Consider the following 144179-nt stretch of genomic DNA (forward strand, 5'->3'; position numbering starts at 1 on the left):
TGCTCAGTGAGCTGCTGGATGGACACTGATCGCTCTCTTCTTTATCGGAAGACAGAAAGAGATCATTAACTGGCCCTTTATAAACACAGGTACAAAGTACAAAAGCTAAAGATTCCTCCTTAAACATTTTATAAATCACTGCTTCAGCGTGAGCTGGAAGGTTGTGTTCAAATGCCCATTGCCCACTTTTGGAAGGACGTCAAGGCCTTTGAGATACTGAAGAGCAGGAGAGAGACAAATTGGACAATTCTTTCAAAGACCTGGAACAGACATGAAAGTCAGAATGGCCTCTTGGTGTGCTGTCCGCTCATGTTCACTCCAGCTTTTCTTTGTGTTGATAATCGAGGAGATATTAGGGCGAGGTGACCAAAAGATTAGTTAAAGAACTCAGTTTATAAGGAATTTCTTAAAGGAGGAAAGAGCTGCAGAGGCAGTTAAGGAGGGAATTCCAGGGACGGCCATGTCACAGTGGTTAGCACTGCTACCTATGGCACTGAGAACTCAGGTTCAAATCCCGGCCCAGGGTCACTGTCCATGTGGAGTTTGCACATTCTCCCCGTGTCTGCATGGGTATCACCCCCATAACCCAAAGATGTCCAGGTTAGGAGGATTGGCCATGCTAAATTGCCCCCTAATTGGAAAAAAATAATTGGGCACCCAAAATTTATGAAAAAAATATTTTTTATAAAAGGAGGGAATTCCAGAATTCAGGACCCAGGCAACTTAAGTTGTGTTGGTAAATGTTGGACAAAATGCAGGACAGCGAGTAGAGGATTATGGGTGAACCATTCTCAATATCCACTGAGCGTGTCCTTGGGTGAAGTGGAGAGAGGTGGTGGACAATTCTGGCCTAATACAACACGTGACCAATCGGTTAACGGGGCTGCAGCATGTGACCAGATACAGGACACGTAGGACAATTCATCAGGTGAGCAACGAGACACAGGGCAACAGACAATGTGACCAATCACACACATATCCCTGGATCATGTCACCAATCAAACACAAGGCTACAGACAAAGAACAAAGAACAATACAGCACAGGAATAGGCCCTTCGGCCCTCCAAACCTGTACCGGCCATGATACCAAAACCCTTAGTACTTCCTTGTGCTCTATCCCTCTATACCCACCCTATCCATGTGTTTGCCAAGATGCCTTTTGAACGACGTTAATGCATCTGCTTCCACAACCTCCCCTGGCAACGCGTTCCAGGTATTCGCCACTTTCTGCGGAAAAAAACTGCCTCGCACATCTCCTCTAAACTTTGCCCCATGGACTTTAAACAGAGGCACCCTGGTGACTGACCCCTCCATCCTGGGAAAGAGTGCCTGCCCATCCACTCTATCCATGCCCCTCATAATCTTGTGGACCTCTATCAGGTCACCAGGGCCAAGGGGGAAGTGACCAATCAGACACATAGTCGCTGGTCATGTGACCAATCAGTCACAGGACACTGGAATTTGTGAGCAATTAGACACAAGGGGTGGAATCTCCGCACCCCCGCCGGGTCGGGGAATCGCTGGGGGACGGCATGAATCCTGCACCCGCCGGCTGCCGAATTCTCCGGTGCCGTGCATTTGGTGGGGGCGGGAATCGTGCCGCGCTGGTCGGCAGCCGCTATCAGCGGCCCGCCTGGCGATTCTCCGGCCCGCGATGGGCCGCATCGCTGCCCATCTTAAGCTGGTCCCGCCGGCGTAAATTACAAGAGGCACTTACCGGTGAAACCTGGCCGCGCGGACGGCCTCCGAGGTCCTCGGGGGATCTGGCCCCGAAAGGTGCCTCCATGGTGGCCTGGCCCACAATCGGGGCTCACCGATCCACGGACGGGCCTGTGCCGCGGGGACACTCTATTCCTCCGCGTCAGGCTGCTGTGGATCTCAGCGATGGCCGACGTGGAGATGAACCCAGCCTGCGCATGCGCTGGGATGACGCCAGCATATGCTGGCGTTCCCACGCATGCGCCAACTCGCGCCGGCCGGCGGAGGCCATTCATCGCCGGTTGGCGTGATGCCAAACCTGTTGCGTGCCGGCCGGCACGGCGCAAACCACTCCTGTGCTGGCCTCGCCCCTAAAGGTGCGGAGGATTCCGCACCTTCGAGGCGGCCTGACGCCGGAGTGGTTCACGCCCCTCCTTCGCGCCGGAGCTGCCCGCCCTGCCGATTCCTGCAGAATCCCGCCCAAGTTCCTTAACCAATCGCACACAGAGTCCTGGAGCTTAGTATTGTGTCGTACACAGGGGTCTATATCCTGGGGCCTGTTCCTTTGGACAGATCCTGCAGCTCTCTTCTGTTATTGTTTGTCAGTCAAAGTTAAATTGTGTTGTGCAGTGAGTTATTTGTGGATTGTCCTTACTGTGCCAGCGAGAGTAGACACACTTCTTCCCACAGCCGATATCACAGCACTGCTTCCAGGAACTGCAGTCCTCATCATCATTACAAGATTCACTCGAGTTGCTGGCACAGATCCTCCTCGCTCGGTATGAGTCGGGACATTCATCTCCTTCATCTGCATGAGAAAATGTTGTGAGTTAAAGGTGGAGGGAGTTACACACAGCAAAACAGGGGTTACAGTCGGAAAGAGAGTACGGAGGGAATGCTGCACTGTCTGACGATCAATACAGAGACTGTATCACACAGTCAGAGGACCATATCGAAGGAGTGCTGCACTGTTTCACACTCTCTTCATCAGTACGTAACATTTTGTTTTGATCAAAGCATTCTTCTGTCTCTCCCTCACATTGTCTGTTTCTCTTTCCTTTTTGTCAGTGTGTCTCGCTCTCCCTCTCTCTGTCGCTATAAGTCTCTCTTGTTTGCTGAGTGTCAATTTCTGCCATATTCTGCTTCATTTTTTCTCTTATTCTGCTTCAAACTATCTCATTGTCTCTCTCTTGCCCTCTCTTCTTTGTTTACTTTCTTCCTTATCCCCATGCTCTGCTATTTCCATGCTTACCGTCATCCATGAAGCTGGTAATACAGAGTTTTCCACATTTGGTGTCACAACAGGTCTGCCAAGCATCACAATCATCATCTCCGCTGCACTGGTCTCCAAGTTTCAGATCACACATTGGGGTGAGACGGTGGGGCGCTGGACAGGTATCATCCCCTGGAATACAGAAATCGGAGATCAGTCAGGAAAACCAATTATGGAGAGATCCCTCAGGAGAATCCAAGCAAAGTGGTTTCCTTCAGGAACACATTAATGACGAATGAAGTCGCACATCTTTAATTGGAGTCAGGGGTGAAACAGCTCGGCAACAGGTTCCATCGCCAGTCTGATTAATGTAGAAATGTTTATATACATTGTATTTGCAATCTTTTGCAGTAATATTATTAAGAACCCTGGTTCAAAATACAGGCCGTGTGTCTCCTAAAGCTGTAATTAAGGAGTCATAAGGTGAGGGAATCATTTATTCAAACCACTTTGTTGGTCACAGATAAAAGTTTAATAGAATGATGTTTATATATTGGCTGGTTCCCTGTGAGATAGATAATGTGAGGGTCAGTATTTAGTCCAACTAGTCTGGTACTGGGGCATCTTAATGGGTTACAGAGAACGTCATTAATTGGAGGAGCCAGATCTGACTGTAGTTTGAAATCTACTAGAATATTTTAAGTGGAACAGCGGTTTGCCATGGGATTCGAGTCTGACAAGACAGAAGGATTATTTGGTTGTTCCTGAAAAGGGTCTTTCTCTCTCTCTTTAAAAGTCTGCACAGATGAGCAAGTAACCTGTATCATTAACTTTATTTGTCAGTGGCATTTGATTTGGATTGGGTTGCTCAATTCAAGTTCGTGGCAGGTTCAGATAGTAAGTTAAAGATTTTCTTTTATTTAAGAATTATTTACATGTTAATTGTAAAGCTATTCCTTTGATGTTAATTCTGTGTTTAAATTAGTTTGTTTTCACATAAAAGGTACTTGCTGAGAGGGCATATCCTTTCCACACAGTTTTACAAAATTCAAATATTTTTGGTGGTTCACATCCAGTATCATAATTAAAGTTGAATTCTGGTCCAGTAATCTAACACCGCTCTATGCTGAGTTAGCCTCATCTCTCACATTCAGTCTCTCACATGCACACGCATGCACACAAACACAAACACACACGCTCCGACACACGCACGCCCCGACGCACGCACGCTCCGACGCACGCACGCCCCGAGACACGCACGCTCCGACACACGCACGCTCCGACCCACGCACAAACCGATACACGCACACTCCCACTCGCACACTCCCTTCCCAGCTGGTGATGAACTCAGAGCTCCATGAATAGACTCCAAGCACCACAAACCCTCTGAACCACTCACGGGACATGAAGAAGCGAGGAACACATCTCTTTCCACACTCGGCATCACAGCACGAGGACCAGGCCAAGCAGTCAGCGTCACTCTCACACACATCTCCGAGCTTCAGTTCACAGAAGTTGTCCAAACGGCTGGAAGCAGGACATTGGGTAGCTGGAAGACACAAAGATCAAACACTCCATCAAAGTGTGACAGGACAGCGACAGCGTGTGGTTAAATACAGAGGAAAGCTGAGCGATTTCTTACATCTGGTCAGGAACTTGGGGACACATCTGTTTCCACAGCTGGAATTGCAGCAAGTCTGCCAACCATCACAGTCGCTGTCATTGTGACACTGGGTGTTGAAGCTCATTGTGCAGATGTGAGTCAGTCGAGAAGATTCTGGGCATCTCCGGTCACCACCTGTAGAGTGAACAGTGATACACGGCTCAATTTGATGTGTTTAATCTGGACGTCGCTTCCCACTCACCCCACTGGTTCTTCCAGTCCCCTTGTAACCTCCATCGCTAATGAGTAGCATCTAGGAGGGGAGCGAGTGTCTCGATTGATTACTTACCCTTGCCATGGAACACATGGACACACCGTCTGCCACAGGTGGTGTTACAGCAGGTCTGCCAGGCATAACAATCGTCGTCATCTTCACACAGCTCCCCGTACCTCAGCTCACACATTGTGGACAGGCGGTGTGGGGCAGGACAGTGCCCTGCTGTCAGATCTGGAGAAAGGAGAGACAGAGGTGAGAATTGGATGGGAGCGAGGATCTCAACATCAGCATGCTACATTATCAGCTCCAGTCAGCTGGCACTGTCTTTTCATTCATCTTTGTTGAGACACAGTTGATACTTTGCTGGGTCAGGTTGACAATGTGCTCTTACCTGAGAATTTCGGACTGTGCTGCTGTCCCATGAAGGAGTGGACACATCTTCTGCCACAGGAAGTCTCACAACACTGCATCCACTTGCCACAATCCTCCTCATCCTGACAGGACTGACTGTGGTTCATCCTGCACACACGATCCAGACTGGATGTATCAGGACACTTCTTGGCAGTCCAATCTATGAAACCACGAGATTGGTTATCAGTCTCTGTCCTCTGCCGTCCAGTGTCCATCCGTCTCTGTCCTCTGCAGTCTAGTGTCCATCAGTCTCTGTCTAAAGCAGTCTAGTGTCCATCTGTTTCTGTCCTCTGCAGTCTCGCGTCCATCAGTCTCTGTCCTCTGCAGTCTCGTGTCCATCAGTCTCTGTCCTCTGCAGTCTAGTGTCCATCAGTCTTTGTCTTCTGCAGTCTAGTGTCCATCCGTCTCTGTCGCTCTGCCGTCCAGTGTCCCTCAGTCTCTGCGCCCTGCAGTCTAGTGTCCATCAGTCTCTGTCCTCTGCAGTCTGGTGTCCACCAGTCTATGAAAACACGAGATTGGTTAAGGCTGGAGACAGCTGAGATGGGGACAGACATAGAGAGAGCGACGGATAGAGGGACAAAGCAAGACAGATAAAGAGTTAGACAGAGACGGGAACAGAGAGACAGAGAGAGTGAGAGGGACAGAGAGAAAGAAAGAGAGGGACAGAGAGTGAGAGATGGACAGAAGAGAGACTGCTTGAGAGAGAAAGAGAGAGCTGGAGTGAAAGACGGAGAAGAAGCGGAGAGTGAACCAGAGAGAGGGATGGAGAGGGAGACGAAAAGAGAGAGTTGGAGAGAGACAAAGAGATAGACAGAGACACAGGGAAAGAGATGGATAGATAGACAAAGAGAGAGTGAGAGTTGGAGCTTGAGAGACAATGGGTGAGAGAGAGAGTGAGATAGACATGTATAGACAGTCAAAGGGAGAGGAAAACAGACGGATACCTGGACAAAGAGAGAGATAGAGAGCGGAAGACGAAACCTGAGAGACAAAGGGAGAGAGTGACAGATCGAGAGACAAAGAGATTAGAAAAAGAGAGAGACATCATAGAATTTACAGTGCAGAAGGAGGCCATTCAGCCCATCGAGTCTGCACCAGCTCTTGGAAAGAGCACCCCGCAGACACGGAGAGAACGTGCAGACTCCACACAGACAGTGACCCAAGCCGGGAATCGAACCTGGGACCCTGGAGCTGTGAAGCGATTGTGCTATCCACAATGCTACCGTGCTGCACATCGAGAGAGAGGAGAAGGGAAAGAGGAAGTGATAGAGATAGAGAAAGAGAGAGGTAGATAGAGAGATAGAGTGTGGGATAGAGAGAGAGAGAAGGACAGATAGAGAGAGAGCGATGTTGTGTGAGTGGCAAAGAGAGGTCCAGAGAGAAAGAAGGAGAGAGACAGCCAGAGAGCCAGAAAGAGAGATGGAAAGAGAGAGAGAGAAAAAGGGAGACAAGAAGAGAGAAAGACAAAGAGCGAGGCAGAGAGCGAGACGTAGAGGGAGAGAGACAGACAGAGAGAGGAAGACAGAGAAAGGAATAGAGACAGGGAGAGAAAGACAGACAGGCAGATAGAGTGAAACGGAGAGAGAGAGACAGGAACAGAGAGACAGAGAGAGAAAGAATGACACAGCGAGAAGGAGGGACAGGGAATGGGAAATGCAGAAAGAGAGAGGGACAGAGAGAGTGAGAGGGAGAGAGAGAGAGAGAGAGAGAGTGACGGTGTGAGAGAGACAGGACCAAAAATACAAAGTGATGGATGGAGATAGAGAGAGAGAGAGAGAGAGAGACTGAGACTGGACCAGAAAGAGAATCAAATGGATTAAAAGAGAGAACGATGGAGAGGGAGAGAAGATAGAGCAGGACAGGGAAGAGGCAGAGAGACATATAATGACTGACAAATACAGAAAAAGTGATAGAAAGAGAGACACAAAGAGAGATGGACCGAGACTGAGAGAATTATAAACAGGGGAGAGAGACAGAGGCAGACGGGTCAGAGAATCCTCGGGGGGCGGCGCCAGTCCCGTCCTGCCGCCCCAACACCGGCTCCCGTATTCTCCGCCGCCAGTATTTGGGCGGGGCGGAGTCACACCACGCCAGTCGCGGGCCATTGACAACGCCCCCCCCCCCCCCCGGCAATCCTCCAGGCCACGATGGGCCAAGCGGCTGTCTGTTTCTGGCAAGTCCCGCTGGCGTGATTTAGACATGGTCCCACACGGCGGGACCTGGCAGGTAAATCGGCTGGGGCGGTCCTCGGGAGGGATGGGGGGGGGGGTGTTCGCGGGGGGATCCGACCCTGAGGGGTGCGATCGGGGCCCACCGAGCTGTGGGCGGGCCTGTGCCGTGGGGGCACTCCTTCCATGTGTGCCGGCCCCTGTAGGGCTCCGCCGTGGCCGGCACGGAGAACAGAACCCCCTGTGCATGCGCCAGAATATGCCGGCTGTTCCGCGCATACGCTGGGTTACGCCGGCCCTTTGGCGCATGCACGGACTTGTGCAGTCCCTTTAGCGCTGGCTGGCGCGGCGCCAACCCATCCAGCGTCTCCTAGCCCCTGGAAATGCAGAGGATTCCGCTACTTCTGGTCGCCCGTCGCTGGAGAGGTTCGCCGGCGTCGGCCATCGCGCCCGTTTCGGAGAATCCCACTTATCGTGAGAGACAGAGAAAGATACAGATGTGACCCACTGCAGAAATGTACAGACCTGTTGAGGATCTGTTCTTTTCGGACCAGGAACCTCCCCAATTGGATTTCCCAAAGGATGATGGAACACATCGTTTCTGACAGCCAGCGTCACAGCAACTTTGGGAACCACTGCAATCTCCATCCGACTCACACACCTTCCCGAAGGTGCTGTTGCACACACGGGCCAGATACTCTGGACGAGGACATTGCCCATCATCTATGTGAGAGAAAGAGACATACACAATCCAGCATCACCGAGACACAGAGTAAAGTTCCTTCTGCACAGGCGCATCATACACTCCCAGGATAGGTACAGCATAGGGTTTGATAAAGAGGAAAACTCCCACGACACTGTCCCCATCAAACTGGTATCGCCACGGGGTCTAGATACAAAGTAAAGCTCTCTCGACACAGTCTCCATCAAACACTCGCAGGACAGGTACAGCACAGGGTTAGATACAGAGTAAAGCTCCCTCTACACTGTCCCCATCAAACACTCCCAGGTGAGGTACAGCACAGGCTGAGATACAGAGTAAAGCTTCCTCTACACTGTCCCCATCAAACACTTCCAGGACAGGTACAGCACGGGGTTAGATACAGAGTAAAGCTCCCTCTACACTGTCCCCATCAAACACTCCCAGGCAAGGTACAGCACGGGGTTAGATACAGAGTAAAGCTTCCCCTCCACTGTCCCCATCAAACACTCTCAGGTTAGATATACAACGATCTCAGATACAGAGGGCATGATTTAATGGCCATACCACGCCCGGCAGAAATCCAAGCGAGCCGTGTAGATTGCGGGAGGGTCCGCAATCGGGAACTGTGCCAGACGCCGACCAGGCTCTGAGAAACCAATAGCTATCAGTTAGGCCCAATCTCCACTCTATTAACAGGAAGAGCACCCTATCTAACAGCCTCCCATCATCTAATTGGCTCCGCAGTGAGCCGCCACACAGGTGCCGATTCGTGGACCAGGCGTCACAGAACCTGGGGGGTCCCCCGGCCCATTGGAGGCCCCTGGGTGGTCAGGGATTAGGCGGCGTGGACCTTTGCCCTGCCACTGGAATGTTATCACCTTGGCTTGGCTGCCAGGCTTGCACCTTGGAACTGCCACACAGGCATTGCCAAGGTGTCTGGGTGTCACCACAAAGACGGTAGGGGCACGCCCACGGTACCAGGGTGGCAGTGCCAGAGTGCCAGGATGGCACTGCCAAGCGTCAGGGACTGAGGGAGGCTGTGCGCATGGAGGGAGAGTTGAGGGGGTATATGAAGTGTGGGTGCGGGCTTGTGCAGGGTGGGTATGAAGTGGGCTCTGAAAGATGGGTTGGGTGAAGGGTGGGGGTCTAGAAGGGGAGCCGGAATGGGGTGTGGGAAGGCCTGAAAAAGTGGGCCCCTCAGTGACCCCATAGCGGGGTGCCATTACTTGGGGTGGGGAGGTGCAATGAAAATGTTTGAGGAGGTGACATTCCCCATAGGTGGGGAATCCCACCTGGAGATCGAGGCACATTTGAAAATAGTTGCCCGATTTTGGAGGAGCCAGTCTGGCAAGCAGTTTCAGCTCCCCAGTGATGAAAATAATTCTACCGTGGGCTAAACCCAGAGGAAACACCCCAGGCCCCAAAAAAGTGATTAACTGTGCTTAGATAGCGGGGAGTAATTCAAAGGCAGAACTGCGAGCAAACCCAACAACACATAAACACTTGGAAACATTTCCATTAGATTGTGCCCAGAGTAAAGTTCCCTCAACATTGTCACCATCAAACACTCCCAGAACAGGTACATCACGGGGTTAGATACAGAGTAAGGCTCCCTCTACAGCGGCCACATTCACCACACACATCAAACACTGGCAGGATAAGAAAAGTACCGGTTAGACATGGAGTGAAGCTCAGCCACGTGACTCACCTCCTCTGGAAAAGCTGTAGACACACCTGGTCCCACAAGGAGTAAAGCAGCACGTCTGCAATTTGCCACAGTCACTCTCACTGCTACAGGCCTTCCCCATGGTCGAATTACACACATAGCTCAGTTGACTGGGGCTGAAGCACTCTCCCGGTTTGTCACCTACAAGGACAACAATTGGATATAAGGGCCAGTCTGCACAGGAGGGAATAGTGGGGCAGGATTCACCATGGGAATTCTCTCAGTGTTTTCAGTTCTTCAGAGTTTGATAGGCATTGGATTAATGGTCCTGATTCACTATCAATGACCACAGAAACGAGCATGTAGTCCGAATTGAAGGCTTTAATCGACAAGATGTTTCCCCAGCAGCTCAAGTACAGAAAAGGCAGCTGCAGGGGAACCACGGGTTCTTATACCCTGCCTCAATGGGCGGAGATACCTTACATTCTGACCAATGGGTTACAAACCATTGGGCCAATGAGCAGCGAGCCTTCTCCACCAATGGTGGCTCAGCACTCCCAGGTACCGTAGTACCTCTAGTCATACTACTACAGGTCCTAGTTTCCCCAGCACCCTGGGTCATGAACCAAGCATCTTGTAGTTTTCAATTTTCACTTCCTGAACCTCGTGAAGCTGCATCTGGCAACTGAAAATCTGACCCCGGCCTTCAGAGCCCAGCGTCTTTCATACTGAACTGTGAAACCATTCATAGTCACGCCTGAGGCAGCACAGTGGCACAGAGGTTAGTACTGCTGCCTCTCATTACCTGGGAGCCGGGATTGATGCTGGCCTTGGGTGACTGTGTGGAGTTTGTACATTCTCCCCATGTCTGTGTGGGTTTCCGCCAGCTGCTCCTCTTTCCTCCCACAGTACAAAGATGTGTAGGTGATGTGGATTGGCCATGATAAATGCACAGGGTCACGGGGATAGGGCAGGGTGTGGGCATATGTACATTGCTCTTTCGGAGAGCCATTGCAAACATGATGGGTCGAATGGCCTCCTTCTGCACACTAGGAGTTCAATGGAAACAGCAGCCTCTGCCCTCAACTGGCTAGAGTTTATCAGTCTCTGTCCTCTGCCATCCAGTGTCCATCAGTCTCTGTCCTCTGCAGCCTAGTGTCCACCAGTCTCTGTCCTCTGCAGTCTAGTGTCCATCAGTCTCTGCCCTCTGCAGTCTAGTGTCCATCTGTCTCTGCCCTCTGCAGTCTAGTGTCCATCAGTCTCTGCCCTCTGCAGTCTAGTGTCCATCAGTCTCTGTCCTCTGCAGTCTAGTGTCCATCAGTCTCTGTCTACTGCAGTCGAGTGTCCATCAGTCTCTGTCCTCTGCAGTCTCGTGTCCATCAGTCTCTGCCCCCTGCAGTCTAGTGTCCATCAGTCTCTGTCCTCTGCAGTCCAGTGTCCATCCGTCTCTGTCCTCTGCAGTCTAGTGTCCATCAGTCTCTGTCCTCTGCAGTCTAGTGTCCATCAGTCTCTGTCCTCTGCAGTCTAGTGTCCATCCGTCTCTGTCCTCTGCCGTCCAGTGACCATCCGTCTCTGCCCTCTGCAGTCTAGTGTCCATCAGTCTCTGTCCACTGCAGTCTGGTGTCCACCAGTCTCTGTCCTCTGCAGTCTAGTGTCCATCAGTCTCTGTCCACTGCAGTCTGGTGGCCACCAGTCTCTGTCCTCTGCAGTCTAGTCTCCATCAGTCTCTGTCCTCTGCAGTCTAGTCTCCATCAGTCTCTGTCCTCTGCAGTCTAGTGTCCATCAGTCTCTGCCCTCTGCAGTCTGGTGTCCATCAGTCTCTGGCCTCTGCAGCCTCGGAACCAATGGACTCCTCCCTACCAGTCTTGGGTCTATTGGAATCTATCGCCATGTGGTTGTTGCCTCATTCACCCAGTTTAATGTCACAGTCACTCTCTCTGACCCGGGCTCACCTTGTGTGAATGAGTAGAGACATTTCTTGCCACATCCAATGTCACAGCACTGTTGATAAGCACGACAATCGTCATCATCCTCACAAGGCTGAGTCACATTTTTCTTGCAGAGAGACGACACTTTGGAAACTTCTGGACATTTCTTTGGCAAAACTAAATAACATAAAAATCTAAATCAGTCAAATGTCACAGGACATAAAAATTTTATAACCTCAATTACAGAGTAAATTAAGGTCAACAGTACCCAATTATACACTCCCAGGACAGGTACAGCATGGGGTTTGACAAAGTAAAGCTCCCTCCACTCTGTCCCCATCAAAGATCCAGAGTAAAGTTCTCTCTGCACTGTCCCCACCAAACACTCCCAGGACAGCACGGTGTTCGATCCAGAGTAAAGCTCCCTCAACACTGTGCCCCCCAAACATGCGCAGGACATTTACAGCATGGTGTTAGATACAGAGTAAAGCTCCATCTACACAGTTCCCATTAAACACTCCCCGGGGTGGAATACAGCGGGCTTTGATACACAGTGAAGCTCCATGTTCACTGTCACATTGAATCTCGGCCCTTCCTGCTCAGTCTGTGTGGGATTCCCCCATGAGAGCGCGTCTGCTGCTCTGTAACTGATGCTCACATTTGTTGATGAATGTTGGGACACATTTCGCCCCACAGCTGGTTTTGCAGCACATCTGCCAGATGTCACATTGGGTGTCGTTGCTGCAATCATTTCCTAGTGTCATGTCACACATCATTGTGAGTCTCCTGGAGACTGGGCATGTTCCATTCACTGAAATATAAGAGGAGACAAAATCACACCACAACCATCTCATCAGTGTGGGACCCTCCCAATCCCAAGAGCACTGGGAACTAGATCCTGCTCTGTGTCCGCTTTCTCCAGTGAACCTAACACACTTCCTGTCCCAGAGCTTTGGTCACTCTGATCTCCTGAGGCAGACTAACAGTCACACAAAATATCTGATTGTGGTATTACAAACTCCGGACCAGACCCCAACATTTTCTCGGATACCAGACAGAAATCCCAATTTGTTATTTTTAATTTGTAACACGTAAAGGAAAGATATTTCTCTCCAAGAGTGATTCCATGCAAAAAACAGGGATGCGGGGCTGGATTCTCTGTTTTGGGGACCATGCCCCCACGCCGTTGTAAAAACTGTGGCTTTTCACATCAGAACAACTGGTGTGAGTGATAGTGAGAGAGTGAGAGCAATGGAGAGAGCGAGGGAGATGGCAAGGGAGAGCACGAGGGGGAGCCTGTGGGAGAGCCTGAGGGAGAGTGCGAGGGAGAGCACGAGGGAGAGCCTGAGGGAGAGCCTGAGGGAGAGTGCGAGGGAGAGCACGAGGAAGAGCCTGAGGGAGAGCACGAGGGGGAGCACGAGGGAGAGCCTGAGGGAGAGCACGAGGGGGAGCACGAGGGAGAGCCTGAGGGAGAGCGCGAGGGAGAGCCTGAGGGAGAGCGCGAGGGAGAGCGCGAGGGAGAGCACAAAGGGGAGCACGAGCAAGAGCCTGAGGGAGAGCACGAGGGAGAGCACGAGGGGGATCACGAGTGAGAGCCTGAGGGAGAGCAGGAGGGAGAGCACGAGGGGGAGCACGTGAGAGAGCCTGAGGGAGAGTGCGAGGGAGAGCACGAGGGGGAGCACGAGGGAGAGCCTGAGGGAGAGCTCGAGGGAGAGCGCGAGGGAGAGCGCGAGGGAGAGCACGAGGGAGAGCACGAGGGAGAGCGCGAGGGAGAGCCTGAGGGAGAGCGCGAGGGAGAGCGCGAGGGAGAGCCTGAGGGAGAGTGCGAGGGAGAGCACGAGGGAGAGCCTGAGGGAGAGCGCGAGGGAGAGCCTGAGGGAGAGCACGAGGGAGAGCCTGAGGGAGAGTGCGAGGGAGAGCACGAGGGAGAGCCTGAGGGAGAGCACGAGGGGGAGCACGAGGGGAAGCACGAAGGAAGAGCGAGGGAGAGAACGAGAGAGAGCACGAAGTGAGAGCGAGAGAGAGAGAGAGAGAGAGAGAGAGACCCTGTCAAATTAATGCTGAATCTCCGACAACCATCTGCAGAAACTGTTGTTCAGCTCACAGCTTTCTTTAACACAATTCAAAAAACTGACTGTTAGACACCTGGTACAGACCTGGATCCTCCATCACCACATCATCTCAATCTCACTTAACTTGCATGACTTAATTGCTTACGTTTATGCACAATATATCAAATGATCTACGGCCCTGAAATCAAAAACCCATCAGTCATTACTTTGTTAAAAAAAGCAGAACCTATTATAACAATGATCTCACTTTTATGACATCTTAATTGCACCTTCTGCCGCCACAGTGTCTGTCTTTATTTTTTTCAGGACTTTTAAAACATGTTACTGCAGCACATATACATAGACCCTACCCCAGACTCTCAAAATCATTACTGCATCAGCGCATATCATATCATATATATATTAATTTCATACATTCATCACAGTGGGAAGCTGAAATCCGTCTTGTTCAATCTGATACCACACATTAGACTCAATGAACAAGGAGCAGGAGCAGGAATCCGGTATGATTCACCCCCTCCCAAACCCAGGGATCATTAGACTGGGATTAGAGCAGGAACATGGGCTGACTCACACCTCGCCCAAACACAGGGGACACTGGGCAGGATTCAGGAGCAGGAACCCTGGATGATTAACCACTCCACTCCCCCCCCCCCCCCCCCCCCCCCCCCCCCCACCCCACTCCCTGACCCATGGGATTGGACAGGAATCAGCAGCAGGACCCTGGGCACATTCACCCCTTTCCTAACCCAAGCGTCACTCGACAGGGATCAGGAGCAAGAACTGGGATGATTCTCTCCTCTCCATAACCCAGTGACCTCTGGACAGGAATCAGGAGCAGGGACCCAGGCTGATTCACTGCACCTCCCTAACTGGGGGGTCATCGGACTGGGAACAGGAGCAGGAACACGGAATGATTCACCCCCTCCCGAACCCAGGTGTTATTGGATAGGGATCAGGAGCAGGAACCCGGAATGATTCACCCCCTCCCGAACCCAGGCGTTATTGGATGGGGATCAGGAGCAGGAACTCTGGCTGATTTACTCCCCTCACTAATCCAGGGTAACTAGACAGGGATCAGGAGCAGGAACACTGAATGATTCACCCCCCTCCCTAACCCAGGTGTTATTGGAAAGAGAGCAGGAGCAGAAACCCGGGTTAATTCACTCAATACTCTAACCTATGTTGACGGGAATGGGGTCAGTGTACAGTGGGTGGGGACGATTCTCTCACCTCCTGTGAAACACTTGGGGATACATTTCTTGCCGCAGTCGGCATCACAACAAGTGTGGAAAGCATCGCAATCCTTGTTCTCTTCACATGAATCTCCGGTGCTCATCTGGCAGAAGATGGAAAGTCTGTCCTCAGTGGGGCACTGGTCCGTTGGTTCTGAAGAGCAAAGGAGGAATTCACATTGATCCTGTCTCTTTCCCCACATCAGGGACATTTCAAAACGCTCTTTGGTCAATGGTTCACTTTTCTTTAAAGTGTCACAATGTTACAATCTGGGAAATGTGATGAGTAATGCACGCACAGCAAGATCCCACAATCAGCCCTCGAGGTTAAGGCTCAGTTCTGTCTGAATCATGGAATGGTCCCAGCACAGAAGGAGACCACTTGGCCCATCGGACTCATTCTGACCCTCCACAAGAGCAGTCCAGTTGGTTCTACCCCACCCTGTCAACACCCTTCCCTGTACCCCAGCATTTCCTCCGTACTGCCCTCATTACTGACAACCAGGGATTGTGTGCCTGGATAATGTGCTCACGGTCTGACAGTCCCAGCCCGTTTCAACACAGCCAAGAATATGTGACTCACACTCTGATTTGCTTAGATGTTAGTCAGAGAACCATTGGAATATGTAAAGGACTCTCTAACACATCAGACTTCAATTGGACCCATGCTTTTGCTCCTCAGCCTCTTTTATCAAAGGCAAACCAATCGTGCCCTCCATTGACTGCGTGACACAACTCCCACACAGCCTCCTATCACGGAGGTACGAGGCTGACACTGCAGCCTCCAATGAGTGTATTGAGGCTGACGAATAACCCCTGATTTTGTTCTACGTGACGACCCAGTTTACCATTCTCCGTCTCTTGCATGCGCACTTACTTTTTGCCAGGCACTCTGGCACACATCTCGGCCCACACTCCGTCTTACAGCATGATGCCCAGTGACCACAGGAATCATCATTCTCACAGGGAGCAGTGAAGTTCATCTTGCACACGTAATGCAGTCTGGATGAATGTGGACATGTCCCTCCGTGACCTGTAGGGAAGACACAGATTGACATCACTCACTGATACTCCTGACCAACAGACACCATTCAATGCTCTATGACCCACAACCAGAGCACGGGGTTAGATACAGAGTAAAGCTCCATCTTGACTGTTCCCAACAAACACTCCCAGGACAAGGAAATTACAGGGTAAAATACAGAGTAAAGATGCCTCTCCTGTCCGCATCAAACACATACAGGACAGTCATAGCACGGGGTTAGATATAGAATAAAGAAACCTCTACACTGTCCCATCAATGACACCGAAGACAAGTGCAGCACGGGCTAGACACAGAGTAAAGCGACCACTGCAATGTCCTGATCAAACAGTCCCAGGACAGCGACAGTACTGTGTTAGATTGAGTGATTGGCTGGTGGCTAATGAATTGAATGAAATGGCTGGGTTCTGCCTGGTAACAGGTGGTGATTTGACCCTATCCCACTGGAATGTTTTTCAGAGTCCCAAGGTTTCACTTTTGATTTTGACAGCATGGAAGCAAGACTCGTCTATCTCTCTCCAGAAAAGCTAATGTGAACCGTTGAGGATTCGGAATCCAGGTTTTCTCCATTTTGGCTTGGTCAGAACAGAACTGACTCCATTTTGAACATCACACAAATACGTAGACACCATTTGTATTTGGAGATCTATAGATGTATCCTTCTCTTCGATCCCAACACTTATTTAGGAAGTCTTCAATGACATGGATCCACGACCGACAGAGGTAGGGGGTTTTGCCATGTGTGACGTGTCCGAACATTGAGTATTAGAAAGTAACTGAAATCCTGTTAACTGTTTGAGACAAAGAAATGTAACCTCCCCTCATGAGAGCTACTCGGACTCTTAACAGAGAAACTGATTTCCCTCTTTTGGTGGCTGAGCCTGATATAGGCTTGTAAGATAGTCCCTTCAGATCTGGAATACCTAAACCCCACTCACACTTGCAATAACTGAAATAATTGTGCATGCAGGTGCAATCGGGGGCGCGGAACAGAATCACAGATGCCCATTGCATGCTAGCCTATCTTACAATGGATACAAACAAACTGTTACTTTAATCAGACTTTGTAACAGCATGTGAGCACTTTGGAATGGTACACTTTTTTAGATCATTATTATCCAATACTATATATTAACTGAAAGATAATGAGACTGCTTTAGAATGTCACATTTTAAACTGGGACTGTTGTTACACACTTACCTTGTGTATTCACTCTATATTGTGGCCATGTATCTGTATTATACTCACTCTATATAAACGCAAGTATAATTTTTTTTATACCAGTAATATAAAATCATAGAATCCCTACAGTGCAGAAGGAGGCCATTCGGCCCATCGAGTCTGAACCGACCCACTGAAAGAGCACCCTACAGAGGCCTTCTCCGCTGGCTTATCTCCTTTCTCGTGACAGCCATGTAACACTCAGCTCAATAAAGACATTGCACTAGAAACACTATCGTCTTTGAAGTCATCTGTTGTCTTCAAAGTAAAAAGGCCTAGTGCAGCTTTCAAGGCTGCTGTGAAACTGGCTGGAGCCTCATAGTGAGCTAACTGATAAGCACAGGAATACAGGCTACTGGTGCCAGCCTGTTATAGGGAGGGTGGCAGCCATTAATCCATCCTCTGTTGGATGAAGGTGTCTTAGGTTGGCTAATTCCTGGAGACGTTGTAGCCACCTAAGATGGACACTGGGCTACCAAAATGGAGAACTGCTAAGGCTGCAGGGAGAAAACAGCCTTAGCAGGACAAGCAGTCTGCAGAAGGCTAATTAGCATTCTGCACGTACAAAACCAGTTTATGGCTAGGTGCAAGTTCTCAACCAAAGGTGTAAATGGCAACAACGCTTTGCATAGTAATGAGGTGATCCAGATCTGGGCCCACACAATTGCAACATTTGGGTTTGAATGGATACTTTGAGTGGACGCCCAGACGAAACGGCACCAGAAGTATCCATCACAAAGCACCATAGAGACCGCCCCACCCATCGAGAAGAGACCCTCAGATTGGGGGATTTGTAAGATATCGATTGGGAAATGGCCCAATCGATACATGGCAGGTAAAGGCCCGCCCCGAAGAGGCACGGACATTGGGGGACCTATAAAGGTAGACCCCGCACATGGTTCTGTCTGTTGTTGCTCCGGCTTGCTGTTGACTCCGGCCCAGATCTGTTTTGCTCCGGCCCCGCTGTTGACTCCGGCCCAGATCTGCTGTTTTTGCTCCGGCTCCGCTTCTGACTCCGACTCCAGCCTCCAGATCCTGTCTTTCATCACCGGCCGTTGAGCACCAGCCATCGTTCAGTAAGTGCCAAAACAACGCTCGCTACGTGTCCCCAGCATTGCCTATACTCTAGCCGATTATTAGAGAACAGAAGGTGCAGTCCAGAAAGGAACAAAGGCCTTGTCCCCTGACCTTGCTGGTTCCTACTTAGATAAGTATTTAGTCGTTTAATAGTAGAAATAAGTATTAGTCTTTAGCGTATGCATGCGTATTTATTATATTTGTATAATAAATATCAATTGTTTGAACTTACTAATCAGTGTATAGTTTTATTACTTTGAACCTGACCTTGATATACTTGTGAGGTGTCTAAATACGGCACCTGGCGACTCCGAGCAGAAATTACATACACAGAGCTGTAGTAGTGTTAAGCACACGGCCTTTAAACGGAGGCGTGTTAATACACTCCAATAAACGCGTAATACACTCAAGTAAAACGTGCAACATTTAGTGGCGACTCCTGACGGGACGCGGTTACAAGTGGCACCCCCACTCCGTCGAGGACCCTGAAATTTGAATCCGAAATCCAAGTAAAGAAAAAGAAAAGAAATCACAAGTAATCAAGGTGTTCAAACGAATAAACGTAATTCGGAAGTGTGTTTAGTGCATGCGTACTAACAGGGTTGTAAGGAAAACCTGAAAGCATTTTTGTAGCGACAAACTTTCGGGAGTTTTGTGAACGGAACATAGCGTAAGCCTTACCCGTTTCGTGAAACATAACCTCAACACCCCCTGTTCCAAATTAAAGTGAGTCAGAGAAAATGGCCATGCAGGCACTGGAACGCCTCATGAATCCAGAACGGTTTGTGGTCGCAGCGACCAGCAGTAGCCGAGTAAGTCAGTGTCCCGTGTGGGAACTCCGCAAGTATCTGCAAGGAAAGGGATGGCCCCTTTGGAAAGAGTTCTGTATGAATGAGGAGACAGGTCCTGGAAGTATAGGACATACTTGGTGGGAGAACCTCTCTCAAATTCATAAGAAAAACCTTAGTAAAGCACGCAAGCCGATGGCAATCGTGTCCTGTTTGGCACAATTGCGAGGCACAGAGGAGGTCGTTCAGACGCTCCGGGCAGAATTAGAAGAGAGAAATCAGATGAGTAAAGTGGATGTCAGGGACATCGAGAAAGAGAATATGGAACTTAGAGGGAAGTTGGCAGAGAAAGGTAGAGAGGTGGATGATGCCAAGAGGGCACATCAGTCTTGTCTAGCCCATCTCAGCAGTTCCCAGACCCAGTACGAAAAGGCCTATCAGGACGTGCAACGTGCCGTCCTGATAAGAGAAGAATCAGAGAAGCAGGTAGAGGCTTTGCAGAGGCAATGCTCTGACCTAAAGGCAGCTTTAAGAGCACTCCATGCTGCCACCACAGAACAAAGACAGAGTACAGTAGACCATGCAAAATGCAGGAAGCAGATTGCGGAGCTGCAATCGCTGCTTTCAGTGCAAAATGGGTTCCAAAGCACCTTTGGAACGCAGTTAGATGAGGAGAATGCCCCAGACTGGAAGGAATTAAGCGAGACAGCGCAGCGTTATGTTCAGGGAACATGTGCGCCAGCAGCGCAGCAGAAAAGACAAGCACCCCAACCCCCCACAGATCAGATAGTTACCGCACCAATGAATCCAGTCACCACCCAAAGGAAAGCGACCACAGAAAGCGCACCCGATATTACCTACACCACCCCCTTAACTGTAACCCAACTCAGGGACGCGTGTGAGAAGATCACTCCGTTTCTCCCCACCGCAGACCCCCACCAATTTTTCGCAAAAGTAAAGCAACAGGCAACCATGTACGGCCTGGACGAGAGAGAGCAGGTTAAGCTCACGGTTCTGAGCTTAGACCAATCGGTTGTAGCAGCCCTCCCCGACCCACAGAACGTTGGCGGAGGCACCCTAGAGGAAATGCACACCTCCATTTTAGATGCCATAAGGTATAACCGAGGTGACCCAGTCGAAGGACTTAACAAGTGCCGACAAAAGAAAACCGAGCACCCCACAGCATTTGCAAGAAGGCTGTGGATCCATTTTAACGCAGTTTTCGGCGATTTAAATAGAGCCCATTTGAACCGTGAAAACATGGTTAAATGGACGCGCACCATAATTTCCCATGCCACAGATGCAGGACAGAGTGCTTGCAACAGTTATGACCCCTCAGAAGAGGCCCATAATGAGAAGTGGGTCCTGAAAAGATTGTCCCGCGCTTGGGAGCAATCAGTTCAGGGCAGAGGCAAAGTGAAATCCCCAGAAGAAGCTCAGGCTGCAGCGGACATTCAGGCAGTGAGAGCGCACCAAAACCCCGCATGGGTAAATGAAGGAAAGAACAGCCCCCCACAGAAGTCGCTTGAATGCTACAACTGTGGCCAGTTAGGACATTGGGCTAAGGAATGTAATGCACCCCAAAGATCACAGAGAGGCCAGCAGACAGGCACTCTGAATAGGAATAAAGCCAAACCAATCCATAGTATAGGGATACAGTCAGGACAGACCAATGTGGACGGGACGAACTGGCGGTGTTCGGGCTCCCCCACTTGGGTCTGTGACACTCTTTGGGATCAATCCGGAAGACCGGTAGTCACAGCTAAGGTTAGAGGGAAGCCCATAGAGTTACTTTGGGACACAGGAGGGTCCCGCACCACGATTAATTCCACCACCACGGCACAGGCAGACACGTGGCCGACCACCTCCACCATCACACTTAGCAGTTTCACAGGACACTCGCAGCAGGGACACATTACAGCACCCGTAGCAATCCAGCTAGGGACCTTTTCCACCAAACACCCCGTCGTTCCAGTAAATCTTCCCCGGACAGCAGAACACATACTGGGGATAGATTTTATGAATGCCCATAGCCTGTCGTTCGACCCAGTTAACCAGTGTGTCTGGCGAATGGCGAGATCAGACAGAGCACCCGCTACTCTCACAGTAGGAAAGTACGCTAATCGAATTAGCGCAGTAGGCGACTATTCATTTGACCTGACTGCACTAAACACGGACAGACAAGTAAAGGCAGTATTACACAGACACAGGACAGCATTTGCCAGTCACCGGCACGACTGTGGCAGAATGACTGGACAAATTCACGTTACAGGACCTGACCCCCGACCACAGAAACAATACAGATTTCCCCTAGAAGCAGAGGGAGAAATAGAGAAGGTAATAGGTAGCTTATTGGAGCAAGGGGTACTTAGAACAGTAGCCTCCACCAATAATGCCCCTATTTGGCCAGTGAGAAAGCCCGACGGATCATGGCGTCTGACCATCGATTATCGGGAGCTCAATAAAGTAACCCCAGCAGTAGCCCCCACGGTAGCAACAAGTCCCGAGACCATGCTCAAACAGGGACTCAACTCCAAATTCTTCACGGTATTGGACATTAGCAACGGCTTCTGGTCAATCCCATTGGCAAAGGCGTGCCAGTACAAATTTGCCTTCACTTTCAAAGCACAACAGTATACGTGGACATGCCTTCCACAAGGATTCCACAATTTCCCCTCCATTTTCCACCGACAGCTGGCGAATGGTTTAGAAAAATTTTCCCGCCCCGAATGTCTGGTACAGTATGTGGACGACCTACTACTGCAGACAGACACAAAGGCAGAGCACATTACGCTTCTGGCCGAGCTCCTGGAACTTTTAACCAAGATTGGATGTAAAGTTAACCCAAGAAAGGCCCAGATTTTGGAAAATAAAGTGATGTATTTGGGTACAGTCATCACACACGGCAGACGCGAGATCGAATTCAAAAGAATTGATTCGATTGTCAAATTGCCCCTTCCCCCGAATGTTTCAGCCCTCCGGTCGTTCTTAGGACTGGTTGGTTATTGTCGGAACCACATCGAAGGATTCGCGACAAAGGCAGCCCCACTCTCAGACCTCCTTAAGAAAAGAGCCCCCTGGGAATGGCTTCCGCAGCATACAGAGGCTGTGGAGGAGTTAAAGAAAGCCCTTAGCGCAGCACCCACGCTGCAAGTCCCAGACCACCTTTCCCCCTATGCAATAGAGGAAGCGAGCACAGATCTGACCCTCTCGGCCGTGTTACTTCAGGAACGGCACGAGCAGCTAAGACCAGTGGCTTATGCCTCCCGACTTTTAGACCCAGTGGAACAAGGATTTTCAGCCTGCGAGAGGCACCTCCTTGTAGTTTTCTGGGCAGTGCAATACTTCTCCTACATCACCGTACTCAACCCCATCACCATTTTGACCGAGCACACCCCCACACAGTTACTCCTAGACGGTCGACTGAAGGACGGTTCAGTTAGCCAGATTAGGGCAGCTAGGTGGACACTACTCTTACAAGGACGCGACATTACGGTAAAACGGACCCGGACACACACATTTTAAGCCGACAACCTCCAATATCCAGGACAGCCCCATGAATGTGAAATTGTAGCACCTCGACACAACACAGGACCCTTCATAGCGAAGACACCCCCCAGGAAGATAGGGAACCCAAGACAAAGCCCCCAACACACAGACACGTGTGGCCCACTAAGGATATACGTGGACGGTTCATCCACGGTTTTAGATGGTGAGCGTATCACGGGATGCGGCATCTATGTCGAGGACGCGCAGGGTCGTGCACTCGAAGAAATAGCTTTAAAATTGCCAGGTCACTTAGGCGCGCAGGCAGCAGAGCTCGCGGCCATAGCTTATATAGTGGACCACCCCGATTCTTTCCCCAGCCCGGCGGACATATATTCGGACAGTCTATATGTCTGCAACAGTCTAACAGATTTTCTACCCCTGTGGAGGACACGAGGTTCTGTCTCCGCAGACGGGAAACCCCTTCCATCAGCCCCTTTACTCCGCCACATTTTAGATAAAGCGAAGGACAGAACCTTCGGCATTATAAAAGTTAGAAGCCACCAGAGGTCATCCCCCCCTGGGAATGTAAAAGCTGACACACTGGCTAAAGCAGGTTCCAGGCGAGGACACTTGTGGACACCCCCAGCTAGCGCACCAGCTAGCGCCCCTGTGAGCGCAGTTCAAGTCTCACAGACGGACATCAAGGATTTAGCTGAAGCACAGAAGCAGGATGAGGATCTCAGGGAGATTTTTAAAGGCAACTTTGTGCCTCAGTTTGATAAGTTTAGACACGCTCTGACCACACATGAGGGTGTGATCATCAAGGACCAGCTTTATGTGGTCCCGCAGCAGGACAGAAATCAAATGATTGCCTTGTTCCATGACGGGCATGGACATCAAGGGATCGACACGACCACGAGGCACCTCAGGCAGCTCTGTTGGTGGCCTAACCTAAGGACCGATGTAACCCATTACATCGAGAATTGCCTTATTTGCACCCAGAATAACCCGGAAAGGTATTCTAAAAAGGCACAGCTTCGGCATACTCGACCAGTTAATGGCCCCTGGACAAACCTCCAGATCGACTTTATAGGACCATTGCCCCCTTGTAGGAATGGCTATAAATACGTTCTGGTGGTAATCGATACCTTTACCAAATGGGTAGAGGCATTCCCCTCAAGAACGAATACAGCTAAGACAGCTGCAAAGATCCTGACCCACCACATCTTCACGAGATGGGGTTTACCTAGAAGTATAGATTCGGACCAGGGATCTCACTTCACAGGACGTGTCATGAAGAACGTCCTGACCATATTCGGCATCAAACAAAATTTTCATATTGCGTATCACCCACAGTCCAGCGGGATTGTAGCGCGCATGAATCGGACCCTAAAATCCACACTTAGAAAAATGGTTCAAGAGAACAACTCAACATGGGATTCAGTGCTCCATTTGCACTCATGTTTATCAGAAATACAGTTTCAACTTCCACAGGATTCACACCACACACACTCATGACCGGACGCCCTATGAAAGGTACAGAATTCCTTTTAGGACTGGACATGACTAGCCCCGAAGTGACGGCCCTCACCCATGAGAAAGCTGTTAAAGACCTAGTTGAGACTGTGAGGTCTGCACAGATCGCAGCCGCAGTTCAACTAGGAAAACGGCGTTGACAAAGCACAGCATGCTTTAATAAGACCGTACACCCCACAGAATTCCAGGTTGGGCAACAGGTAATGCTATCTGTATATAACCTCAGCAGTTTTTTGGCACCAAAATATTCCGGCCCGTATTCAATTTCGGACAAAATTAGCCCCTCAGTTTACAGGATAAAATACCCCAATGGAAAGACCGCGTGGTTCCATATTAACCAGCTAAAGGCATATGGAACACAGTCTAACCATGCACACCATGTCCTGCTAGACGCAGCAGAACACCTCGCTCCGCCCACTAGAGACACGTTTCCACCATCCCCCTCACAGACCAGTTCTTCATCGGACTCGCCCATGACTCCGCCCACTGACCACACCAGACCACGCCCCGAAACGCCCACAAGCTGCCGCAGCAGAGACAGCGATACTGACACTGACTCTGAGGACAGCCACAGCACACAACACTACAGCCCACACTGCAGCGACTATAACCCCGACTCCAGTGACCCCATGGAAGTCACCTATATCAAATATCCAGACCCACCACCCGACCCCGACTACCCCGACAATGTCCATTCAAGTTTAGACCCAACACTTTGGCACAGGGACAATTCATACAGACTTGTCCGCAATGACGAAAGTGACCCCCGGTCACACAATTACAAAATTGAATGCCTGATCCACACGAGGGTGTGGGATCCGGGAGAGCAGGACGACACGGTGTCTGAATCCCGATACGGCAACCCCTTTGTGACCCTGTTCACAGAGGCAGAGAAAAAGTGAGGTGTCCAGATGATGTAAAATAGGAACCGCTTGGGGGAAGCGATCTCCTTTCTGATGGAACCTGCACGTATGTTTTGTTTGTCAGTCTATGTTTGTTTGTATTGAATGTTCATGGTTCAGTTGGAGGTTGGACACCTTCTTTTCAGCCGAAAAGCTTGTGACCACCTCGCACGCACTTTAGCTTGTCCGCAGAAACTTCTAAGAACTTCAGTTCCCAATCCAAGGGTTTGCTTACAGATCTTTTCAGCTGAAAGGATTGTGACCAGCTCACCTTATCGCCTGAAATATCTGAAGCCCAGCTCAACTTTCAAAAGGAGCATCTTGGCTCCTCCCTTGTTTTTAGGTGCCCCTCTATTCGGTGAATAGAGGCTGCAAACCCACGGTAAACACATTCTTGCCCGTTTAATCCAGGTTACTCAGGCAGTGGACAAACGGCACTGAGGACCCGCCCTGTCTGAGAACCCACTTTGGTCAGCCAAGCTCGGGTACGGCACAGCACGCCTTACCCAGGGATCCCATTCAATTCTTACCCGTAGCGGCCCATACGCAACCCATTCGACCTTTTGTTTCAAATTTGTTTTCATTTTTCGTTAGGTAGCCCTTAGGCCGCCATCCCACATGCTATTTACATCCAGGAACATTCGGATGGTAAATTAGCAAAGCCTGCAAGACGGCTCGCAGGAGAAAAGTTGTTAGGTGTATTCTGTTCCTAAAATTCGCTTTTGAAAAAAAAAAATGAGGGGAGTCACAGGGTGTGACTTGGCCAGTCATTTTAATGGGTCAATTGGAATTAGAGGACAGGTACACTAACAAGTACGGATATTAAACTGTGTATTGACAGATACTGTGCTTGATCCCATAGCTTTCGAAGGACGAAAGAGGGTTCACAGCAAGGATCGGCCATACAGGAGGAAGAGAAAGAGAACGAAGAGAAGACCATGATGGAAACCTACCTATTACTGTTAAATGTTATATTTGTATGTGTGGAAGCGAGTCACGTTTCCCCCACAACCCCCACCGTCAATGTTTCCCTCACACCAACTTCCCCGTGCTCAGCTCTGATCAGTGAAGTTCAGACCTGGTGCACAAAATTTATGACATGGTACTCCATGTCATACGTGATTGAATCACTCCTAGTGATTGCAATCCTCTGCATAATCGTACAGACCCTCAGGTTGAGGAAGTGGAAAAGGAGAGCCTCCTGTTCCTGCCCCTCAACCGTTTATGGAGTTCAATCCCCTATTTTCGGTTTCCACCAATCCCCCCAGCCCCTCAATGAATAAAGCACTATGTTAATAAAGGATACCCATGTATTATATTGTCCTGAACTCGACTGCCGAGTCAGGAAGCGATATGTAATGTGGTGTGAATGGATAAGGTTTTTTAGACTGTAATAAAATGTTTAAAGTAAGGATAAGGATAATAGTTGTGATAGGTAGAGGTTCCCGGTTTTGGTAATGCATGTCCCCTTTGACATAGCGCCAAGTAGAAATGTCAGATAAAAAATTTTTCTTCCCATAGTCAAGGACAGAGTAGACGCCCAGGAACTTGCTGAGATCAGGGAACACAAAGAGGGCACCCAGAAGCACTCGAAGCAACGTGCATAGGTGATCCTTCACAATTTTATTGTGAGGATCACAAGGAGGGAATGTAGCCACCTACGATGGACACTGGGCTACCAAAATGGAGAACTGCTAAGGCTGCAGGGAGAAAACAGCCTTAGCAGGACAAGCAGTCTGCAGAAGGCTAATTAGCATTCTGCACGTACAAAACCAGTTTATGGCTAGGTGCAAGATCTCAACCAAAGGTGTATATGGCAACAACGCTTTGCATAGTAATGAGGTGATCCAGATCTGGGCCCACACAATAGCAACATTTGGGTTTGAATGGATACTTTGAGTGGACGCCCAGACGAACCGGCACCAGAAGTATCCATCACAAAGCAACAAGAGACCGCCCCACCCATCGAGAAGAGACCCTCAGATTGGGGGATTTGTAAGATATCGATTGGGAAATGGCCAAATCGATACATGGCAGGTAAAGGCCCGCCCCGAAGAGGCACGGACATTGGGGGACCTATAAAGGTAGACCCCGCACATGGTTCTGTCTGTTGTTGCTCCGGCTTGCTGTTGACTCCGGCCCAGATCTGTTTTGCTCCGGCCCCGCTGTTGACTCCGGCCCAGATCTGCTGTTGTTGCTCCGGCTTGCTGTTGACTCCGGCCCAGATCTGCTGTTTTTGCTCTGGCTCCGCCTCCAGCCTCCGGATCCTGTCTTTCATCACCGGCCGTTGAGCACCAGCCATCGTTCAGTAAGTGCCAAAACGACGCTCGCTACGTGACCCCGGCACTGCCTATACTCTAGCCGACTATTAGAGAACAGAAGGTGAAGTCCAGAAAGGAACAAAGGCCTTGTCCCCTGACCTTGCTGGTTCCTACTTAGATAAGTATTTAGTCGTTTAATAGTAGAAATAAGTATTAGTCTTTAGCGTATGCATGCATATTTATTATATTTGTATAATAAATATCAATCGTTTGAACTTACTAAACGGTGTGTAGTTTTATTACTTTGAACCTGACCTTGATATACTTGTGAGGTGTCTAAATACGGCACCTGGCGACTCCGAGCAGAAATTACATACACAGAGCTGTAGTAGTGTTAAGCACACGGCCTTTAAACGGAGGCGTGTTAATACACTCCAATAAACGCGTAATACACTCAAGTAAAACGTGCAACAACGTTACCTGTTATCAATTCTAAAGTCACAAGAGGCGACTTCCTAAACATTCAGGATGATAATGTCATCAAATATTTATTGGTGGAAAACAAGGATACCGAATGGTGGAGGTATGGGAGGTATGGTACACACGGGAGCGATATGCCATCAATGAACACACGACGAGTGGTTAATGTAACTGAGGCTTTAATACTCAAACTGAAAGCCTCCTGGTCTCTGATCCGAACTGGATCAGAGGCGGAGACCAGCCACCTTTATACATGAGCCCGATGGGAGGAGCCACAGGCGGAGCCAGCAGGGACAAGCTGAGACATGTAACAATACAGTACAATACAGTGGCGACCATCTGTCTCGAAGGCCGTGTATTGGCGGTCCTCCGGCCGGAGAGGGAGCTGGTGGTATGCGGACTTCAAGTCAACTGTGGAGAAGACTCGATACTGCGCAATCTGGTTGACCATGTCAGATATGCGGGGGAGGGGATACTCATCGAGCTGTGTGTACCGGTTGATGGTGTGATTGTAGTCGATGACCAACCGGTGCTTCTCCCCAGTCTTGACGACCAGCACTTGGGCTCTCCAGGGGCTGTTACTCGCCTCAATGACCCCGTCTCGTAGGAGCCGCCGGACATTCGACCTTATAAAGGTCCTATCCCTGGCACTGTATCGCCTGCTCCTAGTAGCGACAGGCTTACAGTACGGGTGAGGTTAGCAAAGAGCGAGGGTGGGGCGACCTTAAGGCTCGCGAGGCTACAGATGGCGAGGGGAGGGCGGGCCCCATGGGTCGCGAGTGGCGGTGTGAAGTACAAAATGGCGTTAAAGATGGCAGCCCCCGTGGGTTGCATGTGGCGGCTGAAATCGAAGATGGCGTCACCCATGGGTCACACATGGCGGGTGACGTGGCAGATGGGGGCAGCCCCGACAGGCAGCAGGCAGCGTTGCTGGGCCTAGAAGCTCTAAGGAGAGATATCGGGCCTCGCAGGCTTTCGCAAAGTGTCCCTTCCTCCCACACCTGTTGCAAGTTGCGTTCCGTGCAGGGCAGCGTTGTCCGGGATGATTACCCTGGCCGTAAAAGTAGCACTTCGGGCTTCTGGCATTGGCGGGCTGCAGCGCGGCACAGGTTTGCTCCACACTCGAGTCGGATGATGGTGGTCGGAGGTGTAGGCCTCCATGTTCTGGTAGCCCCCCTCCAGTGGGTTTGAGAGTTGCACTGTCTCTGGGACGCCGAGCGTACTCCCTTCTAGCAATCGCTGGCGGATGTAGTTTGATTTCATGCCTGCGACATAGGCATCCTTGACCAACAGCTCCGCGTGTTGGGTAGCCGATACCGCCTGGCATCACAGTTCCGCCAGAGTACCCACAAGGCACGCAGGAATTCTGCTAGTGACTCCCCAGGGCGTTGTCGTCTCGTGGCAAGAAGGTGCCCAGCACACACCTCGTTCACAGACTTACCATCGTGTGCCTTCAGCAGCATTATCGCCTCCGTATACGAGGGGGCGTCCCTGATGAGAAGAAGACTTGCGGGCTCACCCTTGCGTGGAGGATCTGCTTCTTTTGGAGGTCAGTGAAGTCTTCGGTGAAGGATCCGAGGTACGCTTCGAAGCAGCTTAGCCAGTTCTCGAATGTTGCAGCAGTGTTGACTGCCTGTGGGTCTAGCTCCATGCGATCAGGCTTGAGTGATGAATTCATCTTAGATGTTAGTGTATTAAATTGATATGCCATCAATGAACACATGACGAGTGGTGAACGTAACTGAGGCTTTAATGCACGAAACAGAAAGCCTCCTGGCCTCTGATCCGAACTGGATCAGAGGCGGAGACCAGCCACCTTTATACATGAGCCCGATGGGAGGAGCCACAGGCGGAGCAGCAGGGACAAGCCGAGACATGTAACAATACAGTGCAATACAATACAGTGGTTTACCACAGGGAGGTACAGGCGAAGAGTGTAAAAAGCCGATGAACAGTATTCAATGCTTGATCCTGGTTTACTTTTTCGAGTCTAACAGCCGTCTGCCTCTCTCTCTCTAGAAATGCTGTTGTGAGTTCTATCCCTCTCTCTCTCTCTCTCTATATGTCGATCTCTCCAGAATGCCTGTGGATTGCTCTCTCTCTCTCCAGAAGGTGCAGTATTAGGCATAGTGCTCTAATTCACCATGCACTATCCCAGGGTGTCTTAACATCATCAAAGACTCCCAACACAGGACAGCATAGGGTTACATACAGTGTAAATCTCGAGTCTGGAGGTAAGAGAACCAGGCAGGTGAGACTTGGACAGTCCATATTCCTTACCTTCAAACTTGAGCTTCATCACACATCTGTTCCCACATCCAGCCTCACAACAGCTCTGCCAAATATCACAATCATCATCGCTGGAACATCGATTTCCCAGTTTCATCTGACAAATGGGAGTGAGTCGCGATTCTGCTGGGCATTCAAAGACCTCCTCTGTAGACACAAGAACATTTTGGGTGTCAAATTTAACTGATTCTGGAGAGAGACAATGGTCGCAACATAAGGAATAGGAGGAGGAAGAGGCCATTCGGCCCCTCCTATCTGCTCCGCCATTCAATAAGATTCATAACTGAATGAAAAGCTTAACTCCAATAATCCTGCCTCCTCTATATTTCACTTGATTCCATTCAGAGTCCAAACATCAATCCATCTCAGTCATGAATGTACTCAACGACTGAGTCTATATCAACCATTTTTCCAACTCTCTCATGCAACTATCCTCTCTCATGCGTCCTCTCTCACGAGTTCTCTGCTTGTTCCGGCACACTCCCCACTGTCTCACCTGCCCTCTTCCCTCTATCATGTGCCCTCTCTCACACGTCATCTACCCTCTCCCAAATTCCATCTCCCCTTTTCCATGTGCCCTGTCCACTCTCCGCATTCACACTATCACTGTCCTGCTCAACTCCATCTTCTCTCACTTACCCTGTCCCCTTCTAAGTCACCCTCTCCCTCTCACAAACTCTACTCTTTTACAGATCCTCCCAGTATTGTTCTCACCCTTCTTGTGGAAGGTGTAGACACATCGTTTCCCACAATCTCCGACTTGACAGCACTTCTTCCAGCCTGTGCAATCCTCGTCTCTCTCACACTTCTCCGCCTCCCCCTTGTCACAGCTGTGTTGCGTCGTGGAAAGTTCTGGACATTCCCTGTTCTCTTCTCCTGCTTTAAAAATGAGAATGCAATGAGAGGCAAGTTTTGCAAATCAACAACTAAAATACAAGAATGTTAGAGATTCCAGGGACAGGGAGAGAGGGCGACAGTCCAAGGAGGATTTGAAAACAAGGATGATGATTCTAAATTTGAGGGAAATGCCAGACAAATGGAACATTGTCTTTTATTTCCAGAGGAATCAATTTAAAATGAGTGAAGTTTGCTCCAGTTGTACAGGTTGCCAATGAGACACATCTGGAGTACTGTGCATGATTTTGGTCTCCGTACTTAAGGAATTACTTAAATTATATTCAGAGCCATTCAGAGAGGGCTGGCTTGACTGATTCCTGGGATGGAGGGAGGATTAGCTTATGAAGAAAGGTTGAGCAGTTTGGGTCTGTCTCCATTGGATTCAGAAGAAATGAGAGATGATCTTATTGAAAAATCCTGATTGGGGCCTGTCAGGGTGGTGCTGGGGATTGTTTCCTCCTCATTGGGGAAAGACTATGACTTGACGACGGCGATCAGGATAATTTCATTCTCTGTGTGGGGTGGGGCTGTAGAATTACTTCTCCAGAAAGCAACACAGGCCTGGGTCATTGAATGTAGTCAAGGTCGAGTCAAGGGTATGGGCGGGTAGACAGCAAAGTGAAGCTGAGGCCACAATGAGATCAGCCATGATCTGATCGAATGAGAAAGCTCCAGGATCCAAACTGAACTGAGCAGCTCCAGCTGGGAATTGAAGAAATCTTTATTCTTGAATTGGTTGTTGGCATTACTTGCCGATCCCTAATTGCCCCTGAGAAGGTGGTGGTTGTGTTGTTCCTTGTGTCTTAAGAAAACTTGTTGTCTTAAGTTGAAGTATATGTTTTATTGTGAGTTCGTTCTCTCTTTAGTGCTTAACTTAATGTTACAACCGTGCTGCTAATCTGTCTTGCTACCAGCTCCCGTTCCTGTGAAGTGTGTCCTGACTTCCTGTTCGTGTGTATTTATCTCTCTCCTGTGCTCCCTCTAGTGCTTGCTCAGTTGTATTGCATCTACACAGATATACAATCACGCCAGTGGTGTGCAATTCTCCTCAATACTCAACCACATTACTATGGATTGCATGGAGGCCAGACCAGGTAAGGATGGCAGATTTCCCTCTCTGAGGGGCGTTAGTGAATTGGATGTGTTTTTATGTAATCAATGATAGTTTATATCATAGTTTTAGATTCCAGATTTATGAATTCAATTCAAATTCCACCAGTTGCCATGGAGGATTAAAACCCATTTTCCCTGAGCATTCTTCTGGGTCTCTGGATTACGAGTACAGCGACGTTACCGTTATGTCACCATCTCGCCCCTATGTATGAACTGGAATTATTCAATATGAGGTTGCTGGGACAGTTTGTCCCTCTTACCGTCTCCGAAAGCGCGATGCACACATCTTTTCCCACAGCCAGCATCGCAGCACGTTAACCACAAATCACAGTCATCATTATCCTCACAGTCTTTTCCATAATTTACATCACACATGGGTCGCAGGACGGCTGGGAGCCGGGCAGCTGCCATTCTCTGATTAGGAAACAACAAGCAGATTGGTTTAAATATGTATCAAATCTCAGGTACCTTTTCTGCAGGTATATAGAGTGAATCTCAATTGTAACATTCAAATATTCCCAGGAAAGCTCCAGCAAAGGGAAAGATACAGAGTAAAGCTCCTTCTACAGTGTAATGACAACAGATTTCCCCCCACACTGTAATGAATTCTCAGTTCCACCGCACTGCAATGACTCCTCACTCCCCCCATACCCCTCACTACCCCCACACTGTAATGACTCCTGACTTACCCACACACTAATCAATTTCACTCCCCCCACGCTATAATGAATTATCACACCCACCACACTGCAATGACTCATCACTCCCCCACACTGTATTGACTCCTGACTTCCACACACACTAATGAATTCTCACTCCCTCCACACTGTAATGAATTCTCAGTCACCCCACACTGTAATGAATTCTCAGTCCCTCCATACTATAATGACTCCTAACATCCCCCACACACTGATGAATTCTCATTCTCCCCACACTGTAATAAATTCTCAATCTCCCCCACACTGTAATGACGCCTCACTCACCCACACTGGAGCGGACTCCTCACTCCCACCACACAGATAACGATTCCTCAATCTCCCCCACACTGAATTATTCCTTACTCCCCCAATCATGAATCCTCCCACCCTATCCCCCCCACACTGAACTCACTGTGTCTGACCGGTCACATGGTCACACCCAGATAGCTTGGTCACTTGGGCAGAGATGTGGCAAATGGAGTTTAATCCGTACAAATGTGGGGAAATGCATTTTTGTGGGAGTATAGAAAGATCTGGCTGTACAATAGGACAGATCTTTGAAAGTGGCAACACAAGTGGACAAGGTATTCAATACATCTTACGGAATGCTTGCCTTCATTGAATGGGCCATCGAGTATAACAACTGGCAAGTGATGAATCCTCACTCCCCCACACACTCTAATCAATCCTCAGTTCTCCCACACTGTAATGACGCCTCACACCCCCCAGACTGTAATGAACCCTCACTCACCCACACTGTAAATGAATTCTCACCTCCCCCCACTGTAATGACACCTTATTCCCCCGTACTGTAATGAGTCCTCACTTTCCCCAAACTGCAATGACTCCTCACTCCCCCCACACTGTAATGGCTCCTCACTTTCCCCACACTGTCATGAATTCTCTGTTCCCCCCACACTGTACTGACTCCTCATTATCCACTCTGTGGAATTCCTCACCTCCTTTGAAGAACTTGAAGACACATCTCTTTCCACAGCCAGCATCGCAGCACATCTGCCAATGGTCACAGTCCGCATCTTCCTCACATTCATCTCCGAGCTTCAAGCTGCAAACTCTGCTCAGTGAGCTGCTGGATGGACACTGATAGCTCTCTTCTTTATCGGAAGACAGGAAGAGATCATTAACTGGCCCTTTATAAACACAGGTACAAAGTACAAAAGCTAAAGATTCCTCCTCAAACATTTTATAAATCACTGCTTCAGCGTGAGCTGGAAGGTTGTGTTCAAATGCCCGTTGCCCACTTTTGGAAGGATGTCAAGGTCTTTGAGATACTGAAGAGCAGGAGAGAGACAAATTGGACAATTCTTTCAAAGACCTGGAACAGACATGAAGGTCAGAATGGCCTCTTGGTATGCTGTCCGCTCAGGTTCAATCCAGCTTTTCTTTGTGTTGATAATCGAGGAGATATTAGGGCGAGGTGACCAAAAGATTAGTTAAAGAACTCAGATTATAAGGAATTTCTTAAAGGAGGAAAGAGCTGCAGAGGCAGTTAAGGAGGGAATTTCAGGGACGGCACATGTCACAGTGGTTAGCACTGCTACCTATGGCACTGAGGACTCAGGTTCAAATCCCGGCCCTGGGTCACTGTCCATGTGGAGTTTGCACATTCTCCACGTGTCTGCATGGGTATCACCCCCACAACCCAAAGATGTCCAGGTTAGGAAGAATTGACCATGCTAAATTGCCCCCTAATTGGCCCTACAGGGCCCAGGCAATTTAAGTTGTGTTGGTAAATGTTGGACAAAATGCAGGACAGCGAGTAGAGGATTATGGGTGAACCATTCTCAATATCCACTGAGCGTGTCCTTGGGTGAAGTGGAGAGAGGTGGTGGACAATTCTGGCCTAATACAACACGTGACCAATCAGTTCACGGGGCTGCAGCATGTGACCAGATACAGGACACGTAGGACAATTCATCAGGTGAGCAATGAGGCACAGGGCAACAGACAATGTGACCAATCACACACATATCCCTGGATCATGTCACCAATCAAACACAAGGCGACAGACAAAGAACAAAGAACAATACAGCACAGGAATAGGCCCTTCGGCCCTCCAAACCTGTACTGGTCATGATACCAAAACCCTTAGTACTTCCTTGTGCTCTATCCCTCTATACCCACCCTATCCATGTGTTTGCCAAGATGCCTTTTGAACGACGTTAATGCATCTTCTTCCACAACCTCCCCTGGCAACGCGTTCCAGTTACTCGCCACTTTCTGCGGAAACAAACTGCCTCGCACATCTCCTCTAAACTTTGTCACAAGGACTTTAACGGAGGCACCCTGGTACCTGACCCCTCCATCCTGGGAAACAGTGCCTGCCCATCCACTCTATCCATGCCCCTCATAATCTTGTGGACCTCTATCAGGTCACCAGGGCCCTGGGGTATGTGACCAATCAGACACATAGTCGCTGGTCATGTGACCAATTAGTCACAGGACCCTGGAATTTGTGAGCAATTAGACACAAGGGGTGGAATCTCCGCACCACCACCGGGGTCGGGGAATCGCTGGGGGGGCGGCATGAATCCTGCCCCCGCCGGCTGCCGAATTCTCTGGTGCCGTGCATTTGGTGGGGGCGGGAATCGTGCCGCGCTGGTCGGCAGCCGCTATCAGCGGCCCGCCCGGCGATTCTCCGACCCACGATGGGCCGAGTGGCCACCCATTTTAAGCCGGTCCCGCCGGCGTAAAGTTTAACAGGTACTTTCAGGCGGGACCTGGCCGTGCGGTTGGCCTCCGGGGTCCTCGGGGGATCTGGCCCCGGGAGGTGTTCCCACGGTGGTATGGCCCACAATCGGGGCTCACCGATCCGCGGGCAGGCCTGTGCCACGGGGGAGCTCTATTCCTCCGCGTCAGGACCTCCGCGATGGCCGATGCGGAGATGAACCCCGCCTGCGCATGCGCTGGGATGACGCCAGCATACTCTTCCTGCGCATGCGCCAAATCGCGCCGCCGGCGGATGACATATGGCGTGGTGCCAAGCCCGTTCCACGCCGGTGCGGCGCAAACCACTCCCGCGCTGGCCTCGCTTTGAAGTTGCAGAGGATTCTGTACCTTCGGGGCGGCCTGACGCCGGAGTGGTTCACGCCCCTCCTTCGCGCCGGAGATGCCCGCCCTGCCGATTCCCGCAGAATCCCGCCCATGGTCTGTGACCAATTGTACACAGAGTCCTGGAGCTTGGTATTGTGTCGTACACAGGGGTCTATATCCTGGGGCCTGTTCCTTTGGACAGATCCTGCAGCTCTCTTCTGTTATTGTTTGTCAGTCAAAGTTAAATTGTGTTGTGCTGTGAGTTTTTTGTGGATTGTCCTTACTGTGCCAGCGAGAGTAGACACACTTCTTCCCACAGCCGATATCACAGCACTGCTTCCAGGAACTGCAGTCTTCATCATCATTACAAGATTCACTCGAGTTGCTGGCACAGATCCTCCTCGCTCGGTACGAGTCGGGACATTCATCTCCTTCATCTGCATGAGAAAAAGTTGTGAGTTAAAGGTGGAGGGAGTTACACACAGCAAAACAGGGTTTACAGTAAGAGAGTACTGAGGGAATGCTGCACTGTCTGACGATCAATACAGAGACTGTATCACACAGTCAGAGGACCATATCGAAGGAGTGCTGCACTGTTTCACACTCTCTTCATCAGTACGTCACATTTTGTTTTGATCAAAGCATTCTTCTGTCTCTCCCTCACATTGTCTGTTTCTCTTTCCTTTTTGTCAGTGTGTCTCGCTCTCCCTCTCTCTGTCGCTATAACTCTCTCTTGTTTGCTGAGTGTCAATTTCTGCCATATTCTGCTTCATTTTTTCTCTTATTCTGCTTCAAACTATCTCATTGTCTCTCTCTTGCCCTCTCTTCTTTGTTTACTTTATTCCTTATCCCCATGCTCTGCTATTTCCATGCTTACCGTCATCCATGAAGCTGGTAATACAGACTTTTCCACATTTGGTGTCACAACAGGTCTGCCAAGCATCACAATCATCATCTCCGCTGCACTGGTCTCCAAGTTTCAGATCACACATTGGGGTGAGACGGTGGGGCGCTGGACAGGTATCATCCCCTGGAATACAGAAATCGGAGATCAGTCAGGAAAACCAATTATGGAGAGATCCCTCAGGAGAATCCAAGCAAAGTGGTTTCCTTCAGGAACACATTAATGACGAATGAAGTCGCACATCTTTAATTGGAGTCAGGGGTGAAACAGCTCGGCAACAGGTTCCATCGCCAGTCTGATTAATGTAGAAATGTTTATATACATTGTATTTTCAATCTTTTGCAGTAATATTATTAAGAACCCTGGTTCAAAATACAGGCTGTGTGTCTCCTAAAGCTGTAATTAAGGAGTCATAAGGTGAGGGAATCATTTATTCAAACCACTTTGTTGGTCACAGATAAAAGTTTAATAGAATGATGTTTATATTTTGGCTGGTTCCCTGTGAGATAGATAATGTGAGGGTCAGTATTTAGTCCAACTAGTCTGGTACTGGGGCATCTTAATGGGTTACGGAGAACGTCATTAATTGGAGGAGCCAGATCTGACTGTAGTTTGAAATCTACTAGAATATTTTAAGTGGAACAGCGGTTTGCCATGGGATTCGTGTCTGACAAGGCAGAAGGATTATTTGGTTGTTCCTGAAAAGGGTTTTTCTCTCTCTCTTTAAAAGTCTGCACAGATGAGCAAGTAACCTGTATCATTAACTTTATTTGGCAGTGGCATTTGATATGGATTGGGTTGCTCAATTCAAGTTCGTTGCAGGTTCAGATAGTAAGTTAAAGATTTTCTTTTATTTAAGAATTATTTACATGTTAATTGTAAAGCTATTCCTTTGATGTTAATTCTGTGTTTAAATTAGTTTGTTTTCACATAAAAGGTACTTGCTGAGAGGGCATATCCTTTCCACACAGTTTTACAAATTCAAATATTTTTGGTGGTTCACATCCAGTATCATAACTAAAGTTGAATTCTGGTCCAGTAATCTAACACCGCTCTCTGCTGAGTTAGCCTCATCTCTCACATTCAGTCTCTCACATGCACATGCATGCACACAAACACAAACACAAACACACACGCTCTGACACACGCACGCCCCGACGCACGCACGTTCCGACGCACGCACGCCCCGAGACACGCACGCTCCGACACACGCACGCTCTGACACATGCACAAACCGATACACGCTCACTCCCACTCGCACACTCCCTTCCCAGCTGGTGATGAACTCAGAGCTCCATGAATAGACTCCAAGCACCACAAACCCTCTGAACCACTCACGGGACATGAAGAAGCGAGGAACACATCTCTTTCCACACTCGGCATCACAGCACGAGGACCAGGCCAAGCAGTCAGCGTCACTCTCACACACATCTCCGAGCTTCAGTTCACAGAAGTTGTCCAAACGGCTGGAAGCAGGACATGGGTAGCTGGAAGACACAAAGATCAAACACTCCATCAAAGAGTGACAGGACAGCGACAGCGTGTGGTTAAATACAGAGGAAAGCTGAGCGATTTCTTACATCTGGTCAGGAACTTGGGGACACATCTGTTTCCACAGCTGGAATTGCAGCAAGTCTGCCAACCATCACAGTCGCTGTCATTGTGACATTGGGTGTTGAAGCTCATTGTGCAGATGTGAGTCAGTCGAGAAGATTCTGGGCATCTCCGGTCACCACCTGTAGAGTGAACAGTGATACACGGCTCAATTTGATGTGTTTAATCTGGACGTCGCTTCCCACTCACCCCACTGGTTCTTCCAGTCCCTTGTAACCTCCATCGCTAATGAGTAGCATCTAGGAGGGGAGCGAGTGTCTCGATTGATTACTTACCCTTGCCATGGAAACACATGGACACACCGTCTGCCACAGGTGGTGTTACAGCAGGTCTGCCAGGCATAACAATCGTCGTCATCTTCACACAGCTCACCGTACCTCAGCTCACACATTGTGGACAGGCGGTGTGGGGCAGGACAGTGCCCTGCTGTCAGATCTGGAGAAAGGAGAGACAGAGGTGAGAATTGGATGGGAGCGAGGATCTCAACATCAGCATGCTACATTATCAGCTCCAGTCAGCTGGCACTGTCTTTTCATTCATCTTTGTTGAGACACAGTTGATACTTTGCTGGGTCAGGTTGACCATGTGCTCTTACCTGAGAATTTCGGACTGTGCTGCTGTCCCATGAAGGAGTGGACACATCTTCTGCCACAGGAAGTCTCACAACACTGCATCCACTTGCCACAATCCTCCTCATCCTGACAGGGCTGACTGTGGTTCATCCTGCACACACGATCCAGACTGGATGTATCAGGACACTTCTTGGCAGTCCAATCTATGAAATCACGAGATTGGTTAAGGCTGGAGACAGCTGAGATGGGGACAGACATAGAGAGTGCGACGGACAGAGGGACAAAGCAAGAGAGATAAAGAGTTAGGCAGAGAGAGGGACAGAGCGAGTGAGAGGGCCAGAGAGAAAGAGAAAGAGAGGGACAGAGAGTGAAAGATGGAGAGCAGCGGAGAGAGAACCGGAGAGATGGACGGACAGGGAGACGAAAAGTGAGAGATGGAGAGAGACAAAGAGATAGACAGAGAGACAGGGAAAGAGATGGATAGATAGACAAAGAGAGATAATGGGTGAGAGAGAGAGTGAGATAGACATATAGACAGTCAAAGGGAGAGGAAAAGAGAGACTGATAACTTGACAAAGAGAAAGAGAGCGAGAGAGCGAGAGACAAAACCTGAGAGACAAAGGGAGAGAGTGACAGATCGAAAGACAAAGAGATTAGCGATGAAACCATCAATTCATGCGACATGTGGTTAGAAGTGAACAGTGGTTTTAATCGTCTTTCAACAGAGCCTGCCTTTGATGGGATGAACTCGAGATGAACTGGCAGCAGGCTCACAGCACTGATCTTTATACTTCTGGCTGGGGGAGGAGCCATGGGCGGAGCCATGGGCAGAGCCAAGGGTGGAGCCCAGTACAAACTCCTCATCACCCCCTATGGGCAGGGCCGCGTGATTACAAACAATCCGGTACAGAGTACAGGCTTAATACATGTGGTACAATACAGTGTGAATTACTGAGGTTTATAATTCACCACAATTAGAAAAAGAGAGAGACATTGAGAGGGAAGAACGGAAAGAGGCAGAGATAGTGACAGAGAAAGAGACAGGTAGATAGAGAGAGAGAGTGTGGGATAGAGAGAGAGAGAGAAGGACAGAGAGAGAGAGAGCGATGTTGTGTGAGTGGCAAAGAGAGGTCCGGAGAGGAAGAAGGAGAGAGACAGCCAGAGAGCCAGAAAGAGAGATGGAAAGAGAAAGAGAGAGAGAGAAAAAGGGAGACAAGGAGTGAGAAAGACAAAAAACGAGACAGAGAGCGAGACGGAGAGGGAGAGAGACAGACAGAGAGAGGAAGACAGACAAAGAAATAGAGACAGGGAGAGAAAGACAGACAGGATAGGAGAGACAGGGAGAGTGAGACAAGGAGAGAGAGAGAGACAGAGACAGATTCACAAGGGGAGAGAGAGAGAGAGACAGAGACAGAGAGGGAGAGACAGAGAGAGTGAGATGGAGAGAGAGACTGAGAATGGGAAATGCAGAGAGAGAGAGAGGGACAGAGAGAGAGAGACAGTGTGAGAGAGACAGGAAGAGAGACAGGACCAAAAATACAAAGTGATGGATGGAGAGAGAGAGAGCGAGAGACTGAGACTGGACCAGAAAGAGAATCTAATGGAGTAAAAGAGAGAACAATGGAGAGGGAGAGAAGAGAGAGAGGGACATGTAAGAGGCAGAGAGACATATATGGACTGACAAAGACAGAAAAAGTGATAGAAAGAGAGGCACAAAGAGAGATGGACCGAGACTGAGAGAATTACAAACAGGGAGAGAGAGAGACAGAGGCAGATGTAGAAAGAGAGGGATAGATGTTGAGAGATATCGGCCGGGATTCTTCGACCCCCCTGCCGGTTCTGAGAATCCCCGGGGGGTGGCGCCAATCCCGCCCTGCCGCCCCAACGCCGTATTCTCCGCCGCCAGATTTCGGGCGCCCTTCCCAAGCCAGTCGGGGGCCAATGGCAACGCCCCCCCTGGCAATCCTCCAGGCCGCGATGAGCCGAGCGGCTGTCTGTTTCTAGTAAGTCCCGCCGGCATGGATTAGACATGGTCCGACATGGCGGGACCTGGCAGGAAAGTCGGCTGGGACGGTCCTCAGGGTGGGGGGATCAGATCCTGCGGGGACCCAATGGAGGTCTGAACCGCGATCGGGCTCCACCAATCTGCGGGCTGGCCTGTGCTGTGGGGAAACTTCTTTCTTGTGTGCCGGTCCCAGTAGGGCTCCGCCATGGCCGGCGCGGAGAAGAGATCCCCCCTGTGCATGCGACAGAATATGCCGTCAGTTCCGCACATACGCGGGATCACGCCAGCCCTTTGGCGCATGCGCGGACTTGTGCAGTCCCTTTGACGCCGGCTGGTGCGGCGCCAACCCCTCCGGTGTCCTCCTAGCCACCGGAAGTGCGGAGAATTCTGCTACTCCTGGTTGCCCCGCCGCTGGAGTGGTTTGCGCTGTTTTTGACGCCGGCGTCGGCCATCGCGCCCGTTTCGGAGAATCCCACTTATCGTGAGAGACAGAGAAAGATACAGATGTGACCCACTGCAGAAATGTACAGACCTGTTGAGGATCTGTTCTTTTCAGACCAGGAACCTCCCCAATTGGATTTCCCAAAGGATGATGGGACACATCGTTTCTGACAGCCAGCGTCACAGCAACTTTGGGAACCACTGCAATCTCCATCCGACTCGCACACCTTCCCGAAGGTGCTGTTGCACACACGGGCCAGATACTCTGGACGAGGACATTGCCCGTCATCTATGTGAGAGAAAGAGACATACACAATCCAGCATCACCGAGACACAGAGTAAAGCTCCCTCTGCACAGTCGCATCATACACTCCCAGGACAGGTACAGCATAGGGTTTGATAAAAAGGAAAACTCCCACGACACTGTCCCCATCAAACTGGTATCGCCATGGGGTTAGATACAGAGTAAAGCTCTCTGTCACTGTCCCCATCAAACACTCCCAGGAGAGGTATAGCATGGGGTTAGATACAGAGTAAAGCTCTCTGTCACTGTCCTCATCAAAACACTCCCAGGACAGATACAGCACGGGGTTAGATACAGAGTAAAGCTCCCTCTACACTGTCCCCATCAAACACTCCCAGGACAGGTACAGCACGGGGTTAGATACAGAGTAAAGCTCCCTCTACACTGACCCCATCAAACACTCCCAGGACAGGTACAGCACGGGGTTAGATACAGAGTAAAGCTCCCTCAACACTGTCCCCATCAAACACTCCCAGGACAGGTACAGCACGGGGTTAGATACAGAGTAAAGCTCCCTCAACACTGTCCCCATCAAATACTCCCAGGAGAGGTATAGCATGGGGTTAGATACAGAGTAAAGCTCCCTCTACACTGTCCCCATCAAACACTCTCAGGTTAGATATACAACGATCTCAGATACAGAGGGCATGATTTAATGGCCATACCACGCCCGGCAGAAATCCAAGCGCGCCGGGGAGATTGCTGGAGGGTCCGCAATCGGGAACTGTGCCAGGCGCCGATCAGGCTCCGAGAGACCAATAGCTATCAGTTAGGCCCAATCTCCACTCTATTAACAGGAAGAGCACCCTATCTAACAGCCTCCCATCATCTAATTGGCTCCAGCAGTGAGCCGCCACACAGGTGCCGATTCGTGGACCAGGCGTCACAGAACCTGGGGGGTCCCCGGCCCATTGGAGGCCCCTGGGTGGTCAGGGATTAGGCGGCGTGGACCTGGCCCTGCCACTGGAATGTTATCACCTTGGCTTGGCTGCCAGGCTTGCACCTTGGAACTGCCACACAGCATTGCCAAGGTGTCTGGGTGTCACCACAAGACGGTAGGGGCACGCCCACGGTACCAGTGTGGCAGTGCCAGAGTGCCAGGATGGCACTGCCAAGCGTCAGGGACTGAGGGAGGCTGTGCGCATGGAGGGAGAGTTGAGGGGGTATATGAAGTGTGGGTGCGGGCTTGTGCAGGGTGGGTATGAAGTGGGCTCTGAAAGATGGGTTGGGTGAAGGGTGGGGGTCTAGAAGGGGAGCCGGAATGGGGTGTGGGAAGGCCTGAAAAAGTGGGCCCCTCAGTGACCCCATAGCGGGGTGCCATTACTTGGGGTGGGGAGGTGCAATGCAAATGTTTGAGGAGGTGACATTCCCCATGGGTGGGGAACCCACAATCCCACCTAGTGATCGAGGCACATTTCAAAATGGTGGCCCGATCTCGGAGGAGCCAGTCTGGCAAGCAGTTTCAGCTCCCCAGTGATGAAAATAATTCTACCGTGGGCTAAACCCATAGGAAACACCCTAGGCCCCAAAAAGTGATTAACTGTGCTTAGATAGCGGGGAGGAATTCAAAGGCAGAACTGCCAGCAAACCCCACAACACATAAACACTTGGAAAGTTTTCCATTAGATCGGGATCGGAAACCTTTCCATTAGATCATGCCCAGAGTTCCCTTTACATTGTCACCATCAAACACTCCCAGGACAGATACAGCACGGGTTAGATACAGAGTAAAGCTCCCTCTACACTGTCTCCATCAACACACCCAGGACAGGTACAGCACGGGTTAGATACAGCGTAAAGCTCCCTCTACACTGGCCCCATCAAACACTCCCAGGACGGGTACATCATGGGGTTAGATACAGAGTAAAGTTCCCTCGACATTGTCACCATCAAACACTCCCAGGACAGGTACATCACGGGGTTAGATACAGAGTAAAGCTCCCTCTACACTGCCCCCATCAAACACTCCCAGGACAGGTACAGTACGGGGTTAGATACAGAGTAAAGCTCCCTCTACAGTGGCCACATTCACCACACACATCAAACACTCGCAGGATAAGAAAAGTGCCGGTTAGATATGGAGTGAAGCTCAGCCACGTGACTCACCTCCTCTGGAAAAGCTGTAGACACACCTGGTCCCACAAGGAGTAAAGCAGCACGTCTGAAATTTGCCACAGTCACTCTCACTGCTACAGGCCTTCCCCATCGTCGAATTACACACATAGCTCAGTTGACTGGGGCTGAAGCACGCTCCCGGTTTGTCACCTACAAGGACAACAATTGGATATAAGGGTCAGTCTGTACAGGAGGGAATAGTGGGGCAGGATTCCCCATAGGAATTCTCTCAGTGTTTTCAGTGCTTCGGAGTTTCTCTGATAGGCATTGGATTAATGGTCCAAGTTTTCCCAGACACCCCTGGGTCATGAACCCAAGACATCTTGTGTTTTCCAATTCTTCTCTTCCTGAACCTCTGAAGCTCATCTGGCAACTGAAAAACAGACACCGGTCTTCAGAGCCCCAGCGTCTTTCATACTGAACTGTGAAACCATCATAGTCACGCCTGAGGCAGCACAGTGGCACAGAGGTTAGCAACAGCTGACTTCACATTACCTGGAAGCAATGCACAGGGTCCGGGGATAGGGCGAGGTGTGGGCGTCTGTGCAGTGCTCTCTTCGGGAGAGCCATTGAAAACACGATGGGCCGCATGGCCTCCATCTGCTCTGTAGGAGTTCAATGGAAACAGCAGCTCTGCCCCTTACTGGCTAGGGTTTATCAGTCTCTGTCTCTGCGTCCAGTGTCCATCAGCTCTGTCCTCTGCAGTCTCTGTGCTCCATCAGTCTCTGTCCTCTGCCGTCCAGTGTCCATCAACTCTGTCCTCTGCAGTCTAGTGTCCACCAGTCTCTGTCCTCTGCAGTCTCGTGTCCATCAGTCTCTGCCCTCTGCAGCCTCGGGACCAATGGACTCCTCCCTACCAGTCTTGGGTCTATTGGAATCTATCGCCATGTGGTTGTTGCCTCATTCCCCCAGTTTAATGTCACAGTCACTCTCTCAGACCCGGGCTCACCTTGTGTGAATGAGTAGAGACATTTCTTGCCACATCCAATGTCACAGCACTGTTGATAAGCACGACAATCGTCATCATCCTCACAAGACTGAGTCACATTTTTCTTGCAGAGAGACGACACTTTGGAAACTTCTGGACATTTCTTTGGCGAAACTAAATAACGTAAAAATCAACATCAGTCAAATTTCAGAGGACATAAAAATCTCAAAAGCTCAATCACAGAGTAAATTAAGGTCAACAGTACCCAATCATGCACTCCCAGCAAAGGTACAACATGGGGTTAGACAAAGTAAAGCTCCCTCCACTCTGTCCCCATCAAAGATCCAGAGTAAAGATCTCTCTACACTGTCCCCACCAAACACTCCCAGGACAGCACGGTGTTCGATCCAGAGTAAAGCTCCCTCAACACTGTGCCCCCCAAACATGCGCAGGACATTTACAGCATGGTGTTAGATACAGAGTAAAGCTCCATCTACACAGTTCCCATTAAACACTCCCCGGGGTGGAATACAGCAGGCTTTGATACACAGTGAAGCTCCATGTTCACTGTCACATTGAATCTCGGCCCTTCCTGCTCAGTCTGTGTGGGATTCCCCCATGAGAGCGTGTCTGCTGCTCTGTAACTGATGCTCACATTTGTTGATGAATGTTGGGACACATTTCGCCCCACAGCTGGTTTTGCAGCACATCTGCCAGATGTCACATTGGGTGTCGTTGCTGCAATCATTTCCTAGTGTCATGTCACACATCATTGTGAGTCTCCTGGAGACTGGGCATGTTCCATTCACTGAAATATAAGAGGAGACAAAATCACACCACAACCATCTCATCAGTGTGGGACCCTCCCAACCCCAAGAGCACTGGGAACTAGATCCTGCTCTGTGTCCGCTTTCTCCAGTGAACCTAACACACTTCCTGTCCCAGATCTTTGGTCACTCTGATCTCCTGAGGCAGACTAACAGTCACACAAAATATCTGATTGTGGTATTACAAACTCCGGACCAGACCCCAACATTTTCTCGGATACCAGACAGAAATCCCAATTTGTTATTTTTAATTTGTAACACGTAAAGGAAAGATATTTAGCTCCAAGAGTGATTCCATGCAAAAACAGGGATGCGGGGCTGGATTCTCTGTTTTGGGGACCATGCCCCCACGCCGTTGTAAAAATGGTGAGTTTTCACATCAGAACAACTGGTGTGAAGGTCCACATATTCCTCGCCCCGCAGGGGGGGGGGGGCGATGGGGAGCAGCAAACCAGCGTGAAACTGGCAGCTTTTTCTGCAGATTTGGGCCCCCACACTTCCGGCTCAGATGCTGTGCATGAGCACTGCGGTGGTCTCTAGCGGCCGTGCCGTGCTCCAGAGTGGACTCAGACCCTAAACATACTGGCTCTGATCGGCCGCTCGCCCGACACAGATCACCCGCCCAAAATTTGCCCAGCCACCGAGAAGCACCCCCCCCCCCCGCCCCCGCCCCCCGCCCCCCCCGCCCCCGCCCCCGCCCCCCCCCCCCCCCGATCAGTCCGCACACGACCAGGGCGCAACGTTAGTATCTCGACAGCAGGACCATGTTAGATCCACGCCATCGGCACTTCGTCCGGTTGGCTGCGGAGAATGGCTGGGTGGGCCTCCAGCAATGGCTGCAGGTACGTGATATGTGGCACACGTATTCACCGAGTACGCTGCTTTTCGGGGCCCAGAGAATCGGGGAACCGGCGCCGGTCTCAATCCCTTGCGGGAAGGAAAGTGAGAGAGCGGGAGAGAGAGCGCGAGGGAGAGCCCGAGGGAGAGCGCAAGGGAGAGCGAGGGAGAGAGAGAGAGATCCAGTCAGATTAATGCTGAATCTCCAACAACCATCTGCAGAAACTGTTGTTCAGCTCACAGCTTTCTTTAACACAATTCAAAAAACTGACTGTTAGACACCTGGTACAGACCTGGATCCTCCAGGACCACATCATTTCAATCTCACCCAACTTGCATGACTTAATTGCTTAAGTTTATACACACTATATCAAATGATCTATGGCCCTGAAATCATAACAAAAACCCATCAGTCGTTTCTTTGTTAAAAAAAGCAGCAACTGAAATAACAATGATCTCGCTTTTATGACATCTTATTTGCACCTTCTGCAGCCACAGTGTCTGTCTTTATTTTTCTCAGGACTTTGAAAACATGTTCCTGCAGCACATATACATAGACCCTACCCCAGACTCTTGAAATCATTACTGCGTCAGCACATATCATATCATATATATATTAATTTCATACATTCATCACAGTCAGAAGCTGAAATCTGTCTTGTTCAATCTGATACCACACATTAGACTCAATGGACAGGGAGCAGGAGCAGGAATCTGGTATGATTCACCCCCTCCCAAACCCAGGGATCATTAGACTGGGATTAAAGCAGGAACATGGGCTGACTCACACCTCGCCCAAACACAGGGGACACTGGGCAGCATTCAGGAGCAGGGGCCCAGGCTGATTCACTCCACCTCCCTAACTGAGGGGGTCACTGGACAGGGATCAGGAGCAGGAGCACGGAATGATTCACCCCCTCCCGAACCCAGGTGTTATTGGATAGGGATCAGGAGCAGGAACCCGGGCTGATTTACTCCGCTCACTAATCCAGGGTAACGAGACAGGGATCAGGAGCAGGAACACTGAATGATTCACCCCCCTCCCTAACCCAGGTGTTATTGGAAAGAGAGCAGGAGCAGAAACCCGGGTTAATTCACTCAATACTCTAACCTATGTTGACGGGACGGGGGTCAGTGTACAGTGGGTGGGGACGATTCTCTCACCTCCTGTGAAACACTTGGGGATACATTTCTTGCCGCAGTCGGCATCACAACAAGTGTGGAAAGCATCACAATCCTTGTTCTCTTCACATGAATCTCCGGTGCTCATCTGGCAGAAGATGGAAAGTCTGTCCTCAGTGGGGCACTGGTCCGTTGGTTCTGAAAGAGCAAAAGAGGAATTCACATTGATCCTGTCTCTTTCCCCACATCAGGGACATTTCAAAACGCTCTTTGGTCAATGGTTCACTTTTCTTCAAAGTGTGGCAATGTTACAATCTGGGAAATGTGATGAGTAATTCATGCACAGCAAGATCCCACATTCAGCCCTCGAGGTTACGGCCCAGTTCTGTCTGAATCATGGAATGGTCCCAGCACAGAAGGAGACCACTTGGCCCATCGGGCTCATTCTGACCCTCCACAAGAGCAGTCCAGTTGGTTCTACCCCACCCTGCCAACACCCTTCCCTGTACCCCAGCATTTCCTCCGTACTGCCCTCATTACTGGCAACCAGGGATTGTGTGCCTGGATAATGTGCTCACGGTCTGACAGTCCCAGCCCGTTTCAACACAGCCGAGAATATGTGACTCACACTCTGATTTGCCTAGATGTTAATCAGTGAACCATTGGACTACGTAAAGGACTCTCTAACACATCAGACTTCAATTGGACCCATGCTTTTGCTCCTCAGCCTCTTTTAACAAAGGCAAACCAATCGTGCCCTCCATTGACTGGGCGACACACCTCCCACACAGCCTCCTATCACGGAGGTACGAGGCTGACACTGCAGCCTCCAATGAGTGCATTGAGGCTGATGAATAACCCCTGATTTTGTTCTACGTGACGACCCAGTTTACCATTCTCCATCTCTTGCATGCGCACTTACTTTTTGCCAGGCACTCTGGCACACATCTCGGCCCACACTCCGTCTTACAGCATGATGCCCAGTGACCACAGGAATCATCATTCTCACAGGGAGCAGTGAAGTTCATCTTGCACACGTAATGCAGTCTGGATGAATGTGGACATGTCCCTCCGTGACCTGTAGGGAAGACACAGATTGACATCACTCACTGATACTCCTGACCAACAGACACCATTCAATGCTCTATGACCCACAACCAGAGCACGGGGTTAGATACAGAGTAAAGCTCCATCTTGACTGTTCCCAACAAACACTCCCAGGACAAGGAAATTACAGGGTAAAATACAGAGTAAAGATGCCTCTCCTGTCCACATCAAACACATACAGGACAGTCATAGCACGGGGTTAGATATAGAATAAAGAAACCTCTACACTGTCCCATCAATGACACCGAAGACAAGTGCAGTACGGGCTAGACACAGAGTAAAGCGACCACTGCAATGTCCTGATCAAACAGTCCCAGGACAGCGACAGTACTGTGTTAGATTGAGTGATTGGCTGGTGGCTAATGAATTGAATGAAATGGCTGGGTTCTGCCTGGTAACAGGTGGTGATTTGACCCTATCCCACTGGAATGTTTTTCAGAGTCCCAAGGTTTCACTTTTGATTTTGACAGCATGGAAGCAAGACTCGTCTATCTCTCTCCAGAAAAGCTAATGTGAACCGTTGAGGATTCGGAATCCAGGTTTTCTCCATTTTGGCTTGGTCAGAACAGAACTGACTCCATTTTGAACATCACACAAATACGTAGACACCATTTGTATTTGGAGATCTTTAGATGTAACCTTCTCTTCGATCCCAACACTTATTTAGGAAGTCTTCAATGACATGGATCCACGACCGACAGAGGTAGGGGGTTTTGTCATGTGTGACGTGTCCGAACATTGAGCATTAGAAAGTAACTGAAATCCTGTTAACTGTTTGAGACAAAGAAATGTAACCTCCCCTCGTGAGAGCTACTCGGACTCTTAACAGAGAAACTGATTTCCGTCTTTTGGTGGCTGAGCCTGATATAGGCTTGTAAGATAGTCCCTTCAGATCTGGAATACCTAAACCCCACTCACACTTGCAATAACTGAAATAATTGTGCATGCAGGTGCAATCGGGGGCGCGGAACAGAATCACAGATGCCCATTGCATGCTAGCCTATCTTACAATGGATACAAACAAACTGTTACTTTAATCAGACTTTGTAACAGCATGTGAGCACTTTGGAATGGTACACTTTTTTAGATCATTATTATCCAATACTATATATTAACTGAAAGATAATGAGACTGCTTTAGAATGTCACATTTTAAACTGGGACTGTTGTTACACACTTACCTTGTGTATTCACTCTATATTGTGGCCATGTATCTGTATTATACTCACTCTATATAAACGCAAGTATAATTTTTTATACCAGTAATATAAAATCATAGAATCCCTACAGTGCAGAAGGAGGCCATTCGGCCCATCGAGTCTGAACCGACCCACTGAAAGAGCACCCTACAGAGGCCTTCTCCGCTGGCTTATCTCCTTTCTCGTGACAGCCATGTAACACTCAGCTCAATAAAGACATTGCACTAGAAACACTATCGTCTTTGAAGTCATCTGTTGTCTTCAAAGTAAAAAGGCCTAGTGCAGCTTTCAAGGCTGCTGTGAAACTGGCTGGAGCCTCATAGTGAGCTAACTGATAAGCACAGGAATACAGGCTACTGGTGCCAGCCTGTTATAGGGAGGGTGGCAGCCATTAATCCATCCTCTGTTGGATGAAGGTGTCTTAGGTTGGCTAATTCCTGGAGACGTTGTAGCCACCTAAGATGGACACTGGGCTACCAAAATGGAGAACTGCTAAGGCTGCAGGGAGAAAACAGCCTTAGCAGGACAAGCAGTCTGCAGAAGGCTAATTAGCATTCTGCACGTACAAAACCAGTTTATGGCTAGGTGCAAGTTCTCAACCAAAGGTGTAAATGGCAACAACGCTTTGCATAGTAATGAGGTGATCCAGATCTGGGCCCACACAATTGCAACATTTGGGTTTGAATGGATACTTTGAGTGGACGCCCAGACGAAACGGCACCAGAAGTATCCATCACAAAGCACCATAGAGACCGCCCCACCCATCGAGAAGAGACCCTCAGATTGGGGGATTTGTAAGATATCGATTGGGAAATGGCCCAATCGATACATGGCAGGTAAAGGCCCGCCCCGAAGAGGCACGGACATTGGGGGACCTATAAAGGTAGACCCCGCACATGGTTCTGTCTGTTGTTGCTCCGGCTTGCTGTTGACTCCGGCCCAGATCTGTTTTGCTCCGGCCCCGCTGTTGACTCCGGCCCAGATCTGCTGTTTTTGCTCCGGCTCCGCTTCTGACTCCGACTCCAGCCTCCAGATCCTGTCTTTCATCACCGGCCGTTGAGCACCAGCCATCGTTCAGTAAGTGCCAAAACGACGCTCGCTACGTGTCCCCAGCATTGCCTATACTCTAGCCGATTATTAGAGAACAGAAGGTGCAGTCCAGAAAGGAACAAAGGCCTTGTCCCCTGACCTTGCTGGTTCCTACTTAGATAAGTATTTAGTCGTTTAATAGTAGAAATAAGTATTAGTCTTTAGCGTATGCATGCGTATTTATTATATTTGTATAATAAATATCAATCGTTTGAACTTACTAATCAGTGTATAGTTTTATTACTTTGAACCTGACCTTGATATACTTGTGAGGTGTCTAAATACGGCACCTGGCGACTCCGAGCAGAAATTACATACACAGAGCTGTAGTAGTGTTAAGCATACGGCCTTTAAACGGAGGCGTGTTAATACACTCCAATAAACGCGTAATACACTCAAGTAAAACGTGCAACATTTAGTGGCGACTCCTGACGGGACGCGGTTACAAGTGGCACCCCCACTCCGTCGAGGACCCTGAAATCTGAATCCGAAATCCAAGTAAAGAAAAGAAAAGAAATCACAAGTAATCAAGGTGTTCAAACGAATAAACGTAATTCGGAAGTGTGTTTAGTGCATGCGTACTAACAGGGTCGTAAGGAAAACCTGAAAGCATTTTTGTAGCGACAAACTTTCGGGAGTTTTGTGAACGGAACATAGCGTAAGCCTTACCCGTTTCGTGAAACATAACCTCAACACCCCCTGTTCCAAATTAAAGTGAGTCAGAGAAAATGGCCATGCAGGCACTGGAACGCCTCATGAATCCAGAACGGTTTGTGGTCGCAGCGACCAGCAGTAGCCGAGTAAGTCAGTGTCCCGTGTGGGAACTCCGCAAGTATCTGCAAGGAAAGGGATGGCCCCTTTGGAAAGAGTTCTGTATGAATGAGGAGACAGGTCCTGGAAGTATAGGACATACTTGGTGGGAGAACCTCTCTCAAATTCATAAGAAAAACCTTAGTAAAGCACGCAAGCCGATGGCAATCGTGTCCTGTTTGGCACAATTGCGAGGCACAGAGGAGGTCGTTCAGACGCTCCGGGCAGAATTAGAAGAGAGAAATCAGATGAGTAAAGTGGATGTCAGGGACATCGAGAAAGAGAATATGGAACTTAGAGGGAAGTTGGCAGAGAAAGGTAGAGAGGTGGATGATGCCAAGAGGGCACATCAGTCTTGTCTAGCCCATCTCAGCAGTTCCCAGACCCAGTACGAAAAGGCCTATCAGGACGTGCAACGTGCCGTCCTGATAAGAGAAGAATCAGAGAAGCAGGTAGAGGCTTTGCAGAGGCAATGCTCTGACCTAAAGGCAGCTTTAAGAGCACTCCATGCTGCCACCACAGAACAAAGACAGAGTACAGTAGACCATGCAAAATGCAGGAAGCAGATTGCGGAGCTGCAATCGCTGCTTTCAGTGCAAAATGGGTTCCAAAGCACCTTTGGAACGCAGTTAGATGAGGAGAATGCCCCAGACTGGAAGGAATTAAGCGAGACAGCGCAGCGTTATGTTCAGGGAACATGTGCGCAGCAGCGCAGCAGAAAAGACAAGCACCCCAACCCCCCACAGATCAGATAGTTACCGCACCAATGAATCCAGTCACCACCCAAAGGAAAGCGACCACAGAAGGCGCACCCGATATTACCTACACCACCCCCTTAACTGTAACCCAACTCAGGGATGCGTGTGAGAAGATCACTCCGTTTCTCCCCACCGCAGACCCCCACCAATTTTTCGCAAAAGTAAAGCAACAGGCAACCATGTACGGCCTGGACGAGAGAGAGCAGGTTAAGCTCACGGTTCTGAGCTTAGACCAATCGGTTGTAGCAGCCCTCCCCGACCCACAGAACGTTGGCGGAGGCACCCTAGAGGAAATGCACACCTCCATTTTAGATGCCATAGGGTATAACCGAGGTGACCCAGTCGAAGGACTTAACAAGTGCCGACAAAAGAAAACCGAGCACCCCACAGCATTTGCAAGAAGGCTGTAGATCCATTTTAACGCAGTTTTCGGCGATTTAAATAGAGCCCATTTGAACCGTGAAAACATGGTTAAATGGACGCGCACCATAATTTCCCATGCCACAGATGCAGGACAGAGTGCTTGCAACAGTTATGACCCCTCAGAAGAGGCCCATAATGAGAAGTGGGTCCTGAAAAGATTGTCCCGCGCTTGGGAGCAATCAGTTCAGGGCAGAGGCAAAGTGAAATCCCCAGAAGAAGCTCAGGCTGCAGCGGACATTCAGGCAGTGAGAGCGCACCAAAACCCCGCATGGGTAAATGAAGGAAAGAACAGCCCCCCACAGAAGTCGCTTGAATGCTACAACTGTGGCCAGTTAGGACATTGGGCTAAGGAATGTAATGCACCCCAAAGATCACAGAGAGGCCAGCAGACAGGCACTCTGAATAGGAATAAAGCCAAACCAATCCATAGTATAGGGATACAGTCAGGACAGACCAATGTGGACGGGACGAACTGGCGGTGTTCGGGCTCCCCCACTTGGGTCTGTGACACTCTTTGGGATCAATCCGGAAGACCGGTAGTCACAGCTAAGGTTAGAGGGAAGCCCATAGAGTTACTTTGGGACACAGGAGGGTCCCGCACCACGATTAATTCCACCACCACGGCACAGGCAGACACGTGGCCGACCACCTCCACCATCACACTTAGCAGTTTCACAGGACACTCGCAGCAGGGACACATTACAGCACCCGTAGCAATCCAGCTAGGGACCTTTTCCACCAAACACCCCGTCGTTCCAGTAAATCTTCCCCGGACAGCAGAACACATACTGGGGATAGATTTTATGAATGCCCATAGCCTGTCGTTCGACCCAGTTAACCAGTGTGTCTGGCGAATGGCGAGATCAGACAGAGCACCCGCTACTCTCACAGTAGGAAGTACGCTAATCGAATTAGCGCAGTAGGCGACTATTCATTTGACCTGACTGCACTAAACACGGACAGACAAGTAAAGGCAGTATTACACAGACACAGGACAGCATTTGCCAGTCACCGGCACGACTGTGGCAGAATGACTGGACAAATTCACGTTACAGGACCTGACCCCCGACCACAGAAACAATACAGATTTCCCCTAGAAGCAGAGGGAGAAATAGAGAAGGTAATAGGTAGCTTATTGGAGCAAGGGGTACTTAGAACAGTAGCCTCCACCAATAATGCCCCTATTTGGCCAGTGAGAAAGCCCGACGGATCATGGCGTCTGACCATCGATTATCGGGAGCTCAATAAAGTAACCCCAGCAGTAGCCCCCACGGTAGCAACAAGTCCCGAGACCATGCTCAAACAGGGACTCAACTCCAAATTCTTCACGGTATTGGACATTAGCAACGGCTTCTGGTCAATCCCATTGGCAAAGGCGTGCCAGTACAAATTTGCCTTCACTTTCAAAGCACAACAGTATACGTGGACATGCCTTCCACAAGGATTCCACAATTTCCCCTCCATTTTCCACCGACAGCTGGCGAATGGTTTAGAAAAATTTTCCCGCCCCGAATGTCTGGTACAGTATGTGGACGACCTACTACTGCAGACAGACACAAAGGCAGAGCACATTACGCTTCTGGCCGAGCTCCTGGAACTTTTAACCAAGATTGGATGTAAAGTTAACCCAAGAAAGGCCCAGATTTTGGAAAATAAAGTGATGTATTTGGGTACAGTCATCACACACGGCAGACGCGAGATCGAATTCAAAGAATTGATTCGATTGTCAAATTGCCCCTTCCCCCGAATGTTTCAGCCCTCCGGTCGTTCTTAGGACTGGTTGGTTATTGTCGGAACCACATCGAAGGATTCGCGACAAAGGCAGCCCCACTCTCAGACCTCCTTAAGAAAGGAGCCCCCTGGGAATGGCTTCCGCAGCATACAGAGGCTGTGGAGGAGTTAAAGAAAGCCCTTAGCGCAGCACCCACGCTGCAAGTCCCAGACCACCTTTCCCCCTATGCAATAGAGGAAGCGAGCACAGATCTGACCCTCTCGGCCGTGTTACTTCAGGAACGGCACGAGCAGCTAAGACCAGTGGCTTATGCCTCCCGACTTTTAGACCCAGTGGAACAAGGATTTTCAGCCTGCGAGAGGCACCTCCTTGCAGTTTTCTGGGCAGTGCAATACTTCTCCTACATCACCGTACTCAACCCCATCACCATTTTGACCGAGCACACCCCCACACAGTTACTCCTAGACGGTCGACTGAAGGACGGTTCAGTTAGCCAGATTAGGGCAGCTAGGTGGACACTACTCTTACAAGGACGCGACATTACGGTAAAACGGACCCGGACACACACATTTTAAGCCGACAACCTCCAATATCCAGGACAGCCCCATGAATGTGAAATTGTAGCACCCCGACACAACACAGGACCCTTCATAGCGAAGACACCCCCAGGAAGATAGGGAACCCAAGACAAAGCCCCCACACACAGACACGTGTGGCCCACTAAGGATATACGTGGACGGTTCATCCACGGTTTTAGATGGTGAGCGTATCACGGGATGCGGCATCTATGTCGAGGACGCGCAGGGTCGCGCACTCGAAGAAATAGCTTTAAAATTGCCAGGTCACTTAGGCGCGCAGGCAGCAGAGCTCGCGGCCATAGCTTATATAGTGGACCACCCCGATTCTTTCCCCAGCCCGGCGGACATATATTCGGACAGTCTATATGTCTGCAACAGTCTAACAGATTTTCTACCCCTGTGGAGGACACGAGGTTCTGTCTCCGCAGACGGGAAACCCCTTCCATCAGCCCCTTTACTCCGCCACATTTTAGATAAAGCGAAGGACAGAACCTTCGGCATTATAAAAGTTAGAAGCCACCAGAGGTCATCCCCCCATGGAATGTAAAAGCTGACACACTGGCTAAAGCAGGTTCCAGGCGAGGACACTTGTGGACACCCCCAGCTAGCGCACCAGCTAGCGCCCCTGTGAGCGCAGTTCAAGTCTCACAGACGGACATCAAGGATTTAGCTGAAGCACAGAAGCAGGATGAGGATCTCAGGGAGATTTTTAAAGGCAACTTTGTGCCTCAGTTTGATAAGTTTAGACACGCTCTGACCACACATGAGGGTGTGATCATCAAGGACCAGCTTTATGTGGTCCCGCAGCAGGACAGAAATCAAATGATTGCCTTGTTCCATGACGGGCATGGACATCAAGGGATCGACACGACCACGAGGCACCTCAGGCAGCTCTGTTGGTGGCCTAACCTAAGGACCGATGTAACCCATTACATCGAGAATTGCCTTATTTGCACCCAGAATAACCCGGAAAGGTATTCTAAAAAGGCACAGCTTCGGCATACTCGACCAGTTAATGGCCCCTGGACAAACCTCCAGATCGACTTTATAGGACCATTGCCCCCTTGTAGGAATGGCTATAAATACGTTCTGGTGGTAATCGATACCTTTACCAAATGGGTAGAGGCATTCCCCTCAAGAACGAATACAGCTAAGACAGCTGCAAAGATCCTGACCCACCACATCTTCACGAGATGGGGTTTACCTAGAAGTATAGATTCGGACCAGGGATCTCACTTCACAGGACGTGTCATGAAGAACGTCCTGACCATATTCGGCATCAAACAAAATTTTCATATTGCGTATCACCCACAGTCCAGCGGGATTGTAGCGCGCATGAATCGGACCCTAAAATCCACACTTAGAAAAATGGTTCAAGAGAACAACTCAACATGGGATTCAGTGCTCCCATTTGCACTCATGTTTATCAGAAATACAGTTTCAACTTCCACAGGATTCACACCACACACACTCATGACCGGACGCCCTATGAAAGGTACAGAATTCCTTTTAGGACTGGACATGACTAGCCCCGAAGTGACGGCCCTCACCCATGAGAAAGCTGTTAAAGACCTAGTTGAGACTGTGAGGTCTGCACAGATCGCAGCCGCAGTTCAACTAGGAAACGGCGTTGACAAAGCACAGCATGCTTTAATAAGACCGTACACCCCACAGAATTCCAGGTTGGGCAACAGGTAATGCTATCTGTATATAACCTCAGCAGTTTTTTGGCACCAAAATATTCCGGCCCGTATTCAATTTCGGACAAAATTAGCCCCTCAGTTTACAGGATAAATACCCCAATGGAAAGGACCGCGTGGTTCCATATTAACCAGCTAAAGGCATATGGAACACAGTCTAACCATGCACACCATGTCCTGCTAGACGCAGCAGAACACCTCGCTCCGCCCACTAGAGACACGTTTCCACCATCCCCCTCACAGACCAGTTCTTCATCGGACTCGCCCATGACTCCGCCCACTGACCACACCAGACCACGCCCCGAAACGCCCACAAGCTGCCGCAGCAGAGACAGCGATACTGACACTGACTCTGAGGACAGCCACAGCACACAACACTACAGCCCACACTGCAGCGACTATAACCCCGACTCCAGTGACCCCATGGAAGTCACCTATATCAAATATCCAGACCCACCACCCGACCCCGACTACCCCGACAATGTCCATTCAAGTTTAGACCCAACACTTTGGCACAGGGACAATTCATACAGACTTGTCCGCAATGACGAAAGTGACCCCCGGTCACACAATTACAAAATTGAATGCCTGATCCACACGAGGGTGTGGGATCCGGGAGAGCAGGACGACACGGTGTCTGAATCCCGATACGGCAACCCCTTTGTGACCCTGTTCGCAGAGGCAGAGAAAAAGTGAGGTGTCCAGATGATGTAAAATAGGAACCGCTTGGGGGAAGCGATCTCCTTTCTGATGGAACCTGCACGTATGTTTTGTTTGTCAGTCTATGTTTGTTTGTATTGAATGTTCATGGTTCAGTTGGAGGTTGGACACCTTCTTTTCAGCTGAAAAGCTTGTGACCACCTCGCACGCACTTTAGCTTGTCCGCAGAAACTTCTGAGAACTTTAGTTCCCAATCCAAGGGTTTGCTTACAGATCTTTTCAGCTGAAAAGATTGTGACCAGCTCACCTTATCGCCTGAAATATCTGAAGCCCAGCTCAACTTTCAAAAGGAGCATCTTGGCTCCTCCCTTGTTTTTAGGTGCCCCTCTATTCGGTGAATAGAGGCTGCAAACCCACGGTAAACACATTCTTGCCCGTTTAATCCAGGTTACTCAGGCAGTGGACAAACGGCACTGAGGACCCGCCCTGTCTGAGAACCCACTTTGGTCAGCCAAGCTCGGGTACGGCACAGCACGCCTTACCCGGGGATCCCATTCAATTCTTACCCGTAGCGGCCCATACGCAACCCATTCGACCTTTTGTTTCAAATTTGTTTTCATTTTTCGTTAGGTAGCCCTTAGGCCGCCATCCCACATGCTATTTACATCCAGGAACATTCGGATGGTAAATTAGCAAAGCCTGCAAGACGGCTCGCAGGAGAAAAGTTGTTAGGTGTATTCTGTTCCTAAAATTCGCTTTTGAAAAAAAAAAATGAGGGGAGTCACAGGGTGTGACTTGGCCAGTCATTTTAATGGGTCAATTGGAATTAGAGGACAGGTACACTAACAAGTACGGATATTAAACTGTGTATTGACAGATACTGTGCTTGATCCCATAGCTTTCGAAGGACGAAAGAGGGTTCACAGCAAGGATCGGCCATACAGGAGGAAGAGAAAGAGAACGAAGAGAAGACCATGATGGAAACCTACCTATTACTGTTAAATGTTATATTTGTATGTGTGGAAGCGAGTCACGTTTCCCCCACAACCCCCACCGTCAATGTTTCCCTCACACCAACTTCCCCGTGCTCAGCTCTGATCAGTGAAGTTCAGACCTGGTGCACAAAATTTATGACATGGTACTCCATGTCATACGTGATTGAATCACTCCTAGTGATTGCAATCCTCTGCATAATCGTACAGACCCTCAGGTTGAGGAAGTGGAAAAGGAGAGCCTCCTGTTCCTGCCCCTCAACCGTTTATGGAGTTCAATCCCCTATTTTCGGTTTCCACCAATCCCCCCAGCCCCTCAATGAATAAAGCACTATGTTAATAAAGGATACCCATGTATTATATTGTCCTGAACTCGACTGCCGAGTCAGGAAGCGATATGTAATGTGGTGTGAATGGATAAGGTTTTTTAGACTGTAATAAAATGTTTAAAGTAAGGATAAGGATAATAGTTGTGATAGGTAGAGGTTCCCGGTTTTGGTAATGCATGTCCCCTTTGACATAGCGCCAAGTAGAAATGTCAGATAAAAAATTTTTCTTCCCATAGTCAAGGACAGAGTAGACGCCCAGGAACTTGCTGAGGTCAGGGAACACAAAGAGGGCACCCAGAAGCACTCGAAGCAACGTGCATAGGTGATCCTTCACAATTTTATTGTGAGGATCACAAGGAGGGAATGTAGCCACCTACGATGGACACTGGGCTACCAAAATGGAGAACTGCTAAGGCTGCAGGGAGAAAACAGCCTTAGCAGAACAAGCAGTCTGCAGAAGGCTAATTAGCATTCTGCACGTACAAAACCAGTTTATGGCTAGGTGCAAGATCTCAACCAAAGGTGTATATGGCAACAACGCTTTGCATAGTAATGAGGTGATCCAGATCTGGGCCCACACAATAGCAACATTTGGGTTTGAATGGATACTTTGAGTGGACGCCCAGACGAACCGGCACCAGAAGTATCCATCACAAAGCAACAAAGAGACCGCCCCACCCATCGAGAAGAGACCCTCAGATTGGGGGATTTGTAAGATATCGATTGGGAAATGGCCAAATCGATACATGGCAGGTAAAGGCCCGCCCCGAAGAGGCACGGACATTGGGGGACCTATAAAGGTAGACCCCGCACATGGTTCTGTCTGTTGTTGCTCCGGCTTGCTGTTGACTCCGGCCCAGATCTGTTTTGCTCCGGCCCCGCTGTTGACTCCGGCCCAGATCTGCTGTTGTTGCTCCGGCTTGCTGTTGACTCCGGCCCAGATCTGCTGTTTTTGCTCTGGCTCCGCCTCCAGCCTCCGGATCCTGTCTTTCATCACCGGCCGTTGAGCACCAGCCATCGTTCAGTAAGTGCCAAAACGACGCTCGCTACGTGACCCCGGCACTGCCTATACTCTAGCCGACTATTAGAGAACAGAAGGTGCAGTCCAGAAAGGAACAAAGGCCTTGTCCCCTGACCTTGCTGGTTCCTACTTAGATAAGTATTTAGTCGTTTAATAGTAGAAATAAGTATTAGTCTTTAGCGTATGCATGCATATTTATTATATTTGTATAATAAATATCAATCGTTTGAACTTACTAAACGGTGTGTAGTTTTATTACTTTGAACCTGACCTTGATATACTTGTGAGGTGTCTAAATACGGCACCTGGCGACTCCGAGCAGAAATTACATACACAGAGCTGTAGTAGTGTTAAGCACACGGCCTTTAAACGGAGGCGTGTTAATACACTCCAATAAACGCGTAATACACTCAAGTAAAACGTGCAACAACGTTACCTGTTATCAATTCTAAAGTCACAAGAGGCGACTTCCTAAACATTCAGGATGATAATGTCATCAAATATTTATTGGTGGAAAACAAGGATACCGAATGGTGGAGGTATGGGAGGTATGGTACACACGGGAGCGATATGCCATCAATGAACACACGACGAGTGGTTAATGTAACTGAGGCTTTAATACTCAAACTGAAAGCCTCCTGGTCTCTGATCCGAACTGGATCAGAGGCGGAGACCAGCCACCTTTATACATGAGCCCGATGGGAGGAGCCACAGGCGGAGCCAGCAGGGACAAGCTGAGACATGTAACAATACAGTACAATACAGTGGCGACCATCTGTCTCGAAGGCCGTGTATTGGCGGTCCTCCGGCCGGAGAGGGAGCTGGTGGTATGCGGACTTCAAGTCAACTGTGGAGAAGACTCGATACTGCGCAATCTGGTTGACCATGTCAGATATGCGGGGGAGGGGATACTCATCGAGCTGTGTGTACCGGTTGATGGTGTGATTGTAGTCGATGACCAACCGGTGCTTCTCCCCAGTCTTGACGACCAGCACTTGGGCTCTCCAGGGGCTGTTACTCGCCTCAATGACCCCGTCTCGTAGGAGCCGCCGGACATTCGACCTTATAAAGGTCCTATCCCTGGCACTGTATCGCCTGCTCCTAGTAGCGACAGGCTTACAGTACGGGTGAGGTTAGCAAAGAGCGAGGGTGGGGCGACCTTAAGGCTCGCGAGGCTACAGATGGCGAGGGGAGGGCGGGCCCCATGGGTCGCGAGTGGCGGGTGAAGTACAAAATGGCGTTAAAGATGGCAGCCCCCGTGGGTTGCATGTGGCGGCTGAAATCGAAGATGGCGTCACCCATGGGTCACACATGGCGGGTGACGTGGCAGATGGGGGCAGCCCCGACAGGCAGCAGGCAGCGTTGCTGGGCCTAGAAGCTCTAAGGAGAGATATCGGGCCTCGCAGGCTTTCGCAAAGTGTCCCTTCTTCCCACACCTGTTGCAAGTTGCGTTCCGTGCAGGGCAGCGTTGTCCGGGATGATTACCCTGGCCGCAAAAGTAGCACTTCGGACGTCTGGCATTGGCGGGCTGCAGCGCGGCACAGGTTTGCACCACACGCGGGTCGGATGATGGCGGCGCGCATGAGGTCCATGAGGGGGCCGCGAGGTCGGAGGTGTAGGCCTCCATGTTCTGGTAGCCCCCCTCCAGTGGGTTTGAGAGTTGCACTGTCTCTGGGATGCTGAGCGTACTCCCTTCTAGCAATCACTGGCGGATGTAGTTTGATTTCATGCCTGCGACATAGGCGTCCCTAACCAACAGCTCCGCGTGTTGGGTAGCCGATACCGCCTGGCATCACAGTTCCGGCAGAGTACCCGCAAGGCACGCAGGAATTCTGCTGGTGACTCCCCAGGGCGTTGTCGTCTCTTGGCAAGAAGGTGTCTAGCACACACCTCGTTCACAGACTTAACATCGTGTGCCTTCAGCAGCATTATCGCCTCCGTATACGAGGGGGCGTCCCTGATGAGAAGAAAGACTTGCGGGCTCACCCTTGCGTGGAGGATCTGCTTCTTTTGGAGGTCAGTGAAGTCTTCGGTGAAGGATCCGAGGTACGCTTCGAAGCAGCTTAGCCAGTTCTCGAATGTTGCAGCAGTGTTGACTGCCTGTGGGTCTAGCTCCATGCGATCAGGCTTGAGTGATGAATTCATCTTAGATGTTTAGTGTATTAAATTGATATGCCATCAATGAACACATGACGAGTGGTGAACGTAACTGAGGCTTTAATGCACGAAACAGAAAGCCTCCTGGCCTCTGATCCGAACTGGATCAGAGGCGGAGACCAGCCACCTTTATACATGAGCCCGATGGGAGGAGCCACAGGCGGAGCCAGCAGGGACAAGCCGAGACATGTAACAATACAGTGCAATACAATACAGTGGTTTACCACAGGGAGGTACAGGCGAAGAGTGTAAAAAGCCGATGAACAGTATTCAATGCTTGATCCTGGTTTACTTTTTCGAGTCTAACAGCCGTCTGCCTCTCTCTCTCTAGAAATGCTGTTGTGAGTTCTATCCCTCTCTCTCTCTCTCTCTATATGTCGATCTCTCCAGAATGCCTGTGTGATTGCTCTCTCTCTCTCCAGAAGGTGCAGTATTAGGCATAGTGCTCTAATTCACCATGCACTATCCCAGGGTGTCTTAACATCATCAAAGACTCCCAACACAGGACAGCATAGGGTTACATACAGTGTAAATCTCGAGTCTGGAGGTAAGAGAACCAGGCAGGTGAGACTTGGACAGTCCATATTCCTTACCTTCAAACTTGAGCTTCATCACACATCTGTTCCCACATCCAGCCTCACAACAGCTCTGCCAAATATCACAATCATCATCGCTGGAACATCGATTTCCCAGTTTCATCTGACAAATGGGAGTGAGTCGCGATTCTGCTGGGCATTCAAAGACCTCCTCTGTAGACACAAGAACATTTTGGGTGTCAAATTTAACTGATTCTGGAGAGAGACAATGGTCGCAACATAAGGAATAGGAGGAGGAAGAGGCCATTCGGCCCCTCCTATCTGCTCCGCCATTCAATAAGATTCATAACTGAATGAAAAGCTTAACTCCAATAATCCTGCCTCCTCTATATTTCACTTGATTCCATTCAGAGTCCAAACATCAATCCATCTCAGTCATGAATGTACTCAACGACTGAGTCTATATCAACCATTTTTCCAACTCTCTCATGCAACTATCCTCTCTCATGCGTCCTCTCTCACGAGTTCTCTGCTTGTTCCGGCACACTCCCCACTGTCTCACCTGCCCTCTTCCCTCTATCATGTGCCCTCTCTCACACGTCATCTACCCTCTCCCAAATTCCATCTCCCCTTTTCCATGTGCCCTGTCCACTCTCCGCATTCACACTATCACTGTCCTGCTCAACTCCATCTTCTCTCACTTACCCTGTCCCCTCTAAGTCACCCTCTCCCCTCTCACAAACTCTACTCTTTTACAGATCCTCCCAGTATTGTTCTCACCCTTCTTGTGGAAGGTGTAGACACATCGTTTCCCACAATCTCCGACTTGACAGCACTTCTTCCAGCCTGTGCAATCCTCGTCTCTCTCACACTTCTCCGCCTCCCCATTGTCACAGATGTGTTGCGTCGTGGAAAGTTCTGGACATTCCCTGTTACTCTTCTCTGCTTTAAAAATGAGAATGCAATGAGAGGCAAGTTTTGCAAATCAACAACTAAAATACCAAGAATGTTAGAGATTCCAGGGACAGGGAGAGAGGGCGACAGTCCAAGGAGGGATTTGAAAACAAGGATGATGATTCTAAATTTGAGGAAATGCCAGACAAATGGAACATTGTCTTTTATTTCCAGAGGAATCAATTTAAAATGAGTGAAGTTTTGCTCCAGTTGTACAGGTTGCAATGAGACCACATCTGGAGTACTGTGCATGATTTTGGTCTCCGTACTTAAGGAATTACTTAAATTATATTCAGAGCCATTCAGAGAGGGCTGGCTTGACTGATTCCTGGGATGGAGGGAGGATTAGCTTATGAAGAAAGGTTGAGCAGTTTGGGTCTGTCTCCATTGGATTCAGAAGAATGAGAGATGATCTTATTGAAAAATCCTGATGGGGCCTGTCAGGGTGGATGCTGGGATGATGTTTCCTCCTCATGGGGAAAGACTATGACTTGACGACTGGCGATCAGGATAATTTCATTCTCTGTGTGGGGTGTGAGGCTGTAGAATTACTTCTCCAGAAAGCAACACAGGCTGGGTCATTGAATGTATTCAAGGTCGAGTCAAAGGGTATGGGCGGGGTAGACAGCAAAGTGAAGCTGAGGCCACAATGAGATCAGCCATGATCTGATCGAATGAGAAAGCTCCAGGATCCAAACTGAACTGAGCAGCTCCAGCTGGGAATTGAAGAAATCTTTATTCTTGAATTGGTTGTTGGCATTACTTGCCGATCCCTAATTGCCCTGAGAAGGTGGTGGTTGTGTTGTTCCTTGTGTCTTAAGAAAACTTGTTGTCTTAAAGTTGAAGTATATGTTTTATTGTGAGTTCGTTCTCTCTTTAGTGCTTAACTTAATGTTACAACCGTGCTGCTAATCTGTCTTGCTACCAGCTCCCGTTCCTGTGAAGTGTGTCCTGACTTCCTGTTCGTGTGTATTTATATCTCTCCTGTGCTCCCTCTAGTGCTTGCTCAGTTGTATTGCATCTACACAGATATACAATCACGCCAGTGGTGTGCAATTCTCCTCAATACTCAACCACATTACTATGGATTGCATGGAGGCCAGACCAGGTAAGGATGGCAGATTTCCCTCTCTGAGGGGCGTTAGTGAATTGGATGTGTTTTTATGTAATCAATGATAGTTATATCATAGTTTTAGATTCCAGATTTATGAATTCAATTCAAATTCCACCAGTTGCCATGGAGGGATTAAAACCCATTTTCCCTGAGCATTCTTCTGGGTCTCTGGATTACGAGTACAGCGACGTTACCGTTATGTCACCATCTCCCCCTATGTATGAACTGGAATTATTCAATATGAGGTTGCTGGGACAGTTTGTCCCTCTTACCGTCTCCGAAAGCGCGATGCACACATCTTTTCCCACAGCCAGCATCGCAGCACGTTAACCACAAATCACAGTCATCATTATCCTCACAATCTTTTCCATAATTTACATCACACATGGGTTGCAGACGGCTGGGAGCCGGGCAGCTGCCATTCTCTGTTAGGAAACAACAAGCAGATTGGTTTAAATATGTATCAAATCTCAGGTACCTTTTCTGCAGGTATATAGAGTGAATCTCAATTGTAACATTCAAATATTCCCAGGAAAGCTCCAGCAAAGGGAAAGATACAGAGTAAAGCTCCTTCTACAGTGTAATGACAACAGATTTCCCCCCACACTGTAATGAATTCTCAGTTCCACCGCACTGCAATGACTCCTCACTCCCCCCATACCCCTCACTACCCCCACACTGTAATGACTCCTGACTTACCCACACACTAATCAATTTCACTCCCCCCACGCTATAATGAATTATCACACCCACCACACTGCAATGACTCATCACTCCCTCACACTGTAATGACTCCTGACTTCCACACACACTAATGAATTCTCACTCCCTCCACACTGTAATGAATTCTCAGTCACCCCACACTGTAATGAATTCTCAGTCCCTCCATACTATAATGACTCCTAACATCCCCCACACACTGATGAATTCTCATTCTCCCCACACTGTAATAAATTCTCAATCTCCCCCACACTGTAATGACGCCTCACTCACCCACACTGGAGCGACTCCTCACTCCCACCACACAGAAATGATTCTTCAATCTCCCCCGCACTGAATTATTCCTTACTCCCCCCAATCATGAATACTCACTACCCCCCCACACTGAACTCACTGTGTCTGACTGGTCACATGGTCACACCCAGATAGCTTGGTCACTTGGGCAGAGATGTGGCAAATGGAGTTTAATCCGGACAAATATGGGGAAATGCATTTTTGTGGGAGAAAGAAAGATCTGGGTGTACAGTACCACAGATCTTGAAAGTGGCAACACAAGTGGACAAGGTAGTCAAGAAAGCTTACGGAATGCTTGCCTTCATTGATGGGGCATCGAGTATAACAACTGGCAAGTGATGAATCCTCACTCCCCCACACACTCTAATCAATCCTCAGTTCTCCCACACTGTAATGACGCCTCACACCCCCCAGACTGTAATGAACCCTCACTCACCCACACTGTAAATGAATTCTCACCTCCCCCACACTGTAATGACACCTTATTCCCCCGTACTGTAATGAGTCCTCACTTTCCCCAAACTGCAATGACTCCTCACTCCCCCCACACTGTAATGGCTCCTCACTTTCCCCACACTGTCATGAATTCTCATTCCCCCCACACTGTACTGACTCCTCATTATCCACTCTGTGGAATTCCTCACCTCCTTTGAAGAACTTGAAGACACATCTCTTTCCACAGCCAGCATCGCAGCACATCTGCCAATGGTCACAGTCCGCATCTTCCTCACATTCATCTCCGAGCTTCAAGCTGCAAACTTTGCTCAGTGAGCTGCTGGATGGACACTGATCGCTCTCTTCTTTATCGGAAGACAGAAGAGATCATTAACTGGCCCTTTATAAACACAGGTACAAAGTACAAAAGCTAAAGATTCCTCCTCAAACATTTTATAAATCACTGCTTCAGCGTGAGCTGGAAGGTTGTGTTCAAATGCCCGTTGCCCACTTTTGGAAGGATGTCAAGGTCTTTGAGATACTGAAGAGTAGGAGAGAGACAAATTGGACAATTCTTTCAAAGACCTGGAACAGACATGAAGGTCAGAATGGCCTCTTGGTGTGCTGTCCGCTCAGGTTCAATCCAGCTTTTCTTTGTGTCGATAATCGAGGAGATATTAGCGCGAGGTGACCAAAAGATTAGTTAAAGAACCTCAGTTATAAGGAGTTTCTTAAAGGAGGGAAAGAGCTGCAGAGGCAGTTAATGAGGGAATTCCAGGGACGCACATGTCACAGCGGTTAGCACTGCCACCTATGGCACTGAGGACTCAGGTTCAAATCCCGGCCCAGGGTCACTGTCCATGTGGAGTTTGCACATTCTCCACGTGTCCTGCATGGGTATCACCCCCACAAACCCAAAGATGGTCCCGGTTAGGAGGATTGGCCACGCTAAATTGCCCCCTAATTGGAAATAAATAATTGGGCACCCGAAATTTATGAAAAAAAATATTTTTTATAAAAGGAGGGAATTCCAGAATTCAGGACCCAGGCAACTTAAGTTGTGTTGGTAAATGTTGGACAAAATGGCAGGACAGCGAGTAGAGGATTATGGGGTGAACCATTCTCAATATCCACTGAGGCGTGTCCTTGGGTGAAGTGGAGAGAGGTGGTGGACAATTCTGGCCTAATACAACACTTGACCAATCAGTTCACGGGGCTGCAGCATGTGACCAGATACAGGACACGTTAGGACAATTCATCAGGTGAGCAATGAGGCACAGGGCAACAGACATGTGACCACTCACACACATATCCCTGGATCATGTCACCAATCAAACACAAGGCGACAGACAAGAACAAAGAACAATACAGCACAGGAATAGGCCCTTCGGCCCTCCAAACCTGTACTGGTCATGATACCAAAAACCCTTAGTACTTCCTTGTGCTCTATCCCTCCTATACCCACCCTATCCATGTGTTTGCCAAGATGCCTTTTGAACGACGTTAATGCATCTTCTTCCACAACCTCCCCTGGCAACGCGTTCCAGTTACTCGCCACTTTCTGCGGAAACAAACTGCCTCGCACATCTCCTCTAAACTTTGTCACAAGGACTTTAACGGAGGCACCCTGGTACCTGACCCTCCATCCTGGGAACAGTGCCTGCCCATCCACTCTATCCATGCCCCTCATAATCTTGTGGACCTCTATCAGGTCACCAGGGCCCTGGGGTATGTGACCCAATCAGGACACATAGTCGCTGGTCATGTGACCAATTAGTCACAGGAACCCTGGAATTTGTGAGCAATTAGACACAAGGGGGGAATCTCCGCACCACCACCGGGTCGGGGAATCGCTGGGGGGGCGGCATGAATCCTGCCCCCGCCGGCTGCCGAATTCTCTGGTGCCCGTGCATTTGGTGGGGGCGGGAATCGTGCCGCGCTGGTCGGCAGCCGCTATCAGCGGCCCGCCTGGCGATTTCTCCGGCCCGCGATGGGCCGCGTGGCTGCCCATTTTAGGCCGGTCCCGCCGGCGTAAATTACAAGAGGTACTTTCCGGCGAAACCCTGGCCGCGCGGACGGCCTCCGGGGTCCTCGGGGGATCTGGCCCCGAAGGTGCCTCCATGGTGGCCTGGCCCACAATCGGGGCTCACCGATCCACGGACGGGCCTGTGCCGCGGGGACACTCTATTCCTCCGCGTCAGGCTGCTGTGGTCTCAGCGATGGCCGACGTGGAGATGAACCCAGCCTGCGCATGCGCTGGGATGACGCCAGCATACGCTGGCGTTCCCACGCATGCGCCAACTCGCGCCGGCCGGCGGAGGCCATTCATCGCCGGTGGCGTGATGCCAAACCTGTTGCGTGCCGGCCGGCACGGCGCAAACCACTCCTGTGCTGGCCTAGCCCCTAAAGGTGCGGAGGATTCCGCACCTTCGAGGCGGCCTGACGCCGGAGTGGTTCATGTCACTCCTTCGCGCCGGAGTTGCCCGCCCTGCCGATCCTGGAGAATCCCGCCCAAGGTCCTTAACAATCGCACACAGAGTCCTGGAGCTTAGTATTGTGTCGTAACACAGGGGTCTATATCCTGGGGCCTTTTCCTTGGACAGATCCTGCAGCTCTCTTCTGTTATTTTTTGTCAGTCAAAATTAAATTGTGTTGTGCAGTGAGTTATTGTGGATTGTCCTTACTGTGCCAGCGAGAGTAGACACACTTCTTCCCACAGCCGATATCACAGCACTGCTTCCAGGAACTGCAGTCTTCAATCATCATTACAAGATTCACTCGAGTTGCTGGCACAGATCCTCCTCGCTCGGTGCGAGTCGGGACATTCATCTCCTTCATCTGCATGAGAAAAAGTTGTGAGTTAAAGGTGGAGGGAGTTACACACAGCAAAACAGGGGTTACAGTCGGAAAGAGAGTACTGAGGGAATGCTGCACTGTCTGAGGAACAATACTGAGAGTGTATCACACAGTCAGAGGACCACATCGAAGGAGTGCTGCACTGTTTCACACTCTCTTCATCAGTACGTCACATTTTGTTTTGATCAAAGCATTCTTCTGTCTCTCCCTCACATTGTCTGTTTCTCTTTCCTTTTTGTCAGTGTGTCTCGCTCTCCCTCTCTCTGTCGCTATAACTCTCTCTTGTTTGCTGAGTGTCAATTTCTGCCATATTCTGCTTCATTTTTTCTCTTATTCTGCTTCAAACTATCTCATTGTCTCTCTCTTGCCCTCTCTTCTTTGTTACTTTATTCCTTATCCCCATGCTCTGCTATTTCCATGCTTACCGTCATCCATGAAGCTGGTAATACAGAGTTTTCCACATTTGGTGTCACAACAGGTCTGCCAAGCATCACAATCATCATCTCCGCTGCACTGGTCTCCAAGTTTCAGATCACACATTGGGGTGAGACGGTGGGGCGCTGGACAGGTATCATCCCCTGGAATACAGAAATCGGAGATCAGTCAGGAAAACCAATTATGGAGAGATCCCTCAGGAGAATCCAAGCAAAGTGGTTTCCTTCAGGAACACATTAATGACGAATGAAGTCGCACATCTTTAATTGGAGTCAGGGGTGAAACAGCTCGGCAACAGGTTCCATCGCCAGTCTGATTAATGTAGAAATGTTTATATACATTGTATTTGCAATCTTTTGCAGTAATATTATTAAGAACCCTGGTTCAAAATACAGGCTGTGTGTCTCCTAAAGCTGTAATTAAGGAGTCATAAGGTGAGGGAATCATTTATTCAAACCACTTTGTTGGTCACAGATAAAAGTTTAAGTGAATGATGTTTAAATTTTGGCTGGTTCCCTGTGAGATAGATAATGTGAGGGTCAGTATTTAGTCCAACTAGTCTGGTACTGGGGCATCTTAATGGGTTACAGAGAACGTCATTAATTGGAGGAGCCAGATCTGACTGTAGTTTGAAATCTACTAGAATATTTTAAGTGGAACAGCGGTTTGCCATGGGATTCGAGTCTGACAAGACAGAAGGATTATTTGGTTGTTCCTGAAAAGGGTTTTTCTCTCTCTCTTTAAAAGTCTGCACAGATGAGCAAGTAACCTGTTTCATTAACTTTATTTGGCAGTGGCATTTGATTTGGATTGGGTTGCTCAATTCAAGTTCGTGGCAGGTTCAGATAGTAAGTTAAAGATTTTCTTTTATTTAAGAATTATTTACATGTTAATTGTGAAGCTATTCCTTTGATGTTAATTCTGTGTTTAAATTAGTTTGTTTTCACATAAAAGGTACTTGCTGAGGAGGGCATATCCTTTCCACACAGTTTTACAAATTCCAAATATTTTTGGTGGTTCACATCCAGTATCATAACTAAAGTTGAATTCTGGTCCAGTAATCTAACACCGCTCTATGCTGAGTTAGCCTCATCTCTCACATTCAGTCTCTCACATGCACATGCATGCACACAGACACAAACACAAACACACACGCCCCGACGCACGCACGCTCCGACGCACGCACGCCCCGAGACACGCACGCTCCGACGCACGCACGCTCCGACGCACGCACGCTCCGACACACGCACAAACCGATACACGCACACTCCCACTCGCACACTCCCTTCCCAGCTGGTGATGAACTCAGAGCTCCATGAATAGACTCCAAGCACCACAAACCCTCTGAACCACTCACGGGACATGAAGAAGCGAGGAACACATCTCTTTCCACACTCGGCATCACAGCACGAGGACCAGGCCAAGCAGTCAGCGTCACTCTCACACACATCTCCGAGCTTCAGTTCACAGAAGTTGTCCAAACGGCTGGAAGCAGGACATTGGGTAGCTGGAAGACACAAAGATCAAACACTCCATCAAGAGTGACAGGACAGCGACAGCGTGTGGTTAAATACAGAGGAAAGCTGAGCGATTTCTTACATCTGGTCAGGACTTGGGGACACATCTGTTTCCACAGCTGGAATTGCAGCAAGTCTGCCAACCATCACAGTCGCTGTCATTGTGACACTGGGTGTTGAAGCTCATTGTGCAGATGTGAGTCAGTCGAGAAGATTCTGGGCATCTCCGGTCACCACCTGTAGAGTGAACAGTGATACACGGCTCAATTTGATGTGTTTAATCTGGACGTCGCTTCCCACTCACCCCACTGGTTCTTCCAGTCCCCTTGTAACCTCCATCGCTAATGAGTAGCATCTAGGAGGGGAGCGAGTGACTCGATTGATTACTTACCCTTGCCATGGAACACATGGACACACCGTCTGCCACAGGTGGTGTTACAGCAGGTCTGCCAGGCATAACAATCGTCGTCATCTTCACACAGCTCACCGTACCTCAGCTCACACATTGTGGACAGGCGGTGTGGGGCAGGACAGTGCCCTGCTGTCAGATCTGGAGAAAGGAGAGACAGAGGTGAGAATTGGATGGGAGCGAGGATCTCAACATCAGCATGCTACATTATCAGCTCCAGTCAGCTGGCACTGTCTTTTCATTCATCTTTGTTGAGACACAGTTGATACTTTGCTGGGTCAGGTTGACCATGTGCTCTTACCTGAGAATTTCGGACTGTGCTGCTGTCCCATGAAGGAGTGGACACATCTTCTGCCACAGGAAGTCTCACAACACTGCATCCACTTGCCACAATCCTCCTCATCCTGACAGGGCTGACTGTGGTTCATCCTGCACACACGATCCAGACTGGATGTATCAGGACACTTCTTGGCAGTCCAATCTATGAAATCACGAGATTGGTTAAGGCTGGAGACAGCTGAGATGGGGACAGACATAGAGAGAGCGACGGACAGAGGGACAAAGCAAGAGAGATAAAGAGTAGGCAGAGAGAGGGACAGAGCGAGTGAGAGGGCCAGAGAGAAAGAGAAAGAGAGGGGACAGAGAGTGAAAGATGGAGAGCAGCGGAGAGAGAACCGGAGAGATGGACGGACAGGGAGACGAAAAGTGAGAGATGGAGAGAGACAAAGAGATAGACAGAGAGACAGGGAAAGAGATGGATAGATAGACAAAGAGAGATAATGGGTGAGAGAGAGAGTGAGATAGACATATAGACAGTCAAAGGGAGAGGAAAAGAGAGACTGATAACTTGACAAAGAGAAAGAGAGCGAGAGAGCGAGAGACAAAACCTGAGAGACAAAGGGAGAGAGTGACAGATCGAAAGACAAAGAGATTAGCGATGAAACCATCAATTCATGCGACATGTGGTTAGAAGTGAACAGTGGTTTTAATCGTCTTTCAACAGAGCCTGCCTTTGATGGGATGAACTCGAGATGAACTGGCAGCAGGCTCACAGCACTGATCTTTATACTTCTGGCTGGGGGAGGAGCCATGGGCGGAGCCATGGGCAGAGCAAGGGTGGAGCCCAGTACAAACTCCTCATCACCCCCTATGGGCAGGGCCGCGTGATTACAAACAATCCGGTACAGAGTACAGGCTTAATACATGTGGTACAATACAGTGTGAATTACTGAGGTTTATAATTCACCACAATTAGAAAAAGAGAGAGACATTGAGAGGGAAGAACGGAAAGAGGCAGAGATAGTGACAGAGAAAGAGACAGGTAGATAGAGAGAGAGAGTGTGGGATAGAGAGAGAGAGAGAAGGACAGAGAGAGAGAGAGCGATGTTGTGTGAGTGGCAAAGAGAGGGTCCGGAGAGGAAGAAGGAGAGAGACAGCCAGAGAGCCAGAAAGAGAGATGGAAAGAGAAAGAGAGAGAGAGAAAAAGGGAGACAAGGAGTGAGAAAGACAAAAAACGAGACAGAGAGCGAGACGGAGAGGGAGAGAGACAGACAGAGAGAGGAAGACAGACAAAGAAATAGAGACAGGGAGAGAAAGACAGACAGGATAGGAGAGACAGGGAGAGTGAGACAAGGAGAGAGAGAGAGACAGAGACAGATTCACAAGGGGAGAGAGAGACAGAGACAGAGAGGGAGAGACAGAGAGAGTGAGATGGAGAGAGAGACTGAGAATGGGAAATGCAGAGAGAGAGAGAGGGACAGAGAGAGAGAGACAGTGTGAGAGAGACAGGAAGAGAGACAGGACCAAAAATACAAAGTGATGGATGGAGAGAGAGAGAGCGAGAGACTGAGACTGGACCAGAAAGAGAATCTAATGGAGTAAAAGAGAGAACAATGGAGAGGGAGAGAAGAGAGAGAGGGACATGTAAGAGGCAGAGAGACATATATGGACTGACAAAGACAGAAAAAGTGATAGAAAGAGAGGCACAAAGAGAGATGGACCGAGACTGAGAGAATTACAAACAGGGAGAGAGAGAGATCAGAGGCAGATGTAGAAAGAGAGGGATAGATGTTGAGAGATATCGGCCGGGATTCTTCGACCCCCCTGCCGGTTCTGAGAATCCCCGGGGGGTGGCGCCAATCCCGCCCTGCCGCCCCAACGCCGTATTCTCCGCCGCCAGATTTCGGGCGCCCTTCCCAAGCCAGTCGGGGGCCAATGGCAACGCCCCCCTGGCAATCCTCCAGGCCGCGATGAGCCGAGCGGCTGTCTGTTTCTAGTAAGTCCCGCCGGCATGGATTAGACATGGTCCGACATGGCGGGACCTGGCAGGAAAGTCGGCTGGGACGGTTCCTCAGGGTGGGGGGATCAGATCCTGCGGGGACCCAATGGAGGTCTGAACCGCGATCGGGCTCCACCAATCTGCGGGCTGGCCTGTGCTGTGGGGAAACTTCTTTCTTGTGTGCCGGTCCCAGTAGGGCTCCGCCATGGCCGGCGCGGAGAAGAGATCCCCCCTGTGCATGCGACAGAATATGCCGTCAGTTCCGCACATACGCGGGATCACGCCAGCCCTTTGGCGCATGCGCGGACTTGTGCAGTCCCTTTGACGCCGGCTGGTGCGGCGCCAACCCCTCCGGTGTCCTCCTAGCCACCGGAAGTGCGGAGAATTCTGCTACTCCTGGTTGCCCCGCCGCTGGAGTGGTTTGCCGCTGTTTTTTGACCGCCGGCGGCGGCCATCGCGCCCGTTTCGGAGAATCCCACTTATCGTGAGAGACAGAGAAGATACAGATGTGACCCACTGCAGAAATGTACAGACCTGTTGAGGATCTGTTCTTTTCAGACCAGGAACCTCCCCAATTGGATTTCCCAAAGGATGATGGGACACATCGTTTCTGACAGCCAGCGTCACAGCAACTTTGGGAACCACTGCAATCTCCATCCGACTCGCACACCTTCCCGAAGGTGCTGTTGCACACACGGGCCAGATACTCTGGACGAGGACATTGCCCGTCATCTATGTGAGAGAAAGAGACATACACAATCCAGCATCACCGAGACACAGAGTAAAGCTCCCTCTGCACAGTCGCATCATACACTCCCAGGACAGGTACAGCATAGGGTTTGATAAAAAGGAAAACTCCCACGACACTGTCCCCATCAAACTGGTATCGCCATGGGGTTAGATACAGAGTAAAGCTCTCTGTCACTGTCCCCATCAAACACTCCCAGGAGAGGTATAGCATGGGGTTAGATACAGAGTAAAGCTCTCTGTCACTGTCCTCATCAAACACTCCCAGGACAGATACAGCACGGGGTTAGATACAGAGTAAAGCTCCCTCTACACTGTCCCCATCAAACACTCCCAGGACAGGTACAGCACGGGGTTAGATACAGAGTAAAGCTCCCTCTACACTGACCCCATCAAACACTCCCAGGACAGGTACAGCACGGGGTTAGATACAGAGTAAAGCTCCCTCAACACTGTCCCCATCAAACACTCCCAGGACAGGTACAGCACGGGGTTAGATACAGAGTAAAGCTCCCTCAACACTGTCCCCATCAAATACTCCCAGGAGAGGTATAGCATGGGGTTAGATACAGAGTAAAGCTCCCTCTACACTGTCCCCATCAAACACTCTCAGGTTAGATATACAACGATCTCAGATACAGAGGGCATGATTTAATGGCCATACCACGCCCGGCAGAAATCCAAGCGCGCCGGGGAGATTGCTGGAGGGTCCGCAATCGGGAACTGTGCCAGGCGCCGATCAGGCTCCGAGAGACCAATAGCTATCAGTTAGGCCCAATCTCCACTCTATTAACAGGAAGAGCACCCTATCTCACAGCCTCCCATCATCTAATTGGCTCCGCAGTGAGCCGCCACACAGGTGCCGATTCGTGGACCAGGCGTCACAGAACCTGGGGGGTCCCCCGGCCCATTGGAGGCCCCTGGGTGGTCAGGGATTAGGCGGCGTGGACCTTGGCCCTGCCACTGGAATGTTATCACCTTGGCTTGGCTGCCAGGCTTGCACCTTGGAACTGCCACACAGGCATTGCCAAGGTGTCTGGGTGTCACCACAAGACGGTAGGGGCACGCCCACGGTACCAGTGTGGCAGTGCCAGAGTGCCAGGATGGCACTGCCAAGCGTCAGGGACTGAGGGAGGCTGTGCGCATGGAGGGAGAGTTGAGGGGGTATATGAAGTGTGGGTGCGGGCTTGTGCAGGGTGGGTATGAAGTGGGCTCTGAAAGATGGGTTGGGTGAAGGGTGGGGGTCTAGAAGGGGAGCCGGAATGGGGTGTGGGAAGGCCTGAAAAAGTGGGCCCCTCAGTGACCCCATAGTGGGGTGCCATTACTTTGGGGGGGTGGGGTGCAATGCAAATGTTTGAGGAGGTGACATTCCCCATGGGTGGGGAACCCACAATCCCACCTAGTGATCGAGGCACATTTCAAAATGGTGGCCCGATCTCGGAGGAGCCAGTCTGGCAAGCAGTTTCAGCTCCCCAGTGATGAAAATAATTCTACCGTGGGCTAAACCCATAGGAAACACCCTAGGCCCCAAAAAAGTGATTAACTGTGCTTAGATAGCGGGGAGGAATTCAAAGGCAGAACTGCCAGCAAACCCCACAACACATAAACACTTGGAAAGTTTTCCATTAGATCGGGATCGGAAACCTTTCCATTAGATCATGCCCAGAGTTCCCTTTACATTGTCACCATCAAACACTCCCAGGACAGATACAGCACGGGTTAGATACAGAGTAAAGCTCCCTCTACACTGTCTCCATCAAACACACCCAGGACAGGTACAGCACGGGTTAGATACAGCGTAAAGCTCCCTCTACACTGGCCCCATCAAACACTCCCAGGACGGGTACATCATGGGGTTAGATACAGAGTAAAGTTCCCTCGACATTGTCACCATCAAACACTCCCAGGACAGGTACATCACGGGGTTAGATACAGAGTAAAGCTCCCTCTACACTGCCCCCATCAAACACTCCCAGGACAGGTACAGTACGGGGTTAGATACAGAGTAAAGCTCCCTCTACAGTGGCCACATTCACCACACACATCAAACACTCGCAGGATAAGAAAAGTGCCGGTTAGATATGGAGTGAAGCTCAGCCACGTGACTCACCTCCTCTGGAAAAGCTGTAGACACACCTGGTCCCACAAGGAGTAAAGCAGCACGTCTGAAATTTGCCACAGTCACTCTCACTGGTACAGGCCTTCCCCATGGTCGAATTACACACATAGCTCAGTTGACTGGGGCTGAAGCACGCTCCCGGTTTGTCACCTACAAGGACAACAATTGGATATAAGGGTCAGTCTGTACAGGAGGGAATAGTGGGGCAGGATTCCCCATAGGAATTCTCTCAGTGTTTTCAGTGCTTCGGAGTTTCTGATAGGCATTGGATTAATGGTCCAAGTTTCCCAGACACCCTGGGTCATGAACCAAGCATCTTGTAGTTTTCAATTTTCTCTTCCTGAACCTCGTGAAGCCTCATCTGGCAACTGAAAACAGACACCGGTCTTCAGAGCCCAGCGTCTTTCATACTGAACTGTGAAACCATCATAGTCACGCCTGAGGCAGCACAGTGGCACAGAGGTTAGCACAGCTGCTTCACATTACCTGGAAGCAATGCACAGGGTCACGGGGATAGGGCGAGGTGTGGGCGTCTGTGCAGTGCTCTTTCGGAGAGCCATTGAAAACACGATGGGCCGAATGGCCTCCATCTGCTCTGTAGGAGTTCAATGGAAACAGCAGCCTCTGCCCTCTACTGGCTAGGGTTTATCAGTCTCTGTCCTCTGCCGTCCAGTGTCCATCAGCTCTGTCCTCTGCAGTCTCGTGTCCATCAGTCTCTGTCCTCTGCCGTCCAGTGTCCATCAACTCTGTCCTCTGCAGTCTAGTGTCCACCAGTCTCTGTCCTCTGCAGTCTCGTGTCCATCAGTCTCTGCCCTCTGCAGCCTCGGGACCAATGGACTCCTCCCTACCAGTCTTGGGTCTATTGGAATCTATCGCCATGTGGTTGTTGCCTCATTCCCCAGTTAATGTCACAGTCACTCTCTCAGACCCGGGCTCACCTTGTGTGAATGAGTAGAGACATTTCTTGCCACATCCAATGTCACAGCACTGTTGATAAGCACGACAATCGTCATCATCCTCACAAGACTGAGTCACATTTTTCTTGCAGAGAGACGACACTTTGGAAACTTCTGGACATTTCTTTGGCGAAACTAAATAACGTAAAAATCAACATCAGTCAAATTTCAGAGGACATAAAAATCTCAAAAGCTCAATCACAGAGTAAATTAAGGTCAACAGTACCCAATCATGCACTCCCAGCAAAGGTACAACATGGGGTTAGACAAAGTAAAGCTCCCTCCACTCTGTCCCCATCAAAGATCCAGAGTAAAGATCTCTCTACACTGTCCCCACCAAACACTCCCAGGACAGCACGGTGTTCGATCCAGAGTAAAGCTCCCTCAACACTGTGCCCCCCAAACATGCGCAGGACATTTACAGCATGGTGTTAGATACAGAGTAAAGCTCCATCTACACAGTTCCCATTAAACACTCCCCGGGGTGGAATACAGCAGGCTTTGATACACAGTGAAGCTCCATGTTCACTGTCACATTGAATCTCGGCCCTTCCTGCTCAGTCTGTGTGGGATTCCCCCATGAGAGCGTGTCTGCTGCTCTGTAACTGATGCTCACATTTGTTGATGAATGTTGGGACACATTTCGCCCCACAGCTGGTTTTGCAGCACATCTGCCAGATGTCACATTGGGTGTCGTTGCTGCAATCATTTCCTAATGTCATGTCACACATCATTGTGAGTCTCCTGGAGACTGGGCATGTTCCATTCACTGAAATATAAGAGGAGACAAAATCACACCACAACCATCTCATCAGTGTGGGACCCTCCCAACCCCAAGAGCACTGGGAACTAGATCCTGCTCTGTGTCCGCTTTCTCCAGTGAACCTAACACACTTCCTGTCCCAGATCTTTGGTCACTCTGATCTCCTGAGGCAGACTAACAGTCACACAAAATATCTGATTGTGGTATTACAAACTCTGGACCAGACCCCAACATTTTCTCGGATACCAGACAGAAATCCCTATTTGTTATTTTTAATTTGTAACACGTAAAGGAAAGATATTTCGCTCCAAGAGTGATCCCATGCAAAAAACAGGGATGCGGGGCTGGATTCTCTGTTTTGGGGACCATGCCCCCACGCCGTTGTAAAAATGGTGAGTTTTCACATCAGAACAACTGGTGTGAAGGTCCACATATTCCTCGCCCCGCAGGGGGGGGGGCGATGGGGAGCAGCAAACCAGCGTGAAACTGGCAGCTTTTTCTGCAGATTTGGGCCCCCACACTTCCGGCTCAGATGCTGTGCATGAGCACTGCGGTGGTCTCTAGCGGCCGTGCCGTGCTCCAGAGTGGACTCAGACCCTAAACATACTGGCTCTGATCGGCCGCTCGCCCGACACAGATCACCCGCCCAAAATTTGCCCAGCCACCGAGAAGCACCCCCCCCCCCCCCCGCCCCCGCCCCCGCCCCCCCCCGCCCCCGCCCCCGCCCCCCCCCCCCCCCCCCCCGATCAGTCCGCACACGACCAGGGCGCAACGTTAGTATCTCGACAGCAGGACCATGTTAGATCCACGCCATCGGCACTTCGTCCGGTTGGCTGCGGAGAATGGCTGGGTGGGCCTCCAGCAATGGCTGCAGGTACGTGATATGTGGCACACGTATTCACCGAGTACGCTGCTTTTCGGGGCCCAGAGAATCGGGGAACCGGCGCCGGTCTCAATCCCTTGCGGGAAGGAAAGTGAGAGAGCGGGAGAGAGAGCGCGAGGGAGAGCCCGAGGGAGAGCGCAAGGGAGAGCGAGGGAGAGAGAGAGAGATCCAGTCAGATTAATGCTGAATCTCCAACAACCATCTGCAGAAACTGTTGTTCAGCTCACAGCTTTCTTTAACACAATTCAAAAAACTGACTGTTAGACACCTGGTACAGACCTGGATCCTCCAGGACCACATCATTTCAATCTCACCCAACTTGCATGACTTAATTGCTTAAGTTTATACACACTATATCAAATGATCTATGGCCCTGAAATCATAACAAAAACCCATCAGTCGTTTCTTTGTTAAAAAAAGCAGCAACTGAAATAACAATGATCTCGCTTTTATGACATCTTATTTGCACCTTCTGCAGCCACAGTGTCTGTCTTTATTTTTCTCAGGACTTTGAAAACATGTTCCTGCAGCACATATACATAGACCCTACCCCAGACTCTTGAAATCATTACTGCGTCAGCACATATCATATCATATATATATTAATTTCATACATTCATCACAGTCAGAAGCTGAAATCTGTCTTGTTCAATCTGATACCACACATTAGACTCAATGGACAGGGAGCAGGAGCAGGAATCTGGTATGATTCACCCCCTCCCAAACCCAGGGATCATTAGACTGGGATTAAAGCAGGAACATGGGCTGACTCACACCTCGCCCAAACACAGGGGACACTGGGCAGCATTCAGGAGCAGGGGCCCAGGCTGATTCACTCCACCTCCCTAACTGAGGGGGTCACTGGACAGGGATCAGGAGCAGGAGCACGGAATGATTCACCCCCTCCCGAACCCAGGTGTTATTGGATAGGGATCAGGAGCAGGAACCCGGGCTGATTTACTCCGCTCACTAATCCAGGGTAACGAGACAGGGATCAGGAGCAGGAACACTGAATGATTCACCCCCCTCCCTAACCCAGGTGTTATTGGAAAGAGAGCAGGAGCAGAAACCCGGGTTAATTCACTCAATACTCTAACCTATGTTGACGGGACGGGGGTCAGTGTACAGTGGGTGGGGACGATTCTCTCACCTCCTGTGAAACACTTGGGGATACATTTCTTGCCGCAGTCGGCATCACAACAAGTGTGGAAAGCATCACAATCCTTGTTCTCTTCACATGAATCTCCGGTGCTCATCTGGCAGAAGATGGAAAGTCTGTCCTCAGTGGGGCACTGGTCCGTTGGTTCTGAAAGAGCAAAAGAGGAATTCACATTGATCCTGTCTCTTTCCCCACATCAGGGACATTTCAAAACGCTCTTTGGTCAATGGTTCACTTTTCTTCAAAGTGTGGCAATGTTACAATCTGGGAAATGTGATGAGTAATTCATGCACAGCAAGATCCCACATTCAACCCTCGAGGTTACGGCCCAGTTCTGTCTGAATCATGGAATGGTCCCAGCACAGAAGGAGACCACTTGGCCCATCGGGCTCATTCTGACCCTCCACAAGAGCAGTCCAGTTGGTTCTACCCCACCCTGCCAACACCCTTCCCTGTACCCCAGCATTTCCTCCGTACTGCCCTCATTACTGGCAACCAGGGATTGTGTGCCTGGATAATGTGCTCACGGTCTGACAGTCCCAGCCCGTTTCAACACAGCCGAGAATATGTGACTCACACTCTGATTTGCCTAGATGTTAATCAGTGAACCATTGGACTACGTAAAGGACTCTCTAACACATCAGACTTCAATTGGACCCATGCTTTTGCTCCTCAGCCTCTTTTAACAAAGGCAAACCAATCGTGCCCTCCATTGACTGGGCGACACACCTCCCACACAGCCTCCTATCACGGAGGTACGAGGCTGACACTGCAGCCTCCAATGAGTGCATTGAGGCTGATGAATAACCCCTGATTTTGTTCTACGTGACGACCCAGTTTACCATTCTCCATCTCTTGCATGCGCACTTACTTTTTGCCAGGCACTCTGGCACACATCTCGGCCCACACTCCGTCTTACAGCATGATGCCCAGTGACCACAGGAATCATCATTCTCACAGGGAGCAGTGAAGTTCATCTTGCACACGTAATGCAGTCTGGATGAATGTGGACATGTCCCTCCGTGACCTGTAGGGAAGACACAGATTGACATCACTCACTGATACTCCTGACCAACAGACACCATTCAATGCTCTATGACCCACAACCAGAGCACGGGGTTAGATACAGAGTAAAGCTCCATCTTGACTGTTCCCAACAAACACTCCCAGGACAAGGAAATTACAGGGTAAAATACAGAGTAAAGATGCCTCTCCTGTCCACATCAAACACATACAGGACAGTCATAGCACGGGGTTAGATATAGAATAAAGAAACCTCTACACTGTCCCATCAATGACACCGAAGACAAGTGCAGTACGGGCTAGACACAGAGTAAAGCGACCACTGCAATGTCCTGATCAAACAGTCCCAGGACAGCGACAGTACTGTGTTAGATTGAGTGATTGGCTGGTGGCTAATGAATTGAATGAAATGGCTGGGTTCTGCCTGGTAACAGGTGGTGATTTGACCCTATCCCACTGGAATGTTTTTCAGAGTCCCAAGGTTTCACTTTTGATTTTGACAGCATGGAAGCAAGACTCGTCTATCTCTCTCCAGAAAAGCTAATGTGAACCGTTGAGGATTCGGAATCCAGGTTTTCTCCATTTTGGCTTGGTCAGAACAGAACTGACTCCATTTTGAACATCACACAAATACGTAGACACCATTTGTATTTGGAGATCTTTAGATGTAACCTTCTCTTCGATCCCAACACTTATTTAGGAAGTCTTCAATGACATGGATCCACGACCGACAGAGGTAGGGGGTTTTGTCATGTGTGACGTGTCCGAACATTGAGCATTAGAAAGTAACTGAAATCCTGTTAACTGTTTGAGACAAAGAAATGTAACCTCCCCTCGTGAGAGCTACTCGGACTCTTAACAGAGAAACTGATTTCCGTCTTTTGGTGTCTGAGCCTGATATAGGCTTGTAAGATAGTCCCTTCAGATCTGGAATACCTAAACCCCACTCACACTTGCAATAACTGAAATAATTGTGCATGCAGGTGCAATCGGGGGCGCGGAACAGAATCACAGATGCCCATTGCATGCTAGCCTATCTTACAATGGATACAAACAAACTGTTACTTTAATCAGACTTTGTAACAGCATGTGAGCACTTTGGAATGGTACACTTTTTTAGATCATTATTATCCAATACTATATATTAACTGAAAGATAATGAGACTGCTTTAGAATGTCACATTTTAAACTGGGACTGTTGTTACACACTTACCTTGTGTATTCACTCTATATTGTGGCCATGTATCTGTATTATACTCACTCTATATAAACGCAAGTATAATTTTTTTATACCAGTAATATAAAATCATAGAATCCCTACAGTGCAGAAGGAGGCCATTCGGCCCATCGAGTCTGAACCGACCCACTGAAAGAGCACCCTACAGAGGCCTTCTCCGCTGGCTTATCTCCTTTCTCGTGACAGCCATGTAACACTCAGCTCAATAAAGACATTGCACTAGAAACACTATCGTCTTTGAAGTCATCTGTTGTCTTCAAAGTAAAAAGGCCTAGTGCAGCTTTCAAGGCTGCTGTGAAACTGGCTGGAGCCTCATAGTGAGCTAACTGATAAGCACAGGAATACAGGCTACTGGTGCCAGCCTGTTATAGGGAGGGTGGCAGCCATTAATCCATCCTCTGTTGGATGAAGGTGTCTTAGGTTGGCTAATTCCTGGAGACGTTGTAGCCACCTAAGATGGACACTGGGCTACCAAAATGGAGAACTGCTAAGGCTGCAGGGAGAAAACAGCCTTAGCAGGACAAGCAGTCTGCAGAAGGCTAATTAGCATTCTGCACGTACAAAACCAGTTTATGGCTAGGTGCAAGTTCTCAACCAAAGGTGTAAATGGCAACAACGCTTTGCATAGTAATGAGGTGATCCAGATCTGGGCCCACACAATTGCAACATTTGGGTTTGAATGGATACTTTGAGTGGACGCCCAGACGAAACGGCACCAGAAGTATCCATCACAAAGCACCATAGAGACCGCCCCACCCATCGAGAAGAGACCCTCAGATTGGGGGATTTGTAAGATATCGATTGGGAAATGGCCCAATCGATACATGGCAGGTAAAGGCCCGCCCCGAAGAGGCACGGACATTGGGGGACCTATAAAGGTAGACCCCGCACATGGTTCTGTCTGTTGTTGCTCCGGCTTGCTGTTGACTCCGGCCCAGATCTGTTTTGCTCCGGCCCCGCTGTTGACTCCGGCCCAGATCTGCTGTTTTTGCTCCGGCTCCGCTTCTGACTCCGACTCCAGCCTCCAGATCCTGTCTTTCATCACCGGCCGTTGAGCACCAGCCATCGTTCAGTAAGTGCCAAAACGACGCTCGCTACGTGTCCCCAGCATTGCCTATACTCTAGCCGATTATTAGAGAACAGAAGGTGCAGTCCAGAAAGGAACAAAGGCCTTGTCCCCTGACCTTGCTGGTTCCTACTTAGATAAGTATTTAGTCGTTTAATAGTAGAAATAAGTATTAGTCTTTAGCGTATGCATGCGTATTTATTATATTTGTATAATAAATATCAATCGTTTGAACTTACTAATCAGTGTATAGTTTTATTACTTTGAACCTGACCTTGATATACTTGTGAGGTGTCTAAATACGGCACCTGGCGACTCCGAGCAGAAATTACATACACAGAGCTGTAGTAGTGTTAAGCATACGGCCTTTAAACGGAGGCGTGTTAATACACTCCAATAAACGCGTAATACACTCAAGTAAAACGTGCAACATTTAGTGGCGACTCCTGACGGGACGCGGTTACAAGTGGCACCCCCACTCCGTCGAGGACCCTGAAATTTGAATCCGAAATCCAAGTAAAGAAAAAGAAAAGAAATCACAAGTAATCAAGGTGTTCAAACGAATAAACGTAATTCGGAAGTGTGTTTAGTGCATGCGTACTAACAGGGTCGTAAGGAAAACCTGAAAGCATTTTTGTAGCGACAAACTTTCGGGAGTTTTGTGAACGGAACATAGCGTAAGCCTTACCCGTTTCGTGAAACATAACCTCAACACCCCCTGTTCCAAATTAAAGTGAGTCAGAGAAAATGGCCATGCAGGCACTGGAACGCCTCATGAATCCAGAACGGTTTGTGGTCGCAGCGACCAGCAGTAGCCGAGTAAGTCAGTGTCCCGTGTGGGAACTCCGCAAGTATCTGCAAGGAAAGGGATGGCCCCTTTGGAAAGAGTTCTGTATGAATGAGGAGACAGGTCCTGGAAGTATAGGACATACTTGGCGGGAGAACCTCTCTCAAATTCATAAGAAAAACCTTAGTAAAGCACGCAAGCCGATGGCAATCGTGTCCTGTTTGGCACAATTGCGAGGCACAGAGGAGGTCGTTCAGACGCTCCGGGCAGAATTAGAAGAGAGAAATCAGATGAGTAAAGTGGATGTCAGGGACATCGAGAAAGAGAATATGGAACTTAGAGGGAAGTTGGCAGAGAAAGGTAGAGAGGTGGATGATGCCAAGAGGGCACATCAGTCTTGTCTAGCCCATCTCAGCAGTTCCCAGACCCAGTACGAAAAGGCCTATCAGGACGTGCAACGTGCCGTCCTGATAAGAGAAGAATCAGAGAAGCAGGTAGAGGCTTTGCAGAGGCAATGCTCTGACCTAAAGGCAGCTTTAAGAGCACTCCATGCTGCCACCACAGAACAAAGACAGAGTACAGTAGACCATGCAAAATGCAGGAAGCAGATTGCGGAGCTGCAATCGCTGCTTTCAGTGCAAAATGGGTTCCAAAGCACCTTTGGAACGCAGTTAGATGAGGAGAATGCCCCAGACTGGAAGGAATTAAGCGAGACAGCGCAGCGTTATGTTCAGGGAACATGTGCGGCAGCAGCGCAGCAGAAAAGACAAGCACCCCAACCCCCCACAGATCAGATAGTTACCGCACCAATGAATCCAGTCACCACCCAAAGGAAAGCGACCACAGAAGGCGCACCCGATATTACCTACACCACCCCCTTAACTGTAACCCAACTCAGGGATGCGTGTGAGAAGATCACTCCGTTTCTCCCCACCGCAGACCCCCACCAATTTTTCGCAAAAGTAAAGCAACAGGCAACCATGTACGGCCTGGACGAGAGAGAGCAGGTTAAGCTCACGGTTCTGAGCTTAGACCAATCGGTTGTAGCAGCCCTCCCCGACCCACAGAACGTTGGCGGAGGCACCCTAGAGGAAATGCACACCTCCATTTTAGATGCCATAGGGTATAACCGAGGTGACCCAGTCGAAGGACTTAACAAGTGCCGACAAAAGAAAACCGAGCACCCCACAGCATTTGCAAGAAGGCTGTAGATCCATTTTAACGCAGTTTTCGGCGATTTAAATAGAGCCCATTTGAACCGTGAAAACATGGTTAAATGGACGCGCACCATAATTTCCCATGCCACAGATGCAGGACAGAGTGCTTGCAACAGTTATGACCCCTCAGAAGAGGCCCATAATGAGAAGTGGGTCCTGAAAAGATTGTCCCGCGCTTGGGAGCAATCAGTTCAGGGCAGAGGCAAAGTGAAATCCCCAGAAGAAGCTCAGGCTGCAGCGGACATTCAGGCAGTGAGAGCGCACCAAAACCCCGCATGGGTAAATGAAGGAAAGAACAGCCCCCCACAGAAGTCGCTTGAATGCTACAACTGTGGCCAGTTAGGACATTGGGCTAAGGAATGTAATGCACCCCAAAGATCACAGAGAGGCCAGCAGACAGGCACTCTGAATAGGAATAAAGCCAAACCAATCCATAGTATAGGGATACAGTCAGGACAGACCAATGTGGACGGGACGAACTGGCGGTGTTCGGGCTCCCCCACTTGGGTCTGTGACACTCTTTGGGATCAATCCGGAAGACCGGTAGTCACAGCTAAGGTTAGAGGGAAGCCCATAGAGTTACTTTGGGACACAGGAGGGTCCCGCACCACGATTAATTCCACCACCACGGCACAGGCAGACACGTGGCCGACCACCTCCACCATCACACTTAGCAGTTTCACAGGACACTCGCAGCAGGGACACATTACAGCACCCGTAGCAATCCAGCTAGGGACCTTTTCCACCAAACACCCCGTCGTTCCAGTAAATCTTCCCCGGACAGCAGAACACATACTGGGGATAGATTTTATGAATGCCCATAGCCTGTCGTTCGACCCAGTTAACCAGTGTGTCTGGCGAATGGCGAGATCAGACAGAGCACCCGCTACTCTCACAGTAGGAGAGTACGCTAATCGAATTAGCGCAGTAGGCGACTATTCATTTGACCTGACTGCACTAAACACGGACAGACAAGTAAAGGCAGTATTACACAGACACAGGACAGCATTTGCCAGTCACCGGCACGACTGTGGCAGAATGACTGGACAAATTCACGTTACAGGACCTGACCCCCGACCACAGAAACAATACAGATTTCCCCTAGAAGCAGAGGGAGAAATAGAGAAGGTAATAGGTAGCTTATTGGAGCAAGGGGTACTTAGAACAGTAGCCTCCACCAATAATGCCCCTATTTGGCCAGTGAGAAAGCCCGACGGATCATGGCGTCTGACCATCGATTATCGGGAGCTCAATAAAGTAACCCCAGCAGTAGCCCCCACGGTAGCAACAAGTCCCGAGACCATGCTCAAACAGGGACTCAACTCCAAATTCTTCACGGTATTGGACATTAGCAACGGCTTCTGGTCAATCCCATTGGCAAAGGCGTGCCAGTACAAATTTGCCTTCACTTTCAAAGCACAACAGTATACGTGGACATGCCTTCCACAAGGATTCCACAATTTCCCCTCCATTTTCCACCGACAGCTGGCGAATGGTTTAGAAAAATTTTCCCGCCCCGAATGTCTGGTACAGTATGTGGACGACCTACTACTGCAGACAGACACAAAGGCAGAGCACATTACGCTTCTGGCCGAGCTCCTGGAACTTTTAACCAAGATTGGATGTAAAGTTAACCCAAGAAAGGCCCAGATTTTGGAAAATAAAGTGATGTATTTGGGTACAGTCATCACACACGGCAGACGCGAGATCGAATTCAAAAGAATTGATTCGATTGTCAAATTGCCCCTTCCCCCGAATGTTTCAGCCCTCCGGTCGTTCTTAGGACTGGTTGGTTATTGTCGGAACCACATCGAAGGATTCGCGACAAAGGCAGCCCCACTCTCAGACCTCCTTAAGAAAGGAGCCCCCTGGGAATGGCTTCCGCAGCATACAGAGGCTGTGGAGGAGTTAAAGAAAGCCCTTAGCGCAGCACCCACGCTGCAAGTCCCAGACCACCTTTCCCCCTATGCAATAGAGGAAGCGAGCACAGATCTGACCCTCTCGGCCGTGTTACTTCAGGAACGGCACGAGCAGCTAAGACCAGTGGCTTATGCCTCCCGACTTTTAGACCCAGTGGAACAAGGATTTTCAGCCTGCGAGAGGCACCTCCTTGCAGTTTTCTGGGCAGTGCAATACTTCTCCTACATCACCGTACTCAACCCCATCACCATTTTGACCGAGCACACCCCCACACAGTTACTCCTAGACGGTCGACTGAAGGACGGTTCAGTTAGCCAGATTAGGGCAGCTAGGTGGACACTACTCTTACAAGGACGCGACATTACGGTAAAACGGACCCGGACACACACATTTTAAGCCGACAACCTCCAATATCCAGGACAGCCCCATGAATGTGAAATTGTAGCACCCCGACACAACACAGGACCCTTCATAGCGAAGACACCCCCCAGGAAGATAGGGAACCCAAGACAAAGCCCCCAACACACAGACACGTGTGGCCCACTAAGGATATACGTGGACGGTTCATCCACGGTTTTAGATGGTGAGCGTATCACGGGATGCGGCATCTATGTCGAGGACGCGCAGGGTCGCGCACTCGAAGAAATAGCTTTAAAATTGCCAGGTCACTTAGGCGCGCAGGCAGCAGAGCTCGCGGCCATAGCTTATATAGTGGACCACCCCGATTCTTTCCCCAGCCCGGCGGACATATATTCGGACAGTCTATATGTCTGCAACAGTCTAACAGATTTTCTACCCCTGTGGAGGACACGAGGTTCTGTCTCCGCAGACGGGAAACCCCTTCCATCAGCCCCTTTACTCCGCCACATTTTAGATAAAGCGAAGGACAGAACCTTCGGCATTATAAAAGTTAGAAGCCACCAGAGGTCATCCCCCCCATGGAATGTAAAAGCTGACACACTGGCTAAAGCAGGTTCCAGGCGAGGACACTTGTGGACACCCCCAGCTAGCGCACCAGCTAGCGCCCCTGTGAGCGCAGTTCAAGTCTCACAGACGGACATCAAGGATTTAGCTGAAGCACAGAAGCAGGATGAGGATCTCAGGGAGATTTTTAAAGGCAACTTTGTGCCTCAGTTTGATAAGTTTAGACACGCTCTGACCACACATGATGGTGTGATCATCAAGGACCAGCTTTATGTGGTCCCGCAGCAGGACAGAAATCAAATGATTGCCTTGTTCCATGACGGGCATGGACATCAAGGGATCGACACGACCACGAGGCACCTCAGGCAGCTCTGTTGGTGGCCTAACCTAAGGACCGATGTAACCCATTACATCGAGAATTGCCTTATTTGCACCCAGAATAACCCGGAAAGGTATTCTAAAAAGGCACAGCTTCGGCATACTCGACCAGTTAATGGCCCCTGGACAAACCTCCAGATCGACTTTATAGGACCATTGCCCCCTTGTAGGAATGGCTATAAATACGTTCTGGTGGTAATCGATACCTTTACCAAATGGGTAGAGGCATTCCCCTCAAGAACGAATACAGCTAAGACAGCTGCAAAGATCCTGACCCACCACATCTTCACGAGATGGGGTTTACCTAGAAGTATAGATTCGGACCAGGGATCTCACTTCACAGGACGTGTCATGAAGAACGTCCTGACCATATTCGGCATCAAACAAAATTTTCATATTGCGTATCACCCACAGTCCAGCGGGATTGTAGAGCGCATGAATCGGACCCTAAAATCCACACTTAGAAAAATGGTTCAAGAGAACAACTCAACATGGGATTCAGTGCTCCCATTTGCACTCATGTTTATCAGAAATACAGTTTCAACTTCCACAGGATTCACACCACACACACTCATGACCGGACGCCCTATGAAAGGTACAGAATTCCTTTTAGGACTGGGCATGACTAGCCCCGAAGTGACGGCCCTCACCCATGAGAAAGCTGTTAAAGACCTAGTTGAGACTGTGAGGTCTGCACAGATCGCAGCCGCAGTTCAACTAGGAAAACGGCGTTGACAAAGCACAGCATGCTTTAATAAGACCGTACACCCCACAGAATTCCAGGTTGGGCAACAGGTAATGCTATCTGTATATAACCTCAGCAGTTTTTTGGCACCAAAATATTCCGGCCCGTATTCAATTTCGGACAAAATTAGCCCCTCAGTTTACAGGATAAAATACCCCAATGGAAAGACCGCGTGGTTCCATATTAACCAGCTAAAGGCATATGGAACACAGTCTAACCATGCACACCATGTCCTGCTAGACGCAGCAGAACACCTCGCTCCGCCCACTAGAGACACGTTTCCACCATCCCCCTCACAGACCAGTTCTTCATCGGACTCGCCCATGACTCCGCCCACTGACCACACCAGACCACGCCCCGAAACGCCCACAAGCTGCCGCAGCAGAGACAGCGATACTGACACTGACTCTGAGGACAGCCACAGCACACAACACTACAGCCCACACTGCAGCGACTATAACCCCGACTCCAGTGACCCCATGGAAGTCACCTATATCAAATATCCAGACCCACCACCCGACCCCGACTACCCCGACAATGTCCATTCAAGTTTAGACCCAACACTTTGGCACAGGGACAATTCATACAGACTTGTCCGCAATGACGAAAGTGACCCCCGGTCACACAATTACAAAATTGAATGCCTGATCCACACGAGGGTGTGGGATCCGGGAGAGCAGGACGACACGGTGTCTGAATCCCGATACGGCAACCCCTTTGTGACCCTGTTCACAGAGGCAGAGAAAAAGTGAAGTGTCCAGATGATGTAAAATAGGAACCGCTTGAGGGAAGCGATCTCCTTTCTGATGGAACCTGCACGTATGTTTTGTTTGTCAGTTTATGTTTGTTAGTATTGAATGTTCATGGTTCAGTTGGAGGTTGGACACCTTCCTTTCAGCCGAAAAGCTTGTGACCACCTCGCACGCACTTTAGCTTGTCCGCAGAAACTTCTGAGAACTTCAGTTCCCAATCCAAGGGTTTGCTTACAGATCTTTTCAGCTGAAAGGATTGTGACCAGCTCACCTTATCGCCTGAAATATCTGAAGCCCAGCTCAACTTTCAAAAGGAGCATCTTGGCTCCTCCCTTGTTTTTAGGTGCCCCTCTATTCGGTGAACAGAGGCTGCAAACCCACGGTAAACACATTCTTGCCCGTTTAATCCAGGTTACTCAGGCAGTGGACAAACGGCACTGAGGACCCGCCCTGTCTGAGAACCCACTTTGGTCAGCCAAGCTCGGGTACGGCACAGCACGCCTTACCCAGGGATCCCATTCAATTCTTACCCGTAGCGGCCCATACGCAACCCATTCGACCTTTTGTTTCAAATTTGTTTTCATTTTTCGTTAGGTAGCCCTTAGGCCGCCATCCCACATGCTATTTACATCCAGGAACATTCGGATGGTAAATTAGCAAAGCCTGCAAGACGGCTCGCAGGAGAAAAGTTGTTAGGTGTATTCTGTTCCTAAAATTCGCTTTTGAAAAAAAAAAATGAGGGGAGTCACAGGGTGTGACTTGGCCAGTCATTTTAATGGGTCAATTGGAATTAGAGGACAGGTACACTAACAAGTACGGATATTAAACTGTGTATTGACAGATACTGTGCTTGATCCCATAGCTTTCGAAGGACGAAAGAGGGTTCACAGCAAGGATCGGCCATACAGGAGGAAGAGAAAGAGAACGAAGAGAAGACCATGATGGAAGCCTACCTATTACTGTTAAATGTTATATTTGTATGTGTGGAAGCGAGTCACGTTTCCCCCACAACCCCCACCGTCAATGTTTCCCTCACACCAACTTCCCCGTGCTCAGCTCTGATCAGTGAAGTTCAGACCTGGTGCACAAAATTTATGACATGGTACTCCATGTCATACGTGATTGAATCACTCCTAGTGATTGCAATCCTCTGCATAATCGTACAGACCCTCAGGTTGAGGAAGTGGAAAAGGAGAGCCTCCCGTTCCTGCCCCTCAACCGTTTATGGAGTTCAATCCCCTATTTTCGGTTTCCACCAATCCCCCCAGCCCCTCAATGAATAAAGCACTATGTTAATAAAGGATACCCATGTATTATATTGTCCTGAACTCGACTGCCGAGTCAGGAAGCGATATGTAATGTGGTGTGAATGGATAAGGTTTTTTAGACTGTAATAAAATGTTTAAAGTAAGGATAAGGATAATAGTTGTGATAGGTAGAGGTTCCCTGTTTTGGTAATGCATGTCCCCTTTGACATAGCGCCAAGTAGAAATGTCAGATAAAAATTTTTCTTCCCATAGTCAAGGACAGAGTAGACGCCCAGGAACTTGCTGAGATCAGGGAACACAAAGAGGGCACCCAGAAGCACTCGAAGCAACGTGCATAGGTGATCCTTCACAATTTTATTGTGAGGATCACAAGGAGGGAATGTAGCCACCTACGATGGACACTGGGCTACCAAAATGGAGAACTGCTAAGGCTGCAGGGAGAAAACAGCCTTAGCAGGACAAGCAGTCTGCAGAAGGCTAATTAGCATTCTGCACGTACAAAACCAGTTTATGGCTAGGTGCAAGATCTCAACCAAAGGTGTATATGGCAACAACGCTTTGCATAGTAATGAGGTGATCCAGATCTGGGCCCACACAATAGCAACATTTGGGTTTAAATGGATACTTTGAGTGGACGCCCAGACGAACCGGCACCAGAAGTATCCATCACAAAGCAACAAAGAGACCGCCCCACCCATCGAGAAGAGACCCTCAGATTGGGGGATTTGTAAGATATCGATTGGGAAATGGCCCAATCGATACATGGCAGGTAAAGGCCCGCCCCGAAGAGGCACGGACATTGGGGGACCTATAAAGGTAGACCCCGCACATGGTTCTGTCTGTTGTTGCTCCGGCTTGCTGTTGACTCCGGCCCAGATCTGTTTTGCTCCGGCCCCGCTGTTGACTCCGGCCCAGATCTGCTGTTGTTGCTCCGGCTTGCTGTTGACTCCGGCCCAGATCTGCTGTTTTTGCTCTGGCTCCGCCTCCAGCCTCCGGATCTCCGGATCCTGTCTTTCATCACCGGCCGTTGAGCACCAGCCATCGTTCAGTAAGTGCCAAAACGACGCTCGCTACGTGACCCCGGCACTGCCTATACTCTAGCCGACTATTAGAGAACAGAAGGTGAAGTCCAGAAAGGAACAAAGGCCTTGTCCCCTGACCTTGCTGGTTCCTACTTAGATAAGTATTTAGTCGTTTAATAGTAGAAATAAGTATTAGTCTTTAGCGTATGCATGCATATTTATTATATTTGTATAATAAATATCAATCGTTTGAACTTACTAAACGGTGTGTAGTTTTATTACTTTGAACCTGACCTTGATATACTTGTGAGGTGTCTAAATACGGCACCTGGCGACTCCGAGCAGAAATTACATACACAGAGCTGTAGTAGTGTTAAGCACACGGCCTTTAAATGGAGGCGTGTTAATACACTCCAATAAACGCGTAATACACTCAAGTAAAACGTGCAACAATGTTACCTGTTATCAATTCTAAAGTCACAAGAGGCGACTTCTTAAACATTCAGGATGATAATGTCATCAAATATTTATTGGTGGAAAACAAGGATACCGAATGGTGGAGGTATGGGAGGTATGGTACACACGGGAGCGATATGCCATCAATGAACACACGACGAGTGGTTAATGTAACTGAGGCTTTAATACTCAAACTGAAAGCCTCCTGGTCTCTGATCCGAACTGGATCAGAGGCGGAGACCAGCCACCTTTATACATGAGCCCGATGGGAGGAGCCACAGGCGGAGCCAGCAGGGACAAGCTGAGACATGTAACAATACAGTACAATACAGTGGCGACCATCTGTCTCGAAGGCCGTGTATTGGCGGTCCTCCGGCCGGAGAGGGAGCTGGTGGTATGCGGACTTCAAGTCAACTGTGGAGAAGACTCGATACTGCGCAATCTGGTTGACCATGTCAGATATGCGGGGGAGGGGGCACTCATCGAGCTGTGTGTACCGGTTGATGGTGTGATTGTAGTCGATGACCAACCGGTGCTTCTCCCCAGTCTTGACGACCAGCACTTGGGCTCTCCAGGGGCTGTTACTCGCCTCAATGACCCCGTCTCGTAGGAGTCGCCGGACATTCGACCTTATAAAGGTCCTATCCCTGGCACTGTATCGCCTGCTCCTAGTAGCGACAGGCTTACAGTACGGGTGAGGTTAGCAAAGAGCGAGGGTGGGGCGACCTTAAGGCTCGCGAGGCTACAGATGGTGAGGGGAGGGCGGGCCCCATGGGTCGCGAGTGGCGGGTGAAGTACAAAATGGCGTTAAAGATGGCAGCCCCCGTGGGTTGCATGTGGCGGCTGAAATCGAAGATGGCGTCACCCATGGGTCACACATGGCGGGTGACGTGGCAGATGGGGGCAGCCCCGACAGGCAGCAGGCAGCGTTGCTGGGCCTAGAAGCTCTAAGGAGAGATATCGGGCCTCGCAGGCTTTCGCAAAGTGTCCCTTCTTCCCACACCTGTTGCAAGTTGCGTTCCGTGCAGGGCAGCGTTGTCCGGGATGATTACCCTGGCCGCAAAAGTAGCACTTCGGACGTCTGGCATTGGCGGGCTGCAGCGCGGCACAGGTTTGCACCACACGCGGGTCGGATGATGGCGGCGCGCATGAGGTCCATGAGGGGGCCGCGAGGTCGGAGGTGTAGGCCTCCATGTTCTGGTAGGCCACCTCCAGTGGGTTTGAGAGTTGCACTGTCTCTGGGATGCCGAGCGTACTCCCTTCTAGCAATCACTGGCGGATGTAGTTTGATTTCATGCCTGCGACATAGGCGTCCCTAACCAACAGCTCCGCGTGTTGGGTAGCCGATACCGCCTGGCATCACAGTTCCGGCAGAGTACCCGCAAGGCACGCAAGAACTCCCCAGGGCGTTGTCGTCTCTTGGCAAGAAGGTGTCTAGCACACACCTCGTTCACAGACTTAACATCGTGTGCCTTCAGCAGCATTATCGCCTCCGTATACGAGGGGGCGTCCCTGATGAGAAGAAAGACTTGCGGGCTCACCCTTGCGTGGAGGATCTGCTTCTTTTGGAGGTCAGTGAAGTCTTCGGTGAAGGAATCCGAGGTACGCTTCGAAGCAGCTTAGCCAGTTCTCGAATGTTGCAGCAGTGTTGACTGCCTGTGGGTCTAGCTCCATGCGATCAGGCTTGAGTGATGAATTCATCTTAGATGTTTAGTGTATTAAATTGATATGCCATCAATGAACACATGACGAGTGGTGAACGTAACTGAGGCTTTAATGCACGAAACAGAAAGCCTCCTGGCCTCTGATCCGAACTGGATCAGAGGCGGAGACCAGCCACCTTTATACATGAGCCCGATGGGAGGAGCCACAGGCGGAGCCAGCAGGGACAAGCCGAGACATGTAACAATACAGTACAATACAATACAGTGGTTTACCACAGGGAGGTACAGGCGAAGAGTGTAAAAAGCCGATGAACAGTATTCAATGCTTGATCCTGGTTTACTTTTTCGAGTCTAACAGCCGTCTGCCTCTCTCTCTCTAGAAATGCTGTTGTGAGTTCTATCCCTCTCTCTCTCTCTCTCTATATGTCGATCTCTCCAGAATGCCTGTGTGATTGCTCTCTCTCTCTCCAGAAGGCCTGTGAGTGCAGTATTAGGCCTAGTGCTCTAATTCACCATGCACTATCCCAGGGTGTCTTAACATCATCAAAGACTCCCAACACAGGACAGCATAGGGTTACATACAGTGTAAATCTCGAGTCTGGAGGTAAGAGAACCAGGCAGGTGAGACTTGGACAGGCCATATTCCTTACCTTCAAACTTGAGCTTCATCACACATCTGTTCCCACATCCAGCCTCACAACAGCTCTGCCAAATATCACAATCATCATCGCTGGAACATCGATTTCCCAGTTTCATCTGACAAATGGGAGTGAGTCGCGATTCTGCTGGGCATTCAAAGACCTCCTCTGTAGACACAAGAACATTTTGGGTGTCAAATTGAACTGATTCTGGAGAGAGACAATGGTCGCAACATAAGGAATAGGAGGAGGAAGAGGCCATTCGGCCCCTCCTATCTGCTCCGCCATTCAATAAGATTCATAACTGAATGAAAAGCTTAACTCCAATAATCCTGCCTCCTCTATATTTCACTTGATTCCATTCAGAGTCCAAACATCAATCCATCTCAGTCATGAATGTACTCAACAACTGAGTCTATATCAACCATTTTTCCAACTCTCTCATGCAACTATCCTCTCTCATGCGTCCTCTCTCACGAGTTCTCTGCTTGTTCCGGCACACTCCCCACTGTCTCACCTGCCCTCTTCCCTCTATCATGTGCCCTCTCTCACACGTCATCTACCCTCTCCCAAATTCCATCTCCCCTTTTCCATGTGCCCTGTCCACTCTCCGCATTCACACTATCACTGTCCTGCTCAACTCCATCTTCTCTCACTTACCCTGTCCCCTCTAAGTCACCCTCTCCCCTCTCACAAACTCTACTCTTTTACAGATCCTCCCAGTATTGTTCTCACCCTTCTTGTGGAAGGTGTAGACACATCGTTTCCCACAATCTCCGACTTGACAGCACTTCTTCCAGCCTGTGCAATCCTCGTCTCTCTCACACTTCTCCGCCTCCCCATTGTCACAGATGTGTTGCGTCGTGGAAAGTACTGGACATTCCCTGTTACTCTTCTCTGCTTTAAAAATGAGAATGCAATGAGAGGCAAGTTTTGCAAATCAACAACTAAAATACCAGGAATGTTAGAGATTCCAGGGACAGGGAGAGAGGGCGACAGTCCAAGGAGGGATTTGAAAACAAGGATGATGATTCTAAATTTGAGGAAATGCCAGACAAATGGAACATTGTCTTTTATTTCCAGAGGAATCAATTTAAAATGAGTGAAGTTTTGCTCCAGTTGTACAGGTTGCAATGAGACCACATCTGGAGTACTGTGCATGACTTTGGTCTCCGTACTTAAGGAATTACTTAAATTATATTCAGAGCCATTCAGAGAGGGCTGGCTTGACTGATTCCTGGGATGGAGGGAGGATTAGCTTATGAAGAAAGGTTGAGCAGTTTGGGTCTGTCTCCATTGGATTCAGAAGAATGAGAGATGATCTTATTGAAAAATACAAGATCCTGATGGGGCCTGTCAGGGTGGATGCTGGGATGATGTTTCCCCCTCATGGGGAAAGACTATGACTTGACGACTGGCGATCAGGATAATTTCATTCTCTGTGTGGGGTGTGAGGCTGTAGAATTACTTCTCCAGAAAGCAACACAGGCTGGGTCATTGAATGTATTCAAGGTCGAGTCAAAGGGTATGGGCGGGGTAGACAGCAAGGTGAAGCTGAGGCCACAATGAGATCAGCCATGATCTGATCGAATGAGAAAGCTCCAGGATCCAAACTGAACTGAGCAGCTCCAGCTGGGAATTGAAGAAATCTTTATTCTTGAATTGGTTGTTGGCATTACTTGCCGATCCCTAATTGCCCTGAGAAGGTGGTGGTTGTGTTGTTCCTTGTGTCTTAAGAAAACTTGTTGTCTTAAAGTTGAAGTATATGTTTTATTGTGAGTTCGTTCTCTCTTTAGTGCTTAACTTAATGTTACAACCGTGCTGCTAATCTGTCTTGCTACCAGCTCCCGTTCCTGTGAAGTGTGTCCTGACTTCCTGTTCGTGTGTATTTATATCTCTCCTGTGCTCCCTCTAGTGCTTGCTCAGTTGTATTGCATCTACACAGATATACAATCACGCCAGTGGTATGCAATTCTCCTCAATACTCAACCACATTACTATGGATTGCATGGAGGCCAGACCAGGTAAGGATGGCAGATTTCCCTCTCTGAGGGGCGTTAGTGAATTGGATGTGTTTTTATGTAATCAATGATAGTTATATCATAGTTTTAGATTCCAGATTTATGAATTCAATTCAAATTCCACCAGTTGCCATGGAGGGATTAAAACCCATTTTCCCTGAGCATTCTTCTGGGTCTCTGGATTACGAGTACAGCGACGTTACCGTTATGTCACCATCTCCCCCTATGTATGAACTGGAATTATTCAATATGAGGTTGCTGGGACAGTTTGTCCCTCTTACCGTCTCCGAAAGCGCGATGCACACATCTTTTCCCACAGCCAGCATCGCAGCACGTTAACCACAAATCACAGTCATCATTATCCTCACAATCTTTTCCATAATTTACATCACACATGGGTTGCAGACGGCTGGGAGCCGGGCAGCTGCCATTCTCTGTTAGGAAACAACAAGCAGATTGGTTTAAATATGTATCAAATCTCAGGTACCTTTTCTGCAGGTATATAGAGTGAATCTCAATTGTAACATTCAAATATTCCCAGGAAAGCTCCAGCAAAGGGAAAGATACAGAGTAAAGCTCCTTCTACAGTGTAATGACAACAGATTTCCCCCCACACTGTAATGAATTCTCAGTTCCACCGCACTGCAATGACTCCTCACTCCCCCCACACCCCTCACTACCCCCACACTGTAATGACTCCTGACTTACCCACACACTAATGAATTTCACTCCCCCCACGCTATAATGAATTATCACACCCACCACACTGCAATGACTCATCACTCCCTCACACTGTAATGACTCCTGACTTCCACACACACTAATGAATTCTCACTCCCTCCACACTGTAATGAATTCTCAGTCACCCCACACTGTAATGAATTCTCAGTCCCTCCATACTATAATGACTCCTAACATCCCCCACACACTGATGAATTCTCATTCTCCCCACACTGTAATAAATTCTCAATCTCCCCCACACTGTAATGACGCCTCACTCACCCACACTGGAGCGACTCCTCACTCCCACCACACAGAAATGATTCTTCAATCTCCCCCGCACTGAAATTATTCCTTACTCCCCCCAATCATGAATACTCACTACCCCCCCACACTGAACTCACTGTGTCTGACTGGTCACATGGTCACACCCAGATAGCTTGGTCACTTGGGCAGAGATGTGGCAAATGGAGTTTAATCCGGACAAATATGGGGAAATGCATTTTTGTGGGAGAAAAGAAAGATCTGGGTGTACAGTACCACAGATCTTTGAAAGTGGCAACACAAGTGGACAAGGTAGTCAAGAAAGCTTACGGAATGCTTGCCTTCATTGGATGGGGCATCGAGTATAAAAACTGGCAAGTGATGAATCCTCACTCCCCCACACACTCTAATCAATCCTCAGTTCTCCCACACTGTAATGACGCCTCACACCCCCCAGACTGTAATGAACCCTCACTCACCCACACTGTAAATGAATTCTCACCTCCCCCACACTGTAACGACACCTTATTCCCCCGTACTGTAATGAGTCCTCACTTTCCCCAAACTGCAATGACTCCTCACTCCCCCCACACTGTAATGGCTCCTCACTTTCCCCACACTGTCATGAATTCTCAATTCCCCCCACACTGTACTGACTCCTCATTATCCACTCTGTGGAATTCCTCACCTCCTTTGAAGAACTTGAAGACACATCTCTTTCCACAGCCAGCATCGCAGCACATCTGCCAATGGTCACAGTCCGCATCTTCCTCACATTCATCTCCGAGCTTCAAGCTGCAAACTTTGCTCAGTGAGCTGCTGGATGGACACTGATCGCTCTCTTCTTTATCGGAAGACAGAAAGAGATCATTAACTGGCCCTTTATAAACACAGGTACAAAGTACAAAAGCTAAAGATTCCTCCTCAAACATTTTATAAATCACTGCTTCAGCGTGAGCTGGAAGGTTGTGTTCAAATGCCCGTTGCCCACTTTTGGAAGGATGTCAAGGTCTTTGAGATACTGAAGAGTAGGAGAGAGACAAATTGGACAATTCTTTCAAAGACCTGGAACAGACATGAAGGTCAGAATGGCCTCTTGGTGTGCTGTCCGCTCAGGTTCAATCCAGCTTTTCTTTGTGTCGATAATCGAGGAGATATTAGCGCGAGGTGACCAAAAGATTAGTTAAAGAACTCAGTTTATAAGGAGTTTCTTAAAGGAGGAAAGAGCTGCAGAGGCAGTTAAGGAGGGAATTCCAGGGACGGCACATGTCACAGCGGTTAGCACTGCCACCTATGGCACTGAGGACTCAGGTTCAAATCCCGGCCCAGGGTCACTGTCCATGTGGAGTTTGCACATTCTCCACGTGTCTGCATGGGTATCACCCCCACAACCCAAAGATGTCCAGGTTAGGAGGATTGGCCACGCTAAATTGCCCCCTAATTGGAAATAAATAATTGGGCACCCGAAATTTATGAAAAAAATATTTTTTATAAAAGGAGGGAATTCCAGAATTCAGGACCCAGGCAACTTAAGTTGTGTTGGTAAATGTTGGACAAAATGCAGGACAGCGAGTAGAGGATTATGGGTGAACCATTCTCAATATCCACTGAGCGTGTCCTTGGGTGAAGTGGAGAGAGGTGGTGGACAATTCTGGCCTAATACAACACGTGACCAATCAGTTAACGGGGCTGCAGCATGTGACCAGATACAGGACACGTAGGACAATTCATCAGGTGAGCAATGAGGCACAGGGCAACAGACAATGTGACCAATCACACACATATCCCTGGATCATGTCACCAATCAAACACAAGGCGACAGACAAAGAACAAAAAACAATACAGCACAGGAATAGGCCCTTCGGCCCTCCAAACCTGTACCGGCCATGATACCAAAACCCTTAGTACTTCCTTGTGCTCTATCCCTCTATACCCACCCTATCCATGTGTTTGCCAAGATGCCTTTTGAACGACGTTAATGCATCTTCTTCCACAACCTCCCCTGGCAACGCGTTCCAGTTACTCGCCACTTTCTGCGGAAACAAACTGCCTCGCACATCTCCTCTAAACTTTGTCACAAGGACTTTAACGGAGGCACCCTGGTACCTGACCCCTCCATCCTGGGAAACAGTGCCTGCCCATCCACTCTATCCATGCCCCTCATAATCATGTGGACCTCTATCAGGTCACCAGGGCCCTGGGGTATGTGACCAATCAGACACATAGTCGCTGGTCATGTGACCAATTAGTCACAGGACCCTGGAATTTGTGAGCAATTAGACACAAGGGGTGGAATCTCCGCACCACCACCGGGTCGGGGAATCGCTGGGGGGGCGGCATGAATCCTGCCCCCGCCGGCTGCCGAATTCTCTGGTGCCGTGCATTTGGTGGGGGCGGGAATCGTGCCGCGCTGGTCGGCAGCCGCTATCAGCGGCCCGCCTGGCGATTCTCCGGCCCGCGATGGGCCGCGTGGCTGCCCATTTTAGGCCGGTCCCGCCGGCGTAAATTACAAGAGGTACTTTCCGGCGAAACCTGGCCGCGCGGACGGCCTCCGGGGTCCTCGGGGGATCTGGCCCCGAAAGGTGCCTCCATGGTGGCCTGGCCCACAATCGGGGCTCACCGATCCACGGACGGGCCTGTGCCGCGGGGACACTCTATTCCTCCGCGTCAGGCTGCTGTGGTCTCAGCGATGGCCGACGTGGAGATGAACCCAGCCTGCGCATGCGCTGGGATGACGCCAGCATACGCTGGCGTTCCCACGCATGCGCCAACTCGCGCCGGCCGGCGGAGGCCATTCATCGCCGGTTGGCGTGATGCCAAACCTGTTGCGTGCCGGCCGGCACGGCGCAAACCACTCCTGTGCTGGCCTAGCCCCTAAAGGTGCGGAGGATTCCGCACCTTCGAGGCGGCCTGACGCCGGAGTGGTTCATGTCAATCCTTCGCGCCGGAGCTGCCCGCCCTGCCGATTCCTGCAGAATCCCGCCCAAGGTCCTTAACCAATCGCACACAGAGTCCTGGAGCTTAGTATTGTGTCGTACACAGGGGTCTATATCCTGGGGCCTTTTCCTTTGGACAGATCCTGCAGCTCTCTTCTGTTATTTTTTGTCAGTCAAAATTAAATTGTGTTGTGCAGTGAGTTATTTGTGGATTGTCCTTACTGTGCCAGCGAGAGTAGACACACTTCTTCCCACAGCCGATATCACAGCACTGCTTCCAGGAACTGCAGTCCTCATCATCATTACAAGATTCACTCGAGTTGCTGGCACAGATCCTCCTCGCTCGGTGCGAGTCGGGACATTCATCTCCTTCATCTGCATGAGAAAAAGTTGTGAGTTAAAGGTGGAGGGAGTTACACACAGCAAAACAGGGGTTACAGTCGGAAAGAGAGTACTGAGGGAATGCTGCACTGTCTGAGGAACAATACTGAGAGTGTATCACACAGTCAGAGGACCACATCGAAGGAGTGCTGCACTGTTTCACACTCTCTTCATCAGTACGTCACATTTTGTTTTGATCAAAGCATTCTTCTGTCTCTCCCTCACATTGTCTGTTTCTCTTTCCTTTTTGTCAGTGTGTCTCGCTCTCCCTCTCTCTGTCGCTATAACTCTCTCTTGTTTGCTGAGTGTCAATTTCTGCCATATTCTGCTTCATTTTTTCTCTTATTCTGCTTCAAACTATCTCATTGTCTCTCTCTTGCCCTCTCTTCTTTGTTTACTTTATTCCTTATCCCCATGCTCTGCTATTTCCATGCTTACCGTCATCCATGAAGCTGGTAATACAGACTTTTCCACATTTGGTGTCACAACAGGTCTGCCAAGCATCACAATCATCATCTCCGCTGCACTGGTCTCCAAGTTTCAGATCACACATTGGGGTGAGACGGTGGGGCGCTGGACAGGTATCATCCCCTGGAATACAGAAATCGGAGATCAGTCAGGAAAACCAATTATGGAGAGATCCCTCAGGAGAATCCAAGCAAAGTGGTTTCCTTCAGGAACACATTAATGACGAATGAAGTCGCACATCTTTAATTGGAGTCAGGGGTGAAACAGCTCGGCAACAGGTTCCATCGCCAGTCTCATTAATGTAGAAATGTTTATATCCATTGTATTTGCAATCTTTTGCAGTAATATTATTAAGAACCCTGGTTCAAAATACAGGCTGTGTGTCTCCTAAAGCTGTAATTAAGGAGTCATAAGGTGAGGGAATCATTTATTCAAACCACTTTGTTGGTCACAGATAAAAGTTTAATAGAATGATGTTTATATATTGGCTGGTTCCCTGTGAGATAGATAATGTGAGGGTCAGTATTTAGTCCAACTAGTCTGGTACTGGGGCATCTTAATGGGTTACAGAGAACGTCATTAATTGGAGGAGCCAGATCTGACTGTAGTTTGAAATCTACTAGAATATTTTAAGTGGAACAGCGGTTTGCCATGGGATTCGAGTCTGACAAGACAGAAGGATTATTTGGTTGTTCCTGAAAAGGTTCTTTCTCTCTCTCTTTAAAAGTCTGCACAGATGAGCAAGTAACCTGTTTCATTAACTTTATTTGGCAGTGGCATTTGATTTGGATTGGGTTGCTCAATTCAAGTTCGTGGCAGGTTCAGATAGTAAGTTAAAGATTTTCTTTTATTTAAGAATTATTTACATGTTAATTGTGAAGCTATTCCTTTGATGTTAATTCTGTGTTTAAATTAGTTTGTTTTCACATAAAAGGTACTTGCTGAGAGGGCATATCCTTTCCACACAGTTTTACAAATTCAAATATTTTTGGTGGTTCACATCCAGTATCATAACTAAAGTTGAATTCTGGTCCAGTAATCTAACACCGCTCTATGCTGAGTTAGCCTCATCTCTCACATTCAGTCTCTCACATGCACATGCATGCACACAGACACAAACACAAACACACACGCCCCGACGCACGCACGCTCCGACGCACGCACGCCCCGAGACACGCACGCTCCGACACACGCACGCTCCGACACACGCACAAACCGATACACGCACACTCCCACTCGCACACTCCCTTCCCAGCTGGTGATGAACTCAGAGCTCCATGAATAGGCTCGAAGCACCACAAACCCTCTGAACCACTCACGGGACATGAAGAAGCGAGGAACACATCTCTTTCCACACTCGGCATCACAGCACGAGGACCAGGCCAAGCAGTCAGCGTCACTCTCACACACATCTCCGAGCTTCAGTTCACAGAAGTTGTCCAAACGGCTGGAAGCAGGACATTGGGTAGCTGGAAGACACAAAGATCAAACACTCCATCAAAGAGTGACAGGACAGCGACAGCGTGTGGTTAAATACAGAGGAAAGCTGAGCGATTTCTTACATCTGGTCAGGAACTTGGGGACACATCTGTTTCCACAGCTGGAATTGCAGCAAGTCTGCCAACCATCACAGTCGCTGTCATTGTGACACTGGGTGTTGAAGCTCATTGTGCAGATGTGAGTCAGTCGAGAAGATTCTGGGCATCTCCGGTCACCACCTGGAGAGTGAACAGTGATACACGGCTCAATTTGATGTGTCTAATCTGGACGTCGCTTCCCACTCACCCCACTGGTTCTTCCAGTCCCCTTGTAACCTCCATCGCTAATGAGTAGCATCTAGGAGGGGAGCGAGTGTCTCGATTGATTACTTACCCTTGCCATGGAACACATGGACACACCGTCTGCCACAGGTGGTGTTACAGCAGGTCTGCCAGGCATAACAATCGTCGTCATCTTCACACAGCTCCCCGTACCTCAGCTCACACATTGTGGACAGGCGGTGTGGGGCAGGACAGTGCCCTGCTGTCAGATCTGGAGAAAGGAGAGACAGAGGTGAGAATTGAATGGGAGCGAGTATCTCAACATCAGCATGCTACATTATCAGCTCCAGTCAGCTGGCACTGCCTTTTCATTCATCTTTGTTGAGACACAGTTGATACTTTGCTGGGTCAGGTTGACCATGAGCTCTTACCTGAGAATTTCGGACTGTGCTGCTGTCCCATGAAGGAGTGGACACATCTTCTGCCACAGGAAGTCTCACAACACTGCATCCACTTGCCACAATCCTCCTCATCCTGACAGGACTGACTGTGGTTCATCCTGCACACACGATCCAGACTGGATGTATCAGGACACTTCTTGGCAGTCCAATCTATGAAACCACGAGATTGGTTAAGGCTGGAGACAGCTGAGATGGGGACAGACAGAGAGAGCGACGGATAGAGGGACAAAGCGAGAGAGATAAAGAGTTAGACAGAGTCGGGAACAGAGAGACAGAGAGAGTGAGAGGGACAGAGAGAAAGAAAGAGAGCGACAGAGAGTGAGAGATGGACAGAAGAGAGACTGCTTGAGAGAGAAAGAGAGAGCTGGAGTGAAAGACGGAGAAGTAGCGGAGAGAGAACCAGAGAGAGGGATGGAGAGGGAGACGAAAAGAGAGAGTTGGAGAGAGACAAAGAGATAGACAGAGAGACAGGGAAAGAGATGGATAGATAGACAAAGAGAGAGTGAGAGTTGGAGCTTGAGAGACAATGGGTGAGGGAGAGAGTGAGTTAGACATGTATAGACAGTCAAAGGGAGAGGAAAACAGACGGATACCTGGACAAAGAGAGAGAGAGAGAGCGGGAGACGAAACCTGATAGACAAAGGGAGAGAGTGACAGATCGAGAGACAAAGAGATTAGAAAAAAAGAGAGACATCATAGAATTTACAGTGCAGAAGGAGGCCATTCAGCCCATCGAGTCTGCACCGGCTCTTGGAAAGAGCACCCTACCCAAGGTCAACAACTCCACGCTATCCCCATAACCCAGTAACCCCACCCAACACTAAGGGCAATTTTGGACACTAAGGGCAATTTATCATGGCCAATCCACCTAACCTGCACATCTTTGGACTGTGGGAGGAATCCGGAGCACACGGAGGAAACCCACGCAGACACGGACCCAAGCCAGGAATCGAACCTGGGACCCTGGAGCTGTGAAGCGATTGTGCGATCCACAATGCTACCGTGCTGCACATCGAGAGAGAGGAGAAGGGAAAGAGGAAGTGATAGAGATAGAGAAAGAGAGAGGTAGATAGAGAGATAGAGTGTGGGATAGAGAGAGAGAGAAGGACAGAGAGAGAGAGCGATGTTGTGTGAGTGGCAAAGAGAGGTCCAGAGAGAAAGAAGGAGAGAGACAGCCAGAGAGCCAGAAAGAGAGATGGAAAGAGAAAGAGAGAGACGAAGAGAGACAAGAAGAGGGAAAGACAAAGAGCGAGGCAGAGAGCGAGACGTAGAGGGAGAGAGACAGACAGAGAGAGGAAGACAGAGAAAGAAATAGAGACAGGGAGAGAAAGACAGACAGGCAGATAGAGTGAAACGGAGAGAGAGAAACAGGGACAGAGAGAGAAAGAATGACACAGCGAGAAAGAGGGACAGGGAATGGGAAATGCAGAGAGAGAGAGGGACAGAGAGAGTGAGAGGGAGAGAAAGAGAGAGAGATTGACGGTGTGAGAGAGACAGGACCAAAAATACAAAGTGATGGATGGAGATAGAGAGAGAGAGAGAGAGAGAGAGAGACTGAGACTGGACCAGAAAGAGAATCAAATGGATTAAAAGAGAGAACGATGGAGAGGGAGAGGAGAGAGAGCAGGACAGGGAAGAGGCAGAGAGACATATAATGACTGACAAAGACAGAAAAGTGATAGAAAGAGAGACACAAAGAGAGATGGACCGAGACTGAGAGAATTATAAACAGGGAGAGAGACAGAGGCAGACGGGTCAGAGAATCCTCGGGGGGCGGCGCCAGTCCCGTCCTGCCGCCCCAACACCGGCTCCCGTATTCTCCGCCGCCTGTATTTGGGCGGGGCGGAGTCACACCACGCCAGTCGCGGGCCATTGACAACGCCCCCCCCCCCCCCCCCGGCAATCCTCCAGGCCACGATGGGCCAAGCGGCTGTCTGTTTCTGGCAAGTCCCGCTGGCGTGATTTAGACATGGTCCCACACGGCGGGACCTGGCAGGTAAATCGGCTGGGGCGGTCCACGGGATGGATGGGGGGGGGGGTGTTCGCGGGGAGATCCGACCCTGGGGGGTGCGATCGGGGTCCACCGAGCTGTGGGCGGGCCTGTGCCGTGGGGGCACTCCTTCCATGTGTGCCGGCCCCTGGAGGGCTCCGCCGTGGCCGGCACGGAGAACAGAACCCCCTGTGCATGCGCCAGAATATGCCGGCTGTTCCGCGCATACGCTGGGTTACGCCGGCCCTTTGGCGCATGCACGGACTTGTGCAGTCCCTTTAGCGCTGGCTGGCGCGGCGCCAACCCATCCAGCGTCTCCTAGCCCCTGGAAGTGCAGAGGATTCCGCTACATCTGGTTGCCCCGCCGCTGGAGAGGTTCGTCGGCGTCGGCCATCGCGCCCGTTTCAGAGAATCCCACTGATCGTGAGAGACAGAGAAAGATACAGATGTGACCCACTGCAGAAATGTACAGACCTGTTGAGGATCTGTTCTTTTCGGACCAGGAACCTCCCCAATTGGATTTCCCAAAGGATGATGGAACACATCGTTTCTGACAGCCAGCGTCACAGCAACTTTGGGAACCACTGCAATCTCCATCCGACTCACACACCTTCCCGAAGGTGCTGTTGCACACACGGGCCAGATACTCTGGACGAGGACATTGCCCATCATCTATGTGAGAGAAAGAGACATACACAATCCAGCATCACCGAGCCACAGAGTAAAGCTCCCTCTGCACGGTCGCATCATACACTCCTAGGACAGGTACAGCATAGGGTTTGATAAAAAGGAAAACTCCCACGACACTGTCTCCATCAAACTGGTATCGCCACGGGGTTAGATACAGAGTAAAGCTCCCTCTAAACTGCCTCCATCAAACACTCCCAGGACAGGTAAAGCACGGGGTTAGATACAGAGTAAATCTCCCTCCACAATGTCCCCATCAAACACTCCCAGGACAGGTACAGCACGGGGTTAGATACAGAGTAAAGCTCCCTCTACACTGTCCCCATCAAACACTCCCAGGACAGGTACAGCACGGGGTTAGATACAGAGTAAAACTCCCTCTACACTGTCCCCATCAAACACTCCCAGGAAAGGTACAGCACGGGGTTAGATACAGAGTAGAACTTCCCCTCCACTGTCCCCATCAAACACTCTCAGGTTAGATATACAACGATCTCAGATACAGAGGGCATGATTTAATGGCCATACCACGCCCGGCAGAAATACAAGCGAGCAGTGTAGATTGCGGGAGGGTCCGCAATCAGGAACTGTGCCAGACGCCGACCAGGCTCCGAGAAACCAATAGCTATCAGTTAGGCCCAATCTCCACTCTATTAACAGGAAGAGCACCCTATCTAACAGCCTCCCATCATCTAATTGGCTCCGCAGTGAGCCACCACACAGGTGCCGATTTGTGGATCAGGCGTCACAGAACCTGGGGGGTCCCCCGGCCCATTGGAGGCCCCTGGGTGGTCAGGGATTAGATGGTGTGGACCTTGGCCCTGCCACTGGAATGTTATCACCTTGGCTTGGCTGCCAGGCTTGCACCTTGGAACTGCCACACAGGCATTGCCAAGGTGTCTGGGTGTCACCACAAAGACGGTAGGGGCACGCCCACGGTACCAGGGTGGCAGTGCCAGAGTGCCAGAATGGCACTGCCAAGCGTCAGGGACTGAGGGAGGCTGTGCGCATGGAGGGAGAGTTGAGGGGGTATATGAAGTGTGGGTGCGGGCTTGTGCAGGGTGGGTATGAAGTGGGCTCTGAAAGATGGGTTGGGTGAAAGGTGGGGGTCTAGAAGGGGAGCCAGAATGGGGCGTGGGAAGGCCTGAAAAAGTGGGTCCCTCAGTGACCCCATAGCGGGGTGCCATTACTTGGGGTGGGAGGTGCAATGCAAATGTTTGAGGAGGTGACATTCCCCATAGGTGGGGAACCCACAATCCCACCTAGAGATCGAGGCACATTTGAAAATAGTGGCCCGATCTCGGAGGAGCCAGTCTGGCAAGCAGTTTCAGCTCCCCAGTGATGAAAATAATTCTACCGTGGGCTAAACCCATAGGAAACACCCCAGGCCCCAAAAAAGTGATTAACTGTGCTTAGATAGCGGGGAGGAATTCAAAGGCAGAACTGCGAGCAAACCCAACAACACATAAACACTTGGAAACATTTCCATTAGATTTTGCCCAGAGTAAAGTTCCCTCAACATTGTCACCATCAAACACTCCCAGGACAGGTACATCACGGGGCTAGATACAGATTAAAGCTCCATCTACAGCAGCCACATTCACCACACACATCAAACACTGGCAGGATAAGAAAAGTACCGGTTAGACATGGAGTGAAGCTCAGCCACGTGACTCACCTCCTCTGGAAATGCTGTAGACACACCTGGTCCCACAAGGAGTAAAGCAGCACGTCTGAAATTTGCCACAGTCACTCTCACTGGTACAGGCCTTCCCCATGGTCGAATTACACACATAGCTCAGTTGACTGGGGCTGAAGCACTCTCCCGGTTTGTCACCTACAAGGACAACAATTGGATATAAGGGCCAGTCTGCACAGGAGGGAATAGTGGGGCAGGATTCACCATTTCTCTCAGTGTTTTCAGTTCTTCAGAGTTTGATAGGCATTGGATTAATGCTCCTGATGCACTATCAATGACCACAGAAACGAGCATGTAGTCCGAATTGAAGGCTTTAATCGACAAGATGTTTCCCCAGCAGCTCAAGTACAGAAAAGGCAGCTGCAGGGGAAACACGGGTTCTTATGCCCCATCTCAATGGGCAGAGCTACCTTACATTCTGACCAATGGGTTACAAACCATTGGGCCAATGAGCAGCGAGCCTTCTCCACCAATGGTGGCTCAGCACTCCCAGGTACCGTAGTACCTCTAGTCACACTACCACAGGTCCCAGTTTCCCCGTCACCCTGGGTCATGATCCAAGCATCTTGTAGTTTTCAATTTTCACTTCCTGAACCTCGTGAAGCTGCATCTGGCAACTGAAAATCTGACCCGGGCCTTCAGAGCCCAGCGTCTTTCATACTGAACTGTGAAACCAATGGACTCCTCTCTACCAGTCTTGGGTCCATTGGAATCTATCGCCATGTGGTTGTTGCCTCATTCCCCCAGTTTAATGTCACAGTCACTCTCTCATACCCGGGCTCACCTTGTGTGAATGAGTAGAGACATTTCTTGCCACATCCAATGTCACAGCACTGTTGATAAGCACGACAATCGTCGTCATCCTCACAAGACTGAGTCACATTTTTCTTGCAGAGAGACGACACTTTGGAAACTTCTGGACATTTCTTTGGCAAAACTAAATAACATAAAAATCTAAATCAGTCAAATGTCACAGGACATAAAAATCTCAAAACCTCAATTACAGAGTAAATTAAGGTCAACAGTACCGAATCATACACTCCCAGGACAGATACAGCATGGGGTTAGACAAAGTAAAGCTCCCTCTACTCTGTCCCCAACAAAGATCCAGAGTAAAGTTCTCTCTGCACTGTTCCCACCAAACACTCCCAGGACAGCACGATGTTCGACCCAGAGTAAAGCTCCCTCAACACTGTGCCCCCCAAACATGCGCAGGACATTTACAGCATGGTGTTAGATACAGAGTAAAGCTCCATCTACACAGTTCCCATTAAACACTCCCCGGGGTGGAATACAGCGGGCTTTGATACACAGTGAAGCTCCATGTTCACTGTCACATTGAATCTCGGCCCTTCCTGCTCAGTCTGTGTGGGATTCCCCCATGAGAGTGTGTCTGCTGCTCTGTAACTGATGCTCACATTTGTTGATGAATGTTGGGACACATTTCGCCCCACAGCTGGTTTTGCAGCACATCTGCCAGATGTCACATTGGGTGTCGTTGCTGCAATCATTTCCGAGTGTCATGTCACACATCATTGTGAGTCTCCTGGAGACTGGGCATGTTCCATTCACTGAAATATAAGAGGAGACAAAATCACACCACAACCATCTCATCAGTGTGGGACCCTCCCAATCCCAAGAGCACTGGGAACTAGATCCTGCTCTGTGTCCGCTTTCTCCAGTGAACCTAACACACTTCCTGTCCCAGATCTTTGGTCACTCTGATCTCCTGAGGCAGACTAACAGTCACACAAAATATCTGATTGTGGTATTACAAACTCCGGACCAGACCCCAACATTTTCTCGGATACCAGACAGAAATCCCAATTTGTTATTTTTAATTTGTAACACGAAATGGAAAGATATTTTTCTCCAAGAGTGATTCCATGCAAAAACAGGGATGTGGGGCTGGATTCTCTGTTTTGGGGACCATGCCCTCACACCGTTGTAAAAACTGTGGCTTTTCACATCAGAAAAACTGGTGTGAAGGTCCACATATTCCTCGCCCCGCAGGGGGGAGCAGTGAACCAGCGTGAAACTAGCAGCTTTCGCTGCAGATATGGGCCCCCACACTTCCGGGTCAGATGCCATGCATGCGCACTGCGGTGCCCTCTCACAGCCGGGCCGTGCTGCATGGTGGACTCAGACCCTAAACATAGTGCCCCTGATCGGCCTCTCACCCGACCCAGACCACCCGCCCAAAATTTGCCCAGACGCGTATAAGCCCCCCCCCCCCTCTCTGATCAGTCAGCACACGACCAGGGTGCAGCGCTAGTATCTCGACAGCAGGACCATGTTAGATGGACGCCATCGGGACTTCGTCTGGTCGGCTGCGGAGAATGGCAGGGTGGACCTCCAGCAATGGCTGCTGGTAGGTGATATGTGGCACGCATATTTTCCGTGTACGCTGCTTTTCGCGGAGAATCGGAGAACCGGCGCCGGTCTAGATTCCATCTGTGCTGTACTGTTCTATATCCTATATCTATACGGGAAGGAGTGCGAGCGAGAGAGTGTGAGCAAGGGAGAGAGCGAGGGAGAGCATGAGGGAGAGCACGAGGGTGAGAGAGAGAGAGTCCCTGTCAGATTAATGCTGAATCTCCGACAACCATCTGCAGAAACTGTTGTTCAGCTCACAGCTTTCTTTAACACAATTCAAAAAACATGACTGTTAGACACCTGGTACAGACCTGGATCCTCCAGGACCACATCATCTCAATCTCACTCAACTTGCATGACTTAATTGCTTAAGTTTTCACACACTATATCAAATGATTTACAGCTCAGAAATCATAACAAAAACCCATCAGTTGTTTCTTTGTTAAAAAAGCAGGACCTAAAATAACAATTATCTCACTTTTACGACATCTTAATTGCACCTTCTGCAGCCACAGTGTCTGTCTTTATTTTTCTCAGGACTTTTAAAACATGTTATTGCAGCACATATACATAGACCCTACCCCAGACTCTTGAAATCATGACTGCGCCAGCGCATATCATATCCTATATATATTAATTTCAGACATTCATCACAGTAAGAAGCTGTTATTGGATAGGGATCAGGAGCAGGAACCCGGGCTGATTTACTCCGCTCACTAATCCAGGGTAACTAGACAGGGATCAGGAGCAGGAACACTGAATGATTCACCCCCCTCCCTAACCCAGGTGTTATTGGAAAGAGAGCAGGAGCAGAAACCCGGGTTAATTCACTCAATACTCTAACCTATGTTGACGGGACGGGGGTCAGTGTACAGTGGGTGGGGACGATTCTCTCACCTCCTGTGAAACACTTGGGGATACATTTCTTGCCGCAGTCGGCATCACAACAAGTGTGGAAAGCATCACAATCCTTGTTCTCTTCACATGAATCTCCGGTGCTCATCTGGCAGAAGATGGAAAGTCTGTCCTCAGTGGGGCACTGGTCCGTTGGTTCTGAAAGAGCAAAGGAGGAATTCACATTGATCCTGTCTCTTTCCCCACATCAGGGACATTTCAAAACGCTCTTTGGTCAATGGTTCACTTTTCTTTAAAGTGTCACAATGTTACAATCTGGGAAATGTGATGAATAATGCACGCACAGCAAGATCCCACAATCAGACCTCGAGGTTACGGCCCAGTTCTGTCTGAATCATGGAATGGTCCCAACACAGAAGGAGACCACTTGGCCCATCGGGCTCATTCTGACCCTCCACAAGAGCAGTCCAGTTGGTTCTACCCCACCCTGCCACCACCCTTCCCTTTACCCCAACATTTCCTCTGTACTGCCCTCATTACTGACAACCAGGGATTGTGTGCCTGGCTAATGTGCTCACGGTCTGACAGTCCCAGCCCGTTTCAACACAGCCGAGAATATGTGACTCACACTCTGATTTGCCTAGATGTTAATCAGTGAACCATTGGACTACGTAAAGGAATCTCTAACACATCAGACTTCAATTGGGCCCATGCTTTTGCTCCTCAGCCTCTTTTAACAAAGGCAAACCAATCGTGCCCTCCATTGACTGGACGACACACCTCCCACACAGCCTCCTATCACGGAGGTACGAGGCTGACACTGCAGCCTCCAATGAGTGCATTGAGGCTGACGAATAACCCCTGATTTTGTTCAACGTGACGACCCAAGTTACCATTCTCCGTCTCTTGCATGCGCACTTACTTTTTGCCAGGCACTCTGGCACACATCTCGACCCACACTCCGTCTTACAGCATGATGCCCAGTGACCACAGGAATCATCATTCTCACAGGGAGCAGTGAAGTTCATCTTGCACACGTAATGCAGTCTAGATGAATGTGGGCATGTCCCTCCGTGACCTGTAGGGAAGACACAGATTGACATCACTCACTGATACTCCTGACTAACAGACACCATTCAATGCTCTATGTCCCACAACCAGAGCACGGGGTTAGACACAGAGTAAAGCTCCATCTTGACTGTTCCCAACAAACACTCCCAGGAAGATACAGCACGGGGTTAGATACAGAGTAAAGATCCCTTTAAAAAGTCTCCATCAAACACCCGCAGGGCAGTTACAGCATGAAGTGAGATACAGAGTAAATGTCCCTCCACACTGTCCCCATCAAAAATTCCCAGAACAGGTCCTGCAAGAGGTTAGATACAGAGCAAAGCTCCCTCCACACTGTCCCCTTCATACACTCCGATAACAGGTACGGCACAAGGTTAGATACAGAATAAAGTGCTCTCTGCACTATCCCCATCAAACAGTCTAAGGACAGGTAGAGCACAGGGATAGATAGAATGTAAATCGGCCTCTAAACTGTCCCCAGCAAACACCCCCAGGACAGGGACATTACGGGGTTAAATAAAGAGTAAAGATGCCTCTCCTGTCCACGTCAAACACATACAGGACAGTTATAGCACTGGGTTAGATATAGAATAAAGAAACATCTACACTGTCCCATCAATCACACTGAGGACAAGTGCAGCACGGGCTAGACACAGAGTAAAGCGACCACTGCAATGTCCACATCAGGTACACAAGGCGCGATTCTCCCAAAACGGGAGAAATCGATTCTGGTCCCCGGTCGGGGCTAGCAGCCCGACGCCGTAAGCTCCGGCATCACGGGCTTAACGAATTTCGTTAAGCCCGCTTGCCGGAGTTAGCGCCGGCTGACGCGTCATATGACGTCAGCCGCGCATGCGCGGATTGGACGACTCCAACCCGCGCATGCGCGGATGACGTCATCGCGTATTTGCGTGAAACCCGCGCATGCGCGGGCCGGGATGCCCCTCAGCCGCCCCGCGAATGGATACTGCGGGGCGGCGGAAGGAGAAATAGTGCGCGGGCATCGGGCCCGCTGCCCACGATCGGTGCCCACCGATCGCGGGCCCATGGCACCCTTGGCACGGCCGTGGTACTGCCATGCCAATCGGTGCCATGGTTATAAAAAGCGAGTTGTTCCCACCGTTTTTACGAACGGCCAGACCAGGTTTGTTTGCCGTTCGTAAAAACAGCGTAAAGGGCTGGGACTTCGGCCCATCTATCAGCTGTGAATCGCTGCCGGCCGTAAAAAAACGGCGGCAGCGATTCGTGTCGGGAGTTGGGGGGGGGGGAAGAATAGCGGGAGGGCGGGAAAAATGTCGGGAAGGCCCTCCCGCTATTCTCCGACCCGTCGTGGAGGGCGGAGAATCGCGCCCACAGTCTTCTAGCCTTTTGGCTAGGATTTTGGCCAGTATTTTGGCGTCTGCGTTCAGCAGAGATATGGGTCTGTATGACCCACATTCCGTTGGGTCTTTGTCTTTCTTAGGTATCAGCGAGATTGAGGCCTGTGCTAACGTGGGTGGCAGTGTGCCCATAGCTAGCGGGTCTGTGAACATCTCCCGCAGGTGCGGGGCCAGCGCTGTCGCGAATTTTTTGTAGAAGTCCGCCGGGAATCCGTCTGGTCCCGGCGCCTTCCCCGTCTGCATGGAGCTAATGCTGTCCATGATCTCTCCCAGTGCTAGTGGTGCTTCCAGGTCCTGTTTTCTGCCCTCTCCCATGACTGGTATGTCCAGTCCATCAAGGAACCGGTTCATCCCAGCCTTCCCCGTTGGGGGCTCTGAGGTGTACAGCTCTTGGTCGAAGGCCTTGAAGGTTTTGTTAATCCTCTCTGGTTCTGTTTCCAGCGTGCCTCCGGTAGCCCTGATTTGCGCATTTCTCTGGTGGCTGCCTGCTTTCTCAGCTGGTGTGCCAACAGGCGGCTGGCTTTGTCTCCATGTTCGTACAGGGTCCCGCGCGCCTGGTGGAGTTGGTGCACTGCTTTCCTGGTGGAGAGCAGGTCAAAGTTCCTTTGTAGTTCTTTCCTCTCTGCCAGGAGCTTTATGGTCGGGGCCTCGGAGTATTTACGGTCTACCTCCAGCATGGAGTTGACCAGCTTCTGCCTAGCCACCCTTTCCTCCCTATCTCTTCGCGCTTTGAAGGCAATGATTTCCCCTCTTAGTACGGCTAAAGCGCTTCCCAGAACGTGGAGGGTGAGACCTCCCCATTTTGGTTGTTCAGTACAGTGTTAGATTGATTGATTGGCTGGTGGCCAATGAATTGAATGAAATGGCTGGGCTCTGCCTGGTAACAGGTGGTGATTTGACCCTATCCCACTGGAATGCTTTTCAGAGTCCCAAGGTTTCACTTTTGATTTTGACAGCATGGAAGCAAGACTCGGCTATCTCTCTCCAGAAAGGCTGATGTGAACCGTTGAAGATTCGGAATCCAGGTTTTCTCCATTTTGGCTTGGTCAGAACAGAACTGACTCCATTTTGCACATCACAGAAATACGTAGACACCATTTGTATTTGGAGATCTTCAGATGTATCCTTCTCTTCGATCCCAACACTTATTTAGGAAGTCTTAAATGACATGGATCCACGACCGATAGAGGTAGTGGGTTTTGTCATGAGTGACGTATCCGAACATCGTGCATTAGAAAGTAACTGAAATCCTGTTAACTGTTTGAGACAAAGAAATGTAACCTCCCCTCGTGAGAGCTACTCGGACTCTTAACAGAGAAACTGATTTCCCTCTTTTGGTGGCTGAGCCTGATATAGGCTTGTAAGATAGTCCCTTCAGATCTGGAATACCTAAACCCCACTCACACTTGCAATAACTGAAATAATTGTGCATGCAGGTGCAATGGGGGGCACGGAACATAATCACAGATGCCCATTGCATGCTAGCCTATCTTACAATGGATACAAACAAACTGTTACTTTAATCAGACTTTGTAACAGCATGTGAGCACTTTGGAATGGTACACTTTTTTAGATCATTATTATCCAATACTACATATTAACTGAAAGATAATGAGACTGCTTTAGAATGTCACATTTTAAACTGGGACTGTTGTTACACACTTACCTTGTGTATTCACGCTGTATTGTGGCCATGTATCTGTATTATACTCACTCTATATAAACGTATATAACTTGTATTATAATTTTGTTGTACCAGTATTATAAAATCATAGAATCCCTACAGTGCAGAAGGAGGCCATTCGGCCCATCGAGTCTGAACCGACCCACTGAAAGAGCACCCTACAGAGGCCTTCTCCGCTGGCTTATCTCCTTTATCGTGACAGCCACGATAAGGACATTGCACTAGAAACACTATCGTCTTTGAAGTCATAACATCACGTATCCAAAATGAGTATTCTGTAAAAGTATGAATGGATACGATGCCATCTGTTGTCTTCAAAGTAAAAAGGCCTAGTGCAGCTTTCAAGGCTGCTGTGAAACTGGCTGGAGCCTCATAGTGAGCTAACTGATAAGCACAGGAATACAGGCTACTGGTGCCAGCCTGTTACAGGGAGGGTGGCAGCCATTAATCCATCCTCTGTTGGATGAAGGTGTCTCAGGCTAACTAATTCCTGGAAACGTGACCAGTTATCAATTTTAAAGTCACAAGAGGAGACTTCCTAAACATTCAGGATGATAATGCCATCAAATACTTATTGGTAAAAAACAAGGATACAGAATGGTGGAGTTATGGGAGGTATGGTACATACGGGAGTGATATGCCATCAATGAACACACGACAAGTGGTGAACGTAACTGAGGCTTTAATACACCAAACAGAAAGCCTCCTGGCATCTGATCCCGAACTGGATCAGAGGCGGAGACCTGCCACCTTGATACATGAGCCCGAGGGGAGGAGCCACAGGCAGAGCCAGCAGGGACAGGCCCAGGCATGTAACAATACAATACAATACAGTGGTTTACCACATTCACCCCCTTTTAAAATAAACAGTCCAGCGGGGGTGAAGTGGGCCTAAGGATCAAGTCTGTCGGGGGACTTGACCTTACGCCGTGATCGTCTCAGTTCTGGCTGTGGTGTGGGCAACGGTGTCGAGACCTACGCGTCCTGGAGCGTGTTGCCCTCTTCTTCACCCAGTTGTTGAGTTGGTGGAAGGCGGGGGGAGGTGGTGTATGGGTGGGGCTGATGGTGAATGTCGACGGTTGGCCTGCGGGTGCCAGTTCTTGAGGTAAGTGGGTAGAGTTGGGGGAAGACGGTGCACGGTCGGGGGTGGTGGTGATGGTCGCTGCAGATGCCAAATGCCGAAGGCAGACTGTGTCCTGTCACCTGTCCTGATGTGCCACAGAGGCATATTGTGGATTGGCATGGAGGAGCAGGACCTTCTCGACGAGGGTATCTGATTCATGGCTCCTCACATGCTTCCGTAAAGGACGGGCCCTGGGACTGTCAGACAGGACAGGAGCGATACCCCAGGGGTGGACTTCCCAGGGAAGGCAAACATACGCTCGTGAGGAGCCTCGTTGGTGGCAGTACACAGGAGCGACCGGATGGAGTGGAGCGTATCGGAGAGGACCTCCTGCCAGCAGGAGACTGCGGGACTTCTAGACCGTAGGGCCAGGAGGACGGCCTTCCAGACCGTCGCTTGCTCCCTCTCCACCTGTCCATTGCCCTGAGGGTTGTAGCTGGTCGTCCTGCTGAGGCGATGCCCTTACTGAGCAGGAACTGATGCAACTCGTCGCTCATGAAGGAGGAACCCCGATCGCTATGGATGTAAGTGGGGAACCCGAACAAGGTGAAAAGACTGGGCTGGGCCTTGATGATGGTGGCAGAGGTCATGTCAGGGCAAGGGATGGCAAAGGGGAATCTTGAGTACTCGTCAACAATGTTAAGGAAGTACACGTTACAATCAGTGGAGGGGAAGGGCCCTTTGAAATCGACGCTGAGGCGCTCAAAGGCGCGAGAGGCCTTTACCAGGTGCGCTCTGTCTGGCCAATAGAAGTGCAGTTTGCACTCTGCGCAGACCTGGCAGTCCCTGGTCACGGTCCTAACATCCTCGATGGAGTAAGGCAGGATAAAGTGAAAAAAATGGGTGACCCCCCCGGGTGACAGAGGTCATTGTGGAGGGCCCGGAGTCGGTCAACTTGTGCGCTGGCACATGTACCATGGGATAGGGCATCTGGGGGCTCATTGAGCTTCCCAGGTCGATACAAGATATCGTAGTTGTATGTGGAGAGCTCGATCCTCCACCTCAGAATCTTGTCATTCTTGACCTTGCCCCGCTGTGTGTTATTGAACAGGAAGGCAACCGACCGTTGGTCAGTGAGGAGAGTGAATCGCCTGCCGGCCAGGTAATGCATCCAATGTCGCACAGCTTCTGTCCGCACTGGATCAAAGGCGGAGACCAGCCACCTTTATACATGAGCCCGAAGGGAGGAGCCACAGGCGGAGCCAGCAGGGACAAGCCCAGGTATATAACAATACAATACAATACAGTGGTTTACCACAGGGAGGTATGGGCGAAGAGTGTAAAAAGCCGATGAACAGAATTCAATGCTTGATCCTTATATACTTTTTCGAGTCTAACAGCCGACTGTCTCTCTCCCTCTGGAAATCCTGTTGTGAGTTCTATCCCTCTCTCTCTCTATATATATGTCGATAACTCCAGAATGCCTGTGTGAGTGCTCTCTCTCTCTCTAGAAGGCCTGTGAGTGCAGTATTTGGCCTAGTGCTCAAATTCACCGTGCACTATCCCAGGGTGTCTTAACATCATCAAAGACTCCCAACACAGGATAGCATGGGGTTACATACAGAGTAAATCTAGAGTCTGGAGCTAACAGAGCCAGGCAGGTGAGGCTTGGACAGTCCATATTCCTTACCTTCACTTCACTTATTAATGGGATTTTGCATTTTAACTACCCCACTCGGCCGTGAAACCCACGGGCGGGCATGTGATGCCGTAGAAAAAAGTGAAGTGCAAGACCGGAGTTAATCGGCCAGTGTCAATCTCCTCAATTCTGGAAGTAACAGAGGACAGGCAGGTGAGACTTGGACAGTCCATATCCCTTACCTTCAAACTTGAGCTTCATCACACATCTGTTCCCACATCCAGCTTCACAACAGCTCTGCCAAATATCACAATCATCATCGCTGGAACATTGATTTCCCAGTTTCATCTGACAAATGGGAGTGAGTCGCGATTCTGCTGGGCATTCAAAGACCTCCTCTGTAGACACAAGAACATTTTGGGTGTCAAATTGAACTGATTCTGGAGAGGGGCAACGGTCACAACAGCAATCCATCTCAGTCATGAATATACTCAATATTTTATCATTTGTTGTTCTCTGGATCGGTAATTTCACAGATTCCCAAATCTTTCACCCTTCATACAATCCTTTCACCCCTCTCACGACCCTCTTTGTAGCCTATATCAACCAATTCTCCCCTCTCACAGACAACCTCCCCTTTCAAGGACACTCTCCAAGATTGTGGGATTAGACTGGGTGGGATATTAAAGGGTGCCGGGAGTGAGTGGGAGAGTGGGATTAGACTGTGTTTGATCAGACCGGTGCGATATTAAGGGGTTCAGGGAGTGATAGGGGTAGAGTGGGATTAGACTGGGTGGGATTAGACTGGGTCGGATATGTCAGGGTGTGAGGGAAGTGGGATTAGACTGGGTGGGATATTGAAGGGAAGAGTGAGATTAGACTGGGTGTGATTTTAAAGGGTGCGGACAGTGAAGGGGAGAGTGGTATTAGACTGGGTGGAATATTAAATGGCGTGGGGAATGAGGGGGTGAGTGGGATTAGGCTGGGTTAGATTTAACCCGATGGGATATTAAATAGTGCAGGGAGTGACAGGGGTAGAGTGGGGTTAGACTGGGTAGGATATTAAAAGGTGTGGGAAGTGAGGGGGAGAGTGGGTTAGACTGGGTGGGATATTAAAGAGTGTGGGGGAGAGTTCGATTAGTCTAGGTGAGATATTAAAGTGGAGAGGGGAGTGAGGGGGAGAGTGGGATTGGACTGGGTGGGATTAGACTGGATGGGATATTAATGGGTGCGGGGAGTGATGGGAAAATGAAATGAAAATCACTCATTGTCACAAGTAGACTTCAAATGAAGTTACTGTGAAAAGCCCCTAGTTGCCGCCTTCCGGCGCCTGTTCGGGGAGGCTGGTATGGGAATTGAACCGTGCTGCTGGCCTGCCTTGGTCTGCTTTACAAAGCCAGCGATTTAACCCTGTGCTAAACCAGCATGTAGGAAAGAGTGGGATTAGACTAAGCGGGATATGAAAGGTATGGGGAGTGAGGTGGAGAGTGCGATTAGACTGGGTAGGATATTAAATGGTGCTGGGAGTGAGGGGGAAGAGTGCGATTAGACTTGGTGCTATAATAAAGGGTGCAAGGAGCGCGGGGTAGAGTGAGATTAGACTGGGTGGAATATTAAAGCGAGCGGGGAGTGAGGGGAAGAATGGAATTAGACTGGGCGAGATATTAAGGAGTGCAGAGAGTGAGGGGGAGAGTGGGATTAGACTGGGTGGGATATTAAAGGGAGTGGGGAGTGAGGGGAAGAATTTAATTAGACTGGGTGAGATATTAAGGAGTGAGGGGAGTGAGGGGAAGAGTCGGATTAGACTGGGTGGAATATTATTAGTCGTGGCATGTGAATGGGAGAATAGGATTAGACAGGGAGGGATATTAAAGGTAAAGTATGAGAGGGAGAGTGGGATTAGACTGGTTGGCATAGATCAGGGACTGCTGGAGTGAGGTGGAGAGTGGGATAAGACTGGGACGGATATCTAATGGTGTGGGGAGTGAAGGGGCGAGTAGTATTAGATTGATGGTATATTAACAGGTCTGGGGAGTGAGGAGAGAGTGGGATTAGACTGCGTGGGATTTCGAAAAATATTTTTATTCAGAAAACATTTTCAATTATAACATATAGAATAGTCTAGCAAATTTATATAGCTTTTATAAAACTTTCTCTCCATAAGCCCCTCCAACCCAATTCCCCATGCCAACTCCACCCCCCCCCCCCCCGCCCCGCCTACCTACCCCCTCCTAATTGCTGACGACAACCAGCTCTTTAAAGAAAGTAATGAACGACATCCGCCTTGAGTAAAACCGCTCCTCAGATCTCCTAATGGTAAACTTTATCTTTTCCAAATGCAGGCATTCATCAAATCTCCCAGCCCTGCCAATAGCTTAGCCGGCGCTGATGCCTGCCATCTGAGCAAGACTCGCCTCCAGGCTATCAGAGAGATGAAGGCCAAAACATCAATCTTTCTTCCCTCTTCCATCCCCGGCAGGTCCGTCACTTCAAAGATTGGTCACGGCTTCACTCTAACTTCCAAAATCTCCGACATTATTCCAAAGAAGGAAACCCACATCTTAACCAGTTTAGGACAAGACCAAAACATGTAAGAGTGGTTCGTTGGTCCCCTTGCACAATGCTCTCATCTATCCTCTACACTTGGGAAGAACCCAGTCATATGTGCCCTGGTCAAGTGCATCCTATGCACCACTGTAAACTGTATTAAACTTAATCTCGCACATGAGGAGGTGAAGTTTACCCGATGCAGAACCTCACTCCAGACCCTGCCCCCATCCAAAAACAAGCCTATTTCTTCCACCCATTTCTCCTTTACATATTCCAGTAAAGCTTTCTCCATCACCGTCATCTGCCAATATACGTCTGATATTTTTCCTTCCCTTAGCTCATCAAGAGCAACACCTTGTCCAGAAGTGAAGGTGCCGGCAACCCATGAAACAAGGAGAACTCTTTACAAACAAATTTTCCCACCTGAAAATGCCTAAAATCATTCCCTCTCGGCAGTTGAAACTTCTCCACTAGCTCCTCCAGTTCAGCAATCCCTCCTCCACGAACAAATCCCTAAACCTCTCAATACCCTCCCTCTTCCAGATCTTATTCATCGAGTCCATCCCAGCTGATACAAACCTATGATTCCCACAGATAGGCGCCAATAGTGGCATAGACCCTAATTTAAAGTGCCGTCTGAACTGATTCCATAATCTTAATAATAATAATAATAATAATCGCTTATTGTCACAAGTAGGCTTCAATGAAGTTACTGTGACAAGCCCCTAGTCGCCACATTCCGGCGCCTGTTCGGGGAGGCTGGTACGGGAATTGAACCCGTGCTATGTTCTGCATTGCAAGCCAGCGATTTAGCCCACTGAGCTAAACCAGCCTAATCTTAGGGTGGCTATTAACACTCGGCTTGAAGAAAACCAAGCTGAAGAGAACAGAAGAGGAGCAGTGACAAGTGTCCTCAAGCTCAAACCTATACAAGAAGGCTCCTCCATCCGCCCCCAGAACAATCCAACGCCCGAAACCATCCCTGCACTTTGTCAACATTTCTGTCCAGTACAGTAGTCCCCCTTTATAACGCGGGTGTTGGGGTCCAAGACAGCCACCCGCGTTGCAACCGAGCCGCGGATAGCCATGATGGGGGTTTTAAATTTATTAAAAAATCTATGCTAGCGCTTCCCATTGTGAGTCTACGGGGGGGGCGGGGGGAGAGGTCAGACCCCCGTAGACTCACAATGGGAAGCGCTAGCATAGATTTTAAATAAATTAAAACCCCCATCGTGGATCCAATTAAAATTTCAGCGGCCGGCTCACTTTGATCCGGAGAAGGAAGCTGCTCTCACTGAAATCAGCCGGCCGCTGAAATTGACACTGCTGGCTGCTCTCTCCCTCCAATCCAACTTTTAAGTTTTAATGTTTCTGATTGGAGGGAGAGCAGCCGGCAGTGTCAATTTCTATTTTTTTCCTCCGGCTTGCCCCTCTCCCCCCACATCCTCCAACTAGACCCTCTCCCCCCACACCCTCCGACTCGCCCCCTCTCCCCCCACACCCTCCGGCTCGCCCCTCTCCCCCCACACCCTCCGGCTCGCCCCCTCTCCCCCCACATCCTCCGGCTCGCCCCCTCCCACACCCTCCGGCTTGCCCCCTCTCCCCCCCACATCCTCCGGCTCCCCCCACATCCTCCGGCTCGCCCCCTCCCCACACCCTCCGGCTCGCCCCCTACCCCCCCGTCCCCCAACACCCTCAGGGCTCCCCTCTCTCCCCCAACACCCGCAGGGCCCTCCTCTCTCCCCCAACACCCGCAGGTCCACCCTCTCTCCCCCACACCCCCAGGGGGTCTCCCCCACACCCACAGGGGGGTCTCCCCCACACCCGCCCACACCCGCTCCCCCCCAACACCCGCCCCCCACCACTCCCCCCCCAACTCCCGCCCCCCCACCTCTCCCCCCCAACACCCGCAGGGCCCCCCTCTCTCCCGCAACACCCGCAGGGCCCCCCTCTCTCCCCCACACCCCCAGGAGGGTCTCCCCCACACCCACAGGGGGGTCTCCCCCACACCCGCCCCCCTCCTCTCCCCCCCAACACCCGCCCCCCTCCTCTCCCCCCCAGCACCCGCCCCCCTCTTCTCCCCCCCAACACCCGCCCCCCTCTTCTCCCCCCCAACACCCGCCCCCCTCCTCTCCCCCCAACACCCGAACCCCCCTCTTCTCCCCCCCCAACACCCGCCCCCCTCTTCTCCCCCCCAACACCCGCCCCCCCTCTTCTCCCCCCCAACACCCGCCCCCCCTCTTCTCCCCAACACCCGCCCCCCTCTTCTCCCCCCAAACACCCGCCCCCCCCTCTTCTCCCCCCAACACCCCGCCCCCCCTCCTCTCCCCCCCAACACCCGCCCCCCCTCTTCTCCCCCCCAACACCCGCCCCCCCTCTTCTCCCCCCCAACACCCCGCCCCCCTCTTCTCCCCCCCCCAACACCCGCCCCCCCCTCTTCTCCCCCCCAACACCCGCCCCCCTCTTCTTCTCCCCCCCCAACACCCGCCCCCCTCTTCTTCCCCCCCCCCCCAACACCCGCCCCCCCTCTTCTCCCCCCCAACACCCGCCCCCCCCTCGGCAGTGTCAATTTCAGCGGCCGGCTGATTATTTCAGTGAGAGCAGCTTCCCTCTCCGGATCAAAGTGAGCCGGCCGCTGAAATTGACACTGCCCGCTGCTCTCTCCCTCCAATCCAACTTTTAAGTTTTAATGTTTCTGATTGGAGGGAGAGAGCAGCCGGCAGTGTCAATTTCAGCGGCCGGCTCACTTTGATCCAGAGAGGGAAGCTGCTCTCACTGAAATAATCAGCCGGCCGCTGAAATTGACACAACTGACAGTTGGGGTCCATAAGCCCCCCCGCGGTATATCGCGAACCGCGGTATTGCGGAGCGCGGTATAACGGGGGACTACTGTAATAGTACATCAAATTAGGTAGCACCGACACTCCAAACTGTATTTTCCTCTGGAATAAAGCCCTTCAAACCCAGGGGGAGGGTCCTACCCACCGAAACAAAAGTTAAAATAAAGTTGTTGACCCTACTAAAAAAAGACTTAGGAAGAGAGACTGGGAGACATTTAAACACAAACAAGAACCTAGGAAAAATGTTAATCTTAGACGTATGCAGCCTTCTCGTCAAAGACAACAGGAGGGCATCCCACCTCTTCAGGTCTGCCGTCACCCCCTCTACCAGACAGGTCAGATTTAATTTATGCAATGAGACCCTATCATGAGCCACCCGTATTCCCAGGTACTTTAAACTAGTCCTGGCCAGCCAAAACAGACCCCAGATCCGTTCCGATCACTCGAGGGTTAACCACATTCAATCTATATCCTGAGAAGGTACCAAACTTCTTAAGCACGTCAATTCTTGTATCCTTGATACTTTAGAGGGAGGATCCGTAAAATATACCACCCTTTTATTCCCTACCTTCCCTCTCTATACCCTTCCACTCGGCCGATTACCTAATTGCCATAGCCAATGGGTCAATCAGCAAAACAGTAATGGGGATAGGGATATTTAAATGTGTGTGGAGAGTGAGAGGGAGAGGGATATTAAAGAGTGCGGGATTGAAGGAGAGAGTGGAATTAGACTGGATGGCATACTAAAGAGTGTGCGATTGAAGGGGAGAGTGGAATTAGACTGGATGGCATACCAAAGAGTGTGGGATTGAAGGGGAGAGTGGAATTAGATTTGATGGCATACTAAAGAGTGCGGGATTGAAGGGGAGAGTGGAATTAGACTGGATGGCATACTAAAGAGTGCGGGATTGAAGGGGAGAGTGGAATTAGACTGGATGGCATACTAAAGAGTGTGGGATTGAAGGGGAGAGTGGAATTAGACTGGATGGCATACTAAAGAGTGCGGGATTGAAGGGGAGAGTGGAATTAGACTGGATGGCATACTAAAGAGTGCGGGATTGAAGGGGAGAGTGGAATTAGATTGGAATTAAAGGAATGGAATTAAAGGCAGCACGGTAGCACAATGGTTAGAACAGTTTCTTCACAGCTCCAGGGTCCCAGGTTCCATTCCTGGCTTGGATCATTGTCTGTGCGGAGTCTGCACATTCTCCCAGTGTCTGCGTGGGTTTCCTCCGGGAGCTCCAGTTTCCTCCCACAGTCCAAACATGTGCAGATTAGATGGATTGGCTATGCTAAATTGCCTTTAGTGTCCAAAAAAGGTTAGGAAGGGTTACGGGGATTGGGTGGAGGTGTGGGGATAGGGTGGAGGTATGGGTTTAGGTAGAGTGCTCTTTCCTAGAGCCGGTGCTGAATCGATGGGGCGAATGGCCTTCATCTGCATTGTAAATTCTATGATTCTATGATTCAATGAATTAGACTGGGCAGGTTATTAAAGTGTGCTGAGAGTGAGGGGAAGAGTGGGATTAGTTGGATGGGAGTCTGAAGGGTGTGGGGTTTGAGATGGAGAATCTGATTAGACTGGGTGGGATATTAAACAGTGTGGGGTGTGAGGGGGGAGTGGGATTAGATTATGTTGGATATTAAAGGGAGGAGGGTTTGTGTAGGACAGTGGGATTCGACATGCTGGGATATTAAAGAATATGGGGAATGAGGGGGAGGGTGGGATTAGAGTGGGTGAGATATTAAGGGGTGTGGGGTATGAAGGGAGAGTGGGAAGAGACTGGGTGGGATTTAAAAGGGTGTGGGTTGTGACGGGAAGAGTGGGATTAGACTGATTGGGATATAGAAGTGAGTGCAGGCAGCAGGTGGAGAGTGGGATTATAGTAAATGGGATGTTAACGGGTGCGGGGAATGAGGGGGGTGGAGAGAGTAGAATTAGACCAAGTGGGATATCTAAGGGTGTGCGGATAATATCGGGTGCGCGTAGTGAGAAGGAGAATGGGATTAGACTGGGTGGGATATTAAAGGGTGTGGGGAGTGAGGAGATTGAGTGGGATTAGACTGGGTGGGATATCTAAGGGTGTGTGGATAATTTCGGGTGCACGCAGTGAGAAGGAAGATGGGATTAGACTGGGTGGGATATTTAAGAGTGCGCGGGGAGTGAGGGGGGGTGAGTAAGGGGGAGAGTGGGATTAGACTGGGTGGGATATTATCGGATATGGTGGGTCTAATTAATCCAATCAGTTTCTGAATTCACACTGTTGCTGACCGCTGTGAATGGTTATGATTGCAGCAGGAGGCAACCAGTTAGATCGAAGGATTATATCCAGAACTGTATAAATCTACCCACAGGAAACGAATGACAGGCTGCTCCTCTTTTCTTGAATTACCTGGATGTCAGATTATCTAATCGAGATTCCACAAATGATTCCAGGATTTGATTGCGTGGTTGCTGAGGGATGGTGGTTTCCTCTTGTAAGGGAAGAGCATACTCAGGCATCATCACCCTTAATGGGGGGAATCTGGAAGAAATCCCTTCAACCAGAGAGCAGTGAGAATGTGGAACTCACGGCCACATGCAGTGATTGGAGTGAATTGTGTGGATGTGTTTGTTGAGGGATTATGATGATAGATTTGCAGGAAGAAAGATGGGTTGGAGTAAGGCCATTGGGCCCAATGGGACTGCTTTAGCACAGGGCTAAAGAGCTGGCTTTTAAGCAGGCCAGCAGCACGGTTCAATTCCCGTACCAGCCTCCCCAAACAGGCGCCAGAATGTGGCGACTAGGGGCTTTTCACAGTAACTTAATTTGAAGCCTACTTGTGACAATAAGCGATTTTCATTTTCATTCATCATGTGCAATCCAATGTAATTTGATGGATGATTGAGCGGTTTGAGGGAGGGAAATCTGAGCTATAATTTCCCACCTCCCTGCGCCTCCTCCAAGTGTGCCGGGCTGGGGGTGACGGAGTTTGCGTCTGAATCCTCAACCCACCCCGACCACCTTCGTAACTCACCTGACAATGGCTCAGTCACTCCCTCGGTGAGGGAGACGAGTAGTATCACTCCCAGAAACTTCATCTTCACGTCAGTGACAGAAATCTCCTGGAGCTGGGCCTGGGACTCAACAATACTGAATATATACATGCATGTACACCCCAGCTCCACCCCTTTCCTCATCAGGTGAGTTCTCAAGTATCTTGAGGGTTTTGTGAGCATAATTAATCTCTGAGAGAGGGCGGAGTGAAGATATCAGATCCAGAGTGGTTACCTGATCCAAGTTTTACACGCACACCCAGCACCCATTTCAATAACACAACCTCAGAACAAATTAAAATTCTTCAGGACCAATGAACTGCTTGTTCTGAAGTCCAGTCACTCATATAAGATGGCAAACTAGAGAGCCACTGGGCCACAGGAAGCTCCCACAAACACCGAAACTGAGCCAATCATCTATTCTGTTCTTTAGACACCAGGCGAACTCCCAACCGCTCGTCATTCACTAAAAACCTGTCCTAAAAGGGAAGACCCAAGTAACTCAGTCCCTTATCCCATGGACCAATCCAGAGAACCTTCGCTGTACCGCCTCCAATGGGCGTATATCATTCTTCAATGTGGAGTCCTAAACTTCTCACAGTGTTCCAGGTATGGTCTCTCCAAATCCCTGTGCAATTGGAACAAGACATCTTTATTCCAGCACTCCAAACCCCTTGCAAGAAAGGTCAACATGCCATTGGCCTTCCTAATTGTTTGCTGTGCCTACATGCTAACTTTCTGTGTTGCTGGCACCAGCACAACTGAGCCCTCTTAACAGAGACACTTACAGATTTCACAGGCGGGATTCTCCATCGGCGGGATCTGCTTCTCCGGCAGCGCACTCGCTCCCATGGATTTCCCGACGGCTTGGGGTGGCCACGACAGGAAACCCCATTGGCCCACTGCCGGGAAGAAGGATCCTGCTGCCGGCTGGGGTGCACCACGCCAGAAAATAGATTTGGCAGGACGGAAAATCCCACCCCACATCTTTGAGAAGATATTCTGATTTTCAAATCTCCCAGAGTGAATAACTGCGCAATTCCTCATATCAGACTCCATCTGCCAGCTTTTTGCCCATTTGTTTAACCTGTCTATATCACTTTGCAGCCTCTCTGTCCCCTTCTCACAGCTTACCCTCCCTCCTACCTTTGTACCATCAGCAAATTTACAAATACATGACTCACTGTCTCTTTATCTGAGCCATTGGTATAGATTACAAAATGTTGATGCCCCAGCATACTCCCTGCTCTGGTGTACACTCTCCAATGGGCCTTCGGAAAGAGAGGTACCAAAACTGAGCACAAAACCCCAGCTGGGAGCTGCGTTAACATTTAACATCTTGGGACAGACGTACCGGCCTTGAAGCAATGGGCCACAAATCCACCAGAAGCTGAAGCTGAAAGGGTTCAATTCAGATGACAGATTATAGTGACAGCAGAGTGGGTGAAAGGCTCCTTCCTCTGATAGTGGGGACAGTAGACATGGCTTTATCAAAGTGAGATCATGGGCGAAAATCTCCCAAAAAATGACTAAGGGCAGGATTCTCCAGTCCCTCAGTCACATGGGGCGGGATTCTGTGATCCTGAGGCTAAGTGTTGGCGCCGTCGGAAACGCTGTCGCGTTTGACGATGGCGTCAACACGGCCTCAGGATCAGCAATTCTGGCCCCGACAGGGCACTGGAGCGATCCACGCCGCTCCAGCTGCTGATCCCGGTGTAAACTGGGCGCTGTGGGATCCACGCATGCGCACCGGCACCAACGCGCATGCGCAGTGGCTTCCTTCAATGCGCCAGTCCCGACGCAACATGGCGCAGGACTACAGGGGCCGGCGCGGAGGAAAGGAGACCACCAGCCAGAGAGGCCGGCCCACCGATCGGTGAGCCCCGATCGCGGGCCAGGCCACATTGGACACCCCCCCCGGAGTCGGAGACCCCCCCCCCCCCCACAGGGTGACCATGGACCCTTCAACGCCGCGGTCCTGCCGGCTGAGAGCAGGTGTGGACGGCACCGGTGGGACTGGATGTTTTTACGACGGCCGCTTGGCCCATCCCGGGCCGAGAATCTGCGGGCCGGCCCTGTAGAGCGGCCCCCGACCGGCGCCGCACCAACCACGCCGGCGCCGATTCTCCGTTCTGTGGAGAATCGCGTGACGGTGCGGGACGGCGTGGCGCGATTCGTGCCAGTCGCGGGGATTCTCCGGTCCAGCCCCGGGCTGAGAGAATTCCGCTCATGACTCTTGTGGCGTGCCGTTCTCTGGTGGTGGGATTCTCTGTTCCTGCTGCCTGTTAATGAGATTTCCCATTGAAGCCACCGCATGCCATTGGGAAACTTCCACGCATTAATGCACTGCCAGCATGAAAAAAGAATCCCAGCGTCTGTGGAATTCCGGCCCAACTACCGAGGAAAGGCCCTAGCAGCCAGGTCTCTCGCACTGAGCCTGGCTCTGTGGCTCTGAAGGGAAGGGGAGAATAGAAAAACAATAGTGATAGGAGACTCAATGGTTAGGGAACAGATCGGAGATTCTGTGGTCGTGAACGAGACTCCAGGAAGGTATGTTTCCCCCCGGGTGCCAGGGTCAGGGATGTCTCGGATCGAGTCTACAGGATTCTTAAGGGGGAACAACCAGAAGTCGTGGTGCACATAGGCACCGTCATAGCTAAGAAAAGGGTTGAGGATCTAAAATGTGATTTTAGGAAGTTAGGTTGGAAGCTAGAGAGCAGGGCAAGCAGAGTAGTAATCTCAGGATTGCAACCGGTGCCACATGCAAGTGAGGCAAGGAACAGGGAGCGAGTGCAGCTGAACACATGGCTACAAGGCTGGTGTCGGAGGGAAGGCTTCAGATATGTGGATCATTGGGATATTGTCTGGGGAAGGTGGGACCTGTACATGAAGGACGGATTGGTTGTCAGATGTTCCAGGGTTTAGAAGGTTTAAGAAGAATAGGGAGGGAGGTAAAAGAGGAGGGGGAGTGGCACTGTTAATTAGGGAGTGCATCACAGCTTCAGAAAAGGAGGTTGTCGAGGAGGGTTTATCTACTGAGTCAGTATGGGTGGAAGTCAGAAACAAGAAAGGAGCAGTCACTTTATTGGGAGTTTTCTATAGACCCCCTCAATAGCAGCAGAGAGATTCTGTGGTCGTGAACAAGACTCTCGGAAGGTATGTTGCCTCCCGGGTGCCAGGGTCAGGGATGTCTCGGATCGAGTGTACAGGATTCTTAAGGGGAAGCAACCAGATGGAGGAACAGATTGGGCAGCAGATCTTGGAAAGATGCAGAAGTAACAGAGTTGTTGTCATGGCTGACTTCAACTTCCCTAATATTGACTGGAACCTCCTTAATGCAAATGGTTTGGATTGAGCAGATTTTGTCAGGTGTGTACAGGAAGGATTCCTGACTCAAAGGAAATAGGCCGACTAGGGGGAGGGCCATATTGTATTTGGAGTTTGGCAACAAATGACGGCAGGTGTCAGATGTCTCGGGGGAGAGCATTTCGGTGACAATGACCACAACTCCTTGACCTTTACCATAGTCATGGAGAGGGATAGGAATGGACAGTATGGTAAGGTATTTAATTGGGGTAGGGGAAATTATACTGCTATTAGACAGGAGCTGAGGAGCATAAAGTGGGAACAGTTGTTCTTGGGGAAATGCATAACAGTAATATGGAGATTGTTTAAGGAGCACTTGCTGCGAGTGCTGGATAGGTTTGTCCCACTGAGACGAGGAAGGAATGGAAAGGTGAAGGAGCCTTGGATGACAAGAGAAGTGGAGCTTTTAGTCAAGAGGAAGAAGGAAGCTTATGTAAGGTTGAGGAAGAAAGGATCTGACTCGGCTCTAGAGGATTACTAGGTAGCCAGTTAGGAACTCAAAAATGGACTTAGAAGAACTAGAAGGGGGCATGAAAAAGCCCTGGCGGGAAGGATTAGGGAAAACCCCAGGCGTTCTACACTTATGTGAGAAATAAGAGGATGATCAGAGTGAGAGTAGGGCCGATCGAGGGAACTTGTGCCTAGAGTCTGAGGAGATAGGGGAGGCCCTAAATGAATATTTTGCATCAGTATTCACAAGAGAGAGGGACCTTGTTGCTCAGGAAAACAGCATGAACCAGGTTAATAGACTCAAACAGGTTGATATTAAGAAGGAGGATGTGCTGGAAATTTTGAAAAGCATCATTGAATTCTTTGAGGATGTGACGAGACACATTGATGAACGTCGGGCAGTGGATGTGGTGTATATGGATTTCAGTAAGGCATTTGATAAGGTTCCCCATGTAGGCTCATTCAGAAAGTTAGGAGGCATGAGATACAGGGAAATTTGGCTGGCTGGATACAGAATTGGCTGGCCAAAAGAAGACAGCGAGTGGTAGTGGATGGAAAGTATTCCGCCTGGAAGTCGGTGACCAGTGGAGTCCCGCAGGGATCTGTTCTGGGACCTCTACTCTTTGTGGTTTTTATAAATGTCTTGGATGAGGAAGTGGAAGGGTGGGTTAGTAAGTTTGTCGATGACACGAAGGTTGGTGGAGTTGTAGATAGTGTCGAGGTCTGTTGAAGGTTACAACAGGACATTGACAGGATGCAGAGCTGGGCTGAGAAATGGTAGATGAGTTCAACCTAGATAAATGGGAAGTGATTCATTTTGGAAGGTCGAATTTTAATGCTGAATACAGGGTTAAAAGCAGGATTCTTGGAAGTGTGGAGGAACAGAGGGATCATGGTGTCCACGTACATAGATCCCTGAAAGTTGCCACCCAGGTTGATAGGGTTGTTAAGAAGGCGTATGCTGTGTTGGCTTTCATTAACAGGGGGATTGAGTTTAAGAGCCGTGAGGTTTTGTTGCAGCTTTATAAAACCCTGGTTCAACCACACTTGGAATATTTTGTCCAGTTCTGGTTGCCTCATTATAGGAAGGATGTGGATGCTTTGGAGAGGGTGCAGAGGAGGTTACCAGGATTCTGCCTGGACTGGAGGGCATGTCTTATGAAGAAAGGTTGAGGGAACTAGGGATTTTCTCACTGGAGCGAAGAAGGAAAAGAGGTGACTTGATAGAGGTGTACAAGGTGATGAGAGGCATGGATAGAGTGGATATCCAGAGACTTTTCCCAGGGCGGGAAAAAGAGGGGTCATTGTTTTAAGGTGATTGGAGGAAGGTATAGGGGAGATGTCAGATGTCGGTTCTTTACACAGAGAGTGGTGGGTGCGTGGAATGAATTGCCAGCAGAGGTGGGGGTGGAGTCATTGGGTTAATTTGAGCGACTCTTGGACAGGCACATGGACAGCAGTAAATTGACAGGGTGTAGGTTAGGTTGATCTTAGATTAGGATAAATGGTCAGCACAACATTGTGGGCTGAAGGGCCTATACTGTGCTGTAATGTTCTATGTTCTATGAAACCGGCAGGAAACCTGATGGGTGTTCCGGCCACAATCACCATTGTAATTCACTCACACAGTCATTTCTTTGGAGCATGGGGAGATTCTCGCTGAAAAGTGCCTTACTCATAGAATTGTTTTTGCAGTGTGGAGCTAAAGTCGCCAGCAAGACCGGCTCTTCAGAGATCAGCTGCCCAGATCTCAAAGTTAAGTTGAAGGTCCCCACACACCCCCACCCACGGGCATCCCAACCTCCCATGGGCATGGGAAACACAACAAAGCCTTGGCCCAGAAAGGGCAACCTCCCCTCATCATTAAATGTCCACATCACTCTCCCCACATAGGGCAGTCAAGAGGATGGCCCAGTCCCACCCATCCACCCTTGTCGGCATGGGGTCGTCACCCCCAAGTGAGCATACCTGACTGTAGGTTCGCTGAGGGCCACCCTTTCCCAACAATAAGACCCCCACATATTCAAACCCCCACTATGTCAGCCCGTTCCTCTTTCAGCAGCCCCCCCCCCCCCCTCCATATACCCCACTTCAGGCACCCTCTTCATGCACATCCTTCAGACCCCCACTTCAAGCCTTCCCCTTTAGGCACCTCTTCATATATTGCTTCATGCCCCCCTCACCTTTTAATGGCCATGACCGCCCCCTCAGGCCTGCCCCTTGACACTGCCCCTTGCGCCCAGGCAGTGCTAACGTGCATTGTTCTCGACCACCCAAGGGCTCCAATGGCATCCAAGCCTGCCCCCCCCCCCCGTACCCAACCCCTCATATAGTCATCATATCTGGTATTCATTTTTGATAACTAATACTGATCGGCGGCAGTTTCACACTGCACTGGTGGAGCAGCTGAATCCTGGAAGCCGGGAGACTCCGGCCTCGAATGAGCTCAGCATATTTAAATGAGTTGAAATGAGCCATGATCATTTAAAGCCCAGCGAGGAAGTGAATCAGATCGTGTTAGGTGCCGTGGGTCAGGAGCATCCTGATCTGTTCGGTGCCTGCCGCGAACCCCGTTTAGGGACTTTCCCGTTATTCTCCAGGAATACTGGGACATGTGTCGGGAACAATGCAATCAGAAAATCGACCCCCATGTCTTACAAGTTGGATTCAATTTTTTGAGGAGGCGACAATGTGTATAGATGAGGGAAATGCAGTTGATGTAGTTGACATGGACTTCAGTAAGGTTTTGACAAGGTCTTGCATGGGATACTGGTCAAGTAGGTAAGAGTCTATTGGATCCAGGACAATTAGGCAAATTGGAACCAAAATTGACTTAATGGCAGGAGGCAGAGGTGAATGTCCAAGGTTGTTTTGGTGACTGGAAATCTGTGTTCAGTGGTGTTCCGCAGGGATCGTGGCTGGGTCCCTTGCTATTTGTAGAGTATATTAATGATCTAGATGTGAATGTGGGGGATATGATCAGTAAGTTTGCAGATTATATGAAAATTGGTGGTGTGGTACATAGTGAGCAGGACAATACGAATGGATTGGTCAGATGGGCAGAACAGTGGCAAATAGAATTTCACCCTGGAATGTATAGATGATGCATTTTGGGTGGACTAACAAGGCAAGGGAATACACTATAAACGGTAGGATGCTGGAAAATCTAGAGGGTCAGAAGGACCTGGGGATGCATGCCCATTGATTCCTGAAGACAGGAGGGCAGGTAGATATGGTGGCTAAGAAGGTGTTTGGGGCACTTGCCTTCATGAGCCGAGGTACGGAATATAAGAGCTGGAAGGTTATGCTGGAGCTGTATAAAACGCTGGTTAGGCCACAGCTAGAGTACTGTGTGCAGTTCTTGTCGCCACACTATAGGAAGGATGTGATTGCACTGGAGAGATTACCTAGGATGTTGCCTGGGATGGAACATTTCAGATATGAAGAGAGGTTGGATAGCCTGGGGTTGTTTTCCTTAGAGCAGAGAGGGCTGAGGTGGAGACCTGATCGAGGTATACAAAAATATGAAGTACATAGTCAGGGTGGATCGGAAGAAACTTTACCCTCAGTAGAGGGGTCAATAACGGGGAGGGGGGCATCGATTTAAGATAAGGGGGCAGGGAGTTTAGAGGGGATTTGAGGAGAAAGTTTTTCACCCAGAGGGTGGTGGAAATCTGGAACTCACTGCCTGAAAGGGTTGTAGAGGGAGGAAACCTCACAACATTTAAGAAGCATTTAGGTGAGCACATAAAACTCCATAGCAGACAAGGCAATGGAGCAAGTGCTGGAAAATGGGATGAGAATAGAAGGTGACTGTTGGCCGGTGCGGACATGATGAGCCAAAGGGCCTCTTTCCGTGCTATAAAAATTCTATGACTTCCTCTATGATTCAAGGGGAGGAGGGTTGCTAGGCTGTCGATCTGAGGCTCCCTCACCCCAGCCTGTTTAATTTACTATCCCTATCCCTTGGCCTCTCCTGAACACCTCTGTTCATCTCCAAGGTGATGAAGTGTTCCTCGGTAAACACACTTGAAAGCAAACTGATCGGAGTGAAAAGGGAGTGAAGGCAGGCAGGAGATTAATCTACAGTTTAACAATCAGTCAGTAGGCCTTTGAATCAGATCACCCAACCTGAAACAGGTGACCACAATCTGATCCCCCAACACCAACCCATTAATTACATAGCACGACTGCCTTACAAATGGCATTCCATGGTAATCAAGCAGGGAATTGAAATATGGTCTCATCTAGTCTGAATAAACTGTGTACCTGACACCTGCAATGGGGCGGTATTGCATTGAAAAACTAACCGTGGTAGAAGAGTGCTCAGGTCACGCACATCTAGAGTTGACAAAAGAGTTGTGCATTGTTCCTCAAAATTGTAGCTTGAATGGTATTCTGGATGATCCTGTAAAGCATTATGTAACTCAGCTCCTGTACAGTCCACGTGTGTGTGTCTTACATCCAGCTCCTGGACGGTCCGTGTGTGTGTCTCAGGGTCAGCTCCCACACATTCCATGTGTGTTTCTCAGCGTCAGCTACTGAACTGTCCATGTCTTTCTCGGGATCAGCTCCAGCATGGTCCATGTTTGTGTCTCAGTGTCAGCTCCTTTACTGTCTGTGTGTGTGTGTGTCTCAGTGTCAGCTCCTGTACAGTCGGTGTATGTGTGTGTCTCAGTGTCAGCTCCTGTACAGTCATGTGTGTCTCAATGTGCGTGTGTCTCAGTGACAGCTCCTGTACGATCTGTGCATGTGTGTGTTTCCGTGTCTGCACCTGTACGGTCCGTGTGTGTGTGTCTCAGTGCCAGCCCCTGTAAGGTCCATGCGAGTGTCTGTGTCAGCTCCTGTATGGTCCGTACATGACACTGAGACCCACACACATGTACCCTACGGCAGTTGACACTGAGGCACACACATGGACTGTCCAGGAGATGACACTGAGATACACAAAAGTGCCCACACAACAGCTCACACTGAGACACACATACATGGAATGGACAGGAGCTTACACTGGGACACACACATGGACTGTACAGGAGCTGACACTGAAACACACACACGGATCATACATGAGCAGACACTGGGACCCAAAAACACAGACCGTACATGGGCTGACTCTGAGATACACACACTGACTGTACAGGAGCTGACACTGAGACACACACATGGACTGTACAGGAGATGACACTGAGACACACACACGGACCATACATGAGCTGACACTGGGACCCACACACACAGACCGTACATGAGCTGACACTGGGAGACAGACACACACAGATCGTACAGGAGCTGACACTGAGACACACACACGGATCATACATGAGCAGACACTGGGACCCAAAAACACAGACCGTACATGGGCTGACTCTGAGATACACACACTGACTCTACAGGAGCTGACACTGAGACACACACAGACCGTACAGGAGCTGACACTGAGACACACACACAGACCGTACAGGAGCTGACACTGAGACACACACACAGACCGTACAGAAGCTGACACTGAGACACACACACAGACCGTACAGGAGCGGACACTGAGACACACACAGACCATACAGGAGCTGACAATGAGATACACACACACACAGACCGTACAGGAGCTGACACTGAGACACACACAGACCATACAGGAGCTGACAATGAGATACACACACACACAGACCATTGGGGCCTCACGGTAGCATGGTGGTTAGCATCAATGCTTCACAGCTCCAGGGTCCCAGGTTCGATTCCCGGCTGGGTCACTGTCTGTGTGGAGTCTGCACGTCCTCCCCGTGTGTACGTGGGTTTCCTCCGGGTGCTCCGGTTTCCTCCCACAGTCCAAAGATGTGCGGGTTAGGTGGATTGGCCATGCTAAATTGCCCGTAGTGTAAGGTTAATGGGGGGATTGTTGGGTTATGGGTATACGGGTTACGTGGGTTTAAGTAGGGTGATCATTGTTCGGCACAACATCGAGGGCCGAAGGGCCTGTTCTGTGCTGTACTGTTCTATGTTCTATACAGGAGCTGACACTGAGACACACACAGACCGTACAGGAGCTGACACTGAGACACACACACAGACCGTACAGGAGCTGACACTGAGACACACACACAGACCATACAGGAGCTGACACTGAGACACACACACAGATCGTACAGGAGCTGACACTGAGACACACACACAGACCGTACAGGAGCTGACACTGAGACACACACACACACACAGATCGTACAGGAGCTGACACTGAGACACACACACAGACCGTACAGGAGCTGACACTGAGACACACACACAGACCGTACAGGAGCTGACACTGAGACACACACACAGATCGTACAGGAGCTGACACTGAGACACACACACAGACCGTACAGGAGCTGACACTGAGACACACACACACACACAGACCGTACAGGAGCTGACACTGAGACACACACATGGACTGTACAGGAGATGACACTGAGACACACACATGGACCATACATGAGCTGACACTGGGACACACACACACACAGATCGTACAGGAGCTGACACTGAGACACACACAGACCGTACAGGAGCTGGCACTGAGACACACACACCGACCGTACAGGAGCTGACACTGAGGCACACGCAGAAGGTACAGGAACTGACACTGAGACACACACAGACCGTACAGGAGCTGGCACTGAGACACACACACAGACCGTACAGGAGCTGACACTGAGACACACACACAGACCGTACAGGAGCTGGCACTGAGACACACACACAGACCGTACAGGAGCTGACACTGAGATACACACACACAGACCGTACAGGAGCTGACACTGAGACACACACAGACCGTACAGGAGCTGACACTGAGACACACACAGACCGTACAGGAGCTGACACTGAGACACACACAGACCGTACAGGAGCTGACACTGAGACACACACAGACCGTACAGGAGCTGACACTGAGACACACACACACACACACAGACCGTACAGGAGCTGACACTGAGACACACACAGACCGTACAGGAGCTGGCACTGAGACACACAGACCGTACAGGAGCTGACACTGAGATACACACACACAGACCGTACAGGAGCTGACACTGAGGCACACACAGACCATACAGGAGCTGACACTGAGACACACACACAGACCGTACAGAAGCTGACACTGAGATACACACACACAGACCATACAGGAGCTGACGCTGAGACACACACAGACCGTAGAGGAGCTGACACTGAGATGCACACACACACAGACCGTACAGGAGCTGACACTGAGACACACACACACAGACCGTACAGGAGCTGACACTGAGACAGACCGTACAGGAGCTGACACTGAGACACACACACAGACCGTACAGGAGCTCACACTGAGACACACACATGGACTGTACAGGAGATGACACTGAGACACACACATGGACCATACATGAGCTGACACTGAGACACACACACAGATCGTACAGGAGCTGACACTGAGACACACACAGACCGTACAGGAGCTGACACTGAGACACACACACCGACCGTACAGGAGCTGACACTGAGATACACACACACAGACCGTACAGGAGCTGACACTGAGGCACACACACACAGACCGTACAGGAGCTGACACTGAGGCACTCACAGACCATACAGGAGCTGACACTTAGACACACACACAGACTGTACAGGAGCTGACACTGAGACACAAACACACAGACCGTACAGGAGCTGACACTGAGACACACACATGGACTGTACAGGAGATGACACTGAGACACACACACAGACCGTACATGAGCTGACACTGAGACACACACAGACCGTACAGGAGCTGACACTGAGACACACACACAGACCGTACAGGAGCTGACACTGAGATACACACACACACAGACCGTACAGAAGCTGATACTGAGACACACACAGACCGTACAGGAGCTGACACTGAGACACACACACAGACCGTACAGGAGCTGACACTGAGACACACACATGGACTGTACAGGAAATGACACTGAGACACACACACACACACACACACACACACACACACAGACCGCACAGGAGCTGACACTGAGACACACACACAGACCGTACAGGAGCTGACACTGAGACACACACATGGACTGTACAGGAGATGACACTGAGACACACACACACACACACAGACCGCACAGGAGCTGACACTGAGACACACACACAGACCGTACAGGAGCTGACACTGAGACACACAAGGACTATAGAAGAGCTGACACTGAGATACACATACACGGACCATAAAGGAGCTCACATTGAGATACACATACAAGGATCATACAGGAGCTGACAGACACACACGCACATGGGGACTGTACTGAAGCTGGCCCTGTGACACACACACACGGTCTGCACAGGAGCTGTCACTGAGACAGACATGGACCATACAGGAGCTGACACTGAAACACAGACGGATCGTACAGGAGCTGACACTAAGACCCATACAGACGGCCTGCACAGGAGCTGGCCTGAGACACACACATGGATCGTAGAGGAGCTGACACTAATGTCACACACACGGTCCGTACAGGAGCTGAAACGGAGACACACACACAGACCGCACAAGAGATGACACTGAAGCACACACCCACCGACCATACAGAGCTAAACTGAGATAGACACAGTTTCACCTCCTGTACGGACCATGTGTGCGTGTGTGACTCAGTGTCAGCTCCTGTACGGACCGTCTGTGTGTATCTCAGTGTCAGCTCCTGTACAATCCATGTGTGTCTCAATGTGTGTGTGTCTCAGTGTCAGCTCCTGTACAGTACGTCTGTATGGGTCTGAGTGTCAGCTCCAGTAGGTCCATTTTGCGTCTCAGGGCAGCTCCTGTATGGTCCGTGCGTTTGTGTCTCAGTGTCAGCTCTTATACGGTCCTTGTGTTTGAGTCTCATTTATGTCCTGTACTGTCCGTGTACAGACCATACAGGAGCTCAATCTGAGACACACACAAGGGGACTGTACTGGAGCTAGCCCTGAGACACACACACACATGGACCGTACAGAGGCTGACACTGAGACACACGCACACATGTGTGTGGGTGTCTCAGAGTCAGCTCCCGTACAGTCTCTGCATGTTATCGCATTATCAGCTCCTGTATGGTCCATGTGTGTGTGTGTCTCAGTGTCAGCCTCTGTACGGTCCATGTGTGTGTGTCTCAGGGCTAGCTCCAGTACAGTCCCCGTGTGTGTGTGTGTGTCTCAGCTTGAGCTCCTGTATGGTCTGTGCATGTTGTTGCATTTTCAGCTCCTGTACAGTCCGTGTGTGCGTGTGTGTGTGTGCCTCAGTGTCAGCATCTGTATTGTCCGTGTGTTTGTGTCTCAGTGTAATGTCCTGTATGGTGCGTGTGTTTGTGTCTCAATTTAATCTCCTGTGCGGTCCATGTATGTGTGCCTCAATGTCAGTTCCTATAAAGTCCGTGTCTGTGTGTCCATGCAAGCTCCTTTGTGGTCTATGTGTATGTCTTAGTGTCAGCCCCTATACAATGTGTGCGTGTGTGTGTGTCTCAGTCTCAGCTCCTGTGGTCATGGGAGTGTCCCTTTAAGAAATGTTTTGTCTTCTCAACTGGCTGCAGTGATGTCATTGTGTGGGTGGAGCTGGGCTGTGGCTCTGGTTTTTACTTTAGTTTTGCGCTGGGAGCTGGCTGTGGCTCTGAGTCTTACTTTCGGTTTACACTGTTGGAAGCTGGATTCAGAGAAAGAAGGTTTCTTTGGTCTTTCTCTCTCTGCATGTTAAAAGGCGCACAGATCACTTGATAATCTAAAAGTGATAACTTTTCTGGAAAGAATTCAAACACACTGTTTTAGATAAAAAAAAGTTTTCCTGGTTTAGTAGATGTTGCGTTCAAATCAAAACAGTTGAAAGGGAAGTTATTAAGGGTTATATATATATATAGAATACTGTAGCATGGGGTATTTATGTTGCTAGTTGATAAAATGCTTACTGATGTGTTTATAGAAATGTTAACTGAATACGTAGAATAAACTTTGTTTTTGATTATAAGTGCTTAAGGCCTCTGTTGAACAACACCTGAAAAGTAGGCCCTTGTGCTCCTCGTAACCAAAACTAATAAACAGTTGTAGGTCAGGTGAACTCCATGATATACTTTGGAGTTTTCTAAACCCTGGCCCATAACAAATTGGGGGCTCGTGGAGTAAAAGCCTATCATTCGTGATTGGGTTGGCTTAGTGAACTTATAGACAGTGAGATGTGAGCATATTTGTGTTTGCTTTTCAGGTGTGGTATTCCAGTTTAGGTAAGGAGCGTGTTGTGGACAATGGCTCTTTCAGAGGCTCAGACATTTTTGGGGGTGGAGAAGGTCACACAATACCTTACAAACAGACTAAAAACAGGCTTTTTGATTTGACAAAAACATTGCAGTTAACATTGCCTGATAAAATACGAAAAGAAGAGGTAATTGCAGTGGTAGTTGAGCATTTAAAATTGCCTGAGACACCATCAGACTCATCGGAAATGGCAAGAATTCAATTACAGATCGAGCTACTTGAACATGAAAAAGAATTAAAGCAGCGTGAATACGAAATGAGGGAAAAAGAAAGAATAGCCCTAGCAGAAAAAAGAGAGAAAGGTAGGTTCAGATCAGGGAAAAAGAAAAAAATAGAGAAGAAAGGGAAAAAGAGAGAGATATTGAACTTCGGAAAATGGCCAGGAAATGTGAAAGTCAATTATAATTGGTGGATTTAAAGAGAAACATATAGTCTGAGGATAGTGATGAGGATAGTGAGCATGAGCGACATCGTCGAAGGCTTGGCAGGGATATATTTAAATATGCCCAAGCCTTGCCAAGGTTTGATGAGAAGGATGGAGAAGCCTTTTTCATTTCATTTGAGAAGATAGCTAAACAAACGAAATGGCCATGGACATGTGGGTCTTACTGATTCAAACAAAGTTGGTAGGTAGAGCTAATGATGTGATTGCATCACATGTGATTGCAATTCCTAATGTCGTGAGAACTCTTGTGGAAGAGTGGAGGGTTAAAACTGTGAGATTAGCAGCAGAAATGGCAGATGATTATGAATTAGTTCACAAATCAAAGTTTGATTTCGGACAGCAGTTTCAACCTGTGAGGGATAGAAACTGGGGAAAGGAGAAATACCCAAGTGGTAAAGGTAAAGGGGATCTGAGGGGAGATGATATGGAGAGTGTACCTCAGATTAAAGAAGAAATCCAAAAGGGTGGAAGAAAAATGAAAAGTTTCAGGTAATTTTACTGTAATAAACTGGGCCATGTAAATTCACAGTGTTGGGGTTGAAGAAAAGCATGGGGAAGGCTGATGTGGTAAAACAGGATAAGCTGGTGGGGTTTGTTAAAGTGGCAAAGGAAAGCCCAAAATGAAAATTGCTTATTGTCACAAGTAGGCTTCAAATGAAGTTACTGTCAAAAGCCCCTAGTCACCACATTCCAGTCCCTGTTTGGGGAGGCTGGTACGGGAATTGAACCATGCTGCTGGCCTGCCTTGGTCTGCTTTCAAAGCCAGCGATTTAGCCCTGTGCTAAACAGGCTCTGTAGTGAAGGAAGTGCAAAAGATTGTACAAGAGGTGACTGATATATCTCTTTAAAGAATTTACTTGATGTGGAGATGCCAGCCTTGGACTGGGGTGAGCACAGTAAGAAGTCTCACAACACCAGGTTAAAGTCCAACAGGTTTGTCTCAAATCACTAGCTTTCGGAGCACTGCTCCTTCCTCAGGTGAATGAAGAGGTATGTTCCAAAAACATATATATAGACAAAGCCAAAGATTCAAGACAATGCTTTGAATGTGAGCATTTGCAGGTAATTAATTTTTACAGATCCAGAGAGTGGGGTAACCCCATGTTAAAAAGGTGTGAATTGCCTCAGCTAGGACAGTTGGTAGGATTTCGCAAGCCCAGGCCAGGTGGTGGGGGATGAATGTAATGCGACATGAATCCAAGGTCCCGGTTGAGGCCGTACTCATGTATGCGAAACTTGGCAATAAGTTTCTGCTCGGCGATTTTACTTGTATGGGTAAAGTTTACTCGAGCAGGTAAAGAAGTCCCAATTTTAAGAGATACGGGAGCGAGTCAATATTTGATGGTAAGAGATGAGGAGTTATGTAGTTTGGGAGGAATATTACCAGAAAAGGTGATAATAGGCGGAATTCAGGGTGAGAAAAGTAATGTTCCATTATATAAGGTAAGGTTAGAAAGTCCAGTGAAGAGTGGTGACATGGTAGTAGGAGTGATAGAAAAACTATCTTGTCCAGGAATAGTTTATCCTGGGTAATGATATAGCAGGATCGCAGGGGGGAGTGATGCCTACTGTGGTTGATAAGCCAGTGGAAAACCAAACAACTGAAATGTTGAAGGATGAATATGCTGCGATTTTTCCAGATTGTGTAGTAACAAGGTTGCAAAGTCACAGGTTAAGACAAGAGGAGCAATCAAAGAGTGAAGATAAAGTTGAAGTTCAATTATCAGAAACAATTTTTGATTAGATGGCTGGAAAAGAATAAGAACAGGTGGAGGATGAGGCGGATATTTTTAGTTCAGGAAAATTGCCGGAGTTACAACAAAAAGAAATAAAACTGATGTATCAGAAAGCATATACGGAAGAGGAATCTGACGGTATACCAGAACATTATTACCTTAAAAATGATGTCTTGAGGAGAAAATGGAGACCTTTACATATGCAGGTGGATGAAAAGTAGGGATAAATTCATCAAGTAATATTGCCAGTAGGGTATAGAATGGAGGTGTTGCGAGTCGCACATGAGGTACCAGTAGGAGGTCATATGGGAGTAAGAAAAACTCAAGCTAAAATACAAAAAATGTTTGTTGGCTTGGACTACATAAAGATGTAGTTAAAGTTTTTCGATCATGTCACACATGTCAAGTGATAGGGAAACCTCAAGCGATGATAAAACCAGCGCCCTTCATATCTATTCCAGCATTTGAGGACTCTTTTACAAGGGTCTTAATTGATTGCGTCGGACCGCTTCCTAAAACATAAAGTAGGAATCAATATCTTTTGACTATGATGGATGTGTCTACTAGGTTTCCAGAGACCATTCCAGTACGCAATATTACAGCTAAAAAGATTGTGGAGGAGTTACTTAAATTCTTTACTAGATATGGACTACCCACAGAAATACAATTGATAAAGGATCAAATTTTACCTCAAG

General features: G+C 49.6%; 4 protein-coding genes and 2 long non-coding RNA genes across 6 annotated transcripts in view; all 6 read right to left on the reverse strand.

Annotated features, from left to right (window-relative positions):
* Positions 1-9832, reverse strand: part of LOC119951020 — an 81448-nt gene extending 71616 nt beyond the window's left edge. The window contains exons 1-9 of the mRNA XM_038774053.1: positions 9782-9832; positions 7896-8093; positions 5183-5362; positions 4864-5022; positions 4554-4709; positions 4311-4460; positions 2951-3103; positions 2354-2506; positions 1-39 (exon numbers count right to left, since the gene is read on the reverse strand). The exon at positions 1-39 is cut by the window's left edge and continues 117 nt beyond it. Of these exons, the coding sequence (XP_038629981.1) occupies positions 1-39; positions 2354-2506; positions 2951-3103; positions 4311-4460; positions 4554-4709; positions 4864-5022; positions 5183-5309 (937 nt within the window). The 5' untranslated portion in view covers positions 5310-5362; positions 7896-8093; positions 9782-9832. The remainder of the gene's footprint in view (positions 40-2353; positions 2507-2950; positions 3104-4310; positions 4461-4553; positions 4710-4863; positions 5023-5182; positions 5363-7895; positions 8094-9781) is intronic.
* Positions 9833-38687: 28855 nt separating this feature from the next.
* Positions 38688-41524, reverse strand: LOC119950915. The gene is made up of 3 exons (XR_005457460.1): positions 41449-41524; positions 38935-39114; positions 38688-38774 (listed from the first exon to the last, which is right to left on the reverse strand). It is a non-coding gene; the product is annotated as an uncharacterized LOC119950915 (long non-coding RNA).
* Positions 41525-43750: 2226 nt separating this feature from the next.
* On the reverse strand, positions 43751-69384 carry LOC119951021 (cysteine-rich, acidic integral membrane protein-like). Its single transcript, XM_038774055.1, has 10 exons — positions 69379-69384; positions 68782-68935; positions 66307-66462; positions 64921-65073; positions 62638-62793; positions 48413-48568; positions 47533-47688; positions 45360-45512; positions 44726-44878; positions 43751-43926 (listed from the first exon to the last, which is right to left on the reverse strand). Exons 1-10 carry the CDS (start codon positions 69382-69384, stop codon positions 43751-43753), a joined length of 1419 nt encoding a protein of 472 aa, XP_038629983.1.
* Positions 69385-69389: 5 nt separating this feature from the next.
* Positions 69390-70999, reverse strand: LOC119950857. Its single transcript, XR_005457446.1, has 3 exons — positions 70988-70999; positions 70746-70895; positions 69390-69531 (listed from the first exon to the last, which is right to left on the reverse strand). It is a non-coding gene; the product is annotated as an uncharacterized LOC119950857 (long non-coding RNA).
* A 289-nt stretch (positions 71000-71288) lies between these two features.
* On the reverse strand, positions 71289-106985 carry LOC119951022 (multiple epidermal growth factor-like domains protein 11). Its single transcript, XM_038774056.1, has 18 exons — positions 106792-106985; positions 104298-104477; positions 103979-104137; positions 103669-103824; positions 103426-103575; positions 102077-102229; positions 101480-101632; positions 99010-99165; positions 97619-97771; positions 95329-95484; positions 81091-81246; positions 80211-80366; positions 78010-78183; positions 77397-77549; positions 76450-76608; positions 74127-74324; positions 71616-71795; positions 71289-71455 (listed from the first exon to the last, which is right to left on the reverse strand). Exons 2-18 carry the CDS (start codon positions 104422-104424, stop codon positions 71289-71291), a joined length of 2706 nt encoding a protein of 901 aa, XP_038629984.1. The 5' UTR covers positions 104425-104477; positions 106792-106985.
* A 3077-nt stretch (positions 106986-110062) lies between these two features.
* LOC119951023 (WAP four-disulfide core domain protein 3-like) lies at positions 110063-127305 on the reverse strand. The gene is made up of 5 exons (XM_038774057.1): positions 127176-127305; positions 119013-119168; positions 112857-113012; positions 111977-112132; positions 110063-110274 (listed from the first exon to the last, which is right to left on the reverse strand). Exons 1-5 carry the CDS (start codon positions 127303-127305, stop codon positions 110063-110065), a joined length of 810 nt encoding a protein of 269 aa, XP_038629985.1.
* Positions 127306-144179: the final 16874 nt, after the last annotated feature.

Source organism: Scyliorhinus canicula, chromosome 16, assembly GCF_902713615.1.
Source record: "Scyliorhinus canicula chromosome 16, sScyCan1.1, whole genome shotgun sequence".
NCBI classification, from domain to species: Eukaryota; Metazoa; Chordata; class Chondrichthyes; order Carcharhiniformes; family Scyliorhinidae; genus Scyliorhinus; species Scyliorhinus canicula.

What these genes read in the sequence shown, in the direction of transcription:
- LOC119951021 (XM_038774055.1), bottom strand. An exon ending in TGTCTACTCTCGCTGGCACA is followed by an intron (nt 66,463 to 68,781) that starts GTAAGGACAATC and finishes CTTCCGATAAAG; the next exon opens with AAGAGAGCGATCAGTGTCCA. An exon ending in TCTCTACTCATTCACACAAG is followed by an intron (nt 43,927 to 44,725) that starts GTGAGCCCGGGT and finishes TTGTCCTTGTAG; the next exon opens with GTGACAAACCGGGAGCGTGC.
- LOC119951022 (XM_038774056.1), bottom strand. Translation starts at nt 104,424, where the DNA reads ATGAACCACAGTCAGTCCTGTCAGGATGAGGAGGATTGTGGCAAGTGG. An exon ending in GATGAAGCTCAAGTTTGAAG is followed by an intron (nt 81,247 to 95,328) that starts GTAAGGAATATG and finishes TCTTCCCTACAG; the next exon opens with GTCACGGAGGGACATGTCCA. An exon ending in AAAGAACAGATCCTCAACAG is followed by an intron (nt 71,796 to 74,126) that starts GTCTGTACATTT and finishes GTGATTTCATAG; the next exon opens with ATTGGACTGCCAAGAAGTGT.
- LOC119951023 (XM_038774057.1), bottom strand. Translation starts at nt 127,305, where the DNA reads ATGTATATATTCAGTATTGTTGAGTCCCAGGCCCAGCTCCAGGAGATT. An exon ending in GCCAGAGTGCCTGGCAAAAA is followed by an intron (nt 112,133 to 112,856) that starts GTAAGTGCGCAT and finishes TTGCTCTTTCAG; the next exon opens with AACCAACGGACCAGTGCCCC. An exon ending in CCCCAAGTGTTTCACAGGAG is followed by an intron (nt 110,275 to 111,976) that starts GTGAGAGAATCG and finishes CTTATATTTCAG; the next exon opens with TGAATGGAACATGCCCAGTC.